The sequence below is a fragment of the Schistocerca americana genome, chromosome 3, assembly GCF_021461395.2.
Source record: "Schistocerca americana isolate TAMUIC-IGC-003095 chromosome 3, iqSchAmer2.1, whole genome shotgun sequence".
In the NCBI taxonomy this organism is placed as follows: domain Eukaryota; kingdom Metazoa; phylum Arthropoda; class Insecta; order Orthoptera; family Acrididae; genus Schistocerca; species Schistocerca americana.
This window is the reverse complement of record NC_060121.1, coordinates 747,963,192-748,107,370: the sequence shown is the minus strand read 5'-3', so window position 1 is coordinate 748,107,370 and position 144,179 is coordinate 747,963,192. Positions and strand designations below refer to the sequence as shown.

At 42.1% G+C, this 144,179-nt stretch overlaps 2 protein-coding genes and 1 non-coding gene across 3 annotated transcripts; 2 read left to right on the top strand and 1 right to left on the bottom strand.

Annotated features, from left to right (window-relative positions):
• Positions 1-60,709: 60,709 nt before the first annotated feature.
• LOC124606366 lies at positions 60,710-114,530 on the top strand. The gene is made up of 4 exons (XM_047138349.1): positions 60,710-60,889; positions 93,994-94,315; positions 106,877-107,097; positions 114,288-114,530. Exons 1-4 carry the CDS (start codon positions 60,710-60,712, stop codon positions 114,528-114,530), a joined length of 966 nt encoding a protein of 321 aa, XP_046994305.1.
• Positions 79,560-79,634, top strand: Trnas-uga. Its single transcript has one exon. It is a non-coding gene; the product is annotated as a tRNA-Ser (tRNA).
• A 10,448-nt stretch (positions 114,531-124,978) lies between the features above and the next one.
• On the bottom strand, positions 124,979-133,098 carry LOC124606365. Its single transcript, XM_047138348.1, has 2 exons — positions 132,717-133,098; positions 124,979-125,412 (listed from the first exon to the last, which is right to left on the bottom strand). The coding sequence occupies exons 1-2, from the start codon at positions 133,096-133,098 to the stop codon at positions 124,979-124,981; spliced, it is 816 nt and encodes a 271-aa protein (XP_046994304.1).
• Between the last annotated feature and the right edge of the window lie 11,081 nt (positions 133,099-144,179).

The window sequence follows — 144,179 nt, the reverse complement described above, 5'->3', positions numbered from 1 at the left end:
ATTTGAACCATTTTTAGAGAAAAGGTGGGTTGAGCTTACAATTACTCTCTGCAATTATGGCAAATAAAATGTCCGTGATTTTTATTGTTCGTCACTCAAAGATATTGTAGCAAGGATTATGGTCTATTACTATACTTCGTGACAGTCATTCAAACTTCGTATGCTTTTACTGTCACAAAGCTAAGTGTGCAATTCTGTTCTTATATTCAATTTAACTTTCCTTCGTATAGTCCACAGATCCTATTATCGGTTATTCGGCATGTAATAGAGTTGAATACTGAGCGCTACTTTTTCTCGCGCACGCAACTCATCAGCTGTACTTAGTATGTGACCTTACGGCGAAGATCTAGCTAGACATCAGTATAAATTTGAACGTAAGTCTGTCTCGTATAAATTAACTATAGTTATTTTCTTGCTCTTTAACAGAAGTGCTCTGATCCCTTCCGTAGCATATCACTCAGAAATGCCAGCTACACCTCACTCCGTAGCTACATGGACTTGTTCAGATCGCAGAAAACAAGTCAAGAGAACTAACAATAATTTCGCACGGTTTATATAGTAGAATTTAGAAACGAAAGTAGCCGTGTTGAATACTCTTCGATTTCCTTAAGGCGCTACTTTGCTGCGGGCGTAATTCTGATGAGGGATTACATATCGACAATTGTAATTAGAACTTTTTCAATGCTCTTAATTATTTCCGATCATTTCGATCGCCTCCCCCCTATATGAAAATAAGCCTGCTAATATTGTTCTCAATTAAAAGCGCGGATACAGTCATCATCACAAGAAGGTCCTCAAACCTGACCGATCTCCTGTCTGTCAACAGCCGCACACAACTGTGACTTCTGCAAATGTCGGAAAGTGCGGACACACTCATTCGACGTGATAGACGGATCACAAACACCTCGCCGCTTAATAGGATGTCTCTCTTGTTGGTGCTGACACACTCGTCCCTAGATGGGGTACTCAAAGGTATGTGCCCTCTGGGTTCCTCTCCGCCTAAGAGAAGACCGTAAAGAACAACGAATTTACTACCTGTGAGGAGTTGCTTGCGCGTTATGACACTGATGTGACTTTATTTTGTCGGGTATCACCACAGGTGATGAAACATGGGTTCTTAACTTCAAACCAGAAATAAAACGGTACTCCATGGAGTGGAGCCACACCGCATATCTTCTGGAGAAAAAGTTCAAAGCCACACCCTCAGCCGGTAAAGCCATGGCGGCGGTCTTCTGGGACTCCGAAGGGTTTCTTCCGTTTCATTTCCTCCCACATGCTGCAACGATCAACTAATTTTCGTGCTACCATCAAGAAACTAAAGAATCAACTTCAGCGTGATAGTCGCCAAGGAATTACAACGAACTTCTACTCTCCATTACAACGCAAGGCCTCACACAAATCTGTGCATCCGAGAGGAATTTGCAAACCTTCATTGGACTGTTCTTCCTAATCTACCCTACAGGCAAAGGAAGCATTCTGGCAAGAGAAGTTTAATATAGCAAACATCGGCATTAATTGGAGGAAAATGGTTCAAATGGCTCTGAGCACTATGGGACTCAACATCTTAGGTCATAAGTCCCCTAGAACTTAGAACTACTTAAACCTAACTAACCTAAGGACATCACACACACCCACGCCCGAGGCAGGATTCGAACCTGCGACCGTAGCAGTCCCGCGGTTCCGGACTGCAGCGCCAGAACCGCTAGACCACCGCGGCCGGCTTAATTGGAGGAGAAATGTCGGAGAATGTGCGTTTGGAGCACAGCATTCCCCGACTTCCGTGTGTTTTGCCCTTCCGCAGGAAGCAGTGGGTGAATGATGGAGGGGTTATTGATGCAGCAAGACGTTGAAACCGACGTCGACCAGTAGAGTGGTACCATGTGAGGATACAGGTTCCCCAACTAAGGTGTCGTAAGATAGTCGCATTGAACGGAGACTAGTTGAAAAACAGGCCAAAATAGCCAAAAGAGTTGGAAATAACATGATGTATTGAAATCCTGAATGAAACCAACCTGTTTTCAGGACAAACATGTGTAGCATTACTTATTGGAAGCCTCTCGTAAAAAGCCTATTCAGTAAATAACCGGAAAGAGCTGTATAAAGAATACAGAACTTCGACTACGTTTGTGCTTCTTTCTTATTTTTGGTGGAGTCCTAGAACTATTATCAGATGGGTCTGGTAAACCTGCCCCGTGAACGGTATGTTGTGAATCAATGAGACAAAATGACGGCACCCTTGCAGGTTTACATGAAAGTGCAGCAGCAGAGTGACATTAGATCTGTCCACGATATTGTTTGTAAAGTACTGAGGCTCAAGAAAGTGTGTGCGAGACCGGTTCCAAACATTTCATACCCGAAATGAAGGAAAGGCGCATGGTTGTTTGGAAGGAGACCTGAAGTTCGTCCTCGTGTCCACCCAATTTATTCCCCCGATATGGAACCTTGAGATTATCGTATTTTTAACCCACAGAAATAAGTTCTTAGTGGCTGAAGGTTCACTGCTGATGAGTCCAGGCAGCGTAATGCAACCGTGTCACCATTAGGAAAAGGGAGTGACTGGCAGACGTGCAAAAACAGTCAATGAGGACAGAAGTTAGTTTCAGATATATGGCTTTCGGGCTGCCTAGGTTGTTTGCTGGGAGTCCTAAGGAAATGGCTCTGAGCATTATGGGACTTAACTGCTGAGGTCATCAGTCCCCTAGAACTTAGAACTACTTAAACCTAACTAACCTAAGGACATCACACACATCCATGCCCGAGGCAGGATTCAACCCTGCGAACGTAGCGGTCGTGCGGTTCCAGATTGTACCGCCTACAACCGCTCGGCCACTCCGGCCGACAGGAGTCCTAAGGACATTTATACTCTGCGTGACGGTAGGTAATGGTAACATGCGAAACATAATTTTCATAACCTTGGTGGAGTCTCAGCTAAACTTGATAAGCATCCGAATTATTGTCATTAGAGTAAATACTGAGGATGAGGACGCCACTACGATTGCTACTGACTGGCCGGAGGTGCAGGAGCCAAGAGGGTAACATGCAAGCGTAACTACGGAACGCCTGGAGAAGTTTTCAAACTCAGTACACTTATAATCGGGTATAGGAAAAAGAGCTGTGGTACTGCCACACACCTAGCACGGAGAACTGGAAAGTAAAAATGAGTATCAGAAATAACATAAGTCATAAACTGAACTTCGGAATTGGTGCATACTAAGTAGACAATCTTATGGAATTTTACCATGCAAGATAAGTGACATATGATGGACGATGCAAGGAGGGCATAAAAAGCAGACTAGCACAGGCAAAGAAAGCATTCTGGCAACTACATCAAACATCGGCCTTAACTGGAGGAGAAATGTCTGAGATGTGCGTTTGAACACAGCATTGTAAGGTAGCGAACCGTGACCAGTGAGAAAACCGGAAGAGAAGAGAGTGAAAGCTTTTGAGATGTGGTGCTATAAAAGCATGTTGAAAATTAGGTGTACTGTTTATAAATGACAAGGCATTTCGTAGTGCCGGCGAAGAAAGGAACATGCGGAAAGCACTAATAAGAAGAAAGGACAGGATGATGAAATATGTGTTTAGAGATAAGGGAATAACTTCCATGATATTATAGGGAGCCGTAGAAGGTAAAAACTACAGAAGAAGATGGAGACTGAAATTTACATCCAACAAATGAGGACGTAGTGCGACACACTATGAAGGGGTTGGCGCAAGAGAGTAATTCGTGACGGCCCGCACAATACCATTCAGAAGAGTGACGATACAATAATAATAATAATAATAATACTTCCAAGTCCTTCAATCTTGCCGTAGTTAGTATCGTTTCAGGCGTTGCTTTGCACGATCCTTCCTTAAGTGTGCACGACATAGTTAGCTGTCTGTACCAATACTTGCCTGCCTTTCGGTCAGCGTGATAGTTTTCGCTACAAAAAACTCTAATTTAAAGCGAGTCTTGTCTGTAATGGCGTGATAGTTTTCGCTACAAAAAACTCGTATTTAAAGCGAGTCTTGTCTGTAATAACACAACGCAAGTATTCCTTCACCACAGGTGTATACCGTATTGGAACGGAATTAAGTCTCATGTTCGCTTTCTTACATCATGCACAACTTGACTTAGTAGGACGTCCTCGAGATAGAATAGAATAGAATACAATATTTATTCACCTTTAAACATCTTTCCATGCAGTCGGTGTCGTCATATAAAAGATCGATGAACAAAATAAAATGTTGCAGGGTGGACAGCAAGGATGATTCCTTGAAACATTTACGGAGAAGGAGAACATATCAATAAACTTAGGAGACTGTTGGTAACGATTAGAAGACAGTTAATCACTTGGTTTTACGACAAGGCTTGGGCAGGAGGTGACTACTCAAGTAAGTGGAAAGAAGGATCAGGATACGTGAGAGAGAGTTGCATGAGTGGGTGGAAGTTGTGTGTTGTGTACGGAGGTGCAGAGAAATAGTGGCTGGTAAAGGAAAAGCGATGAACGAGAGCAGGCTTCGGTTTCAAATAGGCATCCGACCAACACTATGGCAATGCATCAAGAGGGGTTAGGTGGGAAATAACGATTCATTCTACTGTAGGACGGTTGTAATAGTAAATGTTTGACTGAAATTGTTTTCGATGTAGAAGGGTGAACTACAATGATGAGCTAAAATATCCATTGTCAGCATGAGAGCCATCAGTCTCCCTACTGATTTGAGCGGCCCGCCACAGCTTCCTGTCCTGTCCCAAGCTCGTCATCTCAGAGGAGCACTTGCATCCTACGTCCTCAATTATTTTTATGTATTCTACTCTCTGCCTTCACCTACATTTTTATTACGTTGGAATACTACGAGATCGTTAGCCAAATCGTCATGAAGAAGCACGTAGCAAACTCATAATCACTGGTGAATTTTGACACACCCTTCCCTAATCAATTAACTGACTTAACATGAATAGGAGAATGCTCGTTGGGTGTGACCTCTGTGCTCAATTACAACACCGTTACCTGACAACAACGAGCTTAGGTCTGGCGCAGGTTATATTGTGAGTAGTCGGTCGCCTAACCATGGAAATTTTACAGGAAAATTTAAACGGTCTTGTAATTTAAATGAAGTCTGAGTACAGGAGATTTTTATTTGACACAGTACTTATGTAGTTAACAGAGAGACAAGCTTACTAAAATTCTGTATTGTATTTCACATAAAAGTGACCCTAACACTGTGGCCGGATACTAAATCACATGGACGACTACACGGATAAAACGCAGCAAGTCATTCTTACATGGGTAGCTCACTAATTCTACAATAACGACACAAAATCACATATTATAATCATATTGGCAATTCACGTTACGTGTCATAACAAGTAAGTAATGAGATACTGAGAGTACGGATCACGCTACTGCAGACTGGGAAATTTACTGATGTGTTAGCCGAAGAGCCAACACCGTGTTGCTAGAGGAGGCCGAAACGCACGCGTTTACGCTCACGCAGACTGGCGTGAGGTCTGGAACAATTAAAGGAGTTGAGTCTAATAAATAAAGAACGTAGTTCTTGGAATACTTAACTTTAATCCATAATTGGAGAACATCGCTCTTGTTGATACATTAATAACAATCTCAATATAAACTGGTAATGGCGCCTTGCTAGGTCGTAGCAAATGACGTAGCTGAAGGCTATGCTAACTATCGTCTCGGCAAATGAGAGCGTATTTGTCAGTGTAGCATCGCTAGCAAAGTCGTCTGTACAACTTGGGAGAGTGCTAGGACGTCTCACTAGACCTGCCGTGTGGCGGCGCTCGGTCTGCAATCACTGACAGTGACGACACGCGGGTCCGACGTATACTACCGGACCGCTGCCGATTTTAAGGCTACCACCTAGCAAGTGTGGTGTCTGGCGGAGACACCACATTTACATATCCCCAAAATCAACACGCGTGGAGGCTAGGGGACCAGATGCATGGCGGCTGGAACACAAAGCCACGAAACGTAGTTCTCTGTCCTTAGCTCACTACTTTCAAAAAATTGTCCATGGAGGGATTGACTCAACGCTCTTTCAGTGTGATGGATGAGAATGTAACTGATTTCATGAAGAATCAGGGAAAATCATCTGAAGCTTCTCACTCTTGACGTGTAAAATGCACATTTTAGGCTACGGGAGGTTGCGTGTTTGCGAGTGTTTTTCGTACCACGACTTGAGACCATCATTTGGTTTATCGTGAACGGGAACTAGGATGTTTATTTCCATATTCTCGATGACAATGTGTTGCCCTATCTTCTACGTTTTGTGTTGAGTCTTCTTCCAAGAACAGCTGTGTAAAACATGACTGCTCACATACCCACCTTGTTTAACAAGAAATTAGGCGCCTTATGGCGCTTAGAATGTCTCACTAATCAACCGAAATTATTCCCATAAAATAAATCATGGACCGTTTGAAACAACGGCTGAAACGTAGCAATCAACATCCCAGCAATCTGGTAGTTCCATGGTAAGAAATCATCATCAGAATTTCTTCAACTAGATATGGCATACCTGAAGAAATTGTGGACATTCTTCATTGCCGAATCGGTGAAATATCAAGCTTACTGGTGATTCTGGCGGTCAGTAGTCTGATATCTTCTGTAGGTGACTTACTTTTTGCCAGGGACGTTTATTTTCGAAATAGTAAGTCACGTGTCTACCAAGTATGATTGATATTCTTCCAGAGTATCTAGGATATAAGTTGTTAAAAGAATATCTTTGGCAGTACTAACAGCCGTCAGTTTGCACTTGAATCGACTAATAAAGCATTAACGAATGGAATAAGCGTTTTGAATAATTCGACCACATTTGTAAACCTAATAGCTGCTGATTTCCATCTGCATCGCACCTCTCTTGTGTGATATGATTGCTTAGCGGTATGACGATTACAAATTCTACGCACAACTGATCCACTTTCATGTGTAATCTGTTCTGCTCTAACTGTGTGGAACTTCGACTTGTTGATTAACACGTATTATAGATGGAATCAATACAATGTATTTAGTAGCCCTTGAGACGCTCATGAATTTTAATTAATGCAAACTAATTGAAATGCCACATTGTTGTTTTTACTTTGTACCTTCTTATTTATTATAATCATTTACTTTTTATTGCTAAAGTTGCTTCACCGTGCGAAGGTCTTTTACATGTACATCTGTGCACCACAAGTCATCTTAGGGTGTGTGCGGAAAGTACTACGTGCACCACTCTCACTTCATCGCTTGTGGTTCATTGGAAGGATGACTGTTAGTAAACTTGCGTGTCAGCTCGAATCTCTTTAAATGTACGTTCATGGTCCTTCTGTGATATATACCTAGGAGTAACCTATATTTTGGCTGACTCCTTCAAGAACATAGTCTCTTGGAATTTTAACAGTAAATTACGTTGTGATGCAGAGCGCCTCTCTTACAACGTCTGTCAATGGAATTGGCTGAGCATCACTTTGATCTTTCCGCGCTTGTCTGATGAACCCGAAATGAAACTCGCTGTTATTACTGGAGTTTCTCTATTTCTGATATCAATCCTATGTCGTACGCAACAAACATTAACGAACAATATTCATGTATCGGACTGGGTTTTATTAATTTTACGTACATATACAGGTCTTTTGCTTACGCTTTTCCTCAGTTTTTTTTTTTTTTTTTTTTTTTTTTGAGGTAGTAAACTTCCATCCCAATAATTCTCACAACTTTTTAGCACTGTGTTTCTTAGGCATTGACATTCCCCTTTTATGGATGTAACTGAGAAGTTGATTGAGCAAACGTGTTTAACATTAAATTAATTTATGCATTTACTGATCCACACTCCGACACTATTCGCCTCTTTAATGCTCAATGTTTAGTCAATTGTTGACGGTTCAGGTTCATTTTGTGACCGATTTGTTACTTCCTCTGTTAAGTCATACTTCCGTCAGGACGCCGTATTACATATGTGTATATATGAAGGTAGTAACTGTTCTCGAAAGAACAGATACCACTGATGACCGTGCAGCTTCTCTAGAATAAATGATAATTAATTTGAAACCCTCAGCTGCCGACAGGTGTTGTTGCTATACCTAGATGGATCGGAGTACTCATTTTCAGCTGTCCCCATCTAGGTATAGCAACAACACCTGTCGGCAGCTGAGGGTTTCAAATAAATTATCATTTATTCTAGAGAAGCTGCACGTTCATCAGTGGTATCTGTTCTTTCGAGAACAGTTACTATCTTCATATATATATATAGTTAAAGGCTACCCAGCCATTGACCTTCGTCTGTGTGAATGCGCACAGGTTGCTCTAACTCTTACGGGTATCGTCACCTTAGTGTGCGCTAGTAATGAGGGGATGGGCAAATACCTATTAGGTACATTACGTGTGTAGATTGTGGACAGTTGGGAATGTGGGTGTCATGGGAGGCGTGCATGGGATAATTCCCTGGAGTAGCCCTAGTCATCAGTGTCCTCGTTGGCTCAGATTGCCGGGACGGTAGTTCAGCGTGTTCGGTCAGAGGGTTGCCTGCTCTCTGTAATAAAAAAAAACTGAGTTAAAGCATCAAAGATCAACTTGAACGGATGTCTTGTGCCTTCCGCCCAGACCAAACGAAACGAACTACATCGATCAAAATAAAAAAAGGAAGATGGATATAGCTTCTGCCTCGTAAGCAGGAGGTCCCGGGTTCGAGTCCCGTTCGGGGCACACATTTTCAGCTGTCCCCATCGAGGTATATCAACAACACCTGTCGGCAGCTGAGGGTTTCAATTAATTATATTTAGATATGTGTTTGTTTTTTTCAGCCTTCATTATTGTTCATGTATACACTCCAGTCTCATGTCTTGGATTTTCTTGCGTCTTTCGTCTCTACAGTAAGTTTTGACTAGCCTGCTAAACTTTGATTTCGTTTCTTCCCCATTTTTTTTAACTGCGTTATACTGCTCCTGAGCAAAAGATTATGTTTTCTGTGTTTAATTTTCTCTACACTAGATATGGCCTTACCTGTTTCATTCTTTGAACTTCTTTCCGTAACAGAACGGTTTAGTTATACACCTGGCTGTTGGGTATTGTTTGTTAGTTTTTCATTTGGATCTTCTATAACTAAGTTTTCAATTTTTTCAAGTTGTCATTAGTTGAGAGAGCCATCCGTTGATTCAGTTTTACGTGAAAATAATTTAGGAATGATATGACTCTGTCGATGTTCAGTCAGTTCGTATTTTACCACGGTCTCGGTATTTTAGTTGTATTCTTCAGATCAGACTACAGTCATTTCAAATACCAGCTTATCTATCTTTTACACTAATGTGGCATTGTGCATTATAATAATAAAATATAATCAACTTTTATCTTTCATTATCATCAGTTCAACCCATAGGTCTCTATTCTCTTCTACCAGAACATTTATTCGGGATTCTCATTTAGATCTCATGGCACATGTCTTTCGATTGTAGTCTTTCTTGTTTCTCCAGCTCACTCGAAACCATACTTCCAGCTGCTCTCTCTACCAATAATTACCCGGTGTATGTTTTCATTAAACAAATTAATAACCTATGCTAACTGCTTTCTTCATCTCGATGCTCTTTAGTATGCACCAATACATGAGTACTATTTGGGTTCGCTATAAACGTATTAGATTTTACAAATGCGCGGCTGTCACTGTTATGGATGTACCCTATAAAAAAACTTTTTATTTGCATTCGGAGCTCCATATTCTGTTCCTCAATGTTCTCATTCTGAGAAAATTTATCTATATTCAACATACCAACACAGATCTCTAAAAGCTATTTAATTTCACTCACATCCACCTATGATTTCTTAGGTATCATTTTAGGCTTTCCCAATATCCGCTTTAATGAACTGTTACCACATTCTGTGTACCAATCGGCCATTGGCATAACATAATTCAAGGAAATATTTATTTCATAGGTACAGATTTTCAGGATGTTACAAAAGTATGGAAGCCTGTCAGTTGTTTAATCTGTGGTGGTACCTATGTAATTTCCCTCAGCTGTTAATGTCGTATATTTATAAAATCTGTATGACCTCTGTTCAGCCTCATAAATACGGTGGTCTCGGGTACTACTTATCTCATTTGGTGATTTGCATAAATGTGGTGTGTGTGTGTGTGTGTGTGTGTGTGTGTGTGTGTGTGTGTGTGTGTGTGTGTGAGTGTGAGCGTGTGCGTGTGTGTGCGCGCTCGTGAGAGAGATAGAAGAGAAGAGAGAGAGAGAGAGAGAGAGAGAGAGAGAGAGAGAGAGAGATAGTGCAGCGGTTAAGGCATTAGACATTCTTAAGGAGCAGAACCTAAATCGACTCTGGCCATCCTCATTTGAATTTCGGGCTTTTTACCTAAATCGCTTAAAGCGAATGCAGGGTGATTCCATCGAAAAGATGGGAACGGATTTACTGCCATTTTTTTGCTCAGTGGTGCATCAGTAATGTATCCTCTGGCATACAGGGTATCATTGAAGAGGCATCCTATTGTTAGTGCAGCAGATCGAACAGTGATAGCTGCAACGTCTGTCCGTTCCTCTGCCCGAGGAATCATGTTGGCATTTTGGTAATGTAGCCCGTGTCGTATGTCAGTGCACTGGTGACACTAGCTATGACGTGGCTAGACATTATCACAATTCTTCGCTGACTTCTGTCTTGGTTAAAGAAAAATATTTATATCGTTACCGACATTGTAATAAAGGAAAAATAATATTTGAAGACTGCTAATTGTGTGCGCCTCTTTCCTGTAAGTATGTTATCATGGGACTAAACTCATAACGGCTGGAGGGTGGTACGCAAGCAACGTGCTACAGCGGAACAGCTCTGTGCCCAAACAAATCGAGGGTCAACCACCTCGCAATTCCACGCGTTTTATTGAACTCTGTCACGACAATACTCTTATTGAAATCGACTTCAGCATCACTGATAGTATCGAAAGGGGAATACTACTGACTTGTGACTGTAGGCGTTTTCTGATGAAGTATTCTATCATTGCCCTAAGAGGGAGGAAGTTCGCCAAGTTCGTCTTGAAATATTGGAAAACGTATTCCATTGCAGCAAGGTGATAAAGCAGTCAGGGTAGCTATATGGTGTGGGGAATCTAGTATCTTTTTTGGGAAAAATAACAGTTGTGCTACGTACTTTTGACCGGTTTGACTACTACTCTAACCAGACATAATTCTGTCACCTGTAATCAGCTACTGTCTTCGCAAGGAGAACGCAATTTTTCGGGAATACAATTCTCCCTGTTACGCGGCTAAAATTTTAATCACATCACTGCCTACAAGAGCTATGGGACTCATTGGCCACGTACCCTTCGGCAGCTATGGCAAGCATCGCAGATCACATAGTTTATGTACTTATGAAGAGCCCACGGAAAAAACGGTGTGTCCCATTTTGTACATTTTTCAGGAGAGGAGATTTAAACTTTCAAGATTCCAAAGGAATCCACAAAATACTCCAGCCGAGTGTATCCAGTATAATTCTGATGCCAGATTTAATTACTGTAGAATATGTACATTAGAAGAAATTGGTAAACTGAATTACAGTACATGCAAAAGAAGCACATTCTTACCATGAAAAGAAAATGGTTTGCCCATTACTTTTTCGTAACCTTTCGTCCCTTCCTTGTGTTGTTTAGCGCAAGAAGTTTTCATATGGTAATCTTTGATTTTGGTTCGATATGTAGTAGCGTGGAATAAAAATTTATTGCGCCTTGACCACAAAACTGTTTAAGTACTTGAACGTCTACACATTTTTCATAACGTATTGGGAGGAGCTCTGAAAATATACCTTCAGAATTATTTATTTGCAAAATAATTACGATTTAAGTTTCAGAAAGTTTCACATTAGAAAACATTTACTATTATATGTTCGATGAGGCCATAAGAATTTGTCAGGTCCCTGTGGTTGATACGCGGGCTCGACGTCTTCTTGTTGCCCGACAGAATGTTCCAAATATTCTAGTGTTGATTCTCCATTCTAAGTAAAACTGTATGCCTGTAATTGAACAACTAATCTCCCTTGACAGCTGAAGCTTCTTTAAGAAGTTGTGTCTCGGAAAAACACTTGGGTCTGTAATATATTTTTAAAAAGGTCGTCCAGTCTCATACACTTTCTTGTTGAACAATGACTTTGTAAGCCCTTGGATTCACTCTTGCGGTTTCAAAACCATAAATCCCGGTCTTTTGGTACCTCTGCATCAACTTTATTTTTTACCAAACCAAACTTATTGTCATATTGCATGTATAAGAGTGCCCTCTTATTGGAAATACTATTTTGAAACTATCTAATCCCATAATGGTATGAACGAGATAGTGACGGTGTATGAACACTGAATAGTCCTTATTCTTCCTGAATACGAATTACAGAATATTACAAGAACCTTTACTGTTGGATCAAGGATTTCACTCTCATAATAGTGGAAAAGTAATAACAACTTCATTCGCTCCTTTATTCCCTAAATATTCAGCATAAGTATAAAATACTGCATTGCTCTAGGACATTTGATAAATGTTGAAACAGTAAAACGATAATTCAGCACAAAGAAATGAAGACATTTTGGCAAACAGGAATTTTATTCTTACACTGTGTCGTAAAGAGCAAACTCTGGCACTGGATTTGTTATGACTATACCTTCTACGAGCAATTAATATTACAGAAATTAAGCTGCTTAAATAGGAAGATTTGTCATTCCAGTCACCTAACAAATTGATATGGTGTCCTCTGTGGTGGGGTTGATTTGTTTGAAAGACTGATAGGATGAGTATTTGCAGTAACTCTTTAAATTATGAGACGTTGCCATAAAGTAGCTACAAACATTACTCATTCTGTTATGCCTGTTTCTCGCTTTAGCTGATTTATGAACTGATCGCTTCTCACCTTCAACTCGTGATGGTCCACACATTTTAAAGATACTAATTGTAGGACTACTTCAAACTAAACACTACAGGTACATCTGCATCTACATGGATACTCTGCAAACCACATTTAAATGCCTGGCAGAGGGTTCATCGTAACATGTTCTTAATAATTCTCTATTATTCCAATATCGCACAGCGCAAGGAAAAACGCCTTTGTTTTAATGTTGACCTACCCGAATCCAGCATCATTTTAGTGACACTCTCTCCCCTATTTGGAGATAATACAAGACGTGCTGCGCTCCTATGAACATTTTCGCAGCACTCCGTCAAGCCTATCTGGTAAGGATCCCACACCGCGCAATGGTACAGAGGTATTCTTAACGAGGATTGTCAAACGTAGTGAGTCTCTTTAGGAGATCTGTTACATTTACTAAGGGTTCGGCCATTAAAACGCAGTTGTTGGTTAGCCTTCCCCATAACATTTTCCGCGTGTTCTTTCCTATTTTCGTTTTTCGTGACTGTAATTCCTAGGTATTTAGTTGAATTTCTGGCCTTTAGATTTGACTGATTTATCATGTAACCGAAGTTTAACGGATTCCTTTTAGCACTCATGTGGATGACCTCACACCTTTCGTTATTTAGGATTAATTGCCAATTTTTGCACCATACATATATATTTTTTAAAACGTTTTCGGTCTGTTTTGATCTTCTGATGACTTTACTAGTCGATAAACGATAGCGTTATCTGGGAAGAACCTAAGAAGGCTGCTGAGATTGTCTCCTAAATCGTTTATACAGATTCGGAACAGAAAGGGTCCTATAATAAAACAGTGGGGAGCTCCAGAAATCACTTCTGTTTTACTCGATGACTTTCCGTCAATTACTACGACCTGTGTCCTCTCTGACAGGAAATCGCTACATTACGGAGACGATATTCCATAAGCCCGCAATTTCAGTACAAGCCGCTTCAGTGGTACAATGTCAAAAGCCTTCTGGAATTCAAGAAATACGAAGTCAATTTGAAATCCCTAGTCTATACAGGACTCAATACTTCCTGTGAGTAAAGAGCTAGTTGTGTTTCACAAGAATGATGTTTTTTAAATCCTTATTGGCTATGTGTGAGTAGATCGTTCTCTTCGAATAATTCGTAATGTTCGAACACAATATATTTTCCAAAATCCTGCTGCATGTCGACGTCAGCGACACGGGCCTGTAATTTAGTGGATTACTCGTACTACCTGTCTTGATTATTAGTGTGACCTGTGCAAGTTTTCAGTCTTTGACTATAGATCTTTCGTCGAGCGAATGCCTGTACATAATTGTTAAGTATGGAGCTATTGTATCAGCATACTGGTATACAGTCTCCTACAGCTGTAAAGAAACAAAAAAAGAGTACCAAATTCAACCGGTCATGTTTGCAGCCGCAGCCTAACGACCTAACAGGTATATTTCAAATAGTTGAAGCAAACCTTGGACTTCCCCCAGTCTTTCGGCGAGAAGACCGACTTAGAACGTTCTTTCAGTTGCCACTAAGAGTAAAAGCCTTTGTATTTCTGTACATAGACACGTTATTTGAAGGACATTTTAACTGACTTGTAGCACCGACGGCTGGCCATCTGAATTTGCGATGAATTTATTTTCTATCTAAATGGACGTACCTCGTTTTTTCCGTGTGATCTTCATATGGTGACTTGAGTAACGGGCTCGCCTCCAACTCGTCTATATTCCTTCTCTCCGACTAGCAAGTAGTTCTAACAAAGAGTTTTAAGCTCGCAATGCCAAGATATATAATACTTACCACGTTTAATAATCGCACGAAAGCTGTGGACCCATCCTATACCAAACTAACAGGCCCAGTACGTTTCTGATTTAAAACTTACTAAAATAAATGCATATATCTGATGTGTCTCATAAAAGCCTAATATTTATTTCACATCCGTATGCATTCAATTTTAATAAAAGTTTCGTTAATTGGAAGAAACATATGTTATCTTCAGTCAAATTCCACCAAATTTGGACCATAAATGTTCGGAGCGCTCTACAAAATGGTGAATTATGCCAGAAACTAGTTCTGACACTGAAACCAAGTAAATTTTGAACTCCAATTCGTACATTATGCGCTAGAGCTATTCCAGAAATGTATGCAAGTGTCATCGGAAAATATAATCACATTTTCTGTAAAAGTGGTTCTACGTGTTACGTGCTTGTCAGCTGGCACTTTTTATGCATTATTCATGCATATGCTCAGTATACAGAAGCTGTCTACATTATGCTTTTCTCCTTTTGACACTCGTGCTGTTTTTAAACATACAGGAGGAAACTTGCTGTGGAGTACAATGCCAGATGAAAACTATGTGCACGGAAACATTACTAGTGACTTTCCTGAACTAATGTCATTGCACTAACCTGGTTGTGCCGCCTTATCCAGTTTAGGAAAGGCGAAACCAACCAAGAGGAAAGTACAGTTGAAGTTGTTTGTGAGTTGCTTGTCAATATTTATATTAGATCTGAGGTACAAAGCATACAGAGAGTAAAAGGGCTATTACTGGCTGGATATCTAGTAACGTACATTGAAGTTCATTAGAGACTCTCCAACTTTCTTGAATGAGCTTTGGTTTGAGAGAATGAGAGCTGACAGGCTGGGATACACTCTGTGCAGGGCAGTTGATGCTGCGGCAGGCGCTGCTGCCATTCCTGTTGGGGCTGAAGCTGCCGTTGGCGGCGCTGGTACCAGTGATGTTGGCAGGCCTGGCTCTGCTGGCCAAGAAGGCTCTCCTACTGGCCAAGGTGGCGCTGCTGGTGGCCGGTCTGGCTGCCGCCGGCTCCCTGCTGCGGCCGCAGCAGCAGCAGTACCAACAGCAACAGGTGCTCCACGACTCACCGCACTCGCTGTACCCCAGTTTCTTCCGAGGTGTCAACTACGGTGTCGCCAACGGCGAACGCGAAGATGACGTCGACAGCGTGCGTGACGGACGCAGTGTCCCTGGAGGCGGCAGGAATTTTGCCTGGGAGTGACTGGTAGTTTTTCATGGTCAAAACGGATTCCGCTAAAATTTAATCCTTGTGACATATTCCCATGTCAGTATTCACTTTGTGATGTCCACTTTTATAAGACTGATGCATCACCGTGCCTCCTCATGTCCTGTTACAGAAGACCCTACTCTCTTTATGTGCAAGGAACATAGTGCTGAAGAGTGGCGCAAATAGAGTGTGGCAGTTGGGGTGCGTGCCCTGGACAGCGTTTAAGTAGCGGAGGCCGTTTCGTGACAGAAAATGATGTTGATGGACGAAACAGTAGTGGAAAAGAGACACAAAAAAGGAGGGGATGATGTAAGTGAATATGAAAGTAAGAACTGGATAGTAAAATTGAAAAGGGGGCGGATATATGTGAAAATAAATCACGAGATTCGTACCGAACTGTGCTAAGCAACAATTCCGTAACATCTCTTCCGTCTCGTTTTGTACAGAGAGACTTGTTTTCGGCTGGAAAGAAGCTAGTAGATGGAGCTACCCTCGTTAAAGTCAGCTTCATGCCTTTTAATTTGTTCGGAAGCCCTGTTGATGTGAACACCCGAATAAATAGCCTAAGAAGTGATGAATGTCGAACAAAAAAAAAAAAAAATCGGAAGGGTAGAGTGACCGTCTGGGAAAGGGTGGGCAATGAGTACAGAATCGATGTTTGCTCTGGGTGGCCTTTAATGTAGTTACGCCACTGCTACTGAAATGCACATTCAGTCACCTATTCACGCACTCACAGCATCGCAGTTTCCTGTTGTTTCCAACGACGAGAAGTTTAATCGTTTTTCTCCTGTCGTTTATTTTCTTCCGTTTATGAAGCAATTTTAGATTAGGAAATTTATGTGCATCAAATTGTGTTACGCATTTTCAAAGGCTGTAGCTTTAAATACTGAAGAGTCACCTCCTTATAAAGTCATTCGCAGCAATAGTAACTTCAGTTAGAGAAATAAGAGCTAATGATTTAAAAGGACAGAGCTATATCTTCAAGCTATAAAGTAGCTTTTGTTTTAAGTATTTTCGACGCTTAATTCCCCTGACGTTAATAATATTTTGTGACATATGCCAGAGTAGTTTATCTGGTCATAGTAATTTGTGGAAGTGTACTTTCTGTATCAATAACATGAATTTGTTTTTAATAAAGGAACAGAGTCGAGCAGTTAAACTGAAAGCAATGTAAATGTAGAAAAATTGGTCTACTTTCACTTTTTATTTAAAACTTAACCCCATCTTACTGTAAGTAAGACATTTACATTTTCGGTATGTACGTGTGTTTTGGGATATCAGTCTCAGTGTTGGAAATTAGTACATAACTGTTATGAAAACTGCTAATCTCTAGTTAAGTTTTTTTTTATGGCTGAATTCCTTGCTCGGCCCCAGGATGTCAGAAACAGTGTTTTTATCAGCTCACAAGAAAGAATGGAGATTAAGTTTTTACGTGTCATGGAGTAGGTCATTACAGACAAAAACACGCGGTAGGACTGAACGAGGACTGGAAAGGATGAAGGATGTCGGTAATGTCCTCTGTGGAAGTATCTGGCATTTTCCGTAAGTGGTTTACGGGAGCAGTTGAAAGTTATAATTTGCATGGGACGAAGCGGGCACTTGAAGCACTTGAACAACTTTCAGATCTCTTGACCGCAAGTTGTCTTGTTTCCAAAATCGCCCTACGCATTTCTAAATAGCGTCATTGTTAGAAGCAAATGCTATATCATTATATGAATCATAGAATACTGCGAAATGAGTACAACGTATCTCATCAATATTTATAACCAAAAGCGAGTGCAAACACACACGATTTTGGAAATAACAAAAAGTGTGTTAAAGAACACCTGAAAGCCTAGATTTCGATGGGCGGACGGGAATTCGAACCACCCTTCTCCTGAATGTGTCCAGTTTCTTAGCCACTGTGTTACGACACTTGGCACAGTCAGTTCCATTGGCGCCAACGGTAAGATAGGGATATCACCATATGTCGTGGCAGCGCCACAACCAAGAAATAATAAATAAGAAGTAATAATAGACCCGAAAATTAGTAGGTTTTATAACTTACTCTTTGTTAGTCATATTCCTTAAGGCACTATAAATTAACATGACGTCGTAACGCACTGTACTTATGTAGAGTTTTTCACAGATTTCACCACCACCAGGAGGCTAGAACTACAGTCCTGTGTAGCTGCTTCGCCTTCGGAAGAAACTGGGGCAGAACTCGAGAATAATAACTAGACTAATAGCACATGAAAACTGGGACGGTTTTATTCAATCACGCTACCGTGTATAACTCAGGAAATATGCATGAAAAAAACCATCCCTTCCAACGCCATGGTCACCGTTACGTAAACCTTTTCACAGCGCCAAAAATACGAATAGCAAAATCCTTTGTAGTTTATTAATCTTGGCCCACGTTTTAATTTATCTGAAGGACTTGTTATCAATGTCAATAGCAGCAACGTCTACCAGGTGTTTTGCTTTCTGATAAAACCGACAAACTGCAGGGACGTATTCCTGACCTGAAATTGAGGGTAAAAAGGAACAAACGACACGTGGTCAAATTAACTTTCATTTGTTTCCACCATCTACCGTGGCAACGATGCATTTCTGGACACTTAGAAACATGTTCATAGGACCACTTTTCCTCCGTTTCTAGGCAGGAATCCGTCCTTGTAGTTTGTCAGTTAATACTGTTCATTTTGTGTAAATCATAGGACCTTTTTTCTTCCATTTCCAGTCAGGAATAAGGCGAGACACGTAGGACGCAACACCCATTTTATTCTGTGAACGGTTACACATAACGGTACGCCGTTTTCGGTAAGTGTTTCATTGTCGAGTAGTACGTATGTTTTTGTTTGGTTGATGTTTTTAGCGCTGGTATCAAGGGAGATGTTGAAGTGAGTACGTTTTTTAAATGGTACCGTATACTTCATGTAACTGCTTTCGATAGCTCTTGAGAAGACAATTACAGTGATATAGCTTTTGTTAATGTTGACAGTGGAACCTATCGTAGAAAAATTCGAGAAATGTCCTAGATTGTGAGAACACTGTGGCAGGAAACGGAATTTGCGGTGCAAACACTGCCACGCAGACGTTTCGAACCATGCTGTCTAGTTGCATACTGTAAGGTAGGCTTGCGCTACGCGAATACAGTTTTATTTCCCCATGAACCAATTTACGACTCAGATGCAGATTCACCTACGATGTTGTATATAGGAATACGACACAGGCTAGAATATAGAGTATAACAAAGTACTTTTTTAAACTATTTTACATTTGTGTATCCTCCCAGATTTAAGTGAGCTAAAACAGAGAAATCAACTGTTATATTAAATATCTGAACGTTAGACGAAAGATTTGACCTATGTTTTCCAGTACATGAATATGTGTTCCATAGAAGTAAAATACGTGCTGTCGGACATTTGTCTCTACCTACAGGGTTCTAAATATATCATATGGGATACAATCGTGGAAATAAACATTTGATAAAAAAAATACTTTGAAGACCACCTGTACACTGAAAAATAAATATCCTTCTTTACGAAACGTCGTTTCATGCTGAATGCAAGCGCAAAATGACAGTGTTATCAGCTAAGTGTAATACATGATATTCAGCTAAGTGTAATACATGATATCGACTTATCTGACTCTGCAATGCAATTTCGTGCACACGTCAAGGAAGTAAACGGTTTACTAACAATGATTTCGTAGCCAACCAAATCACGTAACATAATTTTTGCATTCGAAATAAACAATTTATTCTATATTGAAGCATGTATTCAAACTGTTGAGCATGGACTGAAAGGTATATTTGCAATCGCCGTTCGAAAGAACAATGAACAGATGTAATTACAGTGGACGACATGGTAGATCATGGTCCGTCGATTCGTCAACCCTTATCGTCTGGCGTAGTTGGGGTTTATTTATAGACTGCATCTTTGAGTGCCCACCAAAGAAGGAAATCGAGAGGAATCAAATCGGATGCCCTCGCGGGGCATTTGGCAACAGAATTTAATCCTACCCAACGTGAAGAAAATATCTCTTCAGTATTTGCATTGCAACATGAGACAATCGTCGTTTTGCACCCACATACACCGTCGAATATCCAGAGGTATCACTTCTAGAAGAACCGGCAGAATGTTCGTCAGAAAGTGTGTGTGCAGATGTCCATTTAGAACGTCTGAGATGAAGTAAGGTCCCACAATGTAGTTTCCTGCGATGCCGTACCAAACGCTTACGCTCCATGGCCATTAATGTTGCACCTGACGAAGCTATTGCCGATTTTCGGCTGCCCAGTGATACATTTTATGCAAATTTAGATTACTGGGATTAGTAAATGTTGTTTCATCGGCAAAGAGCACACGATGGAAAAAACGTGGGGTCGTCTCTCAGTTGTTGAAGGGCAAACTGACAAAATTCTTTAAGACGTTAGAAAACATGATCGTGCTGGTGTAGTGAAATACTAGTGACATACTCGTATGACAGGGATGGAAACTCTGAGGATGCAGGATGCGAACGGCACTCATATGACTGATTTCACATTCCTTGTCAATATGTCTTGTACCACTCTGCTGATTCATTAGCGCTGTAGCCAGAACAGCTTCTTCGTGTTCTCTGTCAGTTGCAGTTTTCTTTCTTGTCCTCTTTTTACGTTCAAGCAGTCTCTCGGCAGTAACGTTTTAATAATTCTTGCAATTGCCTACCGCATCGGACACTGGCGATCGGGATAGGTAGTCCTATACCGCTGTCTTGTTCTTACAGCATTTCTTTTAGATTCACCGTATCAAAGTAGTATTACCAACTTCTCCTCATTGTTGTACATATACTGAACGCAACGAATGTTGAAGCGGAAATGAGCGACTTACAGTGCTGACAAGTAAACAGGTAACTGTGTTTCCAGCCATCGTGCTCTCACGTTCCAGGACATTTCTCGAATTTTTAAGACAATTTTCACCGTCAAACTCAACAAACACTACATCACTATAACTGTCTTCTCAAAGACTATCCATGCCGTTACAAGAAGTGTAGGGTACCATTTAGAAAAAGTACTTGCTTCAATATCTCCGTTGATACCAGTGCTAAAGATACTAACCAAACAAAACTACAAGTGCCTCTCGACGCTTTAACATTTGCCGAAAACCGCGTTTCGATATGTGTAACTGTGTATAGGGTGTTCAATATGGTGTTCATTGCAGCTGAAGAAGTTGAAGTCTCTCAAAAGTTACACTTCGGATAAAAAAAAGTTATAATTACAATTTGTCTGCATCGGAGGGGGCATTGAACGATACTACACTCGACCCGCAACCCCACCCCATCGTGGGTGGCGGAGGGCAAGTTTGAAATCTTTATTGCAGATTACAATTCTACGGTGAAATCTACATACGTTTTATTTGAAGCATTTCCTTCGTTTCGCCATATGTGGCGCTGTAATCGGAGAAATAGGAATGGGTACACAGTCGTAATTTACGATATGCTACTCAATGGCCCCTGAATATTCATTGGCACAAGGGACCCACCTCCATGCTGTGAGGGTATGAAATCTCACTATTTTATAATTTCTAATTGGAAACATCATTCTCAAGGTTGTATTCTATCGACATATCAAACTACTCTACGCGTCACCGTGTCCGTGTAGCGAACAACGACGTATCATAACAGGCAGTACACTGCGGCAGGAGCTCGCGTACCGCGCTGACTCAAAAAAGATAGCGGCTCTAAACTTTACAATACTTCCGCAGTGTTTATTACCTGAATACTTACCAATCATTTTGAGAACAGACGTGCCAGTGAATGATGAATGTTGCAACCACAGGAGAAAACGTTGAAATGATCCTTATTTATGGAGAATGTGGGAGAAATGTTGAGGTTGCTGTTGCCTTGCACGCCTAGCCTTTTCCAGAGAAAGTTCTCTCTCTTTCGTTCTTATACGAGGTTGTGAACGCCTTTATATCTGGTGGCAGAGTACAGACCGGCAAAAGAAAACTAAGGAGACGTGTTACAGGAGAAGCTGATGAAGTGTCCGTACTAGAAGCAATGCACCACAACCCACGAATAAGCGCCCGGCAATTATATCGCGATTCCGGTACGCCCGTATGTAATATTATCACAATATTGCATCGTAATAAGTATCATTACACCACGTGTCGTTGCATCAAGAAATTAATGGGGCCTATTTTCATAGTCGGGTAGTGTTTTGTGAATGGGCACTTCAACAAATGCAAACAACCCCACATTCTTCGCCGAGGTACTATTTTCCGATGACTCTACGTTCACAAACCGTGTTAAGCGTCAACCGGTGTAACATGCATTACTTTAGACAATCCCCACTGCTTACTGCGAGTTCATAAACGTCCTTGGTCGGTTAACGTAAGAGTGTGGCATTATGGGGAACAAACTCACCTACACAACGTTGAATGGACGCAAATATCGAACGTTTTTGGAACAGAAACTACCGGCACTACTGCAGGACGTTGCCCTGGGCATTCGACAACGTATTCGGTTTCACGGTTGCCCAGCGCATTACGCAACTAAAGCACGGGAGGTGTTTAGGATTTGACGTCGCCGTTTTTCCTTATGTGGGGATATTTAAAAGATAAGGTTTACCAGCAAGTGCCAACAGGTGTGAAACGCCTGTTCTGACATTACCGCAGATACGCTTCTGTCTTGTGTACGGTCATTTGAAAAGAGGATTACTAAGTGTGTGGAATTTGGCGGTGCTGCTTTTGAACGCTTACGCTAATTGGAAAATTAGTGTACCATTCTCTCGAGTCACGGCCACAGTGGCGCATCGAGTAGTCCCCTGTTCAATATGTAGCAGGAATACAAAGTTGCGAATTGGTTTTCCAATTAGAAGTTGTATCATATATTGATGTATATGAAGTGAGTAAGTTTTAAATTCTTCCGTACACATTTATCTGACTCATTAAGCGATGAGCTAATATTACTGCAGATGAAGAATGATGACCCTGCGACAAACCTCAGACCCTGGCGGGAATCGCGAGGTCAGGGATACTTTTGGTGAGAAGCTTCCAACTATATTGTTATAGCTTCACAAGGGAATCAAAAAGACGTTAAAGTCGAGAAATATGCCGAGCTCTGCAGTATACTAGGCTAAAGGCATTAGTTGGCGAATGTGACATATCACACCCTACATGCTGGACACATATTCAGAAGAATACAAAAACATTTATCCGATTTCACAAGACTTGAATGAAGACATTGAGCTGGGGTCAATTTATCTTACGCAAATGACTGCAAAGCTTTTAATTTTGAAAGATCCATCGGATTTCACTAAAGATATTATTCGTTATGAACAGGAAAAAACTGCGCACCGCGAAGCAGTTATCCGAATTAGACGAAAATCGGTAGATGCGGTGTACAACCACAGACAAAGAAAGAGTTTCACAAAATGATCAAGTCAATAACGCATCCAAACCACCTCGGGTCCCTTATTCGAGAAGTTATTCGGCTTGGTATTGATTGACGGAGTTGATAGACGTCTCCTGACAGATATGATGCTGAATTCCGTCGAATTGTCACGTTAGATCTCTTCCCAAGCCGCTTGGAGATCCCTGCTCATAACGCTGTTTAAGATCTCTGTTAGGGAGAGATCCGGCGGCCTTGCTGGCCAAGGTAGGTACGGCTTATCAAACACGAAGACGCGCTGTGGCAACTCTCGCCGAGTCCGCCCCCGGTAGCTGAGTGGTCAGCGCGGCAGAAAGTCAATCCTAAGGGTCCAGGTTCGATTCCCGGCTGGGTCGGAGATTTTCTCGGCTCAGGGACTGGGTGTTGTGTTGTCCTAATTATCATCATATCACCCCCATCGACGTGGAAGTCGCCGAAGTGGCGTCCAATCGAAAGACTTGCACCCGACGAACAGTCTACCCGACGGGAGGCCCTAGCCGCACGACATTTATAACTCTTATCGTGTGCGGCCTGACATTATCTTCATCGGGCAGCAATGAGCTAATATGAAAATGATAATGTTGTCTGAATCTGCTCAATAGTATACAGTGCTTGAATTAAAGGTTTGCCGTCAGGAGGACACGTCGCAGAAGCTGTAACACGACGTATTGGATTTACATCCCACCATGTTAATGATCTCATTCAATTTTAAAGAGAATTCCCGTAAGAAATACGATATTGTTTTCACTTACTGATTGCTGAGTTATCAACCCGTGGGTGCTGATGAACGTACCATTGTTCTTTTAGCAGATTGACTATGAAAAGCTTTACTTTAATTTCTACCGTAAGTGGTGCTAGCAAAACTGAATCGGTCTTCGTATCTAAAGATAAAGATTCTATTCGGAGTACAATGCCCAAACAACAAGACGCAGTCCGGATCGGTTTCATTGCTTTTGAACAATGTACGTTGCTCTTCCAGACAAACCATCTCTATAGCAGAAAAAAAAGCCTAGAAAGAAATACGAGGATTCTATAGGTGACTACTTTAGCGATATACACTGTTGGTAAATATGCCAAGTTATTATTCAAAAACAATCTGCTAGTTACTGATAGCTACGTTTGCTTTATAAGAACGGACAAATTTCTACCGTTTTTTAACAGCTGATAGTTTTTTCATACATCATACCTTGTGTTTCTACTATTATAGAATAGTGTATCCTCTGTTTATCTTGCGCTTGCGTTTTATTTTCGCAATGTAGGTAAATCAAAACGAACGTCACAATATTTCATTTCTTACATTTGATTGGCCCTTAAATCCTGGAAGTTACGGTTACAGATGACGTCACTTCTAGGGTTCAACCGAGGGTAACAAATTAAAACGGGGCTTGTTCAGTTTAACTGATATTAGATTTTTTTTTGTGCACCCGTTTTAAATTGACAGGTTGTCACATTGGATCTTATGTTTCAGAAACTGACTGACGCGCTCGGGTAGTCCGGACTGACGCGCTCGGGTAGTCCGAAATTGATTTACGCTTATCTAACGCCCGATAACAAATCAAATGGCTCTGAGCACTATGGGACTTAACATCTATGGTCATCACTCCCCTAGAACTTAGAACTACTTAAACCTCACTAACCTAAGGACATCACACAACACCCAGTCATCACGAGGCAGAGAAAATCCCTGACCCCGCCGGGAATCGAACCCGGGAACCCGGGCGCGGGAAGCGAGGCCCGATAACATTTTCTGTTAATTCGTTCATCTATTCGCGCGCCGTACCAAGGGAAACGGACCACAAAATCTCAGTGTGAACGCTCAGACACACAGAATTAGATTGAAATATTTTTTTATAAAATTTCTCTGATAAAGGACATATTTAATACAATAATAATACAATAAAATGTTTGTTTCAAGACTAATGAGTTCGCTATATTCTTCTAATGGTTTTCGTACTATAACGAGACAGTTGGTGTATAATGTTAAACTTGATAGCATGGATTGACGATTCAGTATTCAGTTCATTCTTTTAGGTAACTAATCTTCGGTAGGAACAAAGCATCGTTGAGTATCGCTGTCTTGTGTCGATGCAGCGCTACGACCTCATGCCGCTCGATGGCCGGTGAGCGATCACTAGCTGGGATGTCGTGACACGTAGTCACGCTTCATCTCGGGCGGCAGATGCCGTTCCCCGTAGTTGAATACATGAAAAATTCATACAGCAGTGTCAGTTTTCTACAAAACAAGACTTATTCCACCATGGAAAGAATGATACTATCATTAGTACATCGCTTTCTTAGTTCATAATATTTTAAGATATTTGTTTTACGTGTCCATTTTTATTCATGTTGATCGGTGTTTTGGCACTGGAGAATTTAATTACGTATTCGTTATTATTATTAATTTTACTTTCACACAGAAATTACGCAGCTGTTTATGCATACGAAGCTGCGCGTAGTAGCCACACGGTCATGGGCGCCTTGCTACGGTTCGCTCGCCTACCCCGTACGAGATTCGAGTCCTCCCTGTGGCGTGGGCGTATGTGTTGTCCTTAACGCAAGTCAGTTAAATTAGATTAATTAGTGTGTAGGCCTATGGACCCGTGACCTCAGCAGTTTGGTCCCATAAGAACTTACCAGAAAATTTCCAGACGCATAACAGGCGTCATGTCCGATCTTAGTTTGTGTCCAAGCACATTGAATTCACTATCACAAGCGCTATTGACAAACGTCCTTGCATCGTAGGTTTCTTTTTTTTTTTGCGTTTAATGATTGTCCTTTCGTTCATCAACACAGTTACTGCATTCGCCCTCAGAGCTCAGACATGACACAATTCCCTTTTTTACTGAAATATTTTGTGTTCGTTTTAAAAATTAGTCGGGCAAATTTCGTGTTTTATTACTATCCACGACGCATCAAAGTTACTTGCATTTCACTAACAATAGTTTTCAAATATTTCAAACTTTTTTGTAAGAAAACAAAACTTTGACACTAATATTTCTATCCACAAATAGAATTGGTACATCCGCGCTCTGGATATGTACTGGACCGACGGCTTGATACGTACAGACTTGCTGGGTCACACTTTATTGATTTTTAGTTTGTGATTTTCGTGATGTATGCATAAATACACCTTAAAGAATACTTTTGCTTTGGGTATTACAATCCTGGTTGGTCTCTCAAAAGCAAAAACTGCTACCACCGAAAAAATTGTCTGCGAGAAGAATAACATACTACAGTATGCACCTAAACATCTCCCTATAGTACAAGCATGCTACATCCTACTCGGTCTAAGTGAATTAGACCATCTGTATGGTTTTACCTATCGTCAGCTTGAAAGGCATTCACGTAAGTGTTAATCATCGCCGGCGGGTGTGGCCGAGCGGTTCTGGGCGCTACAGTCTGGAACCGCGCGACCGGTACGGTCGCTGGTTCGAATCCTGCCTCGGGCATGGATGTGTGTGATGTCCTTAGGTTAGTTAGATTTAAGTAGTTCTATGTTCTAGGGGACTGATGACCTCAGACGTTAAGTCCCATAGTGCTCAGAGCCATTTGAACCATTTTTCTTTTTTTTTGCTCTTTTGCGATGTGATTAAACGTAACTGTTACCTGTTCAAATTGTTCTTTTGTTACTTTCTCGAAATTCTCTTTTATTCGGGGGTCTATTTTCTTGTCAAAATTCTGTGCCGTAAGCTCGAAATTTTTGTATCTGAATAGATTGTTGCTGTGCCATATAATCGAATTTATTATTTTTCATCATATTTTTACAATTTTGAAATAATTAAGTCAAAAGTTCTGGAACTACAGGCAGTTGTTGCAAAACTGTTTCTACAGCACCTGCATGAGCTAAAATACTACAGTTGGCAATATTAAATTAACTCACTCAGTGTAAACTCGAGATACCGGCTGGGATAGGAACAGAATCACATAAAAGGGTGGGTCCGGAATTCTTGCATTATTTGTCCTTTGAATGATCGCATTTATTTACAATACACATGATAGCACAAAATGAAAGACAATAATCACCAAATAACTGTGATCTTTAAGAGCTTGTTAAACGGAAATAAGCCTTCTTAAATTTTAAACATAGATTGGATTGCCTAAACTCTCAATTCTTGCTACCCTAAGAAATCAGTGCCAGCAACAAATAAAAAAGACCATAATAAAACATCTCTTAAGAAATAAGTAAGTAAAAGATAACTCTTGCGCAATCTTCTTGAACAGTCACAGTTATTAAGTTACGAACTGATAACTTAAAATAAACAACCAAGCACGGTAGATCTGACAAATTTTTCTTACATCTATGGAATGGATACTATGGCAAATTAAGCCAAACTAAGAATAGTGAGTTATAATAAAAATAGAAATCTAAGGAGTTGTCGATCAGAACGGAAATTACATTAAAATTTTCCTCAGCACGCCAAGGACACACGCAAATATTTGAACAGGCAAAAGAACTACGTCAAAATTTAATTACAACATCGCTCACATTTAGACCTTTAGGCAGAATATTAAAGCAAGTACATCAGAGCCTTAAGAAGGGGAAGGCGAAACTTAACTTAAAGAAGGAAAGCCGCCATAGCGAACAGATCCACTATAGCAATAGCGGACACGCCTCGAACACAGCAGGGAGGCACGTGTAGGGCACAACAGCAGCTGTCCCGCGCGGCCGAGAGCCACAGAAAAGGTCGGGCTCACGCTTCACGAGGCTAAGGAAGTGCTGCTAGCAAACTCAAGTAGGTGAGATGCGGGCTACAGAAATACAAATTACATGAACAACAATCACCACCTTCTCGAGAGATCGCGGCTATAAGCCCAAAAAATCCATCATAAAATAAGATGGCAAATATTACTCCCAAAAAAACTGCCTAAAGGAAACAGATCTTAAGTCGTTGGTAAAGAAGTATTTAAATGTAATAATTAACGTCTCCCTAAACAATTTAGGTAAATCTTTCACAAAAATTGTATTGACAGGCGCCTACTTGAATCAAACAGATGGAACAAATAAATGATTAAGCGTAGACCTTCCAGGGAATAATTAGTGGCTAGGCATTGAAAACAATGTTTCCTTGAATCAGTCCTCAGCCTTGACACGTATCTGGTACCTAGTTTCAAAAAACAGATATTAATACAAGAAATAATTAAAAAGTAAAGGAATAATTAAAAAGTAAAACAACAAACCTTACGAAACGTAAAAGATCCCAACTTAGTGAACAGGAATTATGGCACACGGCTGATGACAAAGTTAAGAAAACTGAGCAAAGAACTTCATAAACGGCAAACTGCCATACACGTAAGGCGAAGTTAAGTTTCACTAATAAACCACTGAATTTGGAAGTGATGCACGGCTCATGGCCTCGTTGATCCATAGCACGTAAAGGTCTCAGTGGTACACTTTACCGTCAACTCAGGGACGCTTATTAATTTACACACAAAATTTCAACCAATGAAATACATGCGAAGGTACGGCTACGGCCTAGATTAATCACAAGAATTAAAATGTTCCAGTGATCCATAAGGCACCAACAGCAGAGTTACAGCAATAATGACCGCCAATTTTTCTGTAACGGTCCTTGCGTGCGCGGAAACGATGAGCGCAAACTTCGAAGCGTCCAGGTCGACACAACATGGGTAGAGAGGGAAGTGTCATCCACAGAAGGCCGTTGGAGGACATCGTCGATATAGCAACGGGATTACTGCTACGCAAAGGAGTGACAAGTCGACCTCGCCACAAACAATACTAACGCCCGAAGGAACCGTTGGTGCGAAAACCCACGCGTGATGCCCAAACGCTGCGCCACTCCGGCTCGTTCTGACCTCACAACCCACAGCCAGCCTACTTCAGACTCTCTGAGCCAGCGATCATCAAACAAAACTGCTAGTTAAATTCGCGACGTCTATCGGGGAACCAGTGAAAGAAGGCACCGTGAAGACAGACATAAAACGGACTGGAGCCGTCACGGCTCACTCAGCTCTCAAGAAGAACCGCGCTGGAATGTCAAAGAAACTAGCGCCGCGTAGAGATCTTAACTACAATACGTGACCCAGAAGCCATCATGATGTCACAGATTCTGAACTCACCAATGCTTGTAATTAAATTTCTTGTAATTAGTGATTGGATATGACAATTTTCCGGCAAACTTCTAGATTCGTGACGTCCGATATTAAGAAGCAAGCCCAAAATGTCCTTACCTGCTAAACTATTGTTTGATGAACTGATATATTTCTCTTTCTGTGTTTTTCGTGTACTAGTGTGTACTGAATCCATGTAAATATAATTTTATACTTTGTTCCTTTTCTTTGTTTGAATTTAACATTATTTTTCCTCTCATCAGCCATCACATCGATGTATTACATGCAACAAACAAGTAATTTGTCTTATATGTAAATACAGTAATTACAATACATAAAAAAGTAGTAATATTTGATCGTCCGTTGCAGTGTAATGCAGTGCAGGAATTAAAGGTTTTCCGTCAGAAGCACGCATCACAGAAGCGATGTCTCGACGAATTCGATTCTGATTTGATCATATTATCTCATTGAGTATGAAAGCGAATTCCTGTAAGTAAAATTAAATCGCTATAGCTTACTGTTTGGTGAATGGATCAGGCCATGGGTTCTGATGGACGTACCGTTCTTCGATAAGTATACTGACCGTGAAAAGTCTCACTTTAATTTCAACCGTTAATAGTGGTAGAAAAACTGAACCGGTCTTCGTATCTGACGATGCAGTTTCTATTCGGAATACAATGCCCAAACAGCAAGACGCGATTCTCGACAGGTCGCATCGCTTTCGAACAATGTACGTTGCCCTTCTTGACACACTGGTTCTAAAACAGAAAAAAACACAACATAAAAACATTTATGATGAATCTATACGTGATTACATTATCAGTAGACACTTTTGATAAATATGCCAAGTTATTATCCAGAACAATATAAAGTACAACATTTACCAGTTACTCGTACCTACGTCTGTTTTGTAAGGACAAACGAAACAGAGCGAGTAAGGGGAAGGAGCTTCTTTCCTCAACAAATTTCTACTGTTTGTAACAACCGGTAGTTTTTTCATATATCGATACCTTGCCTTGTTACTATTATTGAATCGTCTATTCTCTGTTTACTTTTGGCTTGGATGCGCGTACATATTATTATGACAGTATGGATAAATGGATGTTTGTGGTTTCTGGTGCGAAAGGACCAGCCATCGATTCTTGACGTCCAGGGTGCAGATAAATAAATGGATAAATAAAAACGAAAGTCACAATACTTTATTTATTACATTTGACCAAGATGGCTTGCCATGAACGGCAGCCAAACGGGGAGTAGAATATCGATTATGTGTCGATGTGCCTTAGGCGTGCCGCAGATGACAGCCGTGCTGTTGTTCAGGGTTCAGTTCGAAGCTACACTTATCACTTCCACCTTATCACTTCATTCATTGGGATTGCAGGCCAAAGAAGTATCTGGAGACGCCGCAGACAGCGGTAGGATAACAACGTGACTCTCGCCCGCCTTACAGCCCGACATCCAGGAGTGCTGGTCGGACGTGGCATACTTTTCACAGCAGGACGCCTTTGGTTGTCTTCAGCGGCACCCTTACAGCACAACCGTACGTCGATGATATTCTACACCAAGTTTTGTCGTCCTTTATAGCTACACATTTCAAGAAGATAACGCTCGGCCGCACATGGCGAGTTTCTATTGCTTCTATCGCTTCGTGCTTCCCAAACACTACTTTGGCAATCAAGGTTGCCTTATATCTCAGCTGAGAACTTTTGAAGCATAATGGTCAGGGCAATCCAACCATCTCGGAATTTTGACCATCTAACGAGCCAACTGGACAGAATCTGGCACGATATCGCCTACGAGGCAGACAACGACTCTGTCAGTCAATGCTGAGGTGAACAACTGCCTGCGTAAGGGCCTGAGATGGACCAATCTATTACTTGATTGCTCAGTTTATGAAGCTCTCTGTCTTGAGTTAAAGATTAATTGCTTTCTGAAAGTGAAATCATTTGCGTGTCTGTAAATGTACATCACATCTACCGATTACCGTCTCTTTTGGATAATTTTTTCGTGGTGTATATATTTTTTTCTTTTTATCTTAGATTGTATGTACAGTACGAATTTTTCGCTCTATAGTGGAGTGTGCACAAGTATGAAACTTCCTGGTAGAGAAACAACGTCAGGATCTTACCTACTCACGGGGAAGTGTTCTAGCGACTGAGATATCCCAGCACAACTCAGGACTCGTCTTCACAGCATTACTTCCGCCTTCTTTACTTCTACCTTCCAAACTTCACAGAAGTTATCCTGCTTAGCCACAGCCTGAGGGGTTGTTTCCAGGATGAAGGTAAGAAGGTAGGAGATGAGGTACTGGCGAAAGTAAAGCTGTGCTTGTTTAGCACAGTCGGTGGAGCCTGCAAAACGCAGGATCCTGCGAACTCCTGCACGCACACTTTTAACCTGCCGGGAAGGTTCAGAAATATATACGTGGTTCGAAAATTTTTTCGGGGAGGACCAGCTATTTAGATTTAATAATTCTTCATTTAAATTTTTGTCATTGTTGCTTCTATTTTATTCTAGTTTCAAAAGTAGCCGCTCATTTTCAGACCAGACATGCTTATCAAAGCAACATTCCACCGACGTGTTTGGCTAACGCCCGCACGACACATAGTCATGCAATAGATTTGGATTGATCCTATTACAGACAGTTGAATGTGCTGCGCATATAATAGATTCACTTCGTATGTATTGTATGGCTGTCCGTTGCGTGGACGAATCCCAACTGTATCGGTGGAATTTTGCTTTGCTAAGCATATTTTGTGCAGGTCGGGTTTGCAAATGAACGGCTACGAATGTAATAATGCTTTCATACATGAGTCTTCTATGTGCTTTACCAAGAAGTTCGGTTTCGTTTGTGCATTTGGGCAGCTGCACTGATAGTGAAAGTTATGTAGTGAGGTTCAGCATGTGAAGATTTGGAACGACAGTGACGTAGCCACGACACATTATGAAAAGATCATGATCTCAGTTATTAGTAGACTGTGTAACATGTCTATCTGCTCAGAACTGATATCAGTTATAAATATTTGTTTAGCCCAGTGATTTGTTTATTAACGAGTAAATATGACAATGAATGTGAGGAAGAAATGCCATCCGGTGTCGTAATATAGACTACTCAGATGGAACATCACACAATAGACCACTAACTCGCAAAGAGACAGCCGAGGAAAGGGTTACCGACAGTTTTTGAAGAAATTTTGAAATTGTGCTGAATTTCGGTCTTCAAGATTTGTAAAGAGCCTTCCTCGAGCTGAAAGACAATACGTGAAATGGCCTGAATTGGTGCTCATTAAGGTCATTAAGGATGGAGAATCTTATGCTTGACAGAATTATCATACACAATGGAACCTCATTATGTTGAAGAAGGAGGAATCGGAGAGTGGGGGGATGGGAAGTCGAGAGTCAGATCTACGTTCGGTCGCAATGATTTATGTTTGAGATAATGCTGTTTCTCTCTCTCTTATTAACATCGCCGTTGGTTGCGAAGTCTTAGTCATCACCTCAGCACATTCGTTCTCTCATTTAAACTTGCTCTGCGACTCCCCATTTACGAATTGGTGCAAATTATTTGTGTGAGGTTAAGTGTTATTACATCGTTTATTGAAATATCGACAAAATTTTGGTTGGTGCATAAGTTGTACAGCTTTTGAAGAAGTGAAATAAACACAACAGATACAAATATTAGAAATTTTAGTCATCAATAATATCTCCTCCTTCACTAATTACTGCATTGTGTCAACGCTAGGTTAACTTTTCTATTCCGCGACTGTAGAAATCACGTTGTTTTGATGCTAAGAATTCGTCGAGCCGTGTTCGGAGCGCATTTTCATCAGGAAAGGATGTTCCCTGAAGGTTGTTTGACAGACAGCGCGAAAGGTGAAAATTTGAGGGCGCTTGATGAGGTGAATAAGATGGGTGCGGAATGACTTCCCAAACCTACTCCTGTATAGTGTTATCTGTCACTCTAGCAGGAAGTGGGTGGCCGTTATCGTGAAGTAGCAGCATTTCACGCATTCTTCCTGGTCGTTGTTCTTGGACTGCGCCTGCAAGGCGTCTCAGCTGTTAACGGTTAATGTCAGCAGTGATGGTTACACTTCAGGGAAGCAATTCGTTGTTCCCAAAATCGTCGCTGTTCCACCGGATGCTTAACTTTATCTTTTGTGGATGCGCGCGGCTACGGGGACTTGCTGTTTAGTTTGGGCTCAATCATTCCTTTCTTCTCCTCTGTCAGCGTAAAGACACCATTTCCCGTCACCAGTAACAATACTGGATAGGAATGGTCGGTGTTGTTCACGAGCCAATTGATGACGAGCAAGCAGAGGTGCACATGTCGCCACCCGCTGATTTTTGGGGTTTTGGCTTAGAGCATGCGGTACCCATCAGCCGATTTTTGAACCTTCCTCTTTGCATGCAAATGTCGGACGATGGTTGAATGATCACAGTTGGCAGTACTCGAGAACACTGACGTGGACTGTTGTATATTAATGAGTTTAAACGATCTTCATCCAACCCAGAAGATTTTCCTGAACGTGGGTAGTCAGTAATGTCAAAACCACTCTCCTTAAAACAGGAGCCGCGCTGTGTTAAATGGAATTTTCCCCACATACGACGCATGTGGTTCTGGCTGCCTTCACTGCTGTCACCCCTCTATTGAACAGGCAGAAGAATATGCCGAAAATGTGCCGATCTCCATTTGGCACTCCATTTTCTAGCACCCACAGCTCCACTCACTATGTCAAAATGACAAAACGACAGTATGCACTAATCTTACGTTATAAGGTTTTGTTTGTTACACCAAAGTACGAAAACTGCCTCTTCTACTACAGAATTTAGACAATAAATGATACGGTACAACTAAAGAAATACAAAGAAGTGCGAATTTAAAATAATATCAGTTTCGCTTGATTCTGATTACTTCTCGATAGTGCTGCAATCTATGACGCAACTACAGAATATCATCAACGGTAAATGGTGCGAATATAGCTTAATGACTAAAAGTCTTCATGTAAGATTCACACAGGTCCTGTCGTATTTCCTGCAAAACTGAATTTACCCTCTTTCACAAATGATTAACACGGTAGCAGGACAAACACCGTGCAGAAAACTGCAAGACGGAGAAAGAAGGAGGCATTTCAAAGGCAGTCGAAGTATTTAGGCAAAGTAACATTTTCTGTGTCTACAATAAAAAAGAAATAAGACGACAGGAATATATATATGGTTGCAATGGCGCAAGGGTTCTCTAGGAGAAAGTTTACACAGCCCTCATAGATCACTTGCTGTTCGGAGTTGTGCACCATCTGAAAGTCAGAAGAAGACGAACAGCAGCGATACGCATTTACGCAAATCTCTAGTTAACGGAACGAGTGGTTAGTGAGGCTATATAAACAGAAGTTTGCTGCTCACTTCTGTGAACGTATTCATGATTATGTCAGAAAACACATTAAAGGTTTTGATATAGTTTTGACTTATAGATGGATTGAATCGCGAGGAAGGCCCTTGATAATTTAAAGTCCGTCACCAAAGTGGAAACGGTGGTATTGTCATCTTGCGGTACGGCAGCCGCGACACCATAGAGTAGTGAAACGTGAGCACAGACCGAGTATGTCCTGGCGGTGTAGCGGTAAAACGCGAATGTACAGACGAAAAGGCTGTGGCACGGCATGCACCTCTTAATTTTGCGTATATTCGTCAGAAGCGAAATGTGGTTCGGATTCCACGTTAAATTTCATTCCTTATGAACTAACATTAACCGATGAAAGGTTTAAAGGCTATATTGCATTCTGATAAAAATTATTTTCTTATTCCAAAATATGAACAGAATCAAAACTAATGTCCCAGAACTGATGAAAATGGCATTAAATAACGTCAGGAATAAAATCTTTTTACAACAGTTTCAGCAGCATATGTAATCTATTTCAAGACGTGCTAATTACTGTAAAAATGGGAATGCTTTAACGTTGGGCCACCACACGCGTGGAATGTCAGTGAAACTGGCCTGCGGCATCAGGTAAGAATAATAGGTCAGGTGCTTATCGTGAACGCGTAGCGCACCCTAGACATGTAAAGAGTGTTGTTGTAGCGAAACTTTTTTTGAGTCATCAGTGTTGTAGTTGGTTTAGTGCGGCCAGCTAATAATGTCTACCATACACTATCCTCCTAATCTCAGTGTAGTACTTGCACCCTACGTCTTCAAATATTTCTTCGGTGTAATCCAGTCTCTGTCTTCCCCTGACGTTTTCACCCACTATTGTTTCCGCTAGTACTTTGTGTGTTATTCCCTGATGCCTTAACTCATGTCCTATCATCCTGCCCCTTCTACTTGATAGTATTTTCTATAGGCTCCTTCCTTCGTCGATTCTGCGAAGAGCCTCCTCATTCGTTACGTTATCAGTCTATTTGATTTTCAACGTTCTTCTGTAGCACCACATCTCAAACGCTTCGACTCTCTTCCGTTCCGGATTTACCACTGTCAAAGATTCACTACCACGCAATTTTGTACTCCCGAGTTTTTCTGAATCTTAAACCTTTATTTTATTTCCATTATTGCTTCTTCGATCTATAGATTGAACAGCAGAGGCAGAAGAATACATCTCGCTCTTACACCGTTTTTAATGCGAGCAATTGTTCCCTTTTGATATTGTATGTACTGGGAATATATTACCCTTTCTCTCTAGAACTTACTCCTATTTCTCTCAGAATTTCGAACATCTTACACAACTTCACGTAGTCAAATGCTTTTACTAAATCGACTATTGCTTTGAGATGCTCAACGTTGCTTTCTGTGTCAAGCGCAAATTCAGAACTGCCACACTGGCGTCATTATCTTTCCTGAAGCCAAACTGATCGTCATCTAGACATTACTCAATTTTGTGTTCCGTTCTTCTTTCTATTATTCAGAAACTTAGATGTATGAGCTGTTAAGCTGATTTTGCAATAATTCTCGCACTTTTTGCTCTTGCTGTCTTCGGAAATTTGTAGATGATACCTTTCTTGAAAGTCTGACGATCCCATAGATTCTACACACCAACTTAAATAGTCGTTTGGTTTTTACTTCCCAACGATTTCAGAAATTTGATCCAAGTTTTCTAGAGCCCTTTTAAATTCTGACTCTAACATTGGACCTACTATGTCATCCATATCGACTCCAATTTCTTCTTCTAACACGTTATCAGACAAGATCTCCCCCTTGCAAAGACCTTAATTGTACTTTATCCTCGTATATGCTCTCTCTCCTGTGTTTAAGACTGGAATTCCCATTGCACTCTTAACGTTACCACCCTTGCTTTTAACTTTACCGAACGTTGTTTTGATTAAATGGTGAATCAGTATCTCCTACAATTATTATTTTCGCCTTGGCTGCCAGTACTTTTTATTTAAATTGTAATGGTTTTATATTGCAGTATTCCTGTCTTCTTTCACCACTTTTGTATTTTCTTCGATCAGACGAAGTATTAACTTCTTGTACTTATGTTCGTCTGTCCAGCATCCGTCATTTCCCTTCTTAGACGTGTCCACTCCGCTTCATCTGAGACCGAGTGAGGCGGCGCAGTGGTTAGCACACTGGACTCGCATGCGGGAGGACGACGGCTCAAATCCCTCTCCGGCCATCCTGATTTAGGTTTTCCGTGATTTCCCTAAATCGTTCCAGGCAATTGCCGGGATGGTTCCTTTGAAAGGGCACGGCCGATTTCCTTCCCCATCCTTCCCTAATCCGAGCTTGTGCTCCGTCTCTAATGACCTCGTTGTCTCATCCTCCTCATCTGAGCTGCCTACTCTGCTACACAATGTGATCAAAAGTATCCGGAAACACCCAAGACATACGTTTTTCTTATGAGGTGTATTGTGCTGCCACCTACTGCCAGGTACTTCATATCAGCGACCTCAGTAGTCATTAGACATCGTGAGAGAACAGAATGGGGCGCTCCGTGAAACTCGCGGACTTCGACGTGGTCAGGTGATTGGGTGTTACTTGTGTGATAAGTCTATACGCGAGATTTCCACACTCCTAAACATCCCTAGGTCAACTGTTCCCGATGTGATAGTGGTCGAAACGTGAAGGTACACGTACAGCAGAAAAGGATACAGGCCGATCTGGACTGCCAGAGACCACCGACGGTTGAATAGGGCCGTAACTTGTAATAGGCAGAGATCCTTCCAGACCATCACACAGGTATTCCAAACTGCATCAGGATCCACTGCAAGTACTATGACAGTTAGGCGGGTGGTGAGAAAACTTAGATTTCATGCTCGAGCGGCTGCTCAAAGCCACACATGAAGCCGGTTAATGCAAACGACACCACGCTTGGGGTAAGGAGAGTAAAAATTCGACGACTGAATTGTGAAAAAACGTTGTATGGGTGACGAATCACGGTTCACAACGTGATGATCCAATGGCAGGGTTTGGGTATGGCGAATGCCCGGAAAATGTTATTTGCCAGCGTGTGTTGTGGCAACAGATTCGGAGGCGGTGGTGTTACGGTGTAGTCGTGTTTTTCATGGGAGCGGCTTGCAACCCTTGTTGTTTCGCGTGGCACTATCGCAGCAAAGGCCAACATTGTTGTTTTAAGCACCTTCTTGCTTCTCACTGTTGAAGAGCATTTCGGGGATGGCGATGGCATCTTTCAATAAGATCGAGCACCTGTCAAAATGCACGTCCTGTGCGGAATGGTTGCACGACAATAACATCCCTATAATGGACTGGCTTGCAGAGTGTCCTCAATTGAATCCTGTAGAACACCTTTGTGATGTACTGGAACGCTGACTCGCGCCAGGCCTCACCGACCGACCTCGATATCTCTCCTCAGTGCAGCACTCCATGAAGAATGGGCTGCCATTCCCCAAGAAACTTTCCAGCACCTGATTGAACGTCTGCCTGTGAGAGTGGAAGCTGTCATCAAGTCTAAGGGTGGGCTAACACCATACTAAATTCCAGCATTACCGATGGAGGGCACCACGAACTTGGAAGTCATTTTTAGCCAGGTTTCCGGATGCTTTGATGACATAGTGTACTTTGTCAGTCTCTTCATCTTCTGCTAGCGAGTTGACATGTACACCTGAATTATCGTTGTCGATGTTTGTTTGGTGTCATAGCTGATGAAAACATTCCTGTTACTGAACTGTTAACAGTAGCTCACTCTCTGCCCTGACTTCTTATTCATACCTAATCCTACCACCGTTATACCATGTTCTATTTCTGTTGATATATTTGTTCATTTGACGAAACATTCTCATCTTCTTTCCATTTTACTTCATTGACAACCACTAATGTAGACTGACCCTTGCATTTCTCTTTCGAGATTTTCTAGCTCTCCTACTACATTCAAACGACATTATGTCATTGTTAATTTCTAGTCACTGATGTTTCGAGAACATTTAAGTACTTTTGGTAATTTTTGTGTTCCTAAAATTTTTCTTCTGGTAAGTATTTTACTTTTTCTGTAAGAAGGGAGTGGTGCATACATTGAAAAACTATGTGGTGTGCCTAGAATTATAGGACAGTCAATAAGTTTTCATTTATGTTTCTTTGCAAAATATCTGTAGGCTTTCGGAAATACAGGTTTCCATAAATCGATGGACTTGATAACTGGAAGAGTTTCTTTCTAAAAAACACGACCGATTTCCTATACTGTCTATGTCCTTCCTGGATTTTTGCAAGGGATCACTACCTGTAATCATATTTGCTTTTTTATTCCATTATATCAACGTAGCTTTCTTTATTTCATTTTGAATAACAAAGATATTGTCATTGACCATCAAGATATTATTACGGTACAGACTCAAGTATGTTGCACAACGTCTTATGTTTATTTAAGTTAGGGGAAGAAGAAATATATGCTTACAAATTTATACCGATTTGCCAGTAGTACTCTTTTAATGACAGGCAATGGATGTATTATATTTCTAGACGTAAATTTACTCCGAACTTAAGATTATATTTTCAGTTTCTAAAGGTAAAAGGAAAGGAACGTCCACGGCTTTTAAAGAGTAGCTATCTCATATTCCATAAAACTGATTTAGAAAGTTTAGTTGGAATACGAGTACAATGTCTTAATTACTAAGTGTCTAGGTCGTTAGTACGTAGGGGATACCTGGTATCAAATGACACGAAATACTCATTGTGGCATCAACACAAAGTACACTGATATTCAAGGATTGCATGCGGTTTGTGTCTCTAAAAATGCAAATTAATGACAATAATCTTCTCAAGTTTTTGATTCAGTTAAACTGTTGATGGGCTTCTAAACCTAACGAATTTGTTCCCGAGAAACAACTTTGCTTCCTCAGTTTATGGACATTCAAAGATCTACTCATTAGTTTTTCGACCAGTAATGGTTAGTTTATTCTCTGATACTGTTCCTTTGAAAATTAATATGTCTTCACACAAAAAATACCTTGAATTAAAAGGAACTATTTCACTGATTTCAATCTTTCTGAAACTTTTGCTATAGGAAATATTACGTGTTTCTGTTGCAGCATCCACAATGGCTTCCACATTTTAAATGATGTTATATGCTTTTGGAGTAATGCTAACTAATTTGTAAGATTAAACAAGAGCACGTTTCGAGCTAAAAATATGTACAAACGTTCATCCAGTTTTCAGTTTAGCAGAGCCACCGTTGTTTGAATGTTATTTGTTAAAGTATTGTTATGAAACTGCTGAATAAAACTATTTTTATACTTTCAAAGTACATTGGTTATTGTTAATCCTTTGAATTTCCTAAATTTCTGGAATCGATCACCTATTTGTGATTAATTACATATACATCTTAAGAGAATGACTTCATACGCGATAATGAATAATGAAATCTTCACAATATGAGCGATTAGTTCATCGTCTGTATTAACCACTTTTCCTAAAACGCACTCTCTCACCTCTTCTTAGAGACACGTCAAGCGTACTTGTTAGAAAATTAATTTAAAATACATGACTAATACCTCGATTGCGAAAATTTCGGCCATGTAAGTTGCCGTAATTTGCAGTAAACGCGTCACACTGAAAGAGCGTCCACAAATTGTATTCAAACGTATCCCAACCTAACAACGCGGTTTAAAATGAACGCCAACAGTCCATACCGCAAAAAGCTATGTTTTCTGTGGTTACCGGTTTCGGTTACGGCTCTACCTGCTCTGTTCACCGCCACCGCCTACCGTCATGGTAGGAGATCTGGAGATAGTAAAAATCTGACCGAAACCGGTAACCACAAAAATAAAGGTTTTTTGCGGTCTAAAGTGTTTGTGTTCACTTTAAAGTACTAAATACCGCTGTTCTTGAAAAAAATGTTCTAATTACTCATAATGCGGTAATTCATTCTGCAGAAAGTTCTTCTAAATGAGAACTGGAACACACTTCTATATGACCATCTCTAAAATTAGTCGACTTTCGTTCATAGCCTTAACACGTCTACACAAACTTTATACAATTTGAAGCAGAGGAATCGGCAGACACATCCAGATGCGAAAGTAGTATCCTAAAATAAATACTGCTAGTAACCGATTTTCAGGGACGAGGTTTTAGTCCTAATTCTGCAGCTGAGTGTTCATTACAGTTTTTATGTGCGACATCGTAAATATATTCGAATGACTGCAGGTTCGCTTGTAATTCAACCATATTGCAATCAATTGCTTGTTCAGAAGAAAGGCATATTTTTAAAAAATATGAATCTCAAGAAATTTGTCAGAACCTGAGTAAAAACCCTTCTACCTATTATAAGCAGTAAGAAATCTACCTACAACATACATCACAAGCAGAAAGAGAATTTTCTTTATGAAACTTATTAATAAATGCTGTATGGTACATAAGGATACAACGTATCATAATAGTCATACAATATAGTCTGGAATACTACAGATCTCTTGTATAGGAATTCTCGAGCATCGGATCTGTGGATCAATTTTAGCATTTTGTGCCCGCGTATAAAATAAAAATTAGACACGTGTTATAACGAATTTTTGAACATGAGTTAGGTATAACGTGTTCCTACCTCTTCTGACTTACCCTTCTTTTGTGTCATCACATTCACAAACAGTGTTGCTTTCATTAATATTTCTAAATGTATAAATCAAAGTTTGCTGACAACGCTTTAGCGTGACGAAATGTACGGTCTGGATGACACCGCCTGGTTACATCGCAATAAGACGCGGCAGGGATGTGGCACAAACTTCACGGGCCACATGATTAGCCGCTATCTTTCTATTTGCCCGCACAACCAGGCGTAGAGTCAATTATCTTAGCTGCGTGATACGTACCGCTGAGTCTGTATAAGAGCATGTTAAGTGTGTCACATGGAACCAGTCTCTTCGTAACTTCGCGAGATTGACAACGGATTCAATACGTGATGGCAGTGCTGCAGTACCTCCTGTGTGTGCTTCTCAGTCTGAGATTATGCGTGTCATTTGTCATAGTGTCGCCCGTCGAAATACAAAGTGCCAGTAAAGGGCCACTTGTACGACAGGAGAAAAAGCCGGAAGTCCTACCAGTACAGGATATTAAGTTATACGAAGGGAATTCTTCGTTGATGTCGTTGCTGAAGCTCAGAGAAAATGCTACGTATAAACTATGGGGCAAAGAGTATTTTGGTAGCGGTTTTGACGCGTTTAAGCTAAGAAGAGTGAATTCAAATGCGCTAAAGAAATTACTCAGGGCGGCTAATAAAAGCCCACACCAGAGCACTACAGTCAGTTTCAAGAGTGAAGCAGATGATCCACAGGAACCTGAAAGTTCTTACGATCTAGGGCAAAACGATTCCAACTCTCTGTTGTTGAAGACGAACCGGGAGAATATAGTAAATATATATGACAGTGAAACTGGTGTGGATTCTGAGAAGATGGAGTATTTTCAGCTTATAAAAAAGTTCACGAAAGCACTGGTTAGCAGTTTGAAACGCGCTCCAAAGCTGTCAGATGGAAATGATGAAGAAGATGAAATTATCACAACCACTGATACCCAGATGACGGAATTACCGGGAACACAGGAACCGGAGTATTGGGAGGCCTATCAAGGATCAACAGTACCAATTCATCTACTTCAACAACCAACAGAATCATTGGAAATGGAAGAGGAGTTGCATTCGTTCGAGTATGACAACACCGAACCTACAACAGAGGAAATTTCGACACTTGCGGAAAATTCTGTTGACCAATATTCTGCTGAATGCCCAGAAAGATCAGATCAGATCAGCCTACATGAAAAAGTAGTACCTGCTGAGAGCCTGCCCAACTGTGCTAAAGGTCTCGTGGCGTACTTTGAGAAGATTTTTGCACCTTGGTGGAAGGGCGGCTTCTACGGAAAAGGCAGAGGTGAGTGACAAAGGCGTGTGGTTAGTGGGTCTTACCACTTCCTGAGCTACAGACTTCAGGAAGGGATGCATCGACCATATTTAATGAATACTCCACTGCAAGCGAAGAACGGCGATATTTGTACTAACGTTCTTACAGCTGAATTTACATGCTTCGCTTTCTTGTAACTTACATTATGTTATTCTTAACAAGTAGGCTTACGAATGCCTCAGTGTTAAGTCTGACACACCTGCCTTGAATGTGTCACCTTTCAGTGCACATTTCAAGATTTTTATTATATTCTCCACTAGCAGAGCGCCCCATGAGCTCGACTATGCGTTTATTTCAATTCTATCAGTCCTACTCCTCCTTGCCCCTCTCTCTGCACATTTCCTCTTACACCTCTCTCTATGTATCTGCCACTTCTCCCACTCTGGCCGTCTTCTCCCTCTCTCTATCTCCTCTTTCCTTTCTCTATCTAGTCTTAGCCCTCTCCCCGCCCGTTCCTCTCTTCCCTAGCTCTGACCATCTCCTCCTCCCCCTCTACCTTTCCACAAGATAAACTCCACACCAAAATGACCTCTCTGGCACTTATTCGCACAGTATTTCTTTCCAGATAGTAATTAATGTGTGTACCAAGTTTGGCTGAAATCGGTCCATTAGTTTCGGAGAAGATGTGGAACATACATACATTTCTATAATATGTACGATACCTTTTCTTCTTTCTTTTCGTTATCCGGTTTTGATAAAATAAATTCCATACGTTGGCTCAAGCTTCACGTCACCTGTGAAAATACTATAAGGGTTCGACTAAAGGTTTTGGAGACCAGCTTTTTCAAGTAGACAAATAGGCAGACACAGTTTCATTGTTACTAAAGCTTATTTTAATCGGTGCACGTCACATATCTATGCAATTTCAGTCTGACATTATGATGCTAAGTTCGATCTTAGCACCTTGGCTACCTACTACTGAGGCGTAGCTAGTACCCGGTAAATGTTGTGACTGCATACTCGTATTCTGATGTCAACGAACTTCTTAGTAACAGAAATCCAATAAGTAGATGGACCCATAAACATATTTAATACAGGCGTAATAGTCGCTCTATAACATATTGCTATATGTTATAGAGCGACTATTTTTTCCATTTTCTTTACTTAATGTGCCTGTGACATTCCGCTCTGTCATAGTACATACTGACGGCACAGTTAAGTAACTTTTACTAATGTAATAACCGTTAACCAGTAAATGGCAACACCATCAAGACAGCCACCAAAAACAAATGTCAAATGGAAGTGATATATACTATATGTCTCGATACACAAATGACAATCACTTCAGCACAACCGCACGAATTGGATAGGAGTACTGCCATATACTTTCTGTGTATAAAGAAACTTAATGCAGTGGGTTCCTCATTTCGTCGGCAGAAGTTGTTTGTTACTCGAAACATACCGCACGTAGGCAAGAAAAGTAAAACAAGTAGAAAAACGGACTCTTCATATCACTGAAAAGTGCATTTGAGGTGCCATAATGTGCACGAAAAATACAACGGAATTTACTGTCAACAATACCTACACATCAAAAAAATTTTTGCGTCACCTCGGTTCTGAGAGTTCTGGAATATGTACAGAAAATTGGAATAGAGATCAACCAAAACATCATTTCCGCCAATTTTATTGCTCATTAAAGCCACGCATTGCATGTTGTGCCACCATACAGCGAGATCTTCAGAGGTGGTGTTCCATATTGCTGTACACACAGGTACCTCTAATACCCAGTAGCACGTCCCCTTGCATTGATGCATGCCTGTATTCGTCGTGGCATACTATCCGTAAGTTCATCAAGGTACTGTTGGTCCATATTGTCCCAACTCCTCAACGGCGATTCGGCGTAAATTCCTCACAGTGCTTGGTGGGTCACTTCGTCCAAAACAGCCCTTTTCAATCTATCCCAGGCATGTTCGATAGGGTTCATATACGGAAAGCGTGCCCATGCTGGCCACTCTAGTCAAGCAATGTCTGTATCCTGAAGGAAGTCATTCACAAAATGTGCACGATGGGAGAGCGAATTGTCATTCATGAAGACGAATGGCTCGCCAATATGCTGCCGAGATGGTTGCACTATCGGTCGGAGGATAGCATTCACGTGACGTACAGCCGTTACGGCGCCTTCCATGACCACCAGCGGCGTACGTCGGCCCCACATAATGTTATTCCAAAACAGCAGGGAACCTCCACTTTACTGCACTCGCTGGAGAGTGTATCTAAGACGTTCAGCCTGACACGTCTCATGACGTCAGCCTGCCACCTCTCCGACGATTGTCCGGCTGAAGGCATATGAGACACTCATCGGTGAATGGAACGTGATGACAATCATGAGCGGTCCATTCAGCATGTTGTTGGGCCCATCTGTACCACGCTGATGGTGTCGTGGTTGAAAATATGGACCTCGCCATTGAAGTCGGGAGTGAACTTGCGCATCATGCAGCCTATTGCGCACAGTTTGAGTCGTAACACGTCGTCGTGTGGCTGCACAAAAAACATTATTCAAAATGGTGGCGTTGCTGTCAGGGTTCCTCCGAGCCATAATCCGAAGGTAGCGGTTATCCAGTGCCGCAGAAGCCCTTGGGTGGCCTGAGCGAGGCATGTCATCGACATTTCCTGTCTCTTTGCACCTCCTCCTTGTCCGAACAACATAGCTTTGGTTCACTCCGAGACGCCTGGACACTTCCCTTCTGCCCCCGTCGTTGGCTCGAGTCCTTCCTCGGCCATGGGTGTGTGTGCTGTCCTTAGCGTAAGTTAGTTTAAGTTAGATTAAGTAGTGCGTAAACTTAGAGACAGCAGTTTGGTCCCATAAGGCCTCATCACAAATTTCCAATCTTCGGCTTGTTAGGAGCCATTCCTGGCACAAAGTAACAATGCCGACGCGATCGAACTGCGGTATTGATCGTCTAGGCATGGGTGAACTACAAACAACACGAGCCGTGTACCTCCTTCCTAGTGGTATGACTGGAACTGATCGGCTGTCGGACCCCTCCGTCTAATAGGCGCTGTTCATGCACGGTTGTTTATACCTTTGGGTGGGTTTAGCGACATCTCTGAACACCCAAAGGGACAGTGTCTGTGATACAATATCCACAGTCAACGTCTATCTTCAGGAGTTCTGGGAACCGTGGTCACGGAAAACATTTTTTATGTGTGTATTTGAAATTTAGAGGAAGTTTATATTATTTCAATATAAGTCTTATAGAAGGAATATCTCAAGTATTTGCAATTTTGAGTTATGGTTATTCTTGCCGGGGTGCAAGGTGTTATTCCTCTAGTGAGGAGGAGAAGTATATATCAGTAAGTGTACGAAATCGGTAGTGGCAGGATTGTAGCCTATAGAGAGTGCAGCTTAATGTTCCGCGATACTGCTGTTCACCTTGCTCGTAAATCCAAAAATTTCGTGGGAATATGTATTGGATGATGAACTTGCAGTGGAGCATGCGCTGATATGACACTTCCTGGAAGAATAAAACTGTGTGCCATGCCGGGCGTCGTAGCTGGGACCGTTGCCATTAACGGACAAGTGCACAACCAACTGAGCTACCCAAGTACGACTGGAGAACCCTCCATACAGCTTTGCTTCAGTCAGTCGCTCATTCCCTACCTTCCAGACTTCACAGAAGTTGTCCGGCGTAGCTTGCAGCAGTTGCAGCACTTGAAGAAAGGATGGTGCGCAGACAAGGCTTGCTAGTCTCGAAAGTTATGCTGGAAAACTTCTGTGTTCAGAAGGTAGGGAGATGAGGTACTGCCGGAAATAAAGCTGTGCTCGGATATCTCAGTTGGTAGAGCACTTGCCCACGACAGGCAAAATTTCAGCGTCCGAATCCCTTTTCGGCACACAGTTGGGACCTGCCAGGAAATTTCATGTACTCTATGAATTCAGGAAGGGAATATACAATGCTCTACAGGATCTTAACTGTTTCACGTGACTGAGACCCTAGAGGATATATATGTTTTCCCAGCCTTGCAGCAAAGTACAGCCATGTCATTTATCCTGTCTCACGAATGGGCTTCTTTGCAGCAAGATATGTATCCATAATGAGAGTGCGGCGACGTTTAGAGCCCCACGAACTGTGTGAAACATTTGCTGCAGTTTGACTCGGCAGAGGGGACGCACGGCGACAATGGCGTCCTCTACAACAACAATGGTAACAGCAGAACCACCAAGTCGTCTATTCATGTTTACTGTGCACTAAGGCCTTGAGTTTGTATTTTACGTGCGATGGAGGTATCCGCGTATGAAGGCTCCAAGGAGAGCTAACATTGCCATGTTGCTGTCGTCCTCGTCATATGGATGCTGGTCTTGACGTGACCCGCCCGCCGGAGGTTAGAGTGCTCCCTAGGGCATGGGTGTGTGTTTGTCTTAGCATAAGCTATTTTAAGTCACTTAAGTAGTGTGTACGTCTACAGGCTGATGACCTAAGCAGTTTGGTCCCTTAGGAATTCACACACATTTGAACATTTGAACATCTTGACGTGATAGGAAGGGTGCCATAGGGTAAACACTCTCAGTTCTAGTTTGGAGAGCCGGTAATTTGGCCACTTTATTATCATTTTTGCTTGGCTCCCGGCCACAGTGACAATCGGTAACAGCAACGATAACCAAGAACATGTATGGAAGATCGCAACTTGATTCTCAGTTAGGGCTCTGGACACGCTACTGTCATGTGTGTGAATACAACTCGGTTGCGCATGTACGGATGCCAGTACGTTCTACTTGCGAAAACTAGCCAGCGGTCATCAAATAACGATGACGACCATATGACTAGGAAAAATATTGTGGGATTTTTCGAAACGTGCTTCGGCGGCAGACCGAGACCCAGATATCGATTCCTTTTTGCGGTACTGTGAATTAGTTGGTCCAAGCCATTCACGGAAATTACTCCCAAAACATGACAGAACTACATACAACCAGATCTACTCTCTTCACATAAGGCAGTTTAAATATAATGGTTAGTATCTGACTATTGTATCATTTGAGAAGAGATAGAATCGTGACTCATCGCACGCCCATTACTCGCCCTCACTCAGCTGAAGTGCAGTTTCTGTGGTGTCTGACCCACTGAAAAGTGCTGGTTTATGAGCTGCAGTGAGCAATATCCTGTCTCCTTGTGGTGCACCCGTTTTCAAACGTACGTTGCATGCTGCTCTCTTCGCAGTGTTCACTCGGAAACTAGTTCAGATGGACCTGCTTTCAAAGACAGGAGTAAATCCAGTCGAGTTTGGTACAAGGTGCCCTGGTTCCTCTTATTTAGAATCTTTTTACGACCATGGTCTCTATGACACATTACACGTGTGGATGTGGCACAGCATTTCATGCAGATGTGTTGGACAATCAGCGTTGATACCCCAGAAAGTTGGGCAACCTCATTTACAAAATGTTCAAATGCGATAGGTCCTTTCTGCCTTTTCATCGCATATCTACGTCGACCCATTTACTGGGCTGATATCATGCGACTTACTGGCATAGCGGCACGACTTCACTGCCAACATTTACATCAGTGGTGACGGGTCACTTGACGACTTTATAGTGTCCCGAGTACAGGCAGGGGAGCCTATGAGCCACTATGGTGAGCAGGTAATGGAGGCAAGGTGTGAGCCAACAAGGCTCCAGTGAATGGCAACTGCAAGAGTAAAAAGTTCTTTATTAAAGCGTCTGCATTCTATAGTTACCACGTCAGAGGGCTGGCTGGCCACTGAACTCTGCTGGACTGGCTGCTTGCAAGCCTTCTGATGCTTACCTTGAGTGACAGCTGCGTGCTGTGGCCTTGTTACATTAGCCAGTAGCGAGGTTTCCAAGTTAGCTCGACGATGCTACAGCCACGAGAGGCACCTCGGCCTCGTCACAGTAGGGGATGCCCACCACGACGAGGCAATCATCTGTGGCGGCAGCCGACAGCTGGTGCACGGGGAGTGACCCGCTCCTGGACAGGTGACGGCCATGCTGCCTGGGATGACCTGCCGCTCTGTGGCAGTAAGTGTGGGTGTGGTTTAGCGCGGCGAGCTGTCACCGTGCCATAGCCTCGTGGCGGTAACTCATAGTGGCAAGCCTAGAGCTGACGTCGTCTGGGACAGACCTGACGTCTTGGTAGAGCTTTGAGAGATAACAATTTGTTTATACACTACTGACCATTAAAATTGCTACACCACGAAGATGACGTGCTACAGTCGCGAAATTTAACCGACAGGAAGAACATGCTGTCATATTCAAATGATTAGCTTTTCAGAGCATTCACACGAGGTTGGCGCCAGTGGCGACACCTACAATGCACTGACATGAGGAAACTTACCAATCGATTTCTCATACACCAAAAGCAGTTTACCGGCGTTGCCTGGTGAAACGTTGTTATGATGCCTCGTGTAAGAAGGAGAAATGCGTACCATCAAGTTTCGGACCCCGATAAAGGTCGGATTGTAGCCTATCACGATTACGGTTTATCGTATCGCGACATTGCTGCTCGCGTTGGTAGAGATCCAATGACTGCTAACAGAATATGGAACCAGTGGTTTCAGGAGGGTGATACGGAACGCCGTGCTGGATCCAAAAGGCCTCGCATCACTAGCAGTCGAGATGACAGGCATCTTATCCGCATGGCTCAAAAAATGGTTCAAATGGCTCTGAGCACTATGGGACTGAACATCTATGGTCATCAGTCCCCTAGAACTTAGAACTACTTAAACCTAACTAACCTAAGGACATCACACAACACCCAGTCATCACGAGACAGAGAAAATCTCTGACCCTGCCGGGAATCGAACCCGGGACTATCCGCATGGCTGTAACGGATCGTGCAGCCACGTCTCGATCCTTGAGTCAACAGATGGGCACGTCTGCAAGACAATAACCATCTGCACGAAAAGTTCGACGACGTTTGCAGCAACATGGACTATCAGCTCGGGGACCATGGCTGCGGTTACCCTTGACGCTACATCACAGATAGGAGGGCCTGTGATAGTGTACTCAACGACGAACCTGGGTGCACGAATGGCAGAACGTCATTTTTTCATATGAATCCAGGTTCTGTTTACAGCATCATGATGGCCAAATCCGTGTTTGGCGACATGGCTGTGAACGCACATTGGAAGCGTGTATTCGTCACCGCCATACTCGCATATCACCCGCGTGATGGTATGGGGTGCCATTGGATACACGTCTCGGTCACGTCTTGTTCGCATTGACGGCACTTTGAACAGTGGACGTTACATTTCAGATGTGTTACGACCCTTGCCTCTACCCCTCATTCGATCCCTGCGAAACCCTACATTTCAGCAGGATAATGCTCGTATGTTGCAGATCCTGTACGGTCCTTACTGGATACATAAAATGTTCGACTGCTGCCCTGGACAGCACATTCTTCAGATCTCTCACCAATTGAAGACGTCTGGTCAATGGTGGCCGAGAAATTGGCTCGTCACAATACGCCAGTCACTACTCTTGATGAACTGTGGTATCTTGCTGAAGCTGCGTGGGCAGCTGTACCTGTAAACGCCATCCAAGCTCTGTTTGACTCAATGCGCAGGCATATCAAGGCCGTTATTACGGCCAGAGGTGGTTGTTCTTGGTAGTGATTTCTCAGGATCTATGCACCCAAATTGCCTGAAAATGTAATCATATGTCAGTTCTAGTATAATGTATTTGTCCAATGAATGCCCGTTTATCATCTGCATTTCGTCTTGGTGTAGCAATTTTAATGGCCAGTAGTGTAAAATGTCCAGTATTTATATTCAGCAATCCCACGCTTGTTGTGTATATGCGTCATTTTAGTCACCTGACCGAAAATGCTACTGTCATTTCAGTCTCCTGCCCTAAAACGCCAATGCCACTGTCACTGTGCAAACTGCACTTCCCTTTGCTGCACGAGTCTGTGCACTAACTCTGAGTGCCTCGCGATATAGTGCTGGCCTTGTTGCGTGCTTTTAGCGCTGTTTCAATACACCGCTTAGGTTCACACTTTTATGCCCACACATGGTCAGTACGCTATGGCCTTTTATCAGTTCTGCTTCATCTACAGCCCTCTAAAGTAATCACTGCACAAATGTTGAAGGCGACTTGTGTTTTTTTCCTGTGTGCCTAAGTTCCAAATTTCTTCTTCAGCATTGGTCATGCCATCGTGCAGTCTTTAACCTGAGACATAATTCAATAACAGACTTTGTAAAGTATGCTCGTACTGAGACTGTGACCCGGTTACAGGGCGCAGGAAGAAGGCGATGAAGCGCCTGTTGATGCCGATTCTGGCCATGGCGCTGGTGGTGAAGACGTTCCTGGTGGTGGCCGTGGGGCTGATCGCCGCTGTGGCGGGCAAGTCGGCTCTGGTGAGCTTTGCGGCGCTGGCGCTGGCCGGCACGATCGCGCTGCTGGGCGGCGCCGGGCTGCGCGGCACCCCGACCACCGCCTACGGTCTGCACCGGCTCGACACCGCGCCTGACGCTTCGGCCGGCCCGCAGTACATCACTCCCGCGTCGCCACTGTACGTGCGCTGACACTGTTGGACGCGGGCAGTCTCTCTGCATCATTCAAACTATTTTCCGTTGATAATAAGGCACCTTTTTTCATTGACAATGACGAATCATTTCTGAAATGAACTCGATGCTGTTAGATGTTCTATAAACCAGCTGTGTCATTAAAACGGCAACCTTCCGAGCGTCCGGGTTCATATGGCCTTGAGATTGCATGGATTTCCGGAAAAGATGGACAGTCCGAAGCACACATGTTTTCACCGGAAACTGCTGTATGCTTTACAGGGTGCTCCACAGACGTGAACCTACTCTTCTATAGCAGAGCGAGATTCCTGCCCTACTATATAACTCTGAAGGTGATAATCTTAGATGAAAACTCCTCATATCATGAAAGAAAGTGTGCGGTTGTGATGGCAAAATTAACGATCTATTTTAGAAATCAACATCACGAATATGTTCTCATTAGCAGAAACAGTACTAATATGAAATGAAAGTGTGGTATAATCTGGGAGGCGATGTTACCTACATAGCGACCGTGTTAAAAGGGCGTCGATCTCCAACTTTCAGTTTGCCTGCAACAGAGCCAGTTTTACGGAATTTCGGGAGAAGATTCACCAACGCACTGTGGTAAATTGGTAGTCTATGTAGGTGGCGTAGGTTGGAAGTATTCGCTATAACACTGTTGCTCATCTCTCCTGACATCAGGACGATTTCAGTGTATTTGGCTTCTGTCAATGCCATCGGCTTCAAAACCATCTATAAGGAAGAAACTCCAATTACAGCTCGAGAATAAATACAGTTACTTGAAACGAAAGGTACAAATGTTTCTCTCGTTTGGTCCTCTGTATTCGTATGAAACACAAAAACTACGAGTTTCGGTCGAGATGGAGGCCACCAAAATCGCCGCAATGTTTGTAACGTAGCCTCAGAAGTGGATCCCCTCTCCTGTCTCATTCTACATCACTCAGAATTAGTTTTGACAGCATCAGCATTCCAAGAAACTTTGTGCAAATTAAGAGAGAAATCGATATTTCATTGCTAAGATATATAAGATGGAAGAAATGCTAGATATCTTGCAGTTGGTCCTAAAATGGCAAACTATAAATTTTTCATAAGTAATGCAATTAACTATAGCTGGATGCAGTTTCTTTTAAAAATAAAAGTAAAACTAGGAAATACCAATAATTTCACAATTTGTCAATATCTCATAAATAAGTGCTTAACAGCAATGAATTTTCCTGTTTTGTTGAGAACAAAGCTAGGCTTGAGGATAAAATTCTCTTGAATTTTGCTGCTTGTTTGTATTTCATGATGTAAGACAGAAAATCCAATTACTACGAACTTTTGATAATGCTGTTCCATAACATGCATACAAGTCACCAAACAGTTTCACAGGAACAGCATTTAACTGAAGGTGAATAATGTTTTAAAATGCTCGTGCTTTAATATATTTCTCGTACTCTGATAATTTATTACCTATATAAACTTTATTTATTTATTTATTTCTTACATTATTGTTAACAGAATCAAATTGTTTAATGAAACTATTAAACACTATTAAACAGAACACAAGAACTGATTTCTTTTTTTTTAACGCATTTACAGCTGTAGGTTCAAAATAACCTGAACTAGTAATAAAAGAAAGAAGGATATACAAGTAGATAACATTCTGTTACCAGGAAAGAAGACTTGTGGTACTCAGTGAGTTCACATTTTGGAACCTTTTTCGACTAACACGTAAAGTATCTTTGTTGACGTTCAGCAGAAATCGGTAACATTCTTTTATAGCTTTTTATTAATTTTGATATTTTCTTTTCTCTAACATCAAATGTAAAACAAAATCCTCACGACACCGTCCAATGTCAAGCAACAGTTTCTACCGCTCACATAGACTTAAGCAAAAACCATACAAAAATACGAAATTTGGAAAGGAAAATTGTAACTTTTCTAAATTAGCATCGTCTAGCTAACTTAGAAACCTCATGCATGCTAAGCTGCTTTGTTTGGCTGTTGGAACATTCGTCAATCAGGTTTTAAAATATCGGTGATATGTATTGTTTTCAGCGCTGTTTCGTGTTTTATGTGCTTGCAACCAGAAATCTCAGTGTACAAGAATTTTCAGTGTATCTATCAAACAGCACTGGATAATCGGAACCAATTTTAATTGATGTTAGAATAAAATCTTGGTAAATTCTTTACACTTATCCTTTCCTATATCCAACAGTGCAGCAGTAAATGTACTGCTTCGGTGATTCTTCAGTGGCAGTAGAAAGCACAGAACCAACAACAATAACGAGAATATTTATGCAATGTAATTACACACCCAGAACTAATAAAAAACCGCATGGTATGAGATACACCCTTCGGGAAAGCAAATCCTCCTAGAAAAAAATTTAATTTTCTTCTCTGATCTCTTTTAAGACAATCCCCAAACAAATTTTTTGAATTACTTTCTATTTCTAGTGCAAAATCGTCTCCACGAAGGCCGAACTTCGAAAGCAGAATTTATGTTACCCACGTGCCTGTGCTGACGAACGAAAATGATTTCAATATGCGAAAGAAGCCAGATATATTTGTCGTTCGAACTCCACATTAAACTATAAGTTCAAAATTGGATCTATAATTGAAAGATGGAAGGAATGTAAGGACATACCATCTTCATTAGGACCACGCCTATGATAGCTCTTTAGTGATCGAATCATACTCCGTGTTGACGACTGCTTTGTCTTTATACCAACGTATTAACTGAGGAAGACAATAAAGGCATGCAAGATGTAATTTCTTCAAACAGCTTTGTTTTTCAGAGACAGCTAACTGTCTGTCTTGAACAAATTTTGTTATAATCTGTAATTATCAGAAAAATGTTTAAATCTGATTAATAATTTACAGATTATGTACAAACACTGAGATCTATACCCTGCATATATGCACACACATTGTGATTCCAACTAAAAAATACACTCCTGGAAATGGAAAAAAGAACACATTGACACCGGTGTGTCAGACCCACCATACTTGCTCCGGACACTGCGAGAGGGCTGTACAAGCAATGATCACACGCACGGCACAGCGGACACACCAGGAACCGCGGCGTTGGCCGTCGAATGGCGCTAGCTGCGCAGCATTTGTGCACCGCCGCCGTCAGTGTCAGCCAGTTTGCCGTGGCATACGGAGCTCCATCGCGGTCTTTAACACTGGTAGCATGCCGCGGCAGCGTGGACGTGAACCGTATGTGCAGTTGACGGACTTTGAGCGAGGGCGTATAGTGGGCGTGCGGGAGGCCGGGTGGACGTACCGCCGAATTGCTCAACACGTGGGGCGTGAGGTCTCCAAAGTACATCGATGTTGTCGCCAGTGGTCGGCGGAAGGTCCACGTGCCCGTCGACCTGGGACCGGACCGCAGCGACGCACGGATGCACGCCAAGACCGTAGGATCCTACGCAGTGCCGTAGGGGACCGCACCGCCACTTCCCAGCAAATTAGGGACACTGTTGCTCCTGGGGTATCGGCGAGGACCATTCGCAACCGTCTCCATGAAGCTGGGCTACGGTCCCGCACACCGTTAGGCCGTCTTCCGCTCACGCCCCAACATCGTGCAGCCCGCCTCCAGTGGTGTCGCGACAGGCGTGAATGGAGGGACGAATGGAGACGTGTCGTCTTCAGCGATGAGAGTCACTTCTGCCTTGGTGCCAATGATGGTCGTATGCGTGTTTGGCGCCGTGCAGGTGAGCGCCACAATCAGGACTGCATACGACCGAGTCACACAGGGCCAACACCCGGCGTCATGGTGTGGGGAGCGATCTCCTACACAGGCCGTACACCACTGGTGATCGTCGAGGGGACACTGAATAGTGCACGGTACATCCAAACCGTCATCTAACCCATCGTTCTACCATTCCTAGACCGGCAAGGGAACTTGCTGTTCCAACAGGACAATGCACGTCCGCATGTATCCCATGCCACCCAACGTGCTCTAGAAGGTGTAAGTCAACTACCCTGGCCAGCAAGATCTCCGGATCTGTCCCCCATTGAGCATGTTTGGGACTGGATGAAGCGTCGTCTCACGCGGTCTGCACGTCCAGCACGAACGCTGGTCCAACTGAGGCGCCAGGTGGAAATGGCATGGCAAGCCGTTCCACAGGACTACATCCAGCATCTCTACGATCGTCTCCTTGGGAGAATAGCAGCCTGCATTGCTGCGAAAGGTGGATATACACTGTACTAGTGCCGACATTGTACATGCTCTGTTGCCTGTGTCTATGTGCCTGTGGTTCTGTCAGTGTGATCATGTGATGTATCTGACCCCAGGAATGTGTCAATAAAGTTTCCCCTTCCTGGGACAATGAATTCACGGTGTTCTTATTTCAATTTCCAGGAGTGTAGTTACAAAATTTTTTCTGTGAGCTTGTAGATATTTTTGGTAACTGTTATTGTAAAACCATAAGCTAAAAAGTCTTTATTATTGCACCCAATTTCGAGTGTCACGTATCATTATCAGTAACATATGCTGGATAAATGAACGGCTTTTTGTAAAGATGTGAGAAGCAAAAGCTTTACTGTTGTATAAGATCAAATAATGTACTCTTACACATCGGTAATCTCTTAAACAGGGGTTCTGCGTGCATGAATACATTCCATTCCATCCTATTCTACAAAACAACAATACTGGAAAGTGAACATTAGATCTTAGACCGCTGAGACTTGAGTGCATCATAATATCAACATACAGATAATCAAGGAATCTAATGATATACAGCTGTTATATTGATGACCTCAAACAGTATGACCATCTGTTTAATAGCGTGTTAGCCCCCTTGGGAACACAATACAGTATCGATTCTGCGTGCCATGGATTCGACAAGTCCTAGCGATGCTTCTGGAGATTTGTGTTATTACATGTCTACGCATACTTCACGCAGTTCATGTAAATTATGGGCCGTTGGTTTTTGGGGGAGAAGCTGGTGCCAGACAGTGTCCCCAGTGTGTATCATCGGATTTAGTTGAGGCGAATTTTTTAGAGAATACATCAGTGAGAGTTCAGTATCATGCTCCTCAAACCACTGTAGCAACATTCGCTCTTTGTGACAAGTGCAGTTACGGTGCTTGAAGATTTCATTACCGTCGTGGGAGGACATAAAGATTGAAGTGATTCAGATGGTCCACAACATTGTTCTCTTAGTTCACAACCTTCATAGTGCCTGCAGTTGCTACCGCAGGGCAGCTAAATAGCCCCCATAACTTAATAATGTCCGCACTGGCCTGAGTCCTAAACACAGTGCTTGTTTAGAGCTGCAGTTCGACAAGGGAATCGATCTTGTGCAACAGGAAACATGTCTCTTCTAACCAGTCCGACGCGTCTGTATTGACTCACGATCCAACGTAGGTGGTTTTCGCCGATTTCAGTTGAAACATAGGATGTTATATGCTCAGCAAAGTAGCCCAATGTTCAGCAAAGTGTGCTGAATGGTGTGCTTTGGAAACTGTTTCGCTGGCACCAGTGGTGTGTTCTTCATCAGACATGCTACAGATGGCCGCCTGCCCCTCTTAACAAGACAGGCAAGTCTCCAATCTCCACGTTTTGTGATGAGGCATGTACGTCCATTACCTCGTCGTCTGCTCCTGGTTCCACCTTCCTTCAACCGCATTCCATATATGTTCCCGACAATAGCACGTAAACAACCGACTAGCTTTGATATCTCCGAGAATCTCGTTCCTGACGCCGCGCCGTAATATGCCGTTCATCAAGGTGGCTCATGTCAGTGGATTTCCCCTTTTGCAGTCTGCATAGTTGCTAGAAAGATTTCTGACTGGTCTTTGTTTTGCTCACATACTTTCCTTACCGCATCACGTACCAGCAACGACACCAGGCGGCATTCAATCACGCAGTAGGCAGTGGTCACAGTGTTTTGGATCAGCAGAGTTCATCGGGGAGTGGTCTTTGATGTTTTAATGGACAATATAGCGAAATTCCCGCTACCTACAAGTAACTTTAATCTCTACAACTGCTAAATTATAACACAGCCTTTTTTCTTTGAACTGTGTAATTTATCTGTGTCACCGAAAAGAGACTTCGAAGAGACCTTAAAGGACATAAAATGTGTTAAATGTGAACTAATACTAACAAAAAACTAGAAAAACCACTATCACGCATCAGGAGAAGAGGTCCAATAAATGTCTCTTCCTTCTGTACGAATTGCAAGTAAACAAGTAATTCAGCTATGTTTCGTATTTGTATTGTTATTACTGGCATATCAAGTGCTGAAAATATTTGTACTAAGCAGTGATACAGGCTAAAAAGCGATTCTGGACCAACAATACTGCACGCTGTGTTTCATCACAGCGCAGGCATAGCAGCTTATTTATTTTGGTGCCACCGTTATTTCCTTGTAGAGCTCTTGTTTTGATTAATCCCACACATAAAGCTCCAGATGTGTTAAATATGGCGACAGCGTAGGACCATTTTTTAAATTAATTTCCCTCACTTGCCTGTTAACTGTTCATTTATTTTACACAATCATGATTTCGACCTTTGAAGCTACTTTCAAGTACATGTTGAATTGAAAATTAATAAAGCATACACATCACACAAAGCAGGTCATATAAACAAGCGGATATTATATATCAGCAAATGTTACTTACATGTTAATTTTTTTTTCCTTTATTGTAATTCCAAGCCCCTGCCTCACATGGGCAGGAGAGGACAGGCAGCGGCACAGTCCGCCATTCTTCAGCTGAGTGGCTTTACAAAAACATAAAAAAAGGGAACACGTACATAAAAAGGGAGAGAAATGGGGATATAAAAACACAGTAAGTGGAGATAATGCAAGTTAAAATATACACTAACATGGGGACATTCACTGGGGGCCAGTTAAAAAAGTCGACAAAATTTAAAAGAACACAGCTGGCATGTTGTGGGGCTCCCAAAATACACTGGACTCACACACATGTTTAAAGTCGGCCACAGTATAAAAACACACGGAACGACGGACACTTTAAAAACCACTGTAAACGACGGAGCACACACGAAGAATAAAAACCGATGCCAAGGGACGGGAGCCCTGAGAGGAGGGAAAAAGAGAGGAGGGAGGTGCAGTGGAGGAGGCTGGGAGGAAGAGGGAAAAGGAAAGACGGGGGCGCACCAAGAGGCAGGAGACGAGCAGGGCGGGCGATGATGAGAGACGACGAGGCAGGAGAGAACGCAGAGACGCAGAAGGGGGTCAGAAAGGGAGGAGGGTTACTTGTTAAAATGTATTTCTGGTCTTACAGACCAATTGTTGTGTTACACGATACGAGTATATATGGAAGATACATAATATGGCTAACATTGTACACAATGAGAAACCATTAACACAAAGCATGGCGTATTTAACAGCTAATATATTGCTGTGACTTGTATTCAAAACAGTGTCAGATATCGTGAAAAAGCAGCACCACTGTGTGAGTCACATGATCCTCGTTTCACCAGAGGTATTGCTAACAAATGGATGGTGGATATTATTTAACTAAATGATTAACATATCATTGCAGTACACATTCATAACAGCCTATTACAGGTATACAATGTAATAATACATACTGAGAGTGTTAGTATAATCATTTCAGGTGTACGTAAAAATGTTTGATCTCACAACGATCGCATGGCTGCTATCCGCACGACCCACGCCAAGCGGCGGGACTAAAAACTAGCTCAGAATATGAAAGATCTTGAACCAGAATAGCTCAGTGACATTCTCTACACATTCGTAAAACATGAAATTCTTTCTAAAAATTCTGTATGACTGTGGTACCCCACAAAGGAAAGACAATTATGTGCAGGGCTGGCTTTATTCCCCAAACGACTCGTCTGACGATTACCTTACGTCGCGGGAGATGTTATCCTTTAACTATGGTAACATGTGCATTACAAACAATATATGCTTGTGAGCTTTTACAAGTGGTTGCTCATCCATTTTTCTCACCTATAGTGAATTTTCACCTGACCTGCAGTGCGTATAGCAAAGACTGATTTACACGTGCTTTGTAAATAGTGGTTCATCCACAAACAGTTTCTTGCATAGAGTCGGTATTTCATGCTTCCTTGTAGATATAATTCCTTAGTGTTTAGTCGGCACTTAATGCGATAACGTCAGGTTGAACCTCAATGCAATGCGGACATACATTTTTCCAAAGGAGAATATTACAGTAGAAAAAGGATATTCACGAACAGAGATAATCCTATGAGGCAACTGAAGTAACGGCCAATCACGCTTTCAAACCTCATCAGTTGTTAAATGATGGAAGTGTTGTAGCACGCTGCATATAAACCTTACGAAATTTCGGATGAATATTTCGTTGGAGAGAAATCACACATACAAGATACTTCACGCATTTGAAAGAAACAGTTACATTACTACTTTAAATAGTCTTATCGACAAAACGTTATGCAGGACAATTTGAACTTGACTAACAATATTGTGTCACAAGTGGAAATTTAAGAATAATTGCCAATACGAAAAATAAACAGCACTGTATGGAAGTGAAATATCTAATATCTATTTACGAAACACAGGCACGCTTTTATGTTTCGAGCTTGTTTCTTCGCTCTTTTCATCTTGTTCACACTTATAGTTGTGATGGAGTATCAGTCTTCTGTCACTAATTATATACATTTGATCGAAAATTGTCCTTTCAAATGGTGTCTCATCCTGTTTGAAACCAAATCAAATAGAACACAGTGCAGCAAGAGAAGGCGTTTCATTATTTACAAAACAAATCCCTATTACTCTTTATTATTTGCCTATCAGTGTACTGATTGTATAATTTTTTGCCTTATTGAAATCAGTCTGTAGGGCTACTGTGATACTCGCTGTATTTAATGCTTCAACGAGTTGTTGTTGGTACATACTATCCGTTAGTTCTTAATATCTGACAGCAAATTTTTACAGTGAAAAGTCAAATGCTTTTTCGTAATTTATAGATTCCGCCTAAAGTGCTAGATGATACTCGTCACTTCCTTCTACAATTTCGTTGTCAAACTGGTATGTTCCATTAACATGTTACAGATATTTCAAGCCAGTTTCTTAATAACATGACGCTGCCTTATACTGCATTTTTTGTTGAGTCACAACAATGATGATTTAATCATTTAGGTCGTTACTTCCCTTCACCACTACGAAAAACCCGAGTGCATAGTAGAACAATGTATGGAGTTCAAGTCCGAGGTCTCTATTGTAAATGGTTTCGCTTCACTTCTTTTTGCTGCAGAAGTTAGAGCTATCTGCGCATATGGAATTAGGTTCCCAAAGCAGGCCGGATGCTGCAGATAAGAAACGGGGAGTCGTGCTGCAGTGTAGCTCGTCCGTCATCTCGCAGGAGCGGTGCCATCCCAGAGAAAATGCCGTTAGCTCCGTAGGCCCGGAAGACCGTCCTGATAGCGAGACGACGGCGCCGTACCGCACCGCTCTGCTCTGCGTTACGCTCTGGAAAGCGACGGCGGCCGCCAAATTGGCTCATTGTATAAAAGGGGCGGCGGCGGCGGCGGCGAGTCGCACTGTGCTGCGACACACGTCACGCACCGCTGCCCGCCTCACAGCCGCGGCTTAGGACCACAAAACTGACAGCGAGCTGCCGGCTGCTGCCATGCCGCCCCCGCACCACGCCTCTGACACGAGGGCGTTGCGTACTACCACACTGTGGCTGCTCCTCTTCCTAGTGCTGCAGCCCAGCGCTGCTTTAGCACAGCACGAAGAGGATCCGGAGCAGAATGAAAATAATGTCATCGATTCGTGGTTTGGTCCAGATCTCAGGCTAATGTACAAGGTATGGTAAAAGCCCTTATGAAAGACTGTTACTTAATAGTTGTTTAACAGCTACCAATAGCAAAAATGAGTTACTTCTAGAACACCTTATACACTGTAAGTGCCAACGGCCTTCCCTCAATGGCAATACCGGTTACCGTCAGACCACCAATGTTAAGCGCTGTTGGGCTTGGCTAGCACTTGGTTTGGTGACCGTCTGAGTCTACCGGGCGTTGTTGGCAAGTCGGGTGCACTCAGCCCTAGCCGGACGGGGTAGCCGAGCGGTTCTAGGCGCTACAGTCTGGAACCGCGCGACAGCTACGGTCGCAGGTTCGAATCCTGCCTCGGGTATGGATGTGTGTGATGTCCTTATGTTAGTTAGGTTTAAGTAGTTCTAAGTTCTAGGGGGCTGATGACCTCAGAGGTTAAGTCCCATAGTGCTCAGAGCCATTTGAACCATTGAACTCAGCCCTAGTGAGGCTAATCGAGGATGTATTTGATTGAGAAGTAGCGAAACCGGTCACAAAACTATGAACGGCCGGTAGAGCGGCCATATCTACATCCAACCCGTCAGCTGAGGATGACACGTGGTCGGTCGGTATTGTTGGATCTACCGAGACCTGTTCGGACAGAGTTTCGTTTCGAGTGTATAATGCACACATTTACGGCCGGTAGTGCGTCACTTATTATGATATTCCGAGCTATTGCACATTGGTCGAAAAAATTCGTTGAGAAAACCGTTTCACCCCCATCTGCGGGGGAAATCTTCAAGGGATTCTAGCTCTTATAATGTTACAATTCACACTCTGGATCGTTATTAACTGAAATAAAAATTTGATTTCCAAGTGCTTCCGTGCAGAGGGCTGTCGCATGTTTTCAAGTACTTTAGTAATTCTGACATTTCGTTTAGTAGTTTCAAACAAATTCTTTATTATGTGATGGCTGCATCGCAGTTAATTATTACCTGTAGGCTATATATTGCACCATGACGTCCAATACTGAACTACTTCTTAATTGAAACATATTTGAAAACGAAACGATCTGAAAATCGAGAACAACCTCAATTTTAAAGTAAATAAAAAAAAGTTGGCCTATTACGAGAAGGGCTCATGCACTGAGGGTTCAGTACATAATTATTTGTCCACTACGGAGTATGGGATATTGACGATCTTTACCTGTTAATGGTAATGCTGGCAAGATACAGGTGCCTGGGACTCCAAAACTTTCCAGAATGTATTACCTTCAAGTTTGAAGTCGGATGACAAATGAAAAAAAAATAGTTTTTCGTGTGATATGATCACAAATTAATAATTTAGGATTTTTCTGTTTACTTGCACTGTGAAACCTTACTGATTGTCAAATATCATGACTCTTGGTAACGGGAAGTACCGTATAGGTTTTGATGAGTGAGTTTTAGAGTCTCAAAATAAGTGCCATAAATGGCCCTATATTTTGATTACATTTACTTAGAAGCTTAAAATTTTTTCACGGCCAAGAGACAGTTGACCTTGGTAAGTGACAGATATTTGAACATGTCACGCCAAACTGTTCCTGAGAGAAAGAGTGTTGACAGACGGGCAGACAAACATAGACAGTTAAAAAATATTTTTTCCTGTTACACAATTACGAATTATGAATTTTCAGATTTTTTCCTTTACTTGTGCTACGAAAACATGTGTCTTGTCAAAGTTAATGAATATGCGTTAAAGAGAAGCACACTAGACGTTTTGATGAGTGGGTTTTCGATTATCAAAATATATGGCATAAATGAACACATATTTGAATGAATTGACTTAGAACCTTTAACGTTTTAGACTGTCAAGGAACTATAGACGTTAATGTCTGACATGAATTTGAACTTTATACGTCTACTAGCCACTGATAAAAAGGTTTCTCAACAGTCGTACTGACAGCGATCCTATAAGGATTACATTTTTACAGATTGAGGCACAGTACACTAATCAAGTTTTGTTATAAGTATTCGCAGTAAAAACATTCCCTGCGATTCCCAAAAAGTTGCATTTCCTGTGTAGCACGAAATGTGGCGTTGCTGCAACTATATTTTTTTTGTTCACAATCACAGTCACAAACGTTAACTCTGAACGGGTCACCATAACCAGTTTCACGCAGTAGAGACTGAACACAAAAATTAGATTTTGGATACATTTCAATTCAAATTTGTTGCTCACTTTATGACGTCATGGTACTAAACAATTATCTGTTGATAATTAAATCGAATGTGATCATCTGATGATATGCATAATGTGGTTATCTGATGATGTGCACAGTGTTCGAAACCGATAACAGAAAGGAGCAACAAAACATTGAAAAAATATGTCATGAGTTGAATGGGTGGTAATTCCTTTGAAACATATTTTACTGTACAATCCTGTAATTCCCAAAATATCATCTGTTGATAAAATAACCTTAAATATAGTTTTATTCTATTGGTGCTGTAAGGATTTCAAATATTGGTGTTAGAAACGGTAATTGAAGTAGTATGATTTGCAAAATCTAGTTAAAAGTTATTGTACATCATCCATACGACGAGCATTATGTATCCATATGTCGCATTATCAGAGGTGCTTCGTCGTTTTTATTTGGTAAGAAATTTTGTTTACTACTGCTATCGCGTGGTAAGTAGACAACAGGCAATTCGCCTTCCTTATTACCGTTGTTTTGCGAGATTATCGTTTACAACATGGTTCGCTCATGATAAAATTGGCAGCTACATATTGTCATTGTCTTGTTGGCCCACAAAACGAATGCATGTAATTGCAAGATTACAGTTATAATGACAATTTTTTTGCATATTCTCCAATTTTTAACGGTTTGGACTCTCCGAAGAAGAGTGTGGAAAGCAGCCGAAATTTGTTATAGTGCTTTAATTATTTAACTAAAGAAATCTATACGGTCTACGAAAAAAAATTTGGAACAGTTTTATTTCATAAATTTTATTACAGTTGCCTAACACTAGATACTGCTGAGACATATGACTCGTTACTATATACCGTACCCTTTACATATATATGTACTTTGGTATTGACCAAGAAGTACCTGCATCTATAATTTTCAAAGACATCTATTGACAAAGTTAATGGTAAAAAATTTAACGTTATTCAGTTACTATCGAGTACCAGTAATTTTTGATGATAAGTTACAATTTTCCCCTCATTTTACTCATAAACAAAGTGGGAATTTGCAACACGTAATGTTACGTATTCCTTAGTATCAAAATACCTTACGTCGAACTAACTATTCTAGTGTTGTCGCCGTTTACATAACTTCACAAGGACAGAAAAATTACATTAGCAGAAACGTTACTTACCTTGCTGTGGCAGTCTTATTGTCTAGGGTGTCGGTTCTTGTTTATGCTTTCCACTTGACAGATTTTTGTTTCAACAAAAGTCGCTGGAATAATATTAGTTTTGACGACATCAGTATTTATTAATAAGTTCTAGCTATTTTGTGCAACACCCCTTTTTATATAAACGCGTTATGCAACATTTCAACAATACACAAACAACATGATAGTTATATTGCCCAATCTCGACAACAAGTGAAACTATTGCATCGCGCTTGGCGCCTAAAATTTCTATGAGTGTCACGTACATGGCTCCATTCTAGAGCAGGATGTGGTTCGGATGAATTTTATTATGACTGTATTAACTGAAATTACTTTTTCAGGCCAATTTACATAATTTTTTCTGGAAATAATTATTTATAAAAAAGATTTTAGGGCATAATAATTAATAATGAAGATTTCAGATATTGACCGAATAAAAAGCTTCCATTCTTTGTATAACTGGTGACTGAATTATCGATGGTATAATTAGAAAAATTATAAATGAAAACAGAAATTTTGTTTACATGAAAATTAAAGCACAATAACATTAGTTTTACCGTAGAGTGGATTTTTACTCGTTTAAGTTAACAGTTATGATTACTAATTTTCACGGTTCAAAATCTATGTTGCTAAGTGGCTCGATATCAAAAATAAAATTATATTATTAGAAATATAGTAGTTTGGTGATAAAGTAAATACAAAATTATCTTTAGATGAGGCTTATATAATTTACGTATAAAAGTTAAGTCAAGCCGAATTTTATAAGCAATCAAACATTTCAGTTGAAGTACGAAAGTTCTGAGGAAGCAAGATTCATTACAAATGCTGAAACGAAAGTACAATATTTTGGTGTCTCTAACAAGCTGCACATGACAAACCTTTACTAATATTGCCACAAGGTGTCGCCGAGTGAGATGTTTACGATCTTATAGAAAGTGACTGCATAACAAGATAACAGCATTAATTTTTGAATGATATGCAACTCAGCTACACGGTGCAGAAAAGCCACCTAAGAATAGCTGTACTTTGAAATTCTTTGTGGTCTAATGTTCTTTTGATTTCTTCTCTGTCTCGTTGGAGTCACCTGTCTTCCAATTCTGCTGAAAAGTCATCAAATTAATTCATAGCTGAGCATGAGATGAACTTGTACTCATCATACAACGCTAGCGATCCTTAAACTGTTAGAATTTAGTGCTTCGGAATAATCTGTGCTCACGCACATTATTCGTTATTAGACGGGACTTTTAACGAGACCACACCCTGCCAATGTAGCCAATGTTAATTTAGGCAAGTATTTGACCCATTTCTGAAAAAAAAACTATTTGATGCAGTACCTTAATATTTTTACTGTATGTTACATGATGCTAATAGAGTCAGCTTCACTATAATCTGATGTATCCATTTCATAGTTTTTAAGAAATACTTTTTTTAAATTTATTAACAAAAAATATTAAGTTTCGTCTGCAGGAAATATTTTTTGTGGGTTTCCTAATGGGGGAATAGTAATGAATGTAGTACCAGTGGTGGCCTTTTATGTTATGCAGAGTCTCTAAAAATTTCTGCATTTATATATGATAGTTTCTCATATAATAGGGCATACGTACTGAAAATGTTAGTTTGCAGGAAATTGACTTTAAAGAAAAACTTTTGAAATTTCTTACTTACAGTTAATTAAAACTGTCCTGCTGCATATGATTGCACTTCTTTGCCCTCTAGCAGGTTTTCCAGCTTCTTTTTCACCTACCTGGAAGTTTGTCTTACTTTCTTGGCCATATTAGATGTAGACCTGTCGGCATCGGTTGTTGTTGTTGTTGTTGTGGTCTTCAGTCCTGGGACTGGTTTGATTCAGCTCTCCATGCTACTCTGTCCTGTGCAAGCTTCTTCATCTCCCAGTACCTACTGCAACCTACATCCTTCTGAATCTGCTTAGTGTATTCATCTCTTGGTCTCCCCCTACGATTTTTACCCTCCACGCTGCCCTCCAATACCAAATTGGTGATCCCTTGATGCCTCAGAACATGCCCTACCAACCAAACCCTTCTTCTGGTCAAGTTGTGCCACAAACTTCTCTTCTCCCCAGTCCTATTAAGTACTTCCTCATTAGTTATGTGATCTACGCATCTAATCTTCAGCATTCTTCTGTAGCACAACATTTCGAAAGCTTCTATTCTCTTCTTGTCCAAACTATCTATCGTCCATGTTTCACTTCCATACATGGCTACACTCCATACAAATACTTTCAGAAATGACTTCCTCACACTTAAATCTATACTCGATGTTAACAAATTTCTCTTCTTCAGAAATGCTTTCCTTGCCATTGCCAGTCTACATTTTATATCCTCTCTACTTCGAACATCATCAGTTATTTTGCTCCACAAATAGCAAAACTCCTTTACTACTTTAAGTGTCTCATTTCCTAATCTAATTCCCTCAGCATCACTCGACTTAATTCGACTACATTTCATTATCCTCGTTTTGCTTTTGTTGATTTTCATCTTATATCCTCCCTTCAAGACACTATCCACTCCGTTCAACTGCTCTTCCAAGTCCTTTGCTGTCTCTGACAGAATTACAATGTCATCAGCGAACCTCAAAGATTTTATTTCTTCTACATGGATTTTAATACTTACTCCGAATTTTTCTTCTGTTTCCTTCACTGCTTGCTCAATATACGGATTGAATAACATCGGGGAGAGACTACAACCCTGTCTTACTCCATTCCCAACCACTGCTTCCCTTTCATGTCCTTCGACTCTTATAACTGCCATCTGGTTTCTGTACAAATTGTAAATAGCCTTTCGCTCCCTGTAGTTTACCCCTGCCACCTTCAGAATTTGAAAGAGAGTATTCCAGTCAACTTTGTCAAAACCTTTCTCTAAGTCTACATATGCTAGAAACGTAGGTTTGCCTTTCCTTAATCTAGCTTCTAAGATAAGTCGTAGGGTCAGTATTGCCTCACGTGTTCCAACATTTCTACGGAATCCAAACTGATCTTCCCCGAGGTCGGCTTCTACTAGTTTTTCCATTCGTCTGTAAAGAATTCGCGTTAGTATTTTAAAGCTGTAACATTAAACTGATAGTTCGGTAATTTTCACATATGTCTGCACCTGCTTTCTTTGGGATTGGAATTATTATATTCTTCTTGAAGTCTGAGGGTATTTCGCCTGTTTAATACATCTTGCTCACCAGATGGTAGAGTTTTGTCAGGACTGGCTCTCCCAAGGCCATCAGTAGTTCCAATGGTATGTTGTCTGCTCCGGGGGCCTTGTTTCGACTCAGGTCTTTCAGTGCTCTGTCAAACTCTTCACGCAGTTTCGTATCTCCCATTTTGTCTTCATCTACATCCTCTTCCATTTCCATAATATTGTCCTCAAGTACATCGCCCTTGTATCGACCCTCTATATCCTCCTTCCACCTTTCTGCTTTCCCTTCTTTGCTTAGAACTGGGTTTCCATCTGAGGTCTTGATGTTCATACAAGTGGTTCTCTTATCTCCAAACATCTCTTTAATTTTCCTGTAGGCAGTATCTATCTTACCGCTAGTGAGTTGAGCCTCTACATCCTTACATTTGTCCTCTAGCCATCCCTGCTTAGCCATTTTGGACTTCCTGTCGATCTCATTTTTGAGACGTTTGTATTCCTTTTTGCCTGCTTCATTTACTGCATTTTTATATTTTCTCCTTTCATCAATTAAATTCAAAATTTCTTCTGTTACCCAAGGATTTCTACTAGCCCTCGTCTTTTTACCTACTTGGTCCTCTGCTGCCGTCACTACTTCATCCCTAAAAGCTACCAATTCTTCTTCTACTGTATTTCTTTTCCCCATTCCTGTCAATTGTTCCCTTATGCTCTCACTGAAACTCTGTACAACCTCTGGTTCTTTCAGTTTATCCAGGTCCCATCTCCTTAAATTCCCACCTTTTTGTAGTTTCTTCAGTTTTAATCTACAGTTCATAACCAATAGATTGTGGACAGAGTCCACATCTGCCCCTGGAAATGTCTTACAATTTAAAACCTGGTTCCTAAGTCTCTGCCTTGCCAGTATATAATGTATCTGAAACCTGTCAGTATCTCCAGGCTTCATCCATGTATACAACCATCTTTTATGTTTCTTGAACCAAGTGTTAGCTATGATTAAGTTGTGCTCTGTGCAAAATTCTACCACTCTGCTTCCTCTTTCATTTCTTACCCCCAATCCATATTCACCTACTACATTTCCCTCGCTCCCTTTTCCTACTACCGAATTCCAGTCACCCACGACTATTAAATTTTCGTCTCCCTTCACTATCTGAATAATTTCTTTTATCCCATCATACATTTCATCAATTTCTTCGTCATCTGCAGAGCTAGTTGGCATATAAACTTGTACTACTGTAGTAGACGTGGGCTTCGTGTCTATCTGGGCCACAATAATGCGTTCACTATGGTGTTTGTAGTAGCTTACCCCCACTCCTATTTTTTAATTCATTATTAAACGTACTCCTGCATTACCCCTGTTTGATTTTGTATTTATAACCCTGTATTCACCTAACCAGAAGTCTTTTTCATCCTGCCACCTACCTTCACTAATACCCACTATATCTAGCTCTAACCTATCCATTTCCCTTTTTAAATTTTCTAACCAACCTGCCCGATTAATGGATCTGACATTCCACGCTCCGATCCGTAGAACACCAGTTTTCTTTCTCCTGATAACGATGTCCTCTTCAGTAGCCCCCGCCCGGAGATCCGAATGGGGGACTATTTTACCTCCGGAATATTTTACCCAAGAGGACGCCATCATCATTTAATCATACAGTAAAGCTGCATGCCCTCGGGAAAAATTACGGCCGTAGTTTCCCCTTGGTTTCAGCCGTTCGCAGTACCAGCACAGCAAGGCAGTTTTGGTTATTGTTACAGGTCCAGATCAGTCAATCATCCAGACTGTTTCCCTTGCAACTGCTGAAAAGGCTGCTGCCCCTCTTCAGGAACCACACGTTTGTCTGGCCTCTCAACAGATACCCCTCCATTGTGGTTGCACCTACGGTACGGCTATCTGTATCGCTGAGGCACGCAAGCCTCCCGCCCAACGGCGAGGTCCATGGTTCATGGGGGGAGGCTGCATCGGTTATCCTCATTTTATCGCAATGTTGCAGCCCAGTGATCATATTTTCACCAGGATTAATTCCCAGCTTTTTTAGTACTCAACACATTCCAATGTTAACACAATTGAATGTAATAACAGCATCATGAAGTCCTAGTTTCATTGTATGCATTCCTAAAAATACACTTATAGGAAGGCGGTGCCAAATTATGCTGTTGAAACATTCATTTGGGTTCTGTGTTTGCCCATGCAGACATTTCCTTAGAAGGTCAGGATGAGCCAAGCCTCTGAAAATAGGTATAATTGCTGTAGTAACAGTAGCGGGTGAGAATGCCTGAGCCCTATTGTATTTGCACCACGAATTTTCTCCTGACGGACACAATCCATGACATAGCTTATCATCAGTGGAGGACTTATAGAAGAATATGGCCCAAACATCTCTATTCATTGCCTCTAGATTTTCTTTATTTCTCCTAATTGCTTTCCCATAGTATACCTGCAAGTTTTCTATAACAACTGCTCGCAATCACACTTGAACAAAACTCACCACGTGTTTGAAAACGTGTTGTTTGCAAACAGCAGAAACAAAAGAATACCGACCATTGCATTCCAAGATAGCCAACACACTCGTTGGTAAAAAAAGGAAGAAATCCATAACGTGCAATGTAGGGTATATAAAGATCTAAAATATATGCAGAAAAGTGGATGACAGAATGGTGGGCGTGGCACATAAACACACGTGGTAGGAGAATGCTCTTGAAATGCTCGAAAAAAAATTTTTTTTCAGCAAAATCCTTCTCAGAGTACTTAAATGAAACCTTAATCTATCGAAATATGACGAGAACCGAAAATCGACCTTTTTCGACCTGAACCACGGTGTGGCCCCTTAAATATATCAGTATGAAACAGACAACAGGCTGCGCCTCCCTCGCATTCAGAACAGATCTGTTTCAGTTCAACTTCTTCATCTGAAAACAGGCTTTATTATTGCTCCCAGTGCTTGTAACAAAATTTTCACTAATATATAAACAGCAATGAAACATATAGTGTAATTCCGTGATGATGTTATATACTTCAGGAATGATGGAGAAGGGTAAATGTATCAATATGAGGTAAGGGACCGTGAAACGATGGTATCGAAAATTACAGGCAAAAACTGTTGTGGTACCACTGAAAGTTGACTGCTTGTAATGCAAACTCTTTGTTTTCCATATTTGTACAGGAGGTCGTATGGGCCAAAATAAGAAAAAAATGTCCGTTAATCATAGCCTATAAGGAGCATACCTCAAGAGCACTAAGCACTTGCTCATATTTTTTAATGCGAAATACTTCTCGGGTACTGAACAAGTGTTTATAGCTCTTAATGTACGCACTTCAGAGCTCACGTTTGATGAACAATTTTTCTTATTTTTGTCTAAATTACCTCGACCCAACACATGGATAATAATAAGTTTTCTTAGAGGATGACCGCTGTGAAAGGTGTAAGAACGATTTTCGCTTATAATGCCATAATCGGTCGTTTCGAACCAGGGTCTCTTACCTCAAACTGGTAAATTTATTCCTCTCCGTCAGTCCTAGAAGTCTGTAACATCGTCACGGAATCGTCCTGTAAAGTTACCGAATACTCAATAACATATTAGGATTTCCAGAAAAATAATAGCGTCTAATTAAAAAGAATCCATCTTTGTCAGAACCAGTCAATAGTTCCTTGTCTTCTTGGTAGTTTGTTATTATATCTCTCCTTAAAGTGCAGTATCTGTATGGCAATATCTAGTGACAGCTGACTATTAACTTCGTCTTGATGAAATAAAATTAACTTCCTCAATTGAAGGAAAGTTATTTATATTTCACCTGAAGTGTAATGTGAAAAAGAAATAATGTCCACCGCAATTAAATGCTTTGCCTATAACTCTAGTACGGTTTCAAGGGTCTTCATTGTATTGTTGAAGGTGCTGGCTATATTATTTCATTGTCATATAAAGGTGCACCTTCGCTCGAGACCACACGTCTTAGTAACCAAAATATTAATAACCAAAAATAAAATATTACTAATCAAAAAAATAGGAAAAGTTTTATAATTTGTCGCTATTAAAATTAAAAATACCTCAGAAATAGGAAAAACCAGGCAAGAAACAGTGTACTTCTCACTGACACAAGAGGAACTACGTTAATTCAATGCCTTGTCAATAAATTATTCACCTTGTTATAGCGCATTTTGATTTAGCCGAACAACTAGTACACGACCTTATCTCCTAGAAACAACACTGGTGATTAATGAATTATTTTTTTCAGAGGGCAGGTCAAGCATAGCATTGTTAACAGTTCGCTTATCTATTCTTATGGGAATATGCATTCTTTCTGTGGGAATAATTTGCATTTTACAGTTAGTGCGCAGCCGTTCTGCAGCATGGTTTCGCGTGGACATTCAGTCTGTTTGGATTAAATTTCCCGTGACAACTTGGTTATTAACGTTGCTGCAACATACTGAATCTTTTAAGAGCATTGGTAAAAAAAAAAAAAAAAATTCAGCTTCCAATTCAATATATATGTTGTAGGTAAGTTAAGATCTCGGCTATACCGACTTTCCCACCGCATGATTGCCACTGTGGAACTGGGGAAGAGGAGCGAATGAGAAATTGGGTATTTGTGGACATAGCTGAAGTATATTCGAGTTGCGAAACTAGAAACTACTGCGCGTCAAAAGCAAGTAGCCAGATTCAAGGCTGTGCACAGCGTAATGTTATGTTACGTATGCAGCGAAATTCTACTTCACCTGGCTCTTAAACTTGGATCCTAGTGTAATGACTCAGATACTTACCGAATACGTAAACGCACTACATGAAATATCTGTTTGCAATACTGCGCTGAGTAATTAAAGATACGATACTAACCTTACGGAAATTGTTAGTAATGTATAATTACCTGTTATTATGATTCGCACGCTGACGCTTGTTGATAGCGTGCGAATCGTTCAACGAAACATCATCGACATGTGCTTTCGGACCTGAAGGCCCACTCGAGTACCCTTGATGACTGGGCGACACAAAACCTTACGCCTCACCTGGGGCCATCATCACCGACATTGGACCGTTGATGACTGTAAATATGTTGTCTGGTCGGACGAGTCGCGTTTCAAATTATATCGAGCAGATGGACGTGTACGGGTATGAATCCATGGACCCTGCACGTCAGCTGTGGACTGTTATAGCTGATGGAGGCTCTGTAATGGTGTGGAGCATGTGCAGCTGGAGTGATATGGGACCCCTGATACGTCTAGATACGACTCTAACGGGTGACACCTACGTAAGCTTCCTGTCTGATCACCTGCATCGATTCACGTCCATTGTTCATTCCGACAGATTTGGGAAATTCCAGCAGGACAATGTGACACCCCACATGTCCAGAATAGCTACGGAGTGGCTCCAGGAACACTCTTCTGAGTTTCAACACTTCTGCTGGCCATCAAACTCCCCAGACGTAAACATTACTGAGCATATCTGGGGTGCCTTCAACGTGCTGTTCAGATACGATCTCCACCTTCTCGTACTCTTACGGATTTATGGGCAGCCCTGCAGGATTCAAGGTGCCAATTCCCTCTAGCACTACCTCACACATCACTCGAGGCCAGCCACGTCGTGTTGCGGCAATTCTGCGTGCTCGCCGGGGCCCTACGCGATATTACGTAGGTGTACCAGTTTCTTTGCTCTTCAGTCTATAATGACAGCACACACTTCACGCTTCAATGGAGGCATCACATCTTCACTGTGGGATCAGAACTGAAAAGTGGAACGTGGCGCCATCGACGTCCAGACTAGAGACACAGCACAACACATCTGCACAAAAATTCATCGGATTTTTGATGCAGTTTTAATTTCACGATCGATCGGAGCTTGAAAGTAAACAGCCCTCACATATTACATAACAACAGAGAATACTCTGCAAACAAACGTACCCGACGTAAACATGAAGTCTTCGCGGCGGAGTTCTGCATTAAACGTTCTAGGATCACGTACAAATAGGAGATTAGGACAATATCTTTGGCTGGCTTGGCTACTCGTCGAGTGATAAATTGACTCACATAGGTCGGTATCTGGATGAGCACATTTTCCATCATTCTGCCGAAGAGTGGCCCTCAGTACTACGATGTATACAGCAAAACTCATTTAGGACGAGAACCACATCGGCGCCGAAATAAACCTAAACTCTCTGTTCAGACAAAAACACGAAATTAAATCTACTTTTCCGCAAAACTCAACCCCAAATCCAGTCAGCCAATAAAAGGAGATCGTCACACAAAGTAGCTCTCCATGTAAGGGAGGAACAACAAAGAAAATTGGATGAATGTTAAACTAACGGTTTATTACAACTCTCCACCTAAGAAAAAGAAAGAGAACCGCGGTATAAGAATAGCGTCTTTGACTAGAAATCAAAACACCCTTGGTCCGGGGATCGAAAGTCAACAGTGCTTTTTAAACTTTCAGTAAAAATCATCAGCAGTGGCGGCCGAAGACTCCCGGCATAAGGAGTCACCCTCATTCTGCCGACGGCATTGTCAAAGAAGGCGGAGGAGCGAACAGAGATTCAAGGCACTCCCTTGTCCTTGGAATGGCAAACTGCCCCTAAAAGGCAGATGAACCAGCAATGATCAACGGCATGATGAGGCAGAAGGAATTGCAAACCACTGCATTAAACGCACGTAATGTGTATCGGCGGGACTTGTGGCATGTAACTGAAAAACCAGAGTCTCATGATGATCCATACATTGGGAATATATCCCACATTCGGATCTCCAGGAAAAGGCGGAGGTGACCACTAGAAAAAGATTGAATAAGTAACGAAAGAAGTAACGTTCGATGCGTCGGGGCGTGAAATGTCAGGAATTTGAATGTGGTAGGGAAGCTGTAAATCGGAAAAGAGAAATGCTAATTCTTAATTTAGATATATTGAGGATCAGAGATGTGATATGGATAGAAGATAAGGATTTCTCGTCAGACGAGTGTAGGGTAATATAACCAGCAGCAGAAAATGGTATAAATGGAGTAGGATTCGTTATGAAAAGAAGGTAGGGCGGAGACTGAGATACTGTGAACATTTCAGTGACAGAATTGTTCTCGTTAGAAACGACGGCAGATCAACACAGAAATAATAATACAGGTTTACATTGCCGATATCGCAAGCAGAAGAGTATGCGGAGGAGGTATACGAGGATATTGTAGGGGTAATTCAGTACATAAAAGGAGATGAAATTCTAATAGTCATGGGGGATTGGAATACGGTTGCAGGGGAGCGAGTAGAAGAAAGAGTTAGGTGGGCTTGGTAATAGGAACGAGAGAGGAGCAAGACTAATTGATTCTGTAATAGATACCAGTAAGTATTAGTGAATATTCTGCAAGAGTAGAAGGTATACTTATAAAAGCCCGAGAGGTAAGGGAAAAAATCCAGTTAGATTACATCGTAGAAAGGCACAGATTCCGAAATCTGTTACTGGATTGTAATGAGTACCCAGGAGAGATACAGACTGAGACAACAGTTTAGTGATGACTAACAATAGGCTATAGTTTAAGAGATACGTCAGGAAGAATGAATGCGCAAGAAAGTGGGATATACAAGGTACTGAGGAACAAAGGGGTACGCTTGAATTTCTCTGAGGCTGTAGGTACTGTGATAATGAAAAGCTCAGTGGGCGGTTCAGTCAAGAGGCTATGCATATGAAACGTCCCCTTTGAACAATTATACATGACTGTGCTTAAACTGACACACAATATTTTGTTAGCGCAACGCAATCTGACTTTCAAAATTCCCTACAAAAGAATGGCCCTGACTAACATTAAACTATACCTTTCACAAATCACTTACCTCACAAAAATCTTCGCTGCTCAAGCTACTGCAATACAGCGAGCGCCACTACTGCCAGCTAAATAAAAGATTCAAACTATGGAAGGCACTAACTACTGATAGGGATAGTTAGCAAATGAAAGATATTAATAGAGAACAAACAATGTATTTACCTTGATATCATCATATATAAATATAGCAGTTCATGACAAGTTTCAAAACTCCGCCATCTCTCTCCCCACATCCACCACTGCTGGCGGCTCACCTCCAACTGCGCAACGCTACGCGCTGTTCACATCCAGCTGGCGCTGCCCAACACTACAATGGCAGACAACAATGTAAACTAGCCACAGACTGCACACAGCACAGCCAGTGATTTTCATATTGAGCGCTACGTAACGTTGCCAATAAGAAAACATAAACAGCCTACTTACATAGAGAAAACATAAACAGCCTACTTACATAGCCCCCATGCTCCCCACAAAAAATTTTACAAATTTTTTTTTGGGCAGTGGCCAATAATGATTTGATAAAATTTTTCATAATTACAATAACAAAGAAATCAAATGCACACACTTATTGATACAATGTTGGTCAAAAGCTAAAATTTTCTCACAGTCCATAAAGATAGTCCTGATCATTCATCATAATAGTAATTACAGTTTTTTTTCACAAAGTCTCATTAGTAAAAGAAATTGCACACAGTGGATTTCCATGCAGTCTTGAAGAAGTAGTGTTGTCCTTCCAACGGAAAGACAGTGCTGACTCTTGACATGCTGACAGGTAATGGGCCACAATGGAGCAAACCCACAGCAGAGTCATTCGAAATTTTGAAGAATATTGGTAGGTAGGTCATCACAGAGCAGACCCACTGGAGTCCTGGTAGAGATTGTGGTATTGGTGGGCCACCAGAGGTGCAGACCCACTGTAGTCCTTGTAGAGATTATGGTATTGGTGGGTCATCAAAGATGCAGACCCACTGTAGTCCTTGTAGAAATAATGGCGTTGGTGGGTCATCATAGATGCAGACCCACTGTAGTCCTTGTAGAGATAATGGTACTGGTGGGTCATCAAAGATGCAGACCCACTGTAGTCCTTGTAGAGATAATGGTACTGGTGGGTCATCATAGATGCAGACCCACTGTAGTCCTTGTAGAGATAGCCAGCAGCCATCTGTTGTGACTGTGCAGGTGCACAATCACCATTGAAGAGTCTTGCGGATGATATAGCAAGTCCATAAACCACCACTTGTGCACTCACAAAGTTTTTGAAATTGTCCTTAGAACCAGCAATGCTGTTATCCAGTCCCTTGCTGAATTATTAACACACGTGCAAACACTAACAGTCCCTACTTCTCACATATTGTCCATATACTATGACCAACAGAAACGTGTGCAGTGAAATGTAACTAACAAGTTAATAATATCATGAACTGGTGACAATTACAATTTAATAACATAAGAATACAATTACAAAGGTACAAATACATCATTAAAGACCATAATAGTACAGATAACATTTGTAGTAATACGGGCTTTACAAAAGAATCGAAATAACATATACATCAGTGTTACAGGAATTATGACATGAGTACATACATAAAAGATCACAATAACTTTTGAAACATCAACTTCACACATGAGCATTAAACAGAACGGAATTAATAATGTCTAACATCTTTACAAAGTAAATAACATATTATTAATGCCAATTATATTTGAGGATAACAGTATTCCTCATCATAGTGAATGTAGCTTAATATTAAAAAAAGGAAAATTCTATGAAACTACACAGAGACAGGAAGAAAACAAATACACAAGGGTACACAAACACATAGTGGGATAACACCAATAGGAAAGGACAGGGTTCGTTTTCAGTGTAACATGTGGTACTGCAGTCCAACCCAAAACTTCATATATCTTTCCTCTTATTTCATCCTTTGTTTCCACCAAAAAAATTCTATCTAAGCATGCTTTCTGTATTTATATGTTTACACATTTCTTACCTCAACATTTATTTCCAAGAAAATCCTACCTAAACCTGTTTTCTGTACTTTTTTTTCGTATAACTTCTCAATGCATTTCTTCCAATTCATCGAAACTCATTCTCTCAGAGGCTACCCCCTCTTAAGCTAACTTAAATCTACTGAGCTCAGATGCTAAACTAAGGAACGAGGCAATGCAGCAGCACAAAATAAGTAATACAAACAACAATGACCAAAAAAATGAAAAATTGCAAAGCAAGCTACAGTAAATATAAATTACCAAGCAATGCAACATTACAACTAATATGAGCCAATGTGCAGCAACAAGAAAAATAAATGAGTAGTAAAATTGGCTTAGCAGAGTAACACAAAGTCAAATTCAGTAACACTATGCCTGGCAAACAGCAGTAACTTATACCTAAACATGACATAGCTCAAGCAGAAAAAATATTACAGTAAAAACAACAATGCAGAAATGTATATTCACATCTTAATATCTACGTAATTAAAGTGGTGCACCACAACAACTGATTGTAAAAAGAAATATTACCATGTACTTGAAAAGAAAATTATAGATGCAGTTACTGTTATTAGTCCCTTCTTATTGTTCTCTCCATTCCAAGAGCTCCTTTTTCGAAGAATGTGGATCAGATAATAATTATTTAATAATTCTGTTGACAGAAAGTGTTCACATTAGCAGATGCATTTAAGTTTATTTTATAAAACCAATGCTGCAACACAGCTGGAAAACAGGTATCAAATGAAATAAGCAATTACGCAAACCAAAGCATACAAATATCATTCAATAGTCATGTGACATTTCATAAGTTAGTAGAAATTCTCTCAACTCTCATAGAAAGACGCTTGTCATAATCAGGTGTGCAGATGTAAAAATATTTCTCGTCATTTCATTAGGCATTTCAGTAAATATCGTAAATTAAGAGCTAGTGTAATCATATGTTTTCAAGTTCGACCGTGTCGTTTTTGCGATGCTTTCTACAAAGGAATGTCAGAAGCGAGGTTAATGGCATCCCTTTTTTTTTTCTACCTGTGCCGCTGAAAAGCTAATGCCTTTTTTTTTTTTTTTTTTTTTTTCGGGCGGCTGTCGCCCAGGTGGGTGCCCGCGATGCATTACGTGCAGGTGGTCACTTAACTTTCTTACGGAAATATTTACGACAGCAGTTTCCGCTACCGTGACAGTCTCACATAAAAATATTTCACAGGTCAAGAATTAGTGTCGCAAATCTGTAGAAAGAAAATCCTATAAATATAAGTGTCCAAATAAAATATTCGTCAGCATTGTGATACAGTCACGCATTTACGCACATTTCATAACTCTTAAAGAACGATTCTTGGTTTCCAACATACTTCTTATTCCTCATATACGGTAGCATCATTTTATTGATCATAAACATATCTCAACAGCATAGTACACATCGTCGTCGTAATAATAACATCATAAAACCTCAGTCAAATCTCAAAAACGTCGTAGCTTTCTGCAATAATTTCAAAACCTAAAAAAATTCTCTGCTCATTTCCATAGTGTCATCTACCTCAAACGTACTTTAAAATCATGCTCCCTTACCAAATACATCATTCAAAGTTCTCATAGCATCACAATGATTCTGAAAAAATATGAACAGTTTACAAAGTATAGACAAAATACAGTTTCATAAGTGTGAAGTTACCCAACTGTGTATTGCGTAAACATGTGACACTGATGTAGTAAAAAAATGTTTATCTCTCAGTTAAATGATCAGATAGCTGTGTAATTTATGTGTTAGAGAAATATGGTACCGATGTGTAAAGTTGTATAAGCAAATACCATATTAGCTAGGGTTCCTTGTGGTTGCCACACACATGGTACACAAAGTAAGTGTGTACCCCCCTGAGGATAAATGCAATTATACTCCCAGGTGTTACATATTACAGCAATGGAATGAAATGTATCACGGAAAACTTTCTTTGTAATTAAAAAAATATTTAAAAATAAGTGTTTTAAGTATAAGATTAATCACTCAAATGCGTGTACTATAGCGCTAAACTGTGCATCTTGTCGCAACATAATCTCTGTGGAAGTGTCGTAGTTATCGTCCTCCAAAAGCTAAGTTCTGCAGAAGTCAATGTACTTACCACATGATAAACAAAAGTCAAATGAAACTTCCTGGCAGATTAAAACTGTGTGCCCGACCGAGACTCGAACTCGGGACCTTTGCCTTTCGCGGGCAAGTGCTCTACCAACTGAGCTACCGAAGCATGACTCACGTCCGGTACTCACAGCTTTACTTCCGCCAGTACCTCGTCTCCTACCTTCCAAACTTTACAGAAGCTCTTTCTTTCAGGAGTGCTAGTTCTGCAAGTTTCGCAGAAGAGCTTCTGTAAAGTTTGGAAGGTAGGAGACGAGGTACTGGCGGAAGTAAAGCTGTGAGTACCGGACGTGAGTCATGCTTCGGTAGCTCAGTTGGTAGAGCACTTGCCCGTGAAAGGCAAAGGTCCCGAGTTCGAGTCTCGGTCGGGCACACAGTTTTAATCTGCCAGGAAGTTTCATATCAGCGCACACTCTGCTGCAGAGTGAAAATCTCATTCTGGAAACATCCCCCAGGCTGTGGCTAAGCCATGTCTCCGCAATATCCTTTCTTTCAGGAGTGCTAGATCTGCAAGTTTCGCAGAAGAGCTTCTGTAAAGTTTGGAAGGTAGGAGACGAGGTACTGGCGGAAGTAAAGCTGTGAGTACCGGACGTGAGTCGTGCTTCGGTAGCTCAGTTGGTAGAGCACTTGCCCGCGAAAGGCAGAGGTCCCGAGTTCGAGTCTCGGTCGGGCACACAGTTTTAATCTGCCAGGAAGTTTCATATCAGCGCACACTCCGCTGCAGAGTGAAAATCTCATTCTGAAAAGTCAAATGCTTTGCGTATAGATATCGTAGTTATTATGCTTATTGGCGTGATGAAGAAAGTACTGTACAGTAACGTATTGTTATGCCACGAAAAAGGCTGTCTCATTGTTGCTATACCACAAAAGTTACTACTAAAACATGTTTTTCTTCCTAGAAGAATTCAGAAAACTGTGCAGATATAAAAACAGATACACTGCAAAAGCAACATTGTAAATTGTCACTCATTAGTAGCATCGTGATAACATCGTGTAGCTGTCACATAAACTAACCACTGTGTCCTCTGGTATCTCACAGAAAGTACTTTAAACCCAGAATGTATTTTCAAGTAAACCAAAATGTTGCATTAAAATCTCATTAGCAGTACCAGTATGTGTCCTAAGTATGTAAGACTGATAGTCGTTACGTAATCGTGCAACTAACAAGCAAGAATGTACAACTAACAACACTGTGTCGTCTGTTCATTATAACAATGCATTCGTAATTTCTGTTTAAATAAGTTCTCTTGGTTCTTGACTGGATATTTCACTTCAAACATTGTTACATGTTAACAGATTCTAAATCTGACAAAGCATACTAGAAATGTGAAGTGAAAAGTTTTATGGCAAAGACAAAGTTAAAAAGCAGATTATCTTTCAATAAACGGTTTTACATGTGAAATGTGGTGTAAACCTTTACTCTTCCTAGTACGCAGAGTTTCAACTTCAACGCAATTATCATGTGGTATACGTCGGATTCTGTAAGGTCCATTGTAACCTAGAAAGAATTTGTGACTCAAGTGTTTCTTCTTATGTGACAATGAATGAGCTTTAATGAGAACTTTCTGACCAATATATAATTTCTTTGCATTTGCTTTACCGTGTAGTTCTCTCCTTTTGTCTGCTGCAGATTTTATATTTCTAAGAGCCAAATCAATTATGTCTTTGTGTCGAAGTTTACGTGTATTCAGGAAAGGTACAAGCTCTCTGATTCTGTTCGGTGGTTCTTCATTCTTCAGTACAAGAGTAGGTGGTAAAGCAGTGGAATCATGAGGCATTTCATTCAGCACATTTTGAAATAATTGTAGATATCTGTCCCAATGCTGATGCTTTCTGTGAGAATAAAGTCTGCAAAGCTTATTGATTTCTTTCATAATCCGTTCAGACGGGTTGCGATGTGGTGAGTACAATGAAATAAAAACAGGTTTGATTTTATGATTCCGAAGCGTGCGTGACCAAACAGCAGATCTAAATTGCGGTCCGTTATCTGAAATGACTTTAGCAACGTGGCCAACTTCACGTAAGAAATTTTTAACAAAGGCGTTGGATACAGATCGTCCAGTGGCTTTACGTAACGGAGTGAAAGAAACAAATTTTGAAGTAAGTTCAACAGCGACTAGAACGTACGAAAATCCATTGGATGTTCTGACAAGCGGTCCCAAGAGATCAACAGCAGCAAATTCTTTTAATTTAGAAGGAATGATAGGAAACAACGGAGCACGATGTGAGACAGTAGATGGTTTCGCCTTTTGACAAAGTTTACAAATAGACAAGACTCTTCGAATTCTTTTTTCCATATTGTTAAAATAACAAGTCGTTCGAAGAATATGATAACATTCTCGTGGACCAAAATGTGCGTAGCTGAAATGAATGTACCAAATGAGCTTATTAACAAAATCGTCAGGAATGCAAAGTACCCATAGCTTGTCATCAACAGTGCAGCGTTTGAACAGTATGTTGTTTCTAACCAGATAATAATGCCGAATCTGTGTGTGTGTCTTTTCATGCAATTTGCTCTTGATGTCTTTCCAAATCGGATCTTTATCTTGTTCATGAGCAATGTCCTTTAAAGATGTGGCGATGAAGTTTTCAAAGGCGACTTTCTGAATGTAAAGAATACTGAAATTTTTCTCGAGGTTGCCTTCTGTGGTACTTTTCTCAAGCCCAGCCGGTGCGCGAGACAGTGCGTCCGCAACAATGTTCTCCTTGCCGGGAATGTAGACTATTGTGAAGCGGAATTCTTGCAGAAACAATGCCCAACGTTTTAACCTGTCATGATTTTATTTTGAAGACATAAGAAATTGTAATGCACGATGATCACTGTATACTTTTACGTGCTTACCAGAAAGAAAGAAACGGAATTTGTTAAATGCCCAAACGATAGCTAAAGTTTCTAATTCAGTAACGGAATAATTTTTTTCAGATTTTGTTAGCACTCGGCTAGCAAAAGCAATGGTTTTCTGAACGGTAGTGTCATTTTCTATGGCTTCTTGAAATAAATGGGCACCAAGACCGACTTTAGAAGAATCCGTGCTAAGGCAGAAATCTTGTGACAGATCTGGATGAGCTAAGATTGGCGCGTGAAGTAACGCTTCTTTCAAAGAATTGAATTCCAATTGTGCTTGTTCGTCCCAGTTCCAAATAGTATTTTTTCCAGTGAGAGAACAAAGTTTTGGTGTAACAAGAATTTGCATATTCAGAAAACGACGGTAAAAATTTACGAGACCTAGAAAACTGCGGACTTGTCTTTTTGTGGATGGAACTGGAATGGCTCTGATTGCTTCTAACTTTTCAGGATCCGGCTGAATGCCTTCAGAAGAAATAATGTGTCCCAAAAACTTCACCTTTGTCCTACCGAATTTAGACTTTTCCAAGTTAACTGTAATTCCAGATTCTGCAAAAATACGTAACAAACTGTTGAGGATGCGATTATGTTGTTCCCATGGAGCTTCTGCTATTAGAATATCGTCCACGTATAAGGTGATGTGACGTTTTAAGAACTCCGGTAATATGGAATTTAGCCCGCGAATGAATGCTGCTGAAGAAATGTTCAAAACAAAGGGAAGTTTCCGAAACTGATAACAAACGCCGAAACAAAGGAAAGCTGTGTATTTTCTACATTCTGGATGAAGTTCGATCTGATAAAAGCTGGATCTGAGATCAATGGAAGACAACACTTTTACACCATTAAAATTTTGAAGAAGTTCTTCCAACGTTTGCGGCCTGTCTGTTTCAGGAATAATGATCGTATTGATTTGTCTCGAATCTAAGACAAGCCTGATCGATCCATTTTTCTTCTCAACAACATGTAATGGATTGTTGTATGAGCTTACTGCAGGCTCAATAATGCCCTCGTCAAGCATAGATTGTATTTCTGTTCTAACACGGTCCCTATAATGTGCTGGAATTACATATGGTCTAACACAAAATTTAGTATGCTCACGAACACGAAATTGGTATTGAAATCCCTTGATTGTTCCTGTTTTATGAGTAAAAACTGTGGAATGTTCTTGTAAAATCTCAAAAAGGTCCTGCCTATCAGTGTCATTACAATTCTCAATTGTTTGAATTTTATTCTGAATTAACTCATTAGTATCAAATGCGCCGTCGATATCACCCCTGTCAGTACTTGCAGAGTGATTGTTAGTGTCAAGTTCCGTCGAAAATTCCGAACTGTTGTCTAACAGAAGGTAAAGCCGATTAATTTCCTCGTCATGGTTTGAGAGCCAATCTTCAAATTTCAAAGCTACTGACTTACCTTCTTTTTCTAAACTTATTTCAGCATCGTGAAAGCTTAAGATTGCTTTGTATTCATTTAAAAAGTCTACTCCCAGTATAATTTCCGTCGACAATAATGGAACAATAAGAAAGTTCATAGAGAAGCTGTGGCTTTGACAAAAGAATTCTAAGTTGGTTTGTTGGCGTACATCTACACTTTTTCCAAAGATTGCACCTTGCAATTTAATCTTACGTAACGGAAGTGTGGGGCAATCGTTCGATTTGTTGCATTTGCTAAAGGCTGTTTCACTGATTACTGAAAGGGGCTGCCAGAGTCAAGTACTGCCGTAAATTTTACGTCATTTACTGTAATGTGAATCACAGGATATGCAATGTTGTTATGTTTTACGTCGTGTTCTTGGAGTAAGATGTCCCTAATGTCTTCCATTTTTATGTAATTACTAGCTACGGCAGCTGCGTCGTTAGTTTCATAAGTACGTTTTGTTGCTGCCAGCGGTGTGAGTCATTGCCTATTGTCTCTTTGTTGGCGCGCGTCGTTATTGGGATTTGGAGACCTAACTTCTACAAATTCACCGTGACGAGAGGGCCCTGCTCTGTTTGAATCCCGCCAGTTCTGATGCAATTCAGGTCTGTCGTTACGATCATATCGTCTGTCGTCATGTCGGTAGATTCCATAGTTTCTTTCTTGTCGGTCACATGGTGGAGAATTTCTCCCTGAATCGTAACTGCGCGCTGGTCCGTTGCGTCTAAAGTTATTCTGTCTCCCTTGATAGTATTTATTTTGGTTCCCGTATTGTCTGTTTCTCTTATTGTCTCTGTGATAGTCATTACCACGGAGAGGTGATCTTTCCCTGTAGTTATTACTACTCTGCCAACGGTTGTCATACGGGTGGTGTCTGTTTTGGTCACGATTTGTGTTGTGAGAATAGACTTGTCGTGTCAAGTTATTACTTCTTTCATCGCAGAATTGCGACGGATGTGACCTGTAATTGTTGTGTTCCTGGTTTCGCGTTCCGCGATTGTCAGTGTCAATTTCTAATTCTTGTAAGAGTCTCTGAAATGCTTCAATGTCGTCTTTGCAACGTCCTGCCAAAATAATATGTCGTAAATGTTCAGGCAGTTTGATTAAGCAAATGCGGATGAGTTCTGAGGGGCTGTATGGGTTTGAAAGATACTGATTCTTATGCAACATGTCTTCAAAATATTTCACAAAACTGGAAAATTCAGACTGTTCGAAACGGTTCATCATTATGATGCTATGTTTTACTCGGTCTTGTGTGGCTTGAGACCAATATGCTGAGAGGAAGGCATGGTAAAACTCTCCTTCACTGTAGCAATCGTGAATTACCCATCGCATTCTTACAGCTGGTTCATTCTCCAAGTAGCCACACATAAATTCTAATCTGTGTTCTAACGACCAGTTGGGAGGAAAACAATGCGAGAATTGATGGAGCCATGCTTGTGGATGAATGTCGTTGCCAGAATTCTTAAATGTTTTGAATTTACGTGTAGTAATGAACAGCTTATAGTCAAAATCATCATGTCGGCGAGTCACATATCGGTCATTGTTAGGTCGTGTCGGCCGTTCCATCTCAAAATTCGGTGCACATTCCCAATTTCTTTCATAACTTCCGAAATGCCCTGTGTTATTATTTTGTGGCTGTTCCGTATTTCTGTGTCCCTCTTCCCGTATTGGGGCGCGAGTATCCTCTGAATACGTAATTCTTGTATTACCTGTGTCAGCTGATCTTGTACTTCCCGGATTTCTCTTTTGTACTGTGTATTGATTTGATTTTGATTCTGTTTGAATTTTCTAATTTGTTCATACTCTTCTGTGTCAGTGAAGGCTACAGGTCTTGTGTCATTCAGATCATCATCTACCTTTGTAGATAAGTTAGTAACCTGATCCGAAAGTTCGGCTACTTTCTCCGATAGTGAACACATTTCCTCAGTGTGTTTTTCTGAACCAAGTTTCAGAGTGTCCATTTGTGTTGAAATCGAATCTACTGTGTCCTTTAAGTTTTCCTGAGTTTTTGCAAGTTGCTTAACAGAATCGGTAGATGCAACTGAGTCAATTTTAGCCCACAAGGTCTCATGATTTTCATGAACAATGGTTTGCAGTTCTTTTATGGCTGCTTCGTGATTCTGTAATGCATTTTCATGCCGCGAAAAAATAGGTTGAAAATGCTCACAAATTTGTGTTTTTACGTCATTACAGACTTTTTGACATTTCGATTCAATGTTATGTAACTCAGTAGTTAAATCTTCACGTGTTTGTTCAAGTGTGGTGTCTAACTTTTGAAGATTTTGTTCCATTGTGTCTAACTGTTGCTGTGTTTGTCTCTAGTGTTGTTCCATTGTGTCTAACTGTTGCTGTGTTTGTCTCTGGTGTTGTTCCATTGTGTCTAACTTTTTAAGATTTTGTTCCACTGTGTCTAACTTTTGAAGCTTTTGCTGTGTTTGTCCCATTTGTTGTATTAATTGTAATAACAATGCATTGGTGTCTGAAACATGTTCCTCAGTGCTTTTCGGCAGTGAATTTACACCGGAAACATTCACATTTTGACAAGCAAAAAATGTGTCTTGACTTATTTGAGAAAACGGTGAGGATCCAAAACCTGAATCTACAGTATTTGCGAGATCGTGTCGTGTCATTTCGGCTTCCTGAGGCGAGCTATTGCCGACCGATCGATCGATAATGCTTCCCTCTTCACTAATTGTTTCACTGTCCACGCCATTGTTTGACGCCCGCTCCATTTCCCTGTGCACAGTTACCAAATTACTACTTTGAACATTAGTAAATTCATTACTCTGCGGCGCTGATAAGCTACGCTCGTCGTCATTATTATTTCTCAGTTTAGTTTGGAGCCTAGTGTTACGTTTTTCACACGCCATAATTGTCACAATATTTCACACGATAACACAGAAAAGCACAATTTGAAGTGCAAAAATAGGAGAACACATTAACATAGCACTGAAAATAATATCTAGTTAATTGCAAGCGTAGCTGCGAAATACTTGGTGCAAATCTATATGCGTGCCACAACTGTTTTACTGTACAACAATGAAAGGCTACAACTACAAAGGAGATTCTCTCTACAATTACGCGCTAGCAATAAACAAAAGCTACACTAAGTACACAAACTACAAGAAAAAATCAGAAGATTCCAGTGAGGTATCCTAGGCTAAGGGTCGACATATGAAACGTCCCCTTTGAACAATTATACATGACTGTGCTTAAACTGACACACAATATTTTGTTAGCGCAACGCAATCTGACTTTCAAAATTCCCTACAAAAGAATGGCCCTGACTAACATTAAACTATACCTTTCACAAATCACTTACCTCACAAAAATCTTCGCTGCTCAAGCTACTGCAATACAGCGAGCGCCACTACTGCCAGCTAAATAAAAGATTCAAACTATGGAAGGCACTAACTACTGATAGGGATAGTTAGCAAATGAAAGATATTAATAGAGAACAAACAATGTATTTACCTTGATATCATCATATATAAATATAGCAGTTCATGACAAATTTCAAAACTCCGCCATCTCTCTCCCCACATCCACCACTGCTGGCGGCTCACCTCCAACTGCGCAACGCTACGCGCTGTTCACATCCAGCTGCCGCTGCCCAACACTACAATGGCAGACAACAATGTAAACTAGCCACAGACTGCACACAGCACAGCCAGTGATTTTCATATTGAGCGCTACGTAACGTTGCCAATAAGAAAACATAAACAGCCTACTTACATAGAGAAAACATAAACAGCCTACTTACACATATTTCTAAAATGTAAATGGCAGCAGGTGTAAAGAGAAACATAGGAACAAGGAAGGTAGCTGCGAAAAAACCACAGGTAACAGAAAAAATACTTCAGGTTATCGACGAAAGAAGGAAGTACAAAAAATTTGAGAGAAATTCAGGGATACAGAAATAAAAGTCACTTAGGGATGAAATAAATGAGAAGTGCAGGTAAGCTAAGGCGAAATAGCTGCATGAAAAATGTGAAGAAACCGAGAAAGGAACGATTGTCGGAAGGACTGAGTCAGCATATAGAAAACACAAAACAACCTTCGGCGAAATTAAAAGCAAGCGAGTTAACATTAAGAGTGCAATGGGAATTCCGCTGGTAAAAGCGGAGGAGGGAGAGGATATATCGGAAGAGTACATTGAAGGCGTCTGTGACGGGGAAGACTTATTTGATGACGTGATAGAACAGGAGACAGTAGTCGATAGGGAAGAGACAGGGTATCCATTATTAGATCCAGAATTTAAAACAGCTCTGGATTGCTTAAGATCAAATAAGGCAGGAGGGATAGTGGTAACAAAACAACCACTTACATTGTTGCCTGAAATGTATGAGACTGGCGAAATAACGCCACACTTTCGGAAAAACATCGTCCACGTATTTAGGAAGTTTGCAAGAGCCAACAAGTGTGAGAATCATCGCACAATCAGTTAAACAGCTCAGTTTTTAACAAGAATAACACACAAAAGAACGGTAAAGAAAGTAGAAGATACGCTTGATGGTGATCAGTTTAGCTTTAAGCAGGGTAAATCACGAGAGATGCAGTTCTGACGTAGCAGGTGATAATGGGAGCAAGAATGAAGAATACTCAGTATATATTCAAAGGATTTGCCGACCTATAAAAAGCGTTTGGAAATGTAAAACGATGCAATATGTTCCAAATTCTGAGAAAAATAAGGATAAGCGATAGTGAAAGCCTATTAAACTAAAATATGTACAAAAGCCAAGAGGGAACAGTAAGAGTGGAAGACCAGAAACGAAGTGCTATGATTAAAAATGGCGTAACACAAGGATATAGTATTTCGTGTACTATTTCGCACCTACTGTTCAGTCTGTACATCTAAGCAGCATATACAGAGTAAAAGAAAAGTTCAGGAGTGGAATTAAAAATTCAAGGTGAAAGGATATCAGTGATAAGATTCGCTGATGACATTGCTAGCATAAGTGAAAGTGAAGAAGAATTACAGGATGCGCTGAATGGAATGAAAGGTCTGATTCGTAGTGAGTATGGATTGAGAGTAAACGGAAGAAAGACTTAAGTCTTGAGAGGTAGCAGAAATGAGAACAGCGAGAAACTTAACATCAAGATTTGTTATCACAGAGTAGATGAATTTAAGATATTCTGCTACCTAGGCACCAAAATAGTCGAAGATGCAAGGAGCAAGGAGGACATAAAAGAAGGACTAGCACTGACTAAAAGGGCATTTATGGCCAAGAGAAAGCTTATAGTATCAAACATAGCCCTCAGTTTGAGGAAGAAATATCTGAGAATCTACGTTTGGAGTACAGCATTGTATGATAGTGATAAATGGACTGTGGGGAAACCAGAATGAAGAGAAACGAGTCATGTGAGATTTGGTATTACAGAGCTATTTTGAAAATTAGATGGACTTGTAATGAATGAGGTGGAGAACCGGAAAGGTAATGCATGTATAGAAAACAGTGGAAAGGAGAAGGGACTGGATGATAGCACATCTGTTAAGACATCACGAAATAACTTCAAGGATAGTGAGATGTAAAGGATAATAGCTGTAGATGAAGACAGCTATTTGAATTCATCCAGCAAATAACTGACGACGTTGGTTGTAAGTGCTGCTGTGAGATGACACAGGAGTGGAATAGGTGGCGGGCCGCATCAGGCCAGTCATAAGCAAATAAAAAGTGGTGCCGTGTTAAGGACATCCCAAGCGTTTAATCGTAGCAGTCAATGAAGGCACATCAACCACAGGAATCTTGAGGGAACTGCTGATGGGGAACATTCTAATCTGATGAAATCTCACGATATTTGTTGATCACACATGTTCTATAGCCCACGCCCGAAACTGCTGGAATTCATTTGTTGACGAGGCTTTGGAAATTAAGAATATGTGGCAACATCTTCAGTAGAGCTACGTAGCGCTATACTTCTGGTTTCTGAGCGCTCAGCTTCAGAGGAACTGCTGATTCCTGTATTCTAGAAAATGAAATGTTGTGCGTCAACAAGTTTTAGTCATTTTTTACATGATTAAGAACTATTATAAATACATATTAGCAGGAAAAGCTTGCTAATGTTCTACAAAGTTGTATTTATTTCGTCATGAACCAGCATTTGGCTTGCCCCTGACAATAACCTAAGTAGCCGAAAGCAAGTTCGTGACCAAACGAATATAGTTTTTCAGAAAATAAGCAAGCTTTTACTATTTAATATTACTATCAAGCCTGCCAAGCAGCGACAGAAAATTTCGTTAAGAATAATTTATCTGTTCTGGTTGTAAACCTTGTGGCATTTAGTGTAATGGTGTCCGAAATAGAGTACAGTTAGGAATATTTTATTAGGACACCTACACAACCAGAATAATGCCCTCCTTCACTGAAATTACGAATTTTAAGTGTGTCTTCTGAGTTTTGTCCCTTATATGTCAACATAATATTTCATGATCCACAAATGTTAAGTTTGTTGCGTTTTCTGTACGGAGTTGCCAAGCGCATGCAACTTTATTCCATAAGCCGTAGTCTGATTTCTTGTATAGGTTTTTGTGAAAGTAGACCACATATTATATTATTCAGAATTGCAATTAATATTCCTGAAAACAAAACACTTAATGTCGCGACTCCATTACGTGTATTGATGTCGCTGAATGGTGACATGAATGTTGGTAGGCACTGCATCATTTCAGAGGCTAACTAAATGCATTTCGCGGTACACTGATAAGTAAGGCCTCTGCACACATTAACATCACTTTCTACTTAATTAGTGCTTATATTGCGCATTCAAAACTTTTACGATCAGTAGTGGCAGGGCCACTCGCTGTGGCCGAACCGTTCTAGGCGCTTCAGTCCGGAACCAAGCGGCCGCAACGGTCGCAGTTTCGAAGCCTGCCTCGGCCATGGATGTGTGTGCTGTCCTTAGGTTAGTTAGGTTTCAGTAGTTCTAAGTCTAGGGAACTGATGACCTAAGATGTTAAGTCTCATAATGCTTAGAGCCATTTTTTAGTAGTGGCATGTCTGTGCAAACAACGTCAACTACGATAAAGTTGAGTCGTCATTGTTTATGACAGTTGTAGGAATTACACCTGCTTCAGTAGTAAAGTAATGTAGCACCAACCGTGAGTTTAAAATTATTTGTGACTTTTGACAGTTCAGTGCCGAGAGAGTGGAGGGGTGCGTAGTTGCCAGTGTGTGCTAGGTGCGTCAGCAGGTGGCCACAGTGTAATGGCAGGCTCGCTTGACTGCGTGCTACGATCTTTCTCAAACGCTTGTTAATGAAACCAGCCGCTAATAAACTCTCATTCTCGCACATCTTAAACTTTAATAATAGTCAGCTTCATAATGAAAAGCGTAACATTTCGTTAATGGCCCAGTTATTGTGGTATTTCGTTAGTAGGTAACTACTGTTAGAAGTTCTTACCTCGCAGTGATAAATAGGTATCGCTATGAATTTGTGTTTGGTGCATGTGAGGTTGCATGTTTCTGTGTATTAAATGAAGATAATATACTGAATCATTCTTGATTTGGAGCGATGTTACTGACGGTTCCCAATCTCGAGGAAATAGAGTGTATGTAAAGCACTCCGTCACGAACTCGTAATCAGTGAAAAAAAAGAGATAGAATGAAATATTCATAAATTCCTCTCGTATCTCATAAATGGTGTGAGATATCGAAACAAGATTTTGGCAAATGATAACGCGCTAAGTCGAGAGCCTTTTGCTATATGATTAATATGCACAACTTCCACACCTACTGCGATGTTCAAGCGATTACAGATTTTTGAAGGAAATAACGTAATGATTGAGAGCAGTCGATAGCTGGTGAAACAAGAACTTCTGTGGGATTTGTAACAACATAAGTGAAGACGTTACGCGTTTTTTTTTTTTTTTTTCTTTTTTAACCGAGAATGGGCCATTTCACAAACTATTGAACTGACTCGCACTCAGTTGCAAGTTTAATAATACACTATTTCAGGATTCTGTCGCAATTGCAACTGCATTAGAATATTAGTGAGATGAATTTTCTAAACTCTAATGTGTTTCGACAAAAGAAGCCGATTTTAACATGACGACAACAGAAGCTACGTAATCCTCACAACTCGTCACAGTTCTTGATGAATCAATGTCTCCTCAGTTATGTCCTTGGTGTGCTTGACAACTGAAAACCACTCCTGTCGTGCAAAACTTGCAGTGGCTTCTTTTGCCATCACAACAACCTCAGTGAGCGTAAACGTCTTGCTGCTTTTTGCCACATTACTTTTCACCTAGGCCGACATATTCTCAGTCACATTTAAATGAGCACAATACGGAGGAAGCCTGATTAAACTATGTCTTTTACCGTCAGACTGTCCGTAGACCTGGTAGCGTAAAGTTTTGGCTTGTACAGTAGTACAAGTATCATTAACTTCACCTTATACATGCTCGGTTCAATTTTACCTCGTGGAGCATTTCCTTGTAGCCAGTGCAAAATATATGATTTCTGCCGCTACATTGTTGGAGCTTTATGCATCACAACAGAGTGGTACGGCGTTTTGTCCATTACTATTGTCGAATTCCGAGGAATGTTTGCAGCAGAACGTTATCTTCCCAGCCAGCTAACGTGTTCTTGGACAACAATTTTATTCCAAATCACGTATCCAGATGCACTGCACTGTGGTTATTAATGCAATGCCAACACGAAACACTTGTTCACAAACATGACGAGTACAGAACACTTTAACACCAGAAAATTAGACTTTTAACGAGGGATGACGAACATTGATTCATCTAATGCGTGACATCGCATAGTACTGTTTACTCATGGCGTGGCAACAGGAGCGCCTCATCAGCAGAACCGCTGGCAGGGTGATAGCAGAAGCCGGCTCGCCATTGGTGTTACACCGGCAACGGCGTCACGACGCCCTCCGGTCAGCCAAACGTCAAAAATCACAAATAATTTTAAACACACTTTAAATGAAACCTTCGGGCAAACTTAAACCATGGCTCGAATCTGAAATATTGCCTTTAACAGACCAAACACTTACCGATAGAGATATCTAGGCACATCTCACAACCCGTCTTTGCAGCTTCACTTCACCAGCAGTCCTAATCTACCTTCTAAACTTCGCAGAACTTCTCCTGCAAACCTTGAGAGAACAGGAACTATATAAGAAAGATTATTGCTCCCAGAATGTGTATTTCACTCAGTAATGGCATGAGGACTGTTTTGAATCCCCTAGGCTGTGACTAAGCAATTTCTCAGTATCGCCCTTTCTAGTCCATCTAAACGTACATGAAGACTGAAGTATGGGTGATACGAGAGAAGTACAGGTGGAAGTACAGCTGTAGTGGAGAATCGCTAGTCATTCCCGCAGAAGCACTGCCTGCGAAAGATAATGTTCTGGCTTAGAGTCTCTGTCTGGCACACAGTTTTAATTTCCGGCCTTTACAAATCATTGAAAACTCCACCTCAGAATGCAAAATTGATTGGTGCCTCATTTATCAAATTTCACTGCGTCCCTTGTCGCTGTTCTGTACGATAGACTTAAAGAGTAAAACTTAAGTATAATGAGGCAGAATCCTCCTTCTGATCAGCTGTCTATTTCGTGTGACGTTATAGTTTTAAAATGATTCAACAGAACTTTCACAGAGTTTACAGATCCGTACCTCACTCGGTAAAAACATAACCCTTATAGGATAACTCTGTTGTGATTTGTAATAAATATCTCGTCACGAAAACATTACTTTCTATGCGTCTAGGGTGGCACCAGTGAGGTCACAGACAATAGCAAGGCTATGTGAGGACAGAAGCAGCAACCACACACACATAGATCAACTGCATACGTCCTGCTAGCGATCGACTTTATTCTGTAATCACACAAATACGCTTACGCATGTAGTTGGCTTTGATACTTTTTTTGTCCTAGAATTAGTGTAAAAATAGTAGCCATGCCCTGGTTTTGAGGAATGTTTCCCTTGGTTCGAAGGCAAATCCTCTCCAAAATATTCCCAACTGTGGCACCCTCCATCTCATTAACAAAAAAATGGTTCAAATGGCTCTGAGCACTATGGGACTCAACTTCTGAGGTCATCAGTCCCCTAGAACTTAGAACTACTTAAACCTAACTAACCTAAGGACATCACACACATCCATGTCCGGGGCAGGATTCGAACCTGCGACCATAGGGGTCTCGCGGTTCCAGACTGTAGCGCCTAGAACCGCACGGCCACTCCGGCTGGCACCTCATTAACAGCCCGACTGGTGTTTCGATGGAAAGTATCTACCACGGGTCATAAGACAAACATCCCACTCTATCTAGAGAATAAAAGAATTAATAAAAAAATACAACAGATTACAATGGCCAAGTTGTTGTCATTGTGACGAAGTGGCACCTCGAAAATGCATTGCCCTTTACAAACGTCTGGAACCCGTCGAATCACTGCGGAAAACTGTATCTATAATGTTTCCTAACAAATGGATTGAGGAGAGTGGTGTGTCGGTGTATGCAGGTGGTGTCGGAATGCAGCCGCCACTCCGACCTATGGTTGTGCCTCAAGCTGAAGGCGCTGTGGACGCTGGAGCGCGCGAGGACCGCGGCCGGCCCACTGCCGCTCACCAGCTACCTGTCGCTGGCTCCGGACCCGGCGGACGCAGAATCCGAGGCCTCAGACGCGCCGCCGCCTCCAGACACCGAGGCTCAGCTGGAGGAGCAGCTACCGCGGGATCTAGACCAGAAGCAGGCGCGGGTCGACGCCCTGCTGGTGCAGAGCGCTGACCGCCTGTTGCGATCGCGCGCCCTGCAGATCACTCTACCGGCGAGCGTCTTTGAAGGTACGCCCCCGCTTTCACCAGAATCCCTTTTCATACTATCCGTAGCTGCGGAGTACTTTGCATCCTATCCGAATCGTGTGCAAACCATGCAGATACTGCTTTGTCAGCTCAGCACTGATATTGGAGGCAACAGCAGGTTTTTGGGATTTATGTAAACACCATTAACGTGCAAAGTGTATACTGATATGAAACATCCTAGCGGGTTAAAACTGTATGCCGTTCTGAGACTCGAACTCGGGATATTTTCCTTTCGCGGGCAATTTCTGTATCAGCTGAGCTACCCAAGCGCGACTCACAGTCCGTCTTCACAGCGTTACTTGTGCCAGTACTTCATCTACGTGCTAGTCCTCCACGTTTCGTAGCAGAGCCTCTGTGACGGTTGGAAGGTAGGAGATGAAGTACTGGCAGAAGTAAACCTGTGAGCACGGGTTGCGACTCGTGCTGCGGTAGCTCAGACAGTAGAGCACTTGCCCGCCGTAGGCAGACGTCCCAAGTACGACTCTCGGTCTGGCACACAGTTTAAATCTGCCACAAAGTTCCATTACTAACCTGCTCTTAATGTGCGTTTAGTACTTTCTGAACAAGGGACAGTGTGTGATTCGGTGCTACCACATCAGCGTTCATGGACGCCACAAAATTTTGTCATTCTGGAAATTAACTATAGGCTGAACCTTTCATGTATATACTGGTGAGATAAGCAACTTCTAAGTGTCGCGTGAGAAGCCTTAATTTAGAGCTTGACAACGACCTAAAGTAGTTGTTTTGCGCTTCAGTGCGAAGACTTCTTTGATGAAGTTCTTCACGCCACACTGTCATGAACATCAAAACGAGAAGCACGAAAAAACACGTATGCGGGAGGATGGAGTCAAGTGGCCGCCTCTATAGGGGAAATAGAATTTTCAGCAAACAATGATTAGTGATGGAAGTTTACCGCTTACATATTTTGAATCTACATGTTATAACGTATCACACCAAATAATTTTGACTGAAGAATGTAGTATACTAGCACTATATGCATTTTTCTCAAGGCATACATAGTAGCCACTCTTTTGTTCCTAGAGGGTCAATGCGACTACTGACATCGCAACAGATTACCCATGATGCCTGTTCTGCTTTCCAGGCCTTTCTTCTACAAGTGTCAAGTAGCTGATAACATGCCAAGCGGCTGCGGGAGATGGCGCTCAATTGCATTTTTGTGCAACGTCAAATATAAGGGGTCGTCACACGAAAATGAGACATATGGAAGAATACTAAGTTAACTGTTTATTATTTCAAAAGAATCACCATTACTATTAGAACATTTGAAGGGCTTATTTCAATAGTAGTACAAGTCCATTTTTGTTCATTCTGAGATACAGAGTCCTAAAGATAAATGAGCGCTGAATAATCTGCAGTTGATAAGTATGTATACTTGAATATTTCTGGTATCTTAACTGCAGATTTTTCAGCGCTCATTTAACTTTAGGACTCTGTATCTGAGAATGTGCAAAAGTGGACTTGTACCACTATTGAAATAAGCCCTTCATTTCTCCCAATATGGAGCAAGACGTTACATTTTGGAATGGTCGTATTTACACGATCCCATACAGCCTTCTTCGTGACTTAATATTCTCCAGATGAGTATACACGAAACACGTAAGAAACACGTCACATCCAGCGATTATGAATTATTTATCCAGCATCAGTATCAGCACTGCTCAACGTTTACAAACGCGGCCAAAGCCTTCATGGAATGTTTTCGGCTGGCTATTGAACCATGATGGTACTCAGGCGCACGTCTGCTCCTCCTAAATAAGTCGACGGCCACGAAGGTGTTCCCTCAGAGCTCAAAGAATATGAAGAATGTGAAAGGGTTTTTTCAGCGAAACGTCTGCTGCGTAGTCGAAATAGCCTTGGAAAAATGTGGGCAATATTTAATCATTTTTTACTACAAAAAATTATTCCTCTACATATAAGTGTGGTGACAAGTACAGATATGCATGCGACAGTATGCACCACTTGTTGCGCGTTCGACAGCACTATACCAAAAGGCCACGAGTAAAAACGGGATTTTTACGGGTCTCATACTCGGGTTCTGTTGGTGGTAGGTAGATAGGGTGAAGTGTTTCGGATAGCTCTTTGGCTAGGGACCACTTATATACACAAGAGAAGGATAGTGTTACTGTAGCTACTCTTCGGTACAAGGTCAAAATTTGAATATTACACACATCTTCCAGTTTAGGAAACTGAAGCAAGTAGTTTGATCTTTTTATATTATTATGTTGCTTATGGTTTGCCTTAAGGGGCTTAAAGGGGCACCTGTTACTTTACAGGCGGTCCCTGAATGTCCTATGGCTTCTAAATCGACTTCCCTTTTTCCTTCTATCACATGAGCAGAAATTTCCTACTCCTCCTTTCTCTATCCACCTATACACTGTCTCCGCTACGTTTAAGGATGGAATTCCTCCTTCATTCTTAATATCGCCGCCTTTAATTACGCGGAAACTTCTTTTGACTTTGTTATGCCGATCTGTCGTTTCGACGACCATATATTTTTCTATTTTTTAACACTTTTGGTGTAGGCATTTCGCCTTGGCTTTCCTAAATTTTCTAATTACTTTATTCACTTTCATTACTGCATTTTCCCCAGAATTTTTATACTTTCTTATTACGTAGATCTATTGCAATATATCTTCTGTTACCCAAGGTATCTTCGCAGTTACTTTCCGTATATCTACGTTTGTTAGTCCAACTTCTGTGGTTGGCCTCTTTCAAGACGGTTATTCTTCTTCAACTAAACTGTCTGTTGCGGCTTTATTATAATATTATCATCTCAGTGTACATACTGAGTTACATGTTCAGTTCCCTCATATGCTCTTTGTGTACGTCCATCTGTATACCTGAATTATTGTTGTTGGAGTTAGATGGCTGTCGATTGATACGAGAACAATCGCATTACTGAATTGTTCGAACTCACTCACTAATCTACAGTCTTACTCATGACGAGTCCTACCTCCAGTACACCAGTTTCTACTGCTGGTGTCATTACCCCATATTCGTTCTACCAGAAATCATCAGCTTATTTCCTATTCGCTTCTTGGACCACGCTCTATATATGGGAGGCGTTCAATAAGAAATGCAACCTATCTTTTTCAGAAAGCAGGGTAGTTTTATTCAGAAGTCTGATACACTATATTATTCCCTATGCTTTGGCTACAAAACCCTTTTTTCAACATAATCTTCGGTCAATGTGACGGCCTTACGCCATTTTATTGTGGGGGTCTGCATGCCCGCGTGGTATTTCTCTACTGGTGGACATCGGAGCTAGCGCCTTGCTGCATCAGTAACCTCTCCATCAGTCACGCACTGCTTCTCCCGCAGTCTGTCCTTGGTTGGGCCAAACAGTTGTAAGTCGGAAGGTGCGAGATGCGGCCTGTAGTGTGGACGACGAAGAACAGTCAAATGAAGTTTTGTGAGCTCCTCTTGAGTGCGCAGACTTGTGTGAGGCCTTGCGTTTTCTTGGAGAAGGAGAAATTCGTTTGCATTTTTGTGGTGACGAGCATGTTGAAGTCATTTCTTCGGTTTCCCGAGCACAGCACTGCAAGAATCACAGATGATGATGATGATGATGTTTGGTGTGTGGGGTGCTCAACTGCGCGGTCATCAGCGTCCGTACAAAGTCCCAACTTTGCCACTGTCACGAAAAACGACCGAGAATCGAACCCGGGAACCCGTGATCCCGAGGCAGCAACGCTAGCCACTAGACCACGAGCTGCGGACGGAGTCACAGCTGTGTGCGACTGGCTGGCGTAAGGAAGATCGTACAGGTCTGTGCGACCTTTTTGCGATGGTGACAGACCCTTTGCCCAATGACTCACCGTACTTTCGTTCACTGCCAGGTCTCCGTAGACATTCTGCAAGCGCCTATGAATATTTGTGATGCTCTGTTTTTCCGCCAACAGACACTCAATGACAGCTCTCTGCTCGGAATGCACCTCCGCTACAAACGCTATTTTGAAGGGTATGTATAGCGCTGCCACACTTCGGAACTCCTTGAAACTATAGGGGTTGAAGGGGGAATATTCCGCAATACCCCACATCTAATTTAGTATTGTTTCAACCGAAAATGGCTGAGAAAAATGAGTGTTGCATTACTTATTGAAAGCACCCCGTAGATTTCAACTTTACATTTCCTTTCGCAGATTTTCTTACTTCCCTACCTCTTTCAGATTTTTAATATTGCACTCTCCGACATGTAGAATGTTACTCTTTCAATTGTTATTCGACGCACGGTTGTATGTAAAACATCATCTGTCTTTAGTGCAGCGGTTTCTGTTGCCCTCTGCATCTTTATGTAATTTTTCATAACAGTCTCCTGTTTATTAGAGCCTGTTTCTTACCCCAAGGGTGAGAGAGTGCCCTTGTCGCTGTCCACTCGTCCGTCCTCTTTGACAAGGCCGTTGGTAGAACAGATCACTGCCTATCATTTTTATTTCGAATTTAAGCAGTGGCTAACGTGTAATGGGGATTATTCTTGAATTCATCCTTACATGAACACATCTTCCATTTCACTCATGGTAATAACAAAAGCAATATCCATGATGTATTGCATTCGTTTCGTCAACAGCCACCGGTGTTGATTGTGAAAGTTTCATTTAGACAGTACTTGAGAATCTAAACTGTTTGGAGCGAAGACATCGACCGCAGTCGATACCTGCCCTAGTAATGTATGACACTGTTGACAATTCACGACAACAGAGTTTGTTGACATTTTATCCAAATATCTCTCCTGTCGTTTGTTATTCATTTTCTCACTCATCCGTTTCTTACATTTTAATTAAAAGATATTAAACTATAAAAAAGAGAAATGGCTCCAGTGCGTCACGTCCTGCATAGCTACAACGAATTAATTTAAATGAAACAGGCATAAATCCTAAATCAGTAAAGTTTACTCTACCTATTATTACCTTTAAATGGCACATACGTAAGTAATCAATCTCAATAAATAGATTTCTGAACTGTGACGTCATAATAGTATAGGATAAATGAAAAATTATTATAGTTATTACATACTAACTGACAAACCGGGCATTACCTTGGTATTCATTTCACCAACTTTATGGACTGTGTTTGTAGCGTAATATCCCGGACGGTTTCTGGACGCTGCACGCAGCTGCTTCACTTATCTACAAAGCGTTTTTGTAAGCGTCTCTATGGCAACGTCTCTTCATCGCTCCACAGATGACGATTGTTTCCTCCTACAGCCGTTTGCGCTTGGCAGTTGGAAGTTGTCAAAGGCGATACCAGGTGTCAAGTATTTCCTTAAGTTGACTCTACAGTTGAAGTATGTTAGCTGTGAAGAATAACTGTATTAAGACTTCATGCATGATGCGGCATTTTTTCACAGATCTCAGTTTATGACACTTTGTCTCTTGAACTATGAGTTGTACATTGATATACTTGTGTGAGTACATTCAGTGGCATATGTGGATAGTGTCATCAAATCTTGTGGTGAGAGCCGCAGTGGCAAGGAAGAGATAAATGTAAACGTCACGTACAATGCGCCAGTTTCACACGCATCTCAGTGTCTATGATGTCTACTCTCCTTAAATATATTTGGTATCCTTATATAAATTTGTAGGAGCATTTACCTGCATATGTGTATACTGTTCGCTTAATTTATTGGAATTAGAGTTAGTGGCACAAAAGTAATAAATTGAAAGGTTATATATTATGCGGCAGTTTTTCACGAATCTAATTGCTTACAACTTCATAACATCTCAAGTATGATAGGTAGGGGAATGTTGCCACACAATACGGGAATAGTGTACCAAGTTTGGTTGAAATTGGTCCAGAGTATTGGGAAGAGTTGTGGCACATACATACACACACACACACACACACACACACACACACACACACGCACACACACACATATCTACAAAATTGTTAAGGCTTTCGCGGCCACTTGTTGACAAACTGCCTATTGGCTTCTGTCTCGGGTTCTTCGGCCGACGTTCATATAATGATTTTTCTGACGTTTCGCCAGCACGAGTGGCTGGCAATGTCAAAGCTTCACCCTCCATTGCCGGTGGTGAACTGGAGCTGCGCTCGCGGGCGCAGACTATATGTACCTGGCGCGCCAACGTCCGAGGGCTTCTCTGCGGTCATTTCCGGTGCGGTTCTCCTCTTGCTACCTGCGACGGTCGTTCGCTGCAGTACGTGAAGCCAGGATCCGTTTACCTTAACGCTTTCCTCTTTCTTGTTCAAACTGTTCGCGTGTTTTTGTATTTCTACAGCTTCTCTGAACAAGCGCGTGTGATAGTGCTTCTCTACAGCCAGAACTTCCGTGTCGGCGAATTTTATTACGTGGTCGGTCTCATTCAGTGCGTGCTCTGCCACGGCCGATTTCTCCACCTGCCCCAACCTGCAATGTCGCTTATGCTCTTTGATCCTGGTGTTGATGGATCGTCCAGTCATTCCGACATAAACTTTTCCGCATGTGCATGGTATACGGTATATTCCTGTCATTGCAAGTGGGTCTCTTTTCTCCTTCGCCGTTCTAAGAAACTCTTTGATCTTCCTTGTCGGTTTGAAAATCGTCTTTACGCCATGTTTGCGCAATATACGGCCGATTCTGTCCGTCACTCTGGGAATGTATGGCAGAAAGGCCGTATCCGACATTTCTTTTTCTGGTTCCTTACTTCGTCGAGTGTTTGGCTCTGTTACACTTCTAATATAATTTGTGGAGTACCCATTGCTCCTCAAGACAGTTTCCAGGTGTTGCATTTCTCGTTTGCGGTGTTGCGGCTCACATATGCGTCTTGCTCTCGTTACGAGCGTACTAAACATGCCTCTTTTCTGGCTCGGGTGGTGGTTTGACCGTTTGTGCAGGTATCGGTCCGTGTGTGTCGGTTTTCGATACACGCTGTGGCCCAGGTTTTCGCCGTCCCTTGTGACCAGCACATCTAGAAATGGCAGTTTCTTGTCCTTTTCTACTTTCATGGTAAATGTTTGTTGGCATGGAGGCTGTTCAAGTGTCTTAGGAAGTCACCGAGCTGTTCTTCACCATGGCTCCACACCACGAAAGTATCATCGACGTACCTGTACCACATCTTAGGTTTGCAAGTCGCCGAGTCCAGTGCCTGTGCTTCGAATTGTTCCATGAAGAAGTTGGCCACCACTGGACTGAGAGGACTACCCATGGCGACGCCTTCCAGCTGTTCGTAGAAATCTCCATTCCACGTGAAATAGGTCGTGGTGAGACATGCATGGAAGAGCTTTCTGATGTCCTGCGGGAAAATGGAACCGATGTGCTCCAGAGCGTCACTGAGTGGCACTTTCGTAAATAACGAAACAACATCAAAGCTGACCAAGATGTCGTTTGGTGCAAGTTTCAGTTTCTTCAGCTTCTCAATGAAATGTCCTGAGTCCTTAATGTATGTGTCGGTCTTCCCCACGTATGGCTGGAGCAGAGAGGCCAAGTGTTTTGCCAGTTTATATGTCGGTGATCCAGGAGCGCTGACGATCGGTCTCAGTGGAACGTTGTTCTTATGGATCTTGGGTAATCCATACAGCCGAGGTGGTAGGGCTTCTGTGTTGCGCAGGTTTCTCTGTATGTCCGCCGGCAGAGAAGACGCCTTGATTAATCGATTCGTATTCCGTGTGATACGCTGCGTCGGATCTGCGCTTAGTTTTCGGTACGTCGTCGGATCTAATAGGTCTCGGATCTTTTGCTCATAATCTTCGGTCTTCATTACGACGGTCGCATTCCCCTTATCGGCAGGCAGTACCAATAAACTCTTGTCGGCGTTGAGATTCTTAATGGCTTGTACCTCTTCTTTCTTCAGGTTGTAATCTGGTGGTTTTGCTCGGCGCAGTATCCTGGCTGTTTCCGTGCGTATTTCCTCTGCCCTTTCACAAGGAAGGGTCCGAATGGCTGCTTCGGTGTTGGCAATGATATCCTCCATAGGTATAGATCTCGGGATGATAGCGAAATTCCCTCCTTTTTGAAGAACAGACACTTCCTCTTCGGTCAATTGTCGTTCAGTGAGGTTGACCACTGTGTGTGACATGCCGGGAATCGCCTTGTCGGTCTGCTTCCGGCATCTTTCAAACTTTTTCTTCTGTCGCTCGGTGCAGCGCTCGAGTTCGTTCTGCATGCTCCTGTGAGTGATGCTGTCGATCTTGTCCCAGTCGTCTCGATGCATTCTGCTACTTAGTTGATAGAAAATGTCCAGAAGTTCCTGATCCGTTCTTGCCAAGTCTCTCCGTGTTGTATGTATTCGCTCACGAAGAAAAGCTCGTTCCATTCTGTCGTAGATACGATGTGCTCGGGAGGTGGTGAATAGGCACTTACATCTCAAGAACTTCGGTGTAGCACACTCATCTCGGCACCGTGACAGGAAGGCGAGAGAGGACATCAGTCGCGCCTTCTTCTTCCGTCGTTGGTCAAGGCGTCGGTACAATCTGCAAATCTCCTCCCCGTAGAGGCGTAATACAAAATTGTTAAGGCTTTCGTGGCCACTTGATGACAAACTGCCTATTGGCTTCTGTCTCGGGTTCTTCGGCCGACGTTCATCTAATGATTTTTCTGACGTTTCGCCAGCACGAGTGGCTGGCAATGTCAAAGCTTCACCCTCCATTGCCGGTGGTAAACTGGAGCCGAGCACGCGGGCGCAGACTATATGTACCTGGCGCGCCGACGTCCGAGGGCTTCTCTGCGGTCATTTCCGGTGCGGTTCTCCTCTTGCTACCTGCGACGGTCGTCCGCTGCAGTACGGGAAGCCAGGATCCGTTTACCTTAAGGCTTTCCTCTTTCGTGTTCAAACTGTTCGCGTGTATTTGTATTTCTACAGCTTCTCTGAACAAGCGCGTGTGATAGTGCTTCTCTACAGCCAGAACTTCCGTGTCGGCGAATTTTATTACGTGGTCGGTCTCATTCAGTGCGTGCTCTGCCACGGCCGATTTCTCCACCTGCCCCAACCTGCAATGTCGCTTATGCTCTTTGATCCTGGTGTTGATGGATCGTCCAGTCATTCCGACATAAACTTTCCCGCATGTGCATGGTATACGGTATATTCCCGACATTGCAAGTGGGTCTCTTTTCTCCTTCGCCGATCTAAGACACTCTTTGATCTTCCTTGTCGGTTTGAAAATCGTCTTTACGCCATGTTTGCGCAATATACGGCCGATTCTGTCCGTCACTCTGGGAATGTATGGCAGAAAGGCCGTACCCGACATTTCGCGAGCCGAGCTCGCGGGCGCAGACTATATATATATATATACACTCCTGGAAATGGAAAAAAGAACACATTGACACCGGTGTGTCAGACCCACCATACTTGCTCCGGACACTGCGAGAGGGCTGTACAAGCAATGATCACACGCACGGCACAGCGGACACACCAGGAACCGCGGTGTTGGCCGTCGAATGGCGCTAGCTGCGCAGCATTTGTGCACCGCCGCCGTCAGTGTCAGCCAGTTTGCCGTGGCATACGGAGCTCCAGCGCAGTCTTTAACACTGGTAGCATGCCGCGACAGCGTGGACGTGAACCGTATGTGCAGTTGACGGACTTTGAGCGAGGGCGTATAGTGGGCATGCGGGAGGCCGGGTGGACGTACCGCCGAATTGCTCAACACGTGGGGCGCGAGGTCTCCACAGTACATCGATGTTGTCGCCAGTGGTCGGCGGAAGGTGCACGTGCCCGTCGACCTGGGACCGGACCGCAGCGACGCACGGATGCACGCCAAGACCTTAGGATCCTACGCAGTGCCGTAGGGGACCGCACCGCCACTTCCCAGCAAATTAGGGACACTGTTGCTCCTGGGGTATCGGCGAGGACCATTCGCAACCGTCTCCATGAAGCTGGGCTACGGTCCCGCACACCGTTAGGCTGTCTTCCGCTCACGCCCCAACATCGTGCAGCCCGCCTCCAGTGGTGTCGCGACAGGCGTGAATGGAGGGACGAATGGTGACGTGTCGTCTTCAGCGATGAGAGTCGCTTCTGCCTTGGTGCCAATGATGGTCGTATGCGTGTTTGGCGCCGTGCAGGTGAGCGCCACAATCAGGACTGCATACGACCGAGGCACACAGGGCCAACACCCGGCATCATGGTGTGGGGAGCGATCTCCTACACTGGCCGTACACCACTGGTGATCGTCGAGGAAACACTGAATAGTGCACGGTACATCCAAACCGTCATCGAACCCATCGTTCTACCATTCCTAGACCGGCAAGGGAACTTGCTGTTCCAACAGGACAATGCACGTCCGCATGTATCCCGTGCCACCCAACGTGCTATAGATGGTGTAAGTCAACTACCCTGGCCAGCAAGATCTCCGGATCTGTCCCCCATTGAGCATGTTTGGGACTGGATGAAGCGTCGTCTCACGCGGTCTGCACGTCCAGCACGAACGCTGGTCCAATTGAGGCGCCAGGTGGAAATGGCGTGGCAAGCCGTTCCACAGGACTACATCCAGCATCTCTACGATCGTCTCCATTGGAGAATAGCAGCGTGCATTGCTGCGAAAGGTGGATATACACTGTACTAGTGCCGACATTGTGCATGCTCTGTTGCCTGTGTCTATGTGCCTGTGGTTCTGTCAGTGTGATCATGTGATGTATCTGACCCCAGGAATGTGTCAATAAAGTTTCCCCTTCCTGGGACAATGAATTCACGGTGTTCTTATTTCAATTTCCAGGAGTATATATATATATATATATATATATATATATATATAATACTCGTAAACCATGATTTACTTGCAGGAAAGAAATGGACCCTAACGAGAATTCGACCTCAATGCTACATGCAGGCAAGAAAATCGTTAAAAGAGTCGAGCACGGAAAATACTATAGAATTTAATGTGAAATTGTTACAGTCGTTGCTTATGTTTGTGGTTTTCAATATGTGAATTATTACCAACCGCTAAAGCACGTCGGCGGCCTATGCAGTTCCTTTGTATTTATTAGGATACAAGATGGAAAAAGAATACGTTTTTGAGTACATATTCCACTATGCAAATGCAATAAAAATGGTGTGCAGAACAACGCAATATCGAATGACACAAAGTTCTTTCCAAATTTTTTAAGTAGCAGTGAGTGCATGTATAATACACTGAAGCGCTAAAGAAACTGGTACAGGCATGCGTATTCAAATACAGAGATATGTAAACACGCAGAATACGGCAGCTGCGGTCGGGAACGCCTATATAAGAGAAAAAGTGTTTGGTACAGTTGTCAAATCGGTTACTGCTGCTACATGGAAAGTTATCAAGATTTAACTGAGTTTGAAGGTGGTGTTGTAGTCGGCGCACGAGCGATAGGACACAGCATTTCCCAAGTACCCATGAAGTGGGGATTTTCCCGTAAGACCATTTCCCGAGTGTACTGTTAATATCAGGGATCGGATAAAACATGAAATCTCAGACATCGCTACGGCAGGTAAAAGATACTTCAAGAACGGGACCCATCGTTCAACGTGACAGAAGTGCAGCCCTTCCACAAATTGCTGCAGATTTCAATGCTAGGCCATCAACAAGTGTCAGAGTGCAAACCATTCAACGAAACATCATCGATATGGGCTTTTGGAGCCGAAGGTCCACTCACGTACCATTCATGACGCAAGGCACAAAGACTTACGCCTTGCCTGGGGCCGTCAACACCGTCATTGAACTGTTGATGACTGGAAACATGTTGCCTGGTAGGACGAGTCTTGTTCCAGATTGTATCGAGTGGATGGACGTGTACGGGTATGAAGACAACATCATGAATCCATAGGCCTCGCATGTCAGCTGGCAACTGTTAAGCTGTTGTCAGCTCTCTGCAATGCTGTGGGGTATGTACAGTTAGAGTGATATGGGACCCCCGATTCGTCTAGATACGACTCTGACAGGTGACACGTACGTAAGGATTCTGTCTGACGACCTGCATCCATTCATGTCCATTGTGCATTTCGAAAGACGTGGGCAGTTTAGCAGTAGAATGCGACACCCCACACGTCCAGAATTGCCACAGAGTGGTTTCAGAAACACTCCTCTGAGTTTAAAGACGTCCGCTGACTACCAAACTCCCCAGACATTAACATTATTGTGCATATCTGGGATGCCTTGCTACGTGCTGTTGCGAAATCTCCACCCCTGGTGCTCTTACGTGTTTGTGTACTGCCCTGCAGGATTCGTGGTGTCATTTCCTTCCAGCACTACTTCTGACATTAGTGAAGTCCATGCCACCTCGTGTTGCGGAACTACTGCGTTCTCGCGAGGACACTACACGATATTAGCCAGAAAAACCAGTTTCTTTGGCTTTTCAATGTGTATTTTTTCTACCTAAATCATAGCTCTATTGTGTATAGGAACATAAAAGCTGAAAGTGCTGACCACCAGTTCAATCATTCATTTGTGCACAAAAGTGGGATCATTTTCCGTGTAGACACGTGTAATCCAAACTACCAATTACACCAGCCCAGAAACCACAGACAATACTCCAATATTAGTGACCTAATTCTCCTCTGTACAGTAGTTTGTGTTAGAGCCTAAAGACGGTGCTACTGAGGTGACGCTCTGGGCCGCTGTTTGCAGGCAGGGGCAAGAAGAAGGACAAGTACGGCGGCATGCTGCTGGCGGCAGGGGCGGCAATGGCGGGCATGTTCCTGCAGGTGGCCATGGGCAAGATCGCGCTGCTGGCGGGCAAGGCGCTGCTCGTCGCCAAGGTGGCGCTCGTGCTCTCCACCGTCATCGGCCTCAAGAAGCTCGTGGGCGGCGGCGGTGGCGGCGGCGGCGGCGGGGGTGGCGACCACCAGGTAACTCGGCACCTCTTACCTCGTTTCAAGAAGTAGCCAATCTGTTTGAATAAAATAATTTTGTTCTGACTAATTCATTAATCGCATTTGGTTGATTGCGACAGTTAACCGATTTAGATTCTTAATGAGTCATCAATAAGACATGAATGTCGTTACGAAATTAACGCATCTATTCATTGGAGACCAATGGGCAATGCGAGATCAGTATGCTACTATGCTGTAAGTGGTGTAGTATCATACTCTGAACTGAATCACCGCGGGATTTCATGTGTTTCTTTCGGAAGGAGATATTGATCCTGATGATGATTCATTACAATCGAAGCTGAATAATTGTCATAAATCCTCCAGATGTCATGAAGCCATTCTTGAATAAAAAAGAAATTGCTTTTCACTATTTCTTCATGATGATGGATCACGAAAACTACAGGGTACTTGAAACAGATTCGTCCGCTTTCATAAGACTGTGTCGTCTGGGTGAATGAAGTTAGACTCTTGGGGTGTATTTTAGCTTACGCATAAAGTTATCAAGTTGTTATTTTTTTTAAATTGGTTTTTATATGTGTGCACATATAATCTTTGGATACATTTTACAATGACGTGCAGTCGGAAGTCCTCATTTACCTTTCGAAAATGTTCAACGTATCCTCTACCAGAAGCACAACAAAAATCTAGATTAAAGACAAACGTGTCTCTTACTTTTCCTTATCTATTTCAAATGATTCAATTGGCTCTGAACACTATGGGACTTAACATCTGAGATCATCAGTCCCCTAGAACTTAGAACTACTTAAACCTAACTAACCTAAGGACATCACACACATACATACCCGAGGCAGGATTCGAACCTGCGACCGTAGCCGTCGCACGGTTCCAGACTGAAGCACCTAGAACCGCCCGGCCACACCTGCAGACATCTATTTCAATGTTACAGCCTAAATCATGTTTTATCGTCTGCTAATGCAGGAGACACAATGAGGGCCTATAAAGGCCTTCGTAGTTAATATGAAGTCTGAAGCAGACTCATAAAACCAACATGTTCATACAAAACTGCGCAACGCTTACAAATTGAATTCAAAAACTATCCATCAAGGTAATTAAGGCGCCACCACGTTTCTCCGGCACCTGGATATGAATCGATGTTGTTGTTTTGGTCTTCAGTCCTGAGTCTGGTTTGATGCAGCTCTCCATGCTACTCTATCCTGTGCAAGCCTCTTCATCTCCCAATACCTATCGCAACCTACATCCTTCTGAATCTGCTTAGTGTATTCATCTCTTGGTCTCCCTCTACGATTTTTACCCTCCACGCTGCCCTCCAATACCAAATTGGTGATCCCTTGACGCCTCAGAACATGTCCTATCAACCGATCCCTTCTTCTTGTCAAGTTGTGCCACAAACTTCTCTTCTCCCCAATCCTATTCAATACGTCCCCATTAGTTATGTGATCTACCCATCTAATCTTCAGCATTCTTCTGTAGCACCACTTTTCAAAAGCTTCTATTCTCTTCTTGTTGAAACTATTTATCGTCCATGTTTCACTTCCATACATGGCTACTCTCCATACAAATACTTTCAGAAATGACTTCCTGACACTTAAATATATACTCGATGTTAACAAATTTCTCTTCATCAGAAACGCTTTCCTTGCCATTGCAAGTCTACATTTTATATCCTCTCTACTTCGACCATCATCAGTTATTTTGCTCCCCAAATAGCAGAACTCCTTTACTACTTTAAGTGTCTTATTTCCTAATCTAATTCCCTCAGCATCACCCGACTTAATTCGACTACATTCCATTATCCTCGTTTTGCTTTTGTTGATGTTCATCTTATATCCTCCTTTCAAGACACTATCCATTCCGTTCAACTGCTCTTCCAAGTCCTTTGCTGTCTCTGATACAATTACAATGTCATCGGCGAACCACAAAGTTTTTATTTCTTCTCCATGGATTTTAATACCTACTCCGAATTTTTCTTTTGTTTCCTTCACTGCTTGCTCAATATACAGATTGAATAACATCGGGGATAGGCTACAGCCCTGTCTCACTCCCTTCCCAACCACTGCTTCCCTTTCATGCCCCTCGACTCTTATAACTGCCATCTGGTTTCTGAACAAATTGTAAATAGCCTTTCGCTCCCTGTATTTTACCCCTGCCACCTTCAGAATTTGAAAGAGACTATTCCAGTGAACATTGTCAAAAGCTTTCTCTAAGTCTACATATGCTAGAAACGTAGTTTTACCTTTCCTTAATCTATCTTCTAAGATGAGTCGTAGGGTCAGTATTGCCTCACGTGTTCCAACATTTCTACGGACTCCAAACTGATCTTCCCCGAGGTCGGCTTCTACTAGTTTTTCCATTCTTCTGTAAAGAATTCGCGTTAGTATTTTGCAGCTGTGACTTATTAAACTGATAGTTCGGTAATTTTCACATCTATCAACACCTGCTTCCTTTGGGATCGGAAATATTATATTCTTATTGAAGTCTGAGGGTATTTCGCCTGTTTCATACATCTTGCTCACCAGATGGTAGAGTTTTGTCAGGACTGGCTCTCCTAAGGCCGTCAGTAGTTCCAATGGAATGTTGTCTACTCTGTGGGCCTTGTTTCGACTCAGGTCTTTCAGTGCTCTGTCAAACTTTTCACGCAGTATCGTATTTACCATTTCATTTTCATCTACATCCTGTTCCATTTCCATAATATTGTCCTCAAGTACATCGCCCTTGTATAGACCTTCTATACACTCCTTCCACCTTTCTGCTTTCCCTTCTTTGCTTAGAACCGGGTTTCCATCTGAGCTCTTGATGTTCATGCAAGTGGTTCTCTTATCTCCAAAGGTCTCTTTAATTTTCCTGTAGACAGTATCTATCTTACCCCTAGTGAGATAAGCCTCTAAATCCTTACATTTGTATTCTATCCATCCCTGCTTAGCCATTTTGCAGTTCCTGTCGATCTCATTTTTGAGACGTTTGTATTCCTTTTTGCCTGCTTCATTTATTGCAGTTTTATATTTTATCCTTTCATCAATTAAATTCAATATATCTTCTGCTACCCAAGGATTTCTACTAGCCCTCGTCATTTTACCTACTTGGTCCTCTGCTGCCTTCACTACTTCATCCCTAAAAGCTACCAATTCTTCTTCTACTGTATTTCTTTCCCCCATTCCTGTCAATTGTTCCCTTATGCTCTCCCTTAAGCTCTGTACAACCTCTGGTTCTTTCAGTTTATCCAGGTCCCATCTCCTTAAATTCCCACCTTTTTGTAGTTTCTTCAGTTTTAATCTACAGGTCATAACCAATAGATTGTGGTCAGAGTCCACATCTGCCCCTGGAAACGTCTTACAATTTAAAACCTGGTTCCTGAATCTCTGTCTTACCATTTGATAATCTATCTGAAACCTGTCAGTATCTCCAGGCATCTTCCATGTATACAGCCTTCTTTTATGATTCTTGAACCAAGTGTTAGCTATGATTAAGTTGTGCTCCGTGCAAAATTCTACCAGGCGGCTTCCTCTTTCATTTCTTAGCCCCAATCCATATTCACCTACTACGTTTCCTTCTCTCCCTTTTCCTACTACCGAATTCCAGTCACCCATGACTATTAAATTTTCGTCACCCTTCACTATCTGAATAATTTCTCTTATTTCATCATACATTTCTTCAATTTCAGCAAGGCCGTTTTGGTTAGTGTTTCAAGGCCAGATCTGTCAATCATCCGGACTGTTGCCCCTGCAACTACTGAAAAGGCTGCTGCCCCTCTTCAGGAACCACACGTATGTCTGGCCTCTCAATAGATACCCCTCCGTTGGGGTTGCACCTACTGTACGGCCATCTGTATCGCTGAGGCACGCAAGCCTCCCCACCAACGGCAAGGTCCATGGTTCGTGGGGGGGGGGGGGGGGGGGAGGGTATAGACACAGAAAAATGTCTTAGACAGTGGCCTAATACCAATCGATGTAACATAAACGAGAATCTAATTACGGGCTGGGAAAGCCAGTGCCATGTGGCACCATACTTTCCGCAATTCAGCCAAAGTTGTTCCAAGGGTGGCCATACAAAGGCTTTCACATCCTCCTTCTCCTCCCAACTATAAAGGAAGAGTCACATATCTTGAGATGCCCTTGAGGTGCCCTTGGAAGCCAATGGTGCAATGAGAAATAACTACGCCCATTACGCTGTATGAGGTGCAAGCTGTACCCTTGGAGCGAGTCACTGTTCGAAGATGTAACTAAAGCACCTCTTCTGAAACGAAGAATGCAAATCATTATTGCGTCATTGTCATCTGGACTCGACGCTTTAGGGTAATCAATGAGTCCCTACCGGTAACCACGCTCATCAACTTCTTGCAGCTATGGCAAGGTAAATTTTTAATTTCTATGCGTCTGGTAAAATTCAACCCAAGTACCTGTCTTCATTCATATATAAGATACAATCCTTTGAATCGGATAATTTTTTTAAGTACATTGTATGAGCGTGACGTGGGTATTCCTCTAGAACTGCCTCACACGGATTTTCCTCTCCCACGAATGCATCATTTATCTTTCTTTCAAGATCAGAAACTGTTCCTTCCGCACTTCTATCTCACGCAGCTCTAAAAGCCATTCACAACTTCTTGACAGTTAACTTTCTATAATAGCTCTGTCTCGCAGCTACATCGCAGCTAAAGAGACAGGTAGGCGACAACTGTAGAAAATCATCCTGGCTTTTGCTGAAGATCATTTATGGGTACTATGGGAAACTTAAACATAAATATGAACTCCATTCCGTGTGACATAGGCTGAAAGACGTGAGAAATACGTCCAGAAGATGTATTTGCCTTATTTCTATCATATCTCTTTTCCAGTACTCGCTAGTGCCCTGCTCATAAGCTTTAAAGGTATCTCCTAATATCGTGTCAGACCTCCTGTTGCCTGGTGTGGTGTTGTTCCTGCAGCTGGGCGTGGCTTAAGCTCTACAAGTCGTTCGAAGTCTCCTACAAAGATATTGAGCCATACTACCTCTACAGCGGTCCATAATTGCGAAAGTGTTGCCACTACAGGATTTTGTGCACGAACTGACATCATGACTGTGTTCAATAAATGTTCGATGGGATTCACGCCGGGGGTGGCCAAATCATTCGCTCGAAATTTACAGAATGATCTGAAATGGTGCACTGTCATCCATAAAAATTCCATCGCTGTTAGGAAACATGAAATCCGAAACGGCTTAAATTGATTTCCAAGTAGCCGTACATATCCATTTACAGTCTATGATCGGTTCTGTTGGACTAGAAGGCCCAATCCATTCCATGTAAACACAGCCCACACCATTATGGAGCCACCACTAGCTTGCAAAATGCCGTGTTGACCATCTGGGTCTATGGCTTCGTGGGACCTGTGCGACACTCGAAGCCTACCATGTCGCGACTCATCAGATCAGGCCATGGTTTTCCAGTCGTCTATGGTCTAGTTGATATGGTCACGAACTCAGGAGAGCGCTGTGGGCGATACGTTCGACGGCCTTCTGCTGCCAGGGGCCATTAACGCCAGATTTCGCCGCGCTCTCCTAACAGATACGTTCGTCGTATGCACCACATTGATTTTTGCGGTTATTTCACGCAGAGCTGCTTGGCTGTTAACACTGACATCTCATCGCTTCTCTCGGTCGTTAAGTGAAGGCCGTCGGCCACTGCGATGACTGTGGTGAGAGGTGATATCTACAATGTGGCAGTCTCGGTACATTCTTAATATTGTTGATCTCGGGATATTGAATTCCCTAACGATTTTCGAAATGGATTAATTCCGATAGTGAGGCTATAATAAATCGGAAACATTTTTCACACGAATCACCTTAACAGAAATAAGAGCTCCGCCAATGCACGGTTGTCTAGGGTAGAGTCCTATCGTCATGACTGCTGGACGTGACTATTTTTTTGCACCGTTCCTCTACTGTTCATTAGTTCGAAACGTGGTTCTGAAACAGTAACCGTACAAGAAAATTAAAACTGACATAAAGCTGGTAATCGCCAGAAAAATGATTCAATTGGTTCAAATGTCTCTGACCACTATGGAACTAAACACCTGAGGTCATCAGTCCCCTACAACTTAGAACTACTTAAACCTAACTAACCTAAGGACATCACACACATCCATCCTCGAGGCAGGATTTGAACCTGCGACCGAGGCAGTCGCGCGGTTCCAGATTGAAGCGCCTAGAACCGCTCGGACTTCTCGGCCGGCAATCGCCAGAAAAATTATAGCTATGTTTCGTAGCAAAGTATTCGCCACTAAGGGCTGCTGGAGGAAACGGTCACTGGAGCTGGCGTCAAGACTAAAGAGACTCACTCGCCGAAGCTGCCACAACAGGGACACGGAACTAGTCAAGCCACCTAGTTACAGTCGATGACACCAGCCGCTTAATTTACGAAAAGTATTTTAAGTAGCTGTAAGTATTTATATAACGTATCAGAGGTCATTATTAAGCAAAGTGATAAATTGTACAAGACAATGCAACGGCAAATAATAGATACATTTTTGTACGAAAACATTATGACGAACAAAGTGGAAATAAGAAAACGATATTTCAGAATCTACACTGAAAAAAGAGGAATCAGCTTAACGCACTTCTAAGCAACGATTTTATACCATACAAAAATTTTTATTGCACAACTGCAACTCTTCATCAAGAATGACACCGTCATTCAAAGGCAAATTTGTAAATTTTTAACTGTAGAAGACAAAGTCTGAAGCAATTCCTCTCTCTGTGCAGGATAACGGCGTTCTTTGGGGATTATGGTCTTCAGTTAATAAATGATCGGCAAAGGACGAGTTATGTATATCTATACCCGTTTTCCCTAAAATATGTTCTTTGTATCTATATGTATGTTTATCTATAATTGTGAATTTTCTGATGAAGACAGCAATAGAAGGTGTCGACACCTGCTAAAAGTTTTGTTGAAACCAGTTGGCTGTTTTATACTTATCACCTAGTGTTTATCTTTTCTTACTAACAAACTGTGTACTTGTCTTTAATTTGTCTACAAGTACATGGCTACTTAACTATGTTTCCCTTCTATTCTTACAGCATTGAATCCCCGAACCAAACCAAAGGTCGTGGTTCTTCTTATGTGTGAAGTTGTTGTTGGATGTATCAAAACATTGCTGATATGTTGAACGCTTGGCTCTACTGGATTTGTAAGGCGCTCTCTCCACCCGCAGGTGATCTACGCAGCCGATGGCCACGGCGGTGGTGGTGGCGGGTGGAGGCGGCGGAGCTTCGGTGAGGACCCCCACGTGCTGGCGTACAGCGCCCACGAGCCAGACGGACCAGGCGGCGACGAGGAGCGACGGGAAGATGGGCTCGCTGATGATAATGTGGAAGATGACGTGGCTGGCGACGCCGATGGTGGCATGGCTTCTGATGTGGAAGGTGACCATGATCGGAACAACAGCGTGAGCTAAGAACTGTGTGTCTAAATACATCACGTCGTCGTCCTAGTGCCACTTACAAGAGGTCTCGTTTACGTCCTCTGCGATAGCTTTCCGCACAGTTGGTGAAAAGTTCGTTAGGTTCAGGATACCGTGTTAATAATAACGTGGCAAAAAATACAGAAATCAAGGGATATTTAAAACCAGAGAGTTTCAAAGTTAACTCTTGTAACTGCTAGCCACAACATAAAGGTGGAGTACCAGGTGCTTAATTAAACCTTATGCACATAGATGCATTTGTGATTTACACACAACAGAGTATAACAGTTTTAGGAGAGGAAAACTTTGAGTAAAAGGAAACAGCTATTTCATATCTTTGAAGAATCAGAACCTTCCGTAAATATCCTTTATCTATTGCATCTCAAACGGAAATGTATAAAGTTGTTCAAAGCCAATACGAAGACTGTACAGCTAGAGCAGAGCTCACTTGAAGTCTCAACTTATTTATTTATTTGTTTATGTACGTATTTAACTTATCTATTTATTTAATTATAAAACTGAGACGCTGCCAGGCGTCCAGTTAGACACACACACACACACACACACACACACACACACACACACACACACACTCATCACACTCACTGAATCAAGAACCACAAAAATAGTGGACGTATTTCACTCATATTAATTAAGAACGTCAGTTTTTTATTAATGTCTCCATTCTTATACCCTTACAAATTTGCAATGTGTAATAACATCAAAAAGGTTTTTCTGTTACGATAGCTATTCTGCTGCTCGAATAAATATTGAAATGATTACAAAGATAACAATATTTTCTGTCGTATTTTTAATTTGTACCTTTGAATAAACATTCTCTAGAGAATTGCTACTTTTGGAAATATGATAGCTCTCAAATTAATTTTTCCTTTCCAAATGTACTGCACTACACAAGAACTATTTACATGTTGTGAGCACTTTTACTAGCTTAAAAATGTGTTTAAAAATTTCAGTTTTGAAGAAAGTTTTATAACATTTTTCGCCCAATCTAGACTGCAATCTCCTATATACTCAATTGTAGTACCGTATGAAGACTTCAGTTTTCAGCTCATTTGCCAAGGATTAGTAGCTACTTTAGCCTACACCTGAATGTGTGCTGCAGTGAGGATATTCAGAATGAGAATTTAGGACTGGAAAATGAACGTATGACTTTTATTTTCAGCAGGGTATTTGAATGAGCCTCAACAGGAAAGTCCAGCGTAGAAACTGCCAGTGTCTGCTTTTATCCCTTCTTTTTTCCATTTTGCTGAGACCGTTCTGAATTCGAAGAAGCACAGTTCATGAACATGATACATATTCTTCAACAGCTACCTTATTATATGCTATTAGACAGGTAAAAGTGTCACAAATCGCAAGGCTGGTTTGAACACCACAGTGCCTTACTAGACACGCGCGAGCTGACAACCCAAAGATGTTCTGGCTCACATGCGGTTCCTCTTCGTTGAAATGTCTTGGCTCGTACTCGTCTAGGAGTTGAACCGCACGTGTCGCATTACACACCCTAAATTAGACACTTGGGACCCTTTGGTTTAATCGTCTAGCTGATGGCAAGTTTGTGAAATACAAAGCCAATATAACATATAATAACAGTAATAATAATATTGGGAACTAAATTAACGACCCACAAATGATGTATGCCACACAGTTGAGATTTGGTTAAAGTAATGTTTATTCCGAAAGCAAACTAATAGCGGAAGTGGTCGTATTTAGAGTTACTGTTACACTCGAGTGTGTATCTATTTGATATAGTTCGATCATTCACAATCTCATCGCGAAACACAAGTACAATACTTCGTCTCCTTAACTACACGAAAAGTTAGAGTTCACACCAGGTGCGCTGCTGCTCACCGCTCAGAGATTAAGTCCGGCGCTACAACACAGCGCGACGTTTTCTAAGTCGCTTCACTTCCTAGCTGGCTAAACACCGACTGTCCGCTTTCGCGTCTCAATCCGAACTCTGCCCTTTGGTGTCTCGACCAGAACTACCCTGTGCCCGACTCCGACCGCGTTTCCCGCGCGCCGAACATCTTCGCTCAACTGGCTAGCGCAGTCCCCTTTCTTGAATCCGTCCATCTGATTGGCTACAGCTTATTGTACATTACTTTACGTTTTAACATGTTTAAATAATCAAAGCTTGACCACTTTCATGTTATAAATAAAGTAACAATGGTATCCGTTACATAATAAACGTTAAATTCTTTTACATAAGACCAATACAATTTCCTTCTTAATTTATAATGTCACGGCCAGTAGCCTTGCACCAATGTGCTTTCTGATAAATAAATAAAGAACAAAAGTAACTATTAAGCACTAAACTTTATGACAAATTATCTATTACCTAAAGATTCAATAATGTGTCATGCTGTCATCATCGTCCAATGTGTTTTGTGTGGAGGAATTGATGATCTGATTCTTAACTGAAAATACTGATAATTTTAATTTTCTATATCTTTCAAACAAATAGAGTTACAGAGATGATAGTTACAACGTTTGTCATTTCAATGATGCACTTCTATATGAAATATCGATCGTTAAGATCGACCAAATCGTTCAGATTTTACCATTCGGATATTTGTTACAAAAGTTGTTAATTTCACTTTTGGGATCACCATGAAAATTAATGAAAGATGGTAGATTAAAATTACTGTGGTTTTATTCACTGAATTACTACGGAATTGAATTGTTTTCGTAAGTGTTTCCCTTTATGGCCGATCTTAGGTCCTCCATAATTTACACTGCTACTTCTCCTTGGCCACAAAAGCTTTCTACTAGGTTTCCCTATGACGCAGGTTCACGTCTGTTTCGCTCGCACACTATAGCGCTTAGGCCTCAATAGAGAATAGACGCCTGTACGTTTCCCCATGTCGTGGTCAATCTGCGCCGTTTGTGGCATCTGGTCCTGGACAACAGGGTAACTTTTGCAATTCCTGAAGGCTGACTCTTTCGGCCGTTTACTTAAATGAGAGCAAAATGCTCGTTAACTCACACAAGGTTCCTTTTGATGATGGCATACCGCTGACGTACTCCGACTTCTGAACTTACTTATTAGTGGGACCCATAGCTCAACGTGTAACAATGAAAGAAATACCTATCTGACCTAGTTCACGATTGACTCTCAATCAGTGAAAACAGTAATAACCAGAAAACCGTTTAGGAGTTGGCGTTTTAGGAGTGCCTACAACCAGAAATAGAAAGAGCGTACGCTAGATTCAGAGTGACCGGAATGAGTCACAATGAAATGTAATCGCCGCAAGGGACGAAAATAGGACTTTTGCAAGTAGAATTAAGTGTCAGCTTAGCACAGGCGAGAATATCACGGAAATCTAAATCTAATCTAAATCTAGTGTCGAAAACTACACGACACGCATTGTGAATCGCATTCTAAAAATACATTAAAATGTCATGACGCATATTCTTAGATGAATCAACTAACATATAAACTACTTTCATTTGGAGTGTGTTTTGAACTATTGGCAAGAAACATCTACAGGTGATGGATTAAGTCATGGGGAAAACTTTTGCTGTTGGCAAAATATTCGCTGCTTTCGAGCGCTACTAGGCAACCTTTAGTATTCGCCGGCCCTCTGATGACGAGGTTTCATCGAAATGGCAGGGTCTGCTAACCAGATGTACTCCATACTATCTGTCCCATTAAACTAGTAGGGTAATTTGCAACAAGAAAACCATATGTATATGAATGAGTGCCTTTAAGCAGAGAAACGTACACTACTGACCATTGAAATAGCTACACCAAGAAGAAATGCAGATGATAAACCGATATTCATTGGACAAGTATATTATACTAGAACTGACATGCGATTACATTGTCACGCAGTTTCGCTGGATAGATCCTGAGAAATCAATATCCAGAACAACCACCTCTGGCCGTAATAACGGCCTTGATACGCCTGGGCATTGAGTCAAACACAGCTTGTATGGCGTGTACAGGTACAGCTGCCCATGCAGCTTCAACACGGTACCACAGTTCATCAAGAGTAGTGACTGGCGTATTGTGACGAGCCAGTTGCTCGGCCACCATTGACCAGACGTTTTCAATTAGTGGGAAATTTGGACAATGTGCTGGCCAGGGCAGCACTCGAACATTTTATGTATCCAGAAAGGCTCGTACAGGACCTGCAGCATGCGGTCGTGCATTATCCTGCAGAAATGTAGGGTTACGCAGGAATCGAATGAAGGGTAGAGCCACGGTTCGTAACACATCTGAAATGTAACGTCCACTGTTCAAAGTGCCGTCAATGCAAACAAGAGGTGACCGAGACGTGTAACCAATGGCACCCGATACCATCACGCCGGGTGATACGCCAGTATGGCGATGACGAATACACGCTTCCAATGTGCGTTCACCGCGATGTTGCCAAACACGGATGCGACCATCATGATGCTGTAAAGAGAACCTGGATTCATCCGAAAAAATGACGTTTTCCTACTCGTGCACCCAGGTTCGTCGTTAAGTACACCATCGCAGGCGCTCCTGTCTGTGATGCAGCGTCAAGGGTAACCGCAGCCATGATCTACGAGCTGATAGTCAATACTGCTGCAAACGTCGTCGAACTGTTCGTGCAGATGGTGTCTTGCAAACGTCTTCATGTGTTGACTCAGAGATCGAGACGTGGCTGCACGATCCGCTACAGCCATGCGGATAAGATGCCTGTCATCTCGACTGCTAGTGATACGAGGCCGTTGGGATCGAGCACGGCGTTCCCTATTACCCTCCTGAACCCACCCATTCCACATTCAGCTAACAGTCATTGGATCTCGACCAACGCGATACGATAAACCGCAATCACGATAGACTGAAATCCGACCTTTATCAAAGTCGGAAACGCGATGATATGCATTTCTCCTCCTTACACGAGGCATCACAACAACGTTTCACCAGGCAAGCCGCTGTTTGTGTATGAGAAATCGCTTGGAAACCATCCTCATGTCAGCACGTTGTAGGTGTCGCCACCGGCGCCAACCTTGTGTGAATGCTCTGAAAAGCTAATCATTTGCATATCACAGCATCTTCTTCCTGTCGGTTAAATTTTGCGTCTGTAGCACGTCATCTTCGTGGTGTAGCAATCTTAATGACCTGTAGTGTATTTTAGAGGAGAATCAAGAATTTAAATTTTGCACGGCCCACCGCCCTTCCCGTGGAGAAGATGACTATCTATAGGCAACATACATTGCATACGAACACTGCTGTGTGCCTACATCCTGCCACCTTCAAGGGACATAATCAATCTGCAGACACACAGCGCCGCCGAGAAGCATTTTGTCTCTAACAAAAGTTGTTTCCCATGACATTTGTCGCAAAGTCTTTGAAACACCCCGCATATTTTACCAAGTTACGATAACATTAAATAAAAATTCCTCAGTCAGAGGGAGTTTTATTGGCCATTGGCCTCCACTCTCACTATTGAAGAGAGGGAGATGAATGAAGGTAAATTATCGGAGTGTGGAAGTGAAAGTGGCCCGGAGAACAGGGCTCCAGGGTACAAAGAAATACAGCAGAGGAAAGGAAATAAACTCTAATCTGACTATAGCAGATGTTGGAAGTGACCATGACCCATCTCTCGGAACTTTTGTGCCCTGATCAGCATCGAATCGAAAGTCGACAGCTCGAACTGCTGCAGCCTCATCCAAAATGTTCTGCCGCAGTTCTTTAAGACTGTGAGGGTTGTTGCAATGCACCTTAGACTTGAGGTCTCCCCACACGAAGTAATCGCACACTGACAGATCAGGTAACCCGGGTGGTCAGCTAGATCCGCGACCAGACTGACCTCTGCTAACAACATGAACATTGCGTAAATGTGTTTCAACGTGCGGCCAGATGTATGCGCAGTTGCTCCATCCTGTTGGAAGCAACTGTAGGTCTTTTCCTTGCCCCTTAAGACCACCTCAAGTGGTGTCCAATCGTCCGGATGACTTTAATTTGTCCTACGCTTTAGTGTGCCCTATGTACCCGTCGCCATATATAATGAAAGGCGATTAATGTAACAGATGTGATTGTATCGGTAGACAACAGCTAGGCCAGTATAAGACTACGTCATTTTCAAACAAACATTAGTCGAGTATTAACTTTACTTCTCCTATCTCTGCTCTGTTAACTTGCCTAGAACAAGGATGCTATGATGAAGTGTCTGCTTTCTTGCGTAAGTGATGTACGAGGGGTGCTAAGAGAATGATAATATCAGTTCTTTTGGGTGTAATGTCATTTTTCTACTGTTACGGTTTTGAGTGGAAATTGGTCCCTTTCTTCAACAGTATTCGTGGGTTAAGGCGAATATCGAGTGATGAAGGAAGAGTGTGGGCCTTCTATATTTCTGATTTCCCATAGACACAATGGCACAAGAAGTTTTCAGGGTCAACAATTCGAAATGAGAGTTAGAAGCTACAGAGAAATTGGCTTTAATTAAAATGCATATCATGATGCCAACAATATAACAATATTATTGCTTTTAAAGTAATAAAGTGAAATAGAATAAATGGAATAACTTCTCAAAAAAAATAGAAAATTTTATTTGCATTTCTTTTTATTGAAATTAAATTTAACGTCACACAGTACACGAGATACTATAACTTTCAATTAACAATGTTATCCAAAATCAACGAATAAATATGTAAATATTGACAAACACTGCTAGCTGCTAATATGATTATCTTATAGCGAGTTTTTACAGAGATGGACATGACTAAGTAATTAAAGACAGCTTTGAGTTTAATCTGTATTTTCCCATTAGGCGAGAGTCATTACTGATATCAAACGTAAGAAAGACACAGAAAAACTTCAGTGCGTTCGTGGCTGATTTGCTGTCGATTTATGTCTTCACAGCGGTGCAACTCCGACCCGAGATTTTTGACAAATTTTGTCTCAGTTCGACGCTTCCTTCCCTGCTCAGGTTGTTTCTCTGTACCCTGTGTTTTCTTGTACTCTTTTAGTTTCTCCAACGCCTAAGCTCGTTCTGGCAGTGCTTTTGCTCTTCTGTCGGGAACACGACAAACAAAGAAAACAGAGTACAGCGTGTTTCTTCACAGATTCGTTTATCAGACACGAAAGTGCCATGGAGACGCTCATCCAACTCCAGTCGCAGTCGATACAAGAGAGGCGTTGTGCATTACAGAGTGGTTTATTGTTAAAATTGCGAGAGTGTATGTTGCCAGAAGAGACAACCAATATACTGCTTTCCCCCTACGTACGAGGGACTTTCACTTAGTAAGGCAACACTTTTTTTCTCGTCCAGTTGTTGTGGATTGGCAGGAGAGCCAACCCACTAATGTTAGAGGAAGCCGAAAAGCACGCGTTTAAGCTCACGCAGGCTGGCGTGAGGTCTGGAACAGGACAAGGAAATTAGAACCTAGAAAAACGGACGCAGATGGTGGAATACTTAACTTTAATCCATAATGTTGAACGTAGCTCTGGTCCGTACACTATTTACAATATCAATAGTAACTGATAATGGCGCCTTGCTCGGTCGTAGCAAATGACGTAGCTGAAGGCTATGCTAACTATCGTCTCGGCAAATGAGAACGTATTTTGTCAGTGAACCATCGCTAGCAAAGTCGTTTGTACAACTGGGGCGAGTGCTAGGAAGTCTCTCTAGACCTTCCATGTGGCGGCGCTCGGTCTGCAATCACTGATAGTGACGACACTCGGGTCCGACGTATACTACCGGACTGCGGCCGATTTAAAGGCTACCACATAGCAAGTGTGGTGTCTGGCGGTGACACCACACCAGTTTCGGTTGGAATGACAGAAAACTTGTGGGACATTCTGGAATATTCCCGCTTCAGTCTCTAGAGTTTCGTGTAGTGCCAATGAGTGGCGGTGCTATACGTAGCGGCAGAAATGGGCTCTGTAACGGAGGTGCGTTCCAAGCAGAGAGATATCAATGAGTTCCTTTGGCGGGAATCCAGAGCATCGCAGATATAGTCGCTTGGAGAACCGGCCCTGGTAGTGAACAAACGCACCGTGAGTCACTGGGCGTGGGATCTGTCATCATCGGAACAAGGTAGCGCAGACGAGTCCGATTTATCTCGTGCAGGCCGGCCACACACGGCTGTGTCTACTGCCATGTTGGAATGTGCGGAGACTCTGATCCGAGGTGGTCGAAGGACCAGAATCAAAAACCTCGCTGAATTGGACGTCCCTGCTGTTACTGCTGACACTCTCGTTTGGGGTACTCAAAGGTGTGTGTCATCTGGGTTTCTCGTCTTCTAACACAAGACCGCAAAGAGGAATGGAGGAGCATGTTATGAGGCTGATGACCATAGTCTTTTTGTGGAACTTCGTAACATGCGATGAAACATGGGTTCATCACTTGTAACCGAAAACTAATCTGCAATCCATGGTGCCACATCGCCTCTCCTCCGAAGAAAAAGTTCAAAGCCGCATTCTCGGCCGCTTAAGTCATGGTCTTCTGGGTCTCTGAAGGGGTTATTTTGTTTGATGTCCTCCCTCAGGGAGGAAATGTATTGTGCTTTCTTCGGGAAATTGAGGAAACGTCTTCAGAGTCTTCGTCGCCACAAAAATGCAAATGAACTTCTCCTTCTCTGTGACAACACAACCCCCCACATAAGTCTGCGCACCAGAGAGGAGCTCACAAAATTTCATTTGACTCTTCTTCTTCATCCACACTAAAGCCCTGTTCTTGGACCTTCCGACTTTCATCTGTTTGGCCCAATGAAGGATGCACCCCGCGGAAAGCAGTACGTTGGAGATGGAGAGTTTATTGATGCAGAAAGCCGTCTTCTCTGACACAGACCAGCAGGGTGGTACCTTTCTGGCGTACGGGCCCTCCTAGTAATGTGACGTAATGGTGTCGCATTGAACGCAGATTAAGTTGAAGTGTTGGGTGTTGTAACCAAAAGAGAGGCGAATTAGACTGATGAGCCAAAATATTAGGTCACTACCCACGGCGAGGTTGTATAATGCCTAGTGGCGCTTAGTACACGTGACGCAGTAAGAGAAGTATATGAGCGGAGCAGAGACGATTAGGGAATCTTTCTAGGAAAGATAAGTGGCGCAAATCCGGAAATGCGCCGGCTTAAGCGACTCTGACAAAAGCCAGATAATTGTGGACCAATACCTGGGAGCGAGCGCCTCGGAAAAGAGGAAGTTGGTCGTCTGTTCGCGTGCTACTGTCATCAGCATCTATGCAAAGTGGTTGGAGAATGAAACTTCCTGGCAGATTGAAAGTGTTTGCCGGACCGAGACTCGAACTCAGGACCTTTGCCTTTCGCGGGCAAGTGCTCTACCGACTGAGCTACCCAAGCATGACTCACGCCCTGTCCTCACAGCTGGTGGAATTAAAGCTGTGATGACGGAGCATGAGTCGTGCTTGGATAGATCATTCGGTAGAGCACTTACCCGCGAAAGGCAAAGGTCCCGAGTTCGAGTCTCGGTCCGGCACACAGTTTTAATCTGCCAGGAAGTTTCATAATAGCGCACACTCCACTGTAGAGTGAAAATTTCGTTCTGGTTGAAGAATGCTGAAACCACTCAGCATCGAGGGTAGGGGTCGGAGGCTTTCCCGATGTCTAAAGCTGAATAGGCGGCGATGTGTGGCAGATCTGACGACAAGTACAGTGCTAGCTCAGACAAAAGTGTTTTGCATCACACCGTTCAGCGCCCAGTGTTGAACATGGTGTTTCGCAATATAAGACCGGTAGGTGTTCCAACGTTGACCCAACACCGTCGTGAATTATGATTACAGTAAGCACGGAATCATCAAAAGTGGGCCATGGATCAATGAAATCGTGTCGTCTGATGGGATGAACTACGTATCTTGTTAAAGCAGGTCTATGATCGCGTTCGGATACGACGTCATCCACGCGAAAGGCTACTCGAAAAATTACCCATCCCACGGACGCAGGCCGGAGGGAACAGTACTAAGTTCAGAGTGTCTTTCACTTGGGCTATCATGGGACCTGCGGTAGTAATATGGGGTACGATAACATCTGTGGACCGCGTGAATATCATTAGGGACCACCTGTAACTCCTTACGCTCGATGTCTTCCACAATATCGGTGGTATCTTAGGAAGTGTTATGTCTGTGATACAAAGAGTCGCGGTGCAGTGGTTTAAGGAACATGATAGTGAACTGACGTGATGTCTTGGCCATCAAATTCTGCTTATCTGTATCCGATGAGACACAACTGGGACGATATCGGGCGCCAGCTCCGCGCCCATGAACAAAATTAAAGGAACCGTGTGACCTGTGCGTATGCATCTGGTGCCACAAACCTCTCAAGAGCTATCAAGGACTTGGGGAATCCATGGCACCCAGAATCACTGCTGTACTGCGTTCCAAAGGTGGACCAAAGCGCTTTTTAGCAGGCGTCATGATGTTTTGGCTCGTCAGTGTATATGCATGAGGGTGAAGTGGAAAGACATTAGCGTGACTAAAGTTTGGCGCCTAAGGCAGATGCTGCGCCCGCGCGCTGTAGGCCAGAGGGTGGGCGTCGGCGGCGGGCAGACTGCGCCGCCAGCGCGCGCCGGCCCCGTCCGCAGCGTTGGCCTCGTAGTGCATGACGCCGCCCCCACCGCCGCCGCCTCCGCCGCTGTGGCCATACTCGTGGGCCACGGGGTGCGCGTACGCGTGGGCCAGCGCAGGGTGTTTGACGTACTCGTACGCCGACTTGTCGTGGTCGCCGCCGCCGCCGCCGCCCCCAAGCAGCTTGCTGAGCCCCACGACGGCGGCCAGCACGAACGCCACCTTGGCCACCAGCAGCGCGGACCCCGCCAGCAGCGCGATCGCCTTGAATGCGATGGCCAGCACCGCCGCCTTCATCATGGCACCTAGTAGCAGCACGCTGCCGTACTTCTTCAGGCCGCCGCCCTTGCCGCGACCTGCTGGTAGCAGCAAGCACAGTTAGCGTTTGTTGTTTTACATCTCGACATTCGCTAAATACACTGGTGGGAAAAAAATAGTAACAACAAGAATGAGTTGTACGACACGAAAGAAAGTTTTTAGACGTGTTACTGCGTCTCAGAGACTATATCTTCTCATATTTCAAGTTAGTCGTATAGGAGTATCGACAGTCTCGCCGCTATGAGGATGTAGATCAGGCTTCCTTTAAATGCGCGCTGTAAGGGTCTTGAGTGTTAGTTATAGTTGAAACTGGATGTGGTGAGTTGGTGTTAGTCAAAAATGCTTTTAAGGTGACAAAGACGCCGTTATCAACACCTCACTGCAGTTGAACTGGGTCGTGTAGGCCTAAAAGGGCTACAAGACGCTGGATGTTCCTTCTGTGTTATTGCAGAAAGACTTGCCAGAAATGTAGCCACTGCACACGACTTCTGGCGGCGGTGGTCACGAGAATGTATTGTGGCAAGAAGACTGGATCTGGACGGCCTCGTAACACTATGAAGAAGGTAGACCAAAGTGTTCATCGTATGGCTCTGGCACAACGTACAGTATCTGCAGCAGCAATTTGAGAAGCAGTTGACACCACAGTGACACAACGGAGTGTTGCAGATCGGTCTTCAAGGTCATTCCGAGCCACAGTCCCTGCAGCGCGCATTCCACTGATCCCAAACAACCGCTATTTGTGACTTCAGTTGTGTCAAACAAGAGCGCACTGGAGGGCAGGGTGGAGGTCTCTTATGTTTTCTGACGAAAGCTGGTTCTGTCTCGGTGCCAATGATGGCCGTGTTTTGGTTAGAAGGCGTCCACTTGAGGGCCAGCAATCAACGTGTGTGCGTGATAGACACACTGGACCTACATCTGGAGTTATGGTCTCGGGTGCGATTTTGTATGACAGCATGGGCACTGTCGTGGTTATCCCAAGCACCGTGACTGCAAATCTGTACGTGAGTATGGTGATTCGACCTGTTGCGCTGCCATTCCAGGCGGTGTTTTCCAACAGGGTAACGCTCTTCCACACACTCTCCCACATGCAACTGTCCTAACCCAACATGTTCTACAGAATGTCGACATGTTGCCTTGGCCTTCTCGATGTGTGTCCAATGGAGCACATATAGGACATCAGCGGACGACAACTCCAGAGTCATCCACAATGAGCATTAACCGTCCCTATGTTAATCGACCAAGTATAACATGCATGCTTGCATTCAGCATTCTGGTGGTTCAATCGGTAATTAAAGAACCAGCATTTCACATTTGGAATACGTTACGTCGTGCTTACATTAAACCTGTGTTCTTGTAGTGTTACCTACTCAAATGTATTCTCGAAATTTCATTTTTTTCTTTCAGTGTATTTAAAACTAAATGCGTATCTAGTGTAGCTTGTGATAGCCCGAAGTCACTCGTGTACGTTACTTGGTTGAAATAGATTCTAGCTTTCGTATTCTTGAGACGTTGAAAACTGTGAATAAAGCAGAATTTTAATTAATACTACTTTATGTGTGCAGTACTGACATATGCGTCGATGTTTATTGTAGTACGTCATAAGGTATGAAACACTGAATGGGAGAATACCACGTTTAAATCACATTATCTGCCGCTAGCAATTCAGAGCAAGCTTGTAGCGACTAGCGGGAATAACAGTCAACTATCAAGACTTAAAAATATTCAAAGGAAAAAAAATACGTTCATTGTCATCTTATATTAAGTCTGGCGTCATAGCGTCTAAGGGAAAGATTTTATTTTATTTTGAATTGTCGTGTATAAACCGCGAAACAATTAAAGTGTCATTTTTCCGAAGCACCGCAACTGTCTCTCATTACGACGCAGGAGTTTAAAATTTGGCTCAAACGTGCCTGCAGCCTCCCTCTGTTACGGAGCGACGGCCTGATGCCCTGCAAATCACCCTTGGGCTGTACGACGCTTCAGACAGCAAGTTATCGACACGTGCGAAAAAAAAGGCGAGAGCTGAGAAGTTCATTTGACGTGTGAGGTGGGTTAATGATGTCCCGCTTGCGCCAAATTTCACCACAATTTTGACCAGCGCCACTGTGGACATGTCACACAATGGGAAGGTCGTTACTCCCCCTCTTGCCCACATTCCACCCGTTTTTTTTTGGCGCCTCTGTGTTGGAAGCCAGAACAGCGATGCTCAGTTTTGAAAGCATGAGGTTTTCTTAATGCTCAACGAGAAAAATAATTCACACACACCGCCGCTCGGAATCGACGAAACGAAAGGCATCTGGGATGGCATAACGATCCTCGAGGAATCCAACACTTTTCTTGGGGCGTTGATTCCCACATTCTGAGTTATCGAAAACGACAGTTGGCAGTGAGTTGAGCCACAGTACGACTTCCTTGACAACCTCAGCCATTGCTGACATCGCTGACGTTTCAACCCTTGTGTGAGGACAGTGTGGTGCTCCATCACAACTGAATGTGATAGCACATTTTTGGACTGCAGCGTGACCGCAATTTCTTCTCTTGCGTATAGGTTTAAATCACTAGAAGCCATTCAAAACCTTTCTAAGAAATTTGAACATGAATCGAAGCAACAAAGGTCGTCGGTAGAGGCATCAACAGAGGGAATGGATAGTAGGTAAGAGGAGGCGTGACAACGTTCTCATCGTGTGATATGTCCACTTAAGTCTTGGGCAGAAGTGTGATGAAATTTGGTGCCAACATGGAATCGTGCACCCTTATTACAAGACACATGAACTTCTTAGCTCTGTCCTTCAGTGCGATTGTGCCGAGACCTTATCGTTTGAGCCTCGAGATCGAGGGTGACGTCGCAGGGTGCGACTATTTTGCACTTTAACACAGAATGCTTACCTGTGAGTCAAATTTCAAGTAATGGGACACAGGAGTTTGAAAAAGTTATACTTCAGTTCTGTTGTGCAGTGTACATTAAGAGATTTTTTATTAAAAGAATAGTTTTGCATATGCAAATATTAATAAAACTATGCACTGAGAGTTCAACATAGCTTTCCAGCTAAATACAATACAAATGATAATGGCTGTACAAGAATTTAAACGTCTTTTTTATAGTATATCACACTCGTCAGTGTCAGAAAATTTTCGAAAGGTCCCTGCCATTGACTGTTCAGTCACATGTCACAAAGCTACAGCATATTAATTAAATATTGTAGTTTTATGTACTACTTTCCAGGGAAAAGGGACAAGGCCTGTTAAGTTTACAACGTGAGAGAAGAATTTCTCCCCTGTCGGTGCGACGCGGAAGTATATGGCTACTGGCCTGCCGGCCCTGTTCACACAAAGCAAGCAGTACGGGAAACGACAACCGTGTTTTGGTGGCCGAAAGACATGGATGGAATTACTTTGGATGTATGCGTCTCCCCAAATACGCTGAATGTTTCCAAAAGGGAAGAGGACTTTCCAGGGGACCCTGAGGAAACTTAGAAAGGCGCTCGGACTCTCCTAGCTGAGCGTGAATATTAGAGGATCCATCCGTTTTTCGTACACAGTGTGGAGAAAACAGGTGCCTTCTTGCCCAGAAAAATTCTCAGCCGATGCGGCGAGAGCCTTGCACAGTGCCAATCTCTAATAAGTTTACAGATATATTACAGCCGCCTATTGAGGAAATTCTATATTATCTTCCAAGTGTTTAAAAGGGAATGGGTAAATGCTCGATTGCAAGTGCGGCAAAACTTGCAAGTCCTTCCCTACGCGGTATACTGTTCAGGAACGGGACGAAGAGCTAGAGACACGCGTCTTTTACATCCAACACGTGAGGTGTACGGACTTATGTCTTAGTCTCCCTTCGATACTGAACTTGGTATTCGTGTCTAAACACTTAGCTTTCGGTATTCGCGACAGCAGGGCGAAGTGTAGAGCGCACACACAGAGATTCAAATCCTTCTAGCGGCCGCTTGGTGTTCTTGTGCGGTTATTTTGAATAAGTGTCGCATTTAATCTTTGCGCTTCTTTATGCTCTACGTAGCTCACAATTTACGTAATTATTCAGGAATGGAAGTTGTTTTCTTATTTATCGTAAAGAGATTTCACTACAGAAATTGAGAATAATTCTTGCCCTGAAACTTCCTGGCAGATTAAAACTGTGTGCCCGACCGAGACTCGAACTCGGGACCTTTGCCTTTCGCGGGCAAGTGCTCTACCAACTGAGCTACCGAAGCACGACTCACGCCCGGTACTCACAGCTTTACTTCTGCCAGTATCTCGTCTCCTACCTTCCAAACTTTACAGAAGCTCTCCTGCGAACCATGCAGAACTAGCACTCCTGAAAGAAAGGATATAGCGGAGACATGGCTTAGCCACAGCCTGGGGGATGTTTCCAGAATGAGATTTTCACTCTGCAGCGGAGTGTGCGCTGATATGAAACTTCCTGGCAGATTAAAACTGTGTGCCCGACCGAGACTCGAACTCGGGACCTTTGCCTTTCGCGGGCAAGTGCTCTACCAACTGAGCTACCGAAGCACGACTCACGCCCGGTACTCACAGCTTAACTTCTGCCAGTAGGAGACGAGATACTGGCAGAAGTAAAGCTGTGAGTACCGGACGTGAGTCGTGCTTCGGTAGCTCAGTTGGTAGAGCACTTGCCCGCGAAAGGCAAAGGTCCCGAGTTCGAGCCTCGGTCGGGCACACAGTTTTAATCTGCCAGGAAGTTTCATATCAGCGCACACTCCGCTGCAGAGTGAAAATCTCATTCTGGAAACATCCCCCAGGCTGTGGCTAAGCCATGTCTCCGCTATATCCTTTCTTTCAGGAGTGCTAGTTCTGCATGGTTCGCAGGAGAGCATCTGTAAAGTTTGGAAGGTAGGAGACGAGATACTGGCAGAAGTAAAGCTGTGAGTACCGGGCGTGAGTCGTGCTTCGGTAGCTCAGTTGGTAGAGCACTTGCCCGCGAAAGGCAAAGGTCCCGAGTTCGAGTCTCGGTCGGGCACACAGTTTTAATCTGCCAGGAAGTTTCATATCAGCGCACACTCCGCTGCAGAGTGAAAATCTCATTCTGGAATTCTTCCTCTGTTTAGTAGCTTTTGTGAGCAATGTTCCCCAGCATCTGTGAGCTTTTCAGACCTAGACTAGTAGCTTGATTTAGCCTTCAGCAGCCTTCCATATTAAAATTAAAATGTCTTCGCACATTAAGGATAATCAGGAGAAATGTAAATGATTAAGGCTGCAGTTCTCTATGACAGGGAGAACGACCACTAGAGTGCCTTTGTGTTGTTTCTATCAGGCCTGGTATGATGTATAAGGGGCGTGAACAGCATCAGATGCTGAGTGATCATTGTAAAGCAGACAGAGGTGCCGCGTACTCGTGTGAAGCAGCGATATCTCCACCTGGCAGAGTTTGAAAGCGGCCTCATTGAAGGTCTCCAATTGCTCGACTGGCCAAATCACGCAATATCCAGATTTCTTGGGCATTCGGATGTGACATTGGCCCAATATTGGACTGTTGGGAACATAACAGCAGGTATACTCGTCGTTGAGGTACCGGTAGACGACGTCTGACCACCAAAAGAGAGGATCACTATACTGTGCACCAAGCACTTTCACCCCTCCACATCTGAGCCCATTATCCGATGACAATTAATGGACTCCCTGCAACATTGTGCTTCATCTCGCACCATAGGTCAGAGACTAGATGCAGCCAGACTAAAGGAATAGCGTTGTATGCGCAGACTGCCGTTAACAAATCAACACAGACGGCTGCATTTGAAATGATGCCGTGACCGGGAAGCATGGACTCATAAAGAATGACGTCGCATTCTGCTCAGCGATGAATCGTTGCTCTACAATAATCTGGATAAGCTCTGCAATGCCCTGGATAATCATCGTCGGCGAGTATGGCGGCGACCTGAGAACATTCCTCCAATCTTTTGGAGAGGCTCAGTGGCCCTACTCCAGAGGTAACCGTGTCTGGTGCTATCAAGTATAACATCAAGTCACGGCTGGTACTGACTCATGGAATTCTGATGGCAAGCACTATGGCGAAAACATCCTGCATCCTCATGCGTTAGCACTCATGCTGCAGTATTTTGGTGCCATTTTTCAACAGGACAATCGTTTCTCGCACATGGCAGGTGCCTCTTGAATTTGGCTATTTTAGAATCACGATACTAGTAGCAGAAATTAAAATAGTTCTGTTTTAAATATCGGAGATAATACTGTGCTTGTAAGGAATTTATCTATTATAACGGATTATAGATCGTTTAATGACGCGCGCATCTAACTCTACGTGAGCCTAAGGCAGTAGAGACTCTTTCTTCTCAAGAGGGATTTGCACGGAAACATGTGTAAGTGTAAAGACGTGACAGAGAGGCAAAAAGTGGAAATAAATTTTGGGCGTGCCTGCGGTCATATGGTGTGTAAAGTTGCTGGATTTGTTAGTATTCCATGGAGGAATGTTCAGTGCGACTGAAAGCAGTGGTGTAATACAGGTGGCCACGAAACACAAATTCAGAACTGTGGCCGGAAAAAGCCCCTGACTGAGAGAGACCAGAGATGTGATTTGGCTTCTGAATCGAAATAGATTTCAAACCAGGCAGGAATTACTGCAGGCAGTGAATGAAGGTCGATCCCAAGCAGTTATCGAGAGAACATTCCGGCGGGAACTACATGCAATGAACATTTGGAGTCGGTGATCGCATAAAAGATGACAGCAGCAAAATCCATCGATGTGAGTTGTTTCCTATACTCTCCCCCACCGTATCACATCTCGATTAGCCTGCAAAATCACGTGAATTAAACATCACAGAAAGTCTGTGAGAGATGTCGGGTGAGAGGGTAAAACATCGACGTCAGCATCCCTGGAATTTACCATCAAATCCCCAGCGAGTGGCTTAATATGAAGGATACGCACCTGCACAGCCCATTGGACTCAATTTCTAGCGGAATTCAGGCGGTTCAGGAGTCCAAGGTCTGAGTTACACGGTATTAAATTATGTTTGTAATGATTTCACTACGGGTGACAAATTTTTGTCTGGTGAGCTTATATAAACAGTATATCTGTCGTTCAATTGTGACCGTTTTCTGAATGAACATTTAGCATCCAGAGATAATATGTGTCGTTTACTAATGGACCAAACTGCTGAGGTCATCGTTCCCTAGATTTATACACTACTTACATTAACTTATGCTAAGAACTACACACACTCATGTCCGAGGGAGGACTTGAACCTCCGGCGGGATTGGCCGCGCAATCCGTGATATGGAGCCTCTAACCACGCGGCCAGAGGAAATGGAAGCGTAGTCACAGTGACACAGAGCCTGTAGCATTTGGCTGAATAGCTTCTGCGGTTGCACTCACCCTCTGGGAGCAGAGAGGTGATGAATGTGCCTGGCAGCTGCAGCTGTAGCGAGTGTGTAGTGAAGAGCGTGGCGAGGCGGCGCAGCAGGCCGTTCCCTGGTGCCTGCCATTCCCCAGGCTCAGCTGCAGCTGTCGGAACCTCGGCGGCGTCGCCTGGGCTGACGTCCGCAGACGCTTGGCGCACCAGGGTGACGCCGTCCGCCAGCGGCAGGCGGTCCGTGAGCAGAGCGCGGTCCAGGGCCCGCAACAGGAGCGCTCGCAGGCAGAGCAGCGGCGACTCATGGAGCGCACAGTCCGTCAGCGTCCGCTGCAGCACTGACACCCCTGCAACAGCAGCAGCCTGCGTTGATGATTCTTGAGTGGAAAGGATTCCACATCGCATGTGTGGCGCTCTAGTTTATGTGTGTATGTCCAGGATCTCCTCCAAAACCACTGGATTGATTTCAGCCAAATATGGAAAGAAACAGAAGCCTCACGAGGATCAGTACTGTGGGGCCCTCCTAGATCCCAAAGAATGGGAAAAATGTATTTTCTCCAGCATCTGGCGTATAGGCTACCCTCTACAACAAATATTTTTTTTTTTTTTTTAAGGAACAGTATTGGTTTGCCAAATCGACATGCTTTACAAAGGAGCCTTCGTGTCAGGGGCTCAAACATATTGGCTGCCTCCCGAGATGGGCGTTTTGGGTTTGAACAGTGTTCGCCTGCTTTCTCGACCTGCTTAGCAAGGCAGCCTGTATATCAGCACAAAATTAACGATTTCAAAGCCCCTTATGTGTAGCCTTCCCTGTCTGACAGGCATATTGTGAGAGTGGTATCCACCTAACTAAATGAACTGAATTGCAGAGGCTACATGAGCTGACGAACATGGCTGGGACAGACAGAGGTGGAAAGAGGAAGGTATGGATAAAGTGAAGGGGGGGGGATGCGAGGAGGTGGACAGAGAGAGAGAGAGGAGAAGAAGAAAATGCATGAGACAGGTCGAAGCTGTAATGGAGAAATGGGCAGGTGGAATAGGAAGAGGAGAAAAAAATGGTTCAAATGGCTCTGAGCACTATGCGACTTAACTTCTGAGGTCATCAGTCGCCTAGAACTTAGAACTAATTAAACCTAACTAACCTAAGGACATCACTCACATCCATGCCAGAGGCAGAAGAGGAGAAGATGGACACAGAGAGAGAGTATGGGGAGGTGGATAAAGCCAGACGAAAGCAGGCGAAAGATATGGTTAGAGAAAGAGGCTCAAGGAAATGGAGAAGGAGGGGGAGAATGAGAAGAAGAGACTGAGAGAGAAGGAATTAGAGGTGGGGAGGTGGACAAACAGAGGAATGAAAAGTTAGACACAGAGAGGGGAAGGAGGAGCTGTGTTCAGTATACACGATGAATGCATACACAGGTGAATAATGTGTGTGTGTTTGTGTATGTGTATGTGTGTGTGTGTGTGTGTGTGTGTGTGTGTGTGTGTGTGTATGTGTGTGTTTTTGCCTATTTTTTAAAAGTTTTTCCTTCAGATGCCTTGAATTCATAGCATCCATTACATCATTAACGTCCAAGATCCCTATTCTTGCTGGTCTTCCACATCTTCATTCGTCTGGTGTCCATTCATAGATTCTTTCTGTACATCAGTTGTCATCCATTCACTGGAGATGACCGTACCACGTAAATCTTTTGCTATTTTTGACATCAAGGACAGTGGTTTTTTCCAATATAATTTCATGTAGTCTTTCAATTCTAATGTACACCAGTCTGGGTATGCGACAACTTCTTCAACAAAACTTCGTCTCAGTGCAATACAATTTTTCTTTCCTCTTCGTCAGCTCCCGTATTTCAGAAACTGTGGAGATAGTATCTACGTTTGACTTGTACAGTTCTTGCATTTTTATCACTTCATATCAAGGAATTAAGTTGGTCAATTTCTCTTTCTCCTTGCCTAATTTTATTTGTGTTGACTTGTGTGTTTCTTCCGTTTGTTGTAAAAATGACGTCCAAGAATTAAATGTACAGATATTTTTAATTCTTTATTGTCCTACCTCCAAGTCTTCTCATTAATCCTTAACCACTATCACGTATTTCGTCTTTTTTGTTTTTGTTGCCAGGCCCTGTTCTGAGAATTCTTCGTGTAGTTTCCTAAAGTTGTAAATGTCGTCTGTGTCTCCTGGTATCACGACCTGGTCATCGATGCAGAGTGTATAATATTTCTGGTCCGCCATGGGTCCCCATTACACAACATGTCCTCTCGCGACTTTCTCCAACTTCTCCAAAGTTTACTTTAAATAAAATCGGTGTTAATTAGCATCCTTATCTTAGATCCATACTTACGATGAGGTGTTGAGAAATTTTGTCAATTAGTTTAGGCCATACTGGTGTCACCCTGTTAAACGTTTCTTACTCCCTGGGCCAAAATTTTGCTATATGCCTACGTCTTACTTAATGGGACCATATCGTATGCCTTCCATAGATCAATAAATGTTATATGAAACGTCAGTCCCCTTTACATCCTCTTTTCAATGTGTTTCAGAGCGAATATGCCATCTGTACATGAATGTCCCGCTCTAAACCTATTTTTCTCCTCGAACTCCGTTACTTGTACTTCTGTTTTGTGCATTATTACTTTACAATTCGGTGGTCTAGCGGTTCTAGGCGCTCTGTCCGGAACCGCGGGACTGCTACGGTCGCAGGTTCGAATCCTGCCTCGGGCATGGATGTGTGTGATGTCCTTAGGTTAGTTAGGTTTAATTAGTTCTAAGTTCTAGGCGACTGATGACCTCAGAAGTTAAGTCGCATAGTGCTCAGAGCCACTTTACAATTTATTCCACTATGGCGTCGGCTTCATCTTTCTAAATATGGAGGAAATAAATATATTTTCGATTCATTTCGCAGTTCCGCACCATTTAAACATTTGTTAACGTTGCTGCCAGAATTTCTGAAACTGCTGAGAGGGCTGCCTTAGGAGTTCCATGGGTACGTTTTCCAAGCCTGTTGCTTCCCAAGTTTTCGTTCCCTGGAAAGCTTTACTTACATCTGCTGTATCTACTAGTGTTTCATGCTAGGTTTGTGTTCATTTAATGCGATGGTTTGCATAGGCCGCAGTGGATTCTGTTCTATTTTATGTTATCATGTTACCGAAATAGATCATCCACTCCTATATCAGATAAGACTCATTTCTGCAATATCTTCATGTTGTGTGCTCACTTCTTTGATTACGTTCCACAATTTATTTACTTCAGTGTTGCTTGCTTTTACGTTGTTATCTTCGCATGTCCCTATCTAGTACATGTTCTTACCTTTTATTACATCTTTTGTAATCTTCTCCTTTGGAGACTATAATTTAATCTATCTTTAGTATTTTGTGTAATTAATCTTTCATCATGACCACCTTTCTTGTCATCTACAATCTTTTCTGTATCTTCACCTCCCCATGGTGTACGTTTCCTAACCGTTACATGGACTATTTTTCCCCAAGCGCGTCAATTACAGCTTCATATGTCGACGTTTTCAGATATATGAACTCTTAATTGGCCAAGCCTTCTGTTATTTTGTCCAGCTTCGCAGCTAGCTTCCTGTGTCGAATAACTTAGCCGAATCATTTCCAAAAAATGGCTACAACTATTTCGAATTTTTGTTACCATTTTGTGCCACTTGTCATCGCTTGATCACAAAATCGTTACCTTCAGTTTTCATTGTCTTCACTGGCGCTAGAGACTCAGACATTTATCTGTGCATCGTGGTTCGTAAGCTCTTTGTGCAGCATAAGAACTTGGATATATACGTTGGAAAAGACGGATTTTAGATGGCCAGGGGTGAAGAAATGCGTTCGATCTTTTCACGACTTTGTTTCTGTGTTACAGGATTTTGCTTTATGCTTATAAAAATTATAATAGTTACGCTATGGCTATCGTGGGGACTTGAATTAATATTTTTTCGAGTAATTCTCTCTGTTTGGATCAAGCTTACCTGTTATGAATATTTAAGAAACTGTGACAGTTTGTTTAATACAAATACAGAAAAGTGCAACCACACACTTCTTTGAAATACTTGTTTATTTCTTAAACCGGTTTTCTAACCTTTTCACGTTCATCTTCAGATTAGGCACGGGAAGTTACGTGACTGGTTCATTGTAGAATCGTGGGTGCCGGCTTGCCCAGCAAAGTCATTCTGCACCAGCATGGAACAGCACCTCCATGACCTAGAGCTTGCTATCAAAAGCAGGAAACTTGACCCCCAAGAAATTGAATTCTTTATCAAAGAAAACACAGCATCGGACTGCCTACTCATCGACCAGATTGGACTGAGAAATTTTTCCTTGAGAATTTCGAAGCCTTATTACCTCAAAACGGCAAGTCAGTCAACCAATACCCGTCACCTCCCCCCCCCCCCCCCCCCCCCGAGCCATAGTTAAATAAAAAAAAAAAAATGCTTATCTTTCGAAAGCTCTCATTTAATCCATCCTGTACCTCACAGAGAAGTTAGTTAGTTAGTTACGTGTTCCATTAATCAACAGCACGGAAAGATCAGTATGATGTGGAATGTGTCAAATACACAAGAAATGCGCACAGGAAACAACTTTTTTTTACATTATAGTGTTATACCTAAATATTTCTATTATCTATCCCATTCCCTTAAATGGCACAAAATGCATGTATTATATCTCTAGATTTATTTATCCATATTCAAGAATATGGTATAGAAGGGGTTGTCAAGGAGGTATGATTTCAATTTCTTAGTGAAACTATTACTGCTGTCTGTCAGACATTTTATTTCATCTGGTAATTTACCCCTTTCTGTGCCAAAGATAGGTTAAGTAAAGGATAGTGTAGGTCTTTCTTTTTTCTGGTATTGCAATCATGAATGTCGCTGTTGATTTTAAACTGGTCCATGTTGATGAGAAAAAATTTCATTACTGAGTAAATGTACTGTGAAGAAGTTGTAACAGATGCCTACAAGATATGCGACTATGAACCCCACACATTATTCTAACTACTTTCTTTTGAATAGTGAATACCTATTGCCTAAGTGTTGAGTTGCCCCAGAATATTATTCCGTATGACATTAGAGAGTGGCAGTATGCAAAGTATTTTAGCTTACTAATCTCTACATCCTCAAAATTGGCGGTTATTTTGACTGCAAAAGTTGCCGAACCTAGTCGCTTTAGGAGATCCAAAATATGAATTTTCCAATTAGGATTCTCATCTATATGCGCACCCAAAAACTTAGCATGCTCTACCCTGCCTACTGACTTCTTTTCATACGTTATGTTTATTGTAGGAATTATACCTTTTGCAGCAGAAAATTCGATGTACTGTGTTTTTTCAAAGTTCAGAGCAAGTCCATTCACCGAAAACCAATAAATACCTTTCCAAAGACCTTATTTGTATCATTTTCTATCGGACTTTCTTTTACTGGATTAATAATTATGCTTGTATTATCACCAAACAGTGTCAGTTCAGCATCTTGTTTCACATAAGAAGGGAGGTCATTCACATATATCAAGAACAGGATGAGAAAAGAGAATATAGCATTTTCACTTGCTAAACCACTTCTAAAACCAAACTGTGCATTTGATAGCAAATTATGTGAAATAAAATTATCAACTATCCTTACATACACAGCGTTTTCCATAATTTTAGCAAACACTGATGGCATTGAGATAGGTCTAAAATTGTCTACATTATTTCTTTTAGAAAGTGTCTTTACAACAGTACTTTAATCTTTCAGGAAACTGATCATTCCTAAAGGAAAAATTACAAATATGGCTCAGCACTGGGATAATATGTGCAGCACAGTACTTTATTATGCTGCTAGATACTCCATCTTAACCATGCGAGTCTTAATCTTCAGTTATTTAATTGTGGCTCAATCTCCCTCCTTGTTAGTATCACGGTAGTGTACTTCAGATATCAGTCTCGTAATGCAGTTTTACAGAGAGTTGTATGATTCCCACCAGAAACTAAGCTTTTATATAATTCACCAACTATAAATACTGTACATATTCTGAACATATATCTGACTTATCAGTAACATAAACATGTTTGTTTCACACCTACTTCACATTCTCGACCTTCTGCTGCTGACCAAACACTTCCTTCACAACTGACGATTTTGGTTTCATTGTATATTGTGAATTAGTTGTTATATTGGCGTACCACATACTCTTTGCCTTTCTAATTTTAAGCACCTTGCAGTGTTGTTTGTAATGGACTACTGTAGCTCGATTACGACTACTTCTAACTTTTACGTAGTTCTCGATTTGATCTACAAGATATCCTTATCCCACTAGTCAGCAGCCAGGCTGACTTTTATTCGAAGTATCCTGTTCTGAACGCTCTACTGGAAACCAACTTTCAAAGAGAATGAGAAATGTGTTAAAGAAAGCATTATATTTGTCATCTATGTTATCAGCACTATAAACATTCTCCACTCTTGTTCCTTAACGAAGTTTAAAAAAGTAGATATTGCCTCTGCATTATCTTTCCTAGATAGTTTGTAATTGCAACATAGTTTGTAATTTGTAACATAACGTTTTTTCTGTTACAAAATCCTTCAGTGCTAAAATCTGTGCGTCATAGTCTGAAAGGCCGTTCACCATTTTACTACCAGAATGGCGATCCACTAATTAAGAATCAAGAAAAATATTATTTATGTTTGTGCTCCTGTTCCCCAATGCCCTGGTAGAAAAAATACGATTTCCATCAGGTCATATGAATTTATACCATCCAACATCCTTTTCCTTCCACAATCTCGTATAAAATTAATATTGAAGTCACCACATACAGGTAAGTTTTGGTAATTCCTATAAAGTGAATCTATAGCCTTTACTACGTTGAGAAGAAACGTTCCGAAGTCAGAGTTAGGGGACCTACAAATAACAGCAATTAGAACAACTCTCAAATACCTGTTCAGCGCAGTGCTTTGACACATCTATGCAGATTCGAATTGAATATTGAATACTTTTCTTTCTTTTTACATAGATGATCAATCTTTCCTCTCCACAAAGGACTCCTTGAAGAATTTTCAATTAATGTGTATCCTGGTTAAGGAAGCCTCTGAATTGTCACGTTATTTAAGTGGTTCTCTGATGTATTAATAACGTCAGAGTCAACATCTATAAGCAGTTCACTAACTGTATTCGTAATACATCTTACATTTTGATGAAATAAGTTAACTTCCTTCTCTTCTTGGATACCCAGTCTTCTATGAATGGCCCGCATCTCGTGGTCGTGCGGTAGCGTTCTCGCTTCCCACGCCCGGGTTCCCGGGTTCGATTCCCGGCGGGGTCAGGGATTTTCTCTGCCTCGTGATGGCTGGGTGTTGTGTGCTGTCCTTAGGTTAGTTAGGTTTAAGTAGTTCTAAGTTCTAGGGGACTGATGACCATAGATGTTAAGTCCCATAGTGCTCAGAGCCATTTGAACCATTTTCTTCTATGAATGCGGTTGCTTTGTTAGTCCGACTTCCTTTAAACACAGATAATCATTAACTGACTTCAATCCAGAAAAAGAAATAGCCCTAACACCAACTATTACAGGAATTTTCACACGAGTAATCCCGCCACCGCCCACAACACTATCATCTACAAGCTTTGCCAACCTCCCCATTCAATATCCACTGAGGTGCAGGTCATGCCTAGTGAAACCAGATTTATTGACAGACATAACTGGCCCCACTGAAATGTGTGCCTTTTTCTCCACCTGAATGCCTTCTCAAGCCCTATGTTAACACACCTAACAGTAGCATTAAGACGAAGCAGATCATGACGCTGAAACAGTTGCACGAAGTGCACATCTGTGCCACCAGTTTGAGTAGCTATCATTTCCAGGCCACGACCACCATCATACTCCCCATCCCTATCCCGACTATTCCCAGGTCCACCCACAATCACTACCTGATCCTCTTTCACAAAATTCCTACGTAGCTCCCGTAAGTTAACAGTCATCTGAGCCAACCCTGCAATAGGCTTCACAATACTGGTGACTCGGTACTCACTCCCCAACATTTCCTGCAACTGCTGGCCATGTAATCTACCTAATAGCATAACCTCCTTCTTCCTGCTTGAAACTGCAGCTGTCTGAGCTCTGCTGCATGTTTCCTGCACCTACAGTTACAAGAGACTCCTCTCCAATAAATTCTGACAGTTGATCAAATCTATTGGTGGTACGAAAATTACTGCTGTCTGAATATCTCCTCCTCCTAGCTGTCTTCTTGCCAACTTCCAGTACCCATTCTCCAGCGCCCTTCGCCATTATCATCCTATCTAGTCCCTCCTTTGTGTTTTGTAACCACACCTGAATGGCACAGATCTTACGCACCTGCTCCTCTGCTATTTTGTGTTTGCTACAGATTCTGCATTTCCAGGGAGCATTTGTCTACAATACCCACTGGTTTCCCCACTGCATTCTGCTCGATTAAAATATTCTAAACAAATCTCACATCATAACCCTATACTCACAAACCTACAAGAAAGTCCACACTTCTCACTCATGGTAAAATGTCAACAATTACTGAAACAACTGAACATCTACGTTACCTATGTTCAGTTAATACAGTAAAACAATTTAAAGAACTAACAATAATGATCTCGAATTTCGCTCTCTACTAAGAAAGCAACTACTTCTATAAATACTACGAAACCACAACTAGCACCAATACCACAAAAATGTGATACAATTGATTATCTAAAACTGAAAATTCAAGCGTCCACTGGAACACTCAACGAAACTAAACACAGTGAGCGCAAGTTTTTATTGAAATATTTCACTAGAAACAGCAAGAAATACTGGCTGAAAACTGCAGTAATAAATTTAATAAATGATTACAACACACAAACAGCCTTATAAAACATAGTGAGTGAAAGTTTCCGAAAGCGTATTAAACCGATTACATCACCTGAATCAGCACGAGATAGCGTTGAAAACAAGTAAATTTAATAACCGAATAACAGTGCACAAACATTTTTGCCAGTACGTAACTTTAGAACCGCTACAGTAGCAACTGGACGCCTCCAAATGTAAACACACTGCTGAGACTTCGATGAATGATGTGAGCACACTCACGAATGAGAGACCACTCGAATCAATGAAACAACAAGAAAGACTGATTTGAATGAAAATCTACTAACAAATTACTTTTACAGCAAAGGTTATCACCAATAAGCGTTAACATAAATATCTGAAACCTAAAACGTTATAAAATATTGGCCACCGATTTGAACAGTAGTCCAGCACTTTTGACGTCACACCAAAGATCTCTGCAATATCCAACTACATTAATTAATCAATTAATGTTGCAGTTACGTTCCTAGAATCGGAGGAAAATACCAACCTTTACATGGTTGGATAGTCAACAAAATGATGAAGTATAGGCAAACTAAATAAGGAATATATATGATACTGTCGGTAGTTTGTAATAACATTCATCTTCTCATAGACCCTCTGTTACAATCATTTCTGCAGAAATTACTTTGGCAGGCCTGATACAATCACTGATACAGCTGTTCACCGGAAGTAAACCCTTCTTGTTATATACCGATATCTACGACCAGCAGGTAGGAGGTGCGAAGTATTTGAATTTAAACTGTTTTTCGTAAGGCTTGACAGATTATCGTCTTCTTTGTCAGCAAAAACCATTAAAACCGATATGTATGGAAATTTGTGTAGGAGAAATGAACTTGTTTCCCAATACGGAATTTTTATTACAGAAAACTAAACGACGTAATCTATACGATCAGAGTTGTCAATATAACAAAGTTATATTCCAAAGACAACTGACACCACTTCTTTAATTTTCTGCAAAATGAATAAGAAAATGAAAAGTAAGTCTCACTATTAAGAATATTTCCTGCATTGTTTTGAGAACAAGAAAAATAGAAATGCCTTGACATCTTCTTTCTTCAGAACAAACCATCGCTATCTCGTTTATCGTACATGGACTATTTTTGAACTGGCCATGAGATCTGTATTCAATAATTTCCTGTACTTGTGCATAGATGAGGAACTATCGAAGTTAATGCAGAGCTGGTTGCCGTTTACAGTCGTCGGAAGCAGATAAACGAAACCAGCGTCATACATTTTTTGACCAAGGGTAACTGTAGTAATTGGAGTTACCGTTTGTAACGGATATCATCGCTAAACTGTCCCCTCATTTACATCGTATGACTATACCCATGTTAACCTCAATAAGTCAAACTTCTCATATGTATGCATCACTTTGTAGGTGTCTGTAACTCCATCTTTACGCAGATGGTTGCGGTACCTTGGCTGTTCGACATAAAATGTCGAAACAAAACTCCTTCATCCGTCTAAATTTCCAGTTGTTTCATTTTATCGGATGAAACCGTTTTGTTTCGACATTTTTACTTTATAGTTGGTTAAATGGAAGCAACCCGGCGTATGAAATACAAAGTTTCGTGGACACAACACCCATCTCCTGCTTAAAATGCTTGCACTTCCAATACATTGAGTAGACTGTTTATTTCACTAACGTATAATCGTGTAGTATACGTCCCTGTAGTTATTGACCCCTATTTGATAAAATACGTGAGCCACGGTGAACAATCAGAACTGCTTGATGTATGGTAAGAGGAAACAACGCTACCGGAAGTGACCTTGTATGACACGTTTGTGCAATATCCACTTGGAACAGTTCACAGTATCCATAACATTTCATAAAAGAAGGTCACAGGTTTACTATTCTGAGTCCACCGTAACGTTGCTCTACTTTCTCATTCGGAAGGGAATGGTGACTGAAACATATGTCTCCTGAAATACTTACTGAGGAGGAAGATCAGTGCTTTTTGTGACACAGCAACGACGCAGGTACATTCCACATGTCTAGCAATTCATCGACCTCATTCTGCACACACATAAGCAAATACACTTCCGCATACATCGGGCTTTCCAATATATTTGTGTGATATATATTGTCCCAGTACTATGTTAAAAATTGTTCTCTTCATCAATTTCTGATCAAAAATTTTCTAGAGGTTTCTGTTGGTTCTAGTGGAATTCCGGAACTGGAAATTCCCTGTTGATTATTCTCAATTAGGGTCCCCCAGTGCCCCACTACTAGTTCGCCTAGTATTTATCTGAAAACGTCCTGACACGATAGCTGGTTACTACTCGAACAAGACGGTCTACATATAGAACGAAAGTCATGTAAGAAAATTATAAGGGCTCAGCTAAACGGTTTGTTATTCTCCGTTCTCTGTTGTATAAACATATGCGTCCACGAGTTTTGGAAGTTAGTATACAGCCAAAGAACATATGAACCACATCTTCACACATATTCCCGGTATTGGACAATAAGCTCACGTACCTGCCAGTATATTGTCAGCGGAGTCGTCTTCCTGTAGGCAAGTAGCGCTTGGGGTTAGCAGCAAGAATGACGCGACGAGTATATTTCGCAAGGAGGGCTGAGACGGAACTCTCCGTGCTGTAGTCCAGATGGACATCGTGCAGATTGCACGTAGAG

What these genes read in the sequence shown, in the direction of transcription:
- LOC124606366 (XM_047138349.1), top strand. Translation starts at nt 60,710, where the DNA reads ATGCCGCCCCCGCACCACGCCTCTGACACGAGGGCGTTGCGTACTACC. An exon ending in ATCTCAGGCTAATGTACAAG is followed by an intron (nt 60,890 to 93,993) that starts GTATGGTAAAAG and finishes CGGTGTATGCAG; the next exon opens with GTGGTGTCGGAATGCAGCCG. An exon ending in ACCGGCGAGCGTCTTTGAAG is followed by an intron (nt 94,316 to 106,876) that starts GTACGCCCCCGC and finishes CGCTGTTTGCAG; the next exon opens with GCAGGGGCAAGAAGAAGGAC.
- LOC124606365 (XM_047138348.1), bottom strand. Translation starts at nt 133,098, where the DNA reads ATGCGATGTGGAATCCTTTCCACTCAAGAATCATCAACGCAGGCTGCT. An exon ending in CACCTCTCTGCTCCCAGAGG is followed by an intron (nt 125,413 to 132,716) that starts GTGAGTGCAACC and finishes TGCTACCAGCAG; the next exon opens with GTCGCGGCAAGGGCGGCGGC.